This window comes from Musa acuminata, chromosome BXJ1-5 (genome assembly GCF_036884655.1).
Source record: "Musa acuminata AAA Group cultivar baxijiao chromosome BXJ1-5, Cavendish_Baxijiao_AAA, whole genome shotgun sequence".
In the NCBI taxonomy this organism is placed as follows: domain Eukaryota; kingdom Viridiplantae; phylum Streptophyta; class Magnoliopsida; order Zingiberales; family Musaceae; genus Musa; species Musa acuminata.
In genome coordinates, this window is record NC_088331.1 from 16855623 (window position 1) to 16999801 (window position 144179).

Sequence of the window (144179 nt, forward strand, 5' to 3'; positions counted from 1 at the left end):
TAAACACTAAGGTACTTCATCACATCCTAACTAGCATCATTCTTCCTAAACAATATCATCATGATGAAGTAAGCCAATTAGAATTAGGAACTATGTATATGATCATGAAAGGAAATGACATCTGTCTTGGTTATCTTATCCAACAAAACATGTTAGAACTATCTAAGAAAGAGATGATGCTCCCATATAGTGGTATAATAACTAGAATAATGAAAGCCTATGATATTCTAATACCACCGGAAGAAGAAGTAATAAAAGTAGATAGATTCAGCATAATTAATAAAAATCTACTTCACCGATTAAGATGTTTTTATAGAAACGGTAACAGGGTTAGAATGCCAAGAAGAACTAATCCCCCTCAACCTGAACCAGAACCGGAAACACCAGTCTTTAGGGGTACCCAATCTCCTCCGATCTGTCCCTTTGAGGAAACACATCCGTTTGAGCAAACTCACACATCATCTGTCGAAGATATTGGGATTCGGATGGACCGATTCGAACAAAGACAAGAACGGCTTGAACTTCGACAAAATCAAATCCTAACTGAGCTGCAGCAAATTCATCGACAATTTGACTCTTTATTTAGGCACTTTAACCTTCCACCTTATGAATGAGCTTGTATGAACACAATCATCCGTTGTTGTTATAAACTCCTCATGGACTTTGTCTTTGATATGGCATGTCGTAAACTCCTTATGTTACTCATCATGAAGGACTTTGTCTTTGATATGGTTACCTGATATGTTGTAAACTCCATATGTTACTCTTTACCTTGATCTGTAAGCATATGCAAAGTTACAAACATCTCTTGTTGTTTATCTCGGATTTTACATTGAAACTAAATGTTTTGAAAACCTTATGCCTTGATAAATATAAAGTGACATACCAATGTAGTTTATAAGTTAGCAATATGACATTGATATGAAACATCAACTAGCTGATATCTTTACAAAACCTCTAAGTAAAGAACAATTTGATTTCATTAGGAATGTTGATGTGTCCAAATACTTAAACTAGTTAAAATTATTTTTCGGACGTTATTGATTACTATTACATGCCTTGGTATCACTTGATCAAATAACATGTTGGAAATTATGTGACAAATATTTTTGAAAATCAGTAGCTTACTCATATCCGAATGCATGTAAGAGTTCATCTTATTTTCGGTTTGAATGCTAAAAATAGGATTTTCCTATACACTCTTATGACAACTTTTTGAAAAATGAGTTTCCTCCTTCAAGCAACGAACTATAACATAACAAGGAGAAGAGATATTCAAAGTATTATATGTGTCATGCCTTCCTTTATGTGCTTGATAACCTGTTGAAATCACATCTACCATGCTTTCTAATAATGCTACCATGCTTTTTGTTGATGACAAAGGGGGAGAAAAATATGAATTGATATGGTTGCTATTACTGATGTTATGATTAGGCCATACCTGCTATCACTGATAATGATATGGTTGTTATTACTGATGTTGATATGGTTGCTATCACTGATGCTATGATTAGGCCATACTTGCATCACCAAGAAATATATGATTGCCATATGCCCTGTATCAAGATATCAAACAAAAATTTGCATCGTACGAACTGATATCTTACCATGTGATGCAATGCTACACTTGCTAAAATATTCGAAATGTGTACATCATGTAATGATATCAAAATCTTGCTTCACAGCTTTACATGTCGATATCTTACAATATGATGAATTGCTACAATAACCATCATTCAAATTTGTTAAATTTGAAAATGTATGTCAAGCCTTGACATCATCTTCAAAGAGATACATTATGATAGGAATCATGATGGGAATATGTCTCTTGAATTTATAAAGTTTTTAAATTCAAGAAGTATGGCATATAGACAGGGGGAGTTAAGGTTTACTCCATTATCAATTGATTGTCATCATAAAAAAGGGGGAGATTGTTGAATCTCGGATTTTGATGATGAAGTCAATTGACATTTGTTGTCTAATGTATGTGTTGAGATAAGTGTGCAGGAGTAACTACGATGAAAGTAAGACATGCAGCAGGAGTTGCGCCGGAGTCATGACAATGATCACGTTGGGAGTTCGAGAGCTCGACGGAAGTTCGGACAGTCATCGGAGGTTCTGCGAGAACAAATCCGAGAAGTCCAGAAGCTTGCCAAAGGAGCTCGTCAGAACTTGCCAAGTGGATCGTCGCAGTCCAGGAGTTTGCCGGAAGTCCGCAGGAGCATCACCGAGGGTTCATCGGATGATCGACGAAAGTTCGTCGGAAACTCGCCGGAAGAAGCGAGTGACGCAACGAAGCAAGCTACAGAATATGTCTTAGGAAATAATCGTAGTTAGCACTTTGATTAAGTTAGAAATGGGAGGTGATCCCATTAGCTTAATCCTGGGGCAATTGGGCCCCTGAAAAACTCAAATTGGGTCGAATGGTTCAACCCATTCGGACCCAGGTTGCTGTGAGAGGTGCAACCGCCCAGGCAGGCAGAGGTAGCACCGCCCAAGCTATGTCTCCCAGCGAGATTGGGCGGTGCAACCGCCCCAGCCAAGAGGTGCAACCGCCCAGGGCTCAGTCTCCGAGCGAGACTGGGCGGTGCAACCACCTGAGCTCGGTCTTCGAGCTCTGGCAGAGAGGTGCAACCGCCCCTGACAGAGGTGGCACCGCCTAGAGGCTCAGTCTTCGAGCTCTGCCAGGCGGTGCAACCTCTCCAGTTATGAGGTGCAACCACCTGATCCCGGAATTCCGGGATTTAATCGTTTTGAGCTCCAAATTTGAACTGGGTTGGGGCTTATAAATACCCCACCCATTCAGCACTGAAAAGATATAGACCTACACCGAATTCTTGATCTTTTCTGTGATTCTAAGAGCTCAAATTTGTGTAAAGTCCAAAAGTTCTCCTCTTTCTGTTCTTCAAGTCTTGAGTTGTAAAGAGAGGAGAGAAAGGTTCTGTAAGGGTTGTCTCCTGAGCCCGTCAAAATGAGTGAAACTGTAAAAGGGCAGTTGGCCTTCGCCTATTGAAGGAAGGCCTCTAGTTGACGTCGGTGACCTCGTCAGTGGAGGAAGCCAAAAGTGGAGTAGGTCAAGACTGACTGAACCACTCTAAATCTCTGGTTTGCTTTTATTTTGAGCACTTTATCATTACTGCAAACCTCCTACATAGCTACTGCTCTCTGCGCTTTTACAAACAAGTTTCTAAGTTCTGATCTTTCCGAATCTGCATTCAGACGTAAATCGGTGTTTTCGTACGATCTTTACATTGTAGTTTACATTTACGTTTTGATTCTATTTATAACTGCAAACTGTCTTCTGCGCTTTTACGAACGAGTGTCTGAGTTCAGATCTTTCCAAATCTGAGCTTAGACGCAAACTGCGCTTAGACGCAATCTGCGCTTAGACGCAAACTGCGCTTAGACGCAATCTGAGCTTAGACGCAAACTGCGTTTAGATGCAAACTGCGCTTAGATGCAATCTGCATTTAGACGCAAACTGCATTTAGACGCAAACTGCATAAACTGCGCTTAGACGTAAACTATGTTTGGACGTAAACTGCACTTAATCATAAGTAATCTTAGAATCAGCTTTTGCATCAAAATAGTTTTTATCGAACGAACACAGCTTTTGTTTTTAATCGCTGAAAGATTTCCGCTGCACTAATTCACCCCACCCCCCCCCCTCTTAGTGCTCTCGATCCTAACAAGGGCAACTTCTGATGATTGAACCAATTGGAGAGGAGCTGAAAGCTAAGAATGTAGACTCTGATCATGAAGGTATAAATTCTAATGAAGATGTAGAACCTATCATACATACAATATATACATGGCCGACTACTCTAACCCGCAAACTATGGAAGTTGGCGGAACTCTAGAGCATTAGCCTATTATAGTTTTGATTGATACTGGTAGCACTAACAATTTTATAGACAGTGAGACTATTGACCGATTGGCCCACCACATTGAAGACTATGATAGATTCAAAGTAAAGATTATTGATGGACTGATTTTCACTTGTGATAGCAAAGGTTCAAAGATAAAATTGATTATATAAGGCCAGAAGTTTCTTGCAAAGATTACTACACTGAAATACCGACCTGTTGCTTACACTATAAAAAAGTGGATACCATACTTGATCAACGGGTTGTGATGCGTTGCAAATAGTCTGTGACTAAAGTGCTGAAAGAGAAGCTCCCCGAGATTGATGCTGCTCAGCCTTGAGGACAAGGCTGATTTGAAGATGGAGGAACTGTTAATACCTTTTTTCTGAGCTTTTGAATAATGTTTATTGAGTCTGTTTAGTTCAGTTGTTTATTGAGTTCAGTTAGAGTCAGGTAGAGGTTTATTTAATATTTATTTATTATTAAGAGTCCAAGTCTTGGACTTTAGGTGGAACTCTATAAATAGTGATGTAACCCTTTCTTTTAAGAATCAATCAATGAAATGTTATTCCACTCTATGGACAAATCCTAGGAGGCTAATCCCCTCGAAGTGATCAAGGAGGGCTGATCCCCTCAAAGTGATCAAGGAGGGCCGATCTCCTCGAAGTGATCAAGGAGGCCGATCCCCTCGAAGCGATCATTATCATTCCATTTTCTCCCCTTTCTTCCATGATAAGACCTTAGGGTCTTATCATATTTCAAGTAAGATACTATTGTTAACTTGACCACAAAGGTAGAGTACTTTACTGTAAGTGAGGTAGCAAAGGAGAGAGTCTAGATGAAGAAGTTCATCATAGATCTAGGAGTCATGCCATGCAGCGAGGAGTTGATTTCTTTGTATTGCAATAACAATAGGGTGATTGCTCAAGCAAAGGAACCAAAGTCTCATCAAAAGTCTAAGCACATTCTAAGGAGATTCCACCTAATCAGAGAGATTGTGGCCCAAGGAGATGTAGTAGTGGAAAGAGTTTCATCTATTGACAAAATCGTTATCTCATATTGTCTTTGAGCATCACATAAGTCTGATGGGGATCAAACATGTGAGTGATTGGCTTTAGGTCAAATGAGAGATTACTAGTCATATGTGTCCTGCAAGCCAATCACACGAGTGATAACACGAGTGATGACACATGTGACATGATACACATTTTTTTTTCTTATTATATATTTGGCATGTTTCTCACTTTATATTACATGTTATATATATTATGATATCTACATATCTGTGCAATGAGAATCGGATCATGATGAGATTACAATAATGAGATTGATTTTCCTTTAAACACAGACCTTAAATAATCTCGGTCATAGGTTACTCGATAGGAACATCAAGATAACTGGATAGATTGATATACTATATACCTGTCCATATGATGGAGGCGATTGGTCTCATAGTTGCTCATGTGGGGACACTAAGGATATAGTGCAGGTGCTCATTGGAGAATGAGTTCACTGATCGATCCGCTCACGAAATTCTAGATGGTAGATATACCTCATTGTTAGACAATGATTCCGTTATCCTAGTGGTATATTTGGTCATTAGACTTGAGACACTAAGGATGTCCTGTATGACTATTTCATTCTTTAATACCAGACTTATAGGCCTAAAAGTTTCAAATCTAACATAGTTGGTCATCGAGAGTGGCAACCAATCTTATAAGGGCTATTGACTGTCGATAGAGGATCATCCTCTTCCAATGTCATAAGAGGAATATCCCATATATTATTGTTAGGAGTCGGTTCCTCACTACTCGGCACGACTCCTAGATCTGTGATGAACTTCTTCATCCAAACTCCCTCGTTTGTTGTCTTTGTCACAACAATATACTCTAACTTTATGGTCAAGTCAACAGTAGTATCTTATTTGAAAGTCTTCTACCATACTACTCCATTTAGGGTGAACATATTCTTTGAATTAGACTTGTTGTCATTGACATCGGATTGAAAACTTGAGTCCATATAGCCCTCAACCCTGAGGCTACTACCTCCATATACCAACAAAAGATCCTTAGTCCTTCTCAAGTACTTAAAGATACACTTTACTGCTTTCCAATGCTCCAAGCCTGGATTCGCTTGATACCTACTCATGACACTCAAAGCATGCACTATATCAAGCCTAGTACATAGCATAGAATATATTATTGACCCTATCGCTAAGGCATAGGGTATTCTATCTATGTCTACCCTTTCTTCAGGAGTCTTTGGGAGCATACTCCTAGTAATCGATATCTCATGTGTCATCAGTATGAGAACTCTCTTAGAATTTTTTATACCAAACCTTTTGACAATGGTGTCTATATACTTGGATTAGGACAAACTAAGCATCCTCTTAGATCTATCTCTATAGATCCAAATCCCCAAGATATAGGATGCTTTCCAAAATCCTTCATGAAGAAATGTCCAAATAGCTAAGCCTTTACTATGGAAAGCATTCCTATATCATTTTCAATTATTAGAATGTCATCCACATATAGCACCAAGAAGGTGATAGCACTCCTATTTACCTTCATATATACACAAGGCTCATCTTCGTTCTTAACGAAGTCATAAGATCTCGCCTCATCAAATCTTATATTCTAACTTCAAAAAGTCTACTTTAGTCCATAAATAGACTTAAACAACCTATACACCTTATATGGACTTTCTTTGGATATGAATCTCTTAGGTTATATCACATACACCTCCTCCTCGAGGTTACCACTAAGGAATATGATTTTCACGTCTATCTACTATATCTCATAATTATAGTATGCTGCAATAGCCAATAGAATTCAAATAGTTTTTAACATGGCTACAGGTGAGAATGTTTCGTCATAGTCAACACATTGCCTTTGACAATACCCCTTAGCCACTAGTCTCATTTTATAGGTCTCTACATTTCCATCAACTCCGATCTTCTTCTTGAAGATCCACTTACAACCAATGGGTACGATACCTTCGGGTGCATCAACTAGGTTCCAAACCTTATTAGAGTACATAGAATCCATCTTAGAATTCATGGCTTCTTGCCACTTCCCGGAGTCTATACTCATAATAGTCTCCTCGTGGGTCTAAGGATCAATATCCTTAACATCCTCTCACTTGATATGTCCCATATATCTTGTAGGATGATAGGATACTCTACTGGACCTATGTAAAGTCGAAACTTGTGTGCTAGGTACCTGAATAAACTCGGGCTATAGAATGATGCTTAAGCTACGTTTTCCAACCTCGCTTAGCTCTATCACACTCTCACTATCTCAACCAAAAATATGTTCCTTCTCAAGGAACACTACTCTCTTTGCTACAAATATCTTTTTGTCCTCGAGGTGAAAGAAATAATACCCACAAGTTTCCTTGGGGTATCCCATGAACTTGTACCACTCCATCCTAGGTTCGAATTTGTTGGAGTTGTGTCTCTTAACGTAAGCTAGGTAGCCCTAAATCTTAACAACATCAAGATCAGGCTTCTTCCCTTTCCAAATCTTATATAGTGTAGACACTACTGACTTAACTAGAACTCTGTTTAGAAGGTAAGCTATAGTCTCTAGGATATATCCCCAGCATGAGATAGGTAGGTCAGCGAAACTCATTATAGACTGCATCATATCTAACAGTGTACGATTTATCCTTTCGAATACACCATTGAGCTGAGGTGTATAAAGAGGTGTCCATTTGGATAGAATCACATGGTCCTTGAGGAATTTTGTACTTAAGTACTCACCTCCTCGATTTAATCAAAGAGTCTTGATACTCTTTATTTTCGTACTCCCTAAATTTCTCGAAGGCTTCGGACTTGTACTTCATTAAGTACACATATCCGTACTTAGAAAAATCATCAACAAAAGTAATGAAGTAGGAGTAACCACTTATGGCCTGAGTTGACATAAGACCACATATATCACTATGTATGAGTTTCAGCTACTCAATAGCTCTCTCTCTAGTCCCACTAAATAGAGAGTTGGTTTGTTTTCTATAAAGGCAAGGCTGATAAGTTGTAAATAACTTATTGTCGAATGGATCTAGATATCCATCTTTTAGCAACTTTTGAATTCTTCCATCATGGATATGACCTAGCCTATAATGCCAAAGGTATACACTGTTCACCTCATCTTATTTCATCTTAGACACACTTACATTCATGATTTATGAAGTAGTGTCTAGCATAAATAAATCATTATACAATATTCCTCTCATGATGATCTTATAGAGTCTAGCTCCTGAATTATTGGATCCTATGGATGAGATCCAATAAGAGCCAATAAAATATTATTGGATAGAGATCCACTAATCTAAGAGGCTTGGGTAGTTGGATGGAGATCTAGTACCCAATAGGATAGGATTCATTAGGGTTAAGTTAACATGGGACCTCTATAAATAGGAGGGAACTAAAGGCTCAAAGGCTAGAGGTTTTTGGTTGTCACATCCTATTCTCCTCTCCCCTTCTCCTCCTTATATAGTAGGCCTAGAGATTTGAGGAGCATTATCGTAGCTCTGTTGTGTGGATCACCGCTAGAGAGGAGGGCGCTTGACTTCCTTATCCTCCCCTATGAATATACAAGGATTCAAGGATATATGATCTCCCTAGGTAAAACATGATCTCTTTTATATCTGCAGTTTTTAGTTTTGTGGATTTTACGCATCAATCTTCGCACAACAATGAACAAATCATTGGAAAATTTAGGGATTTTTGTTTTCTATTCTTCCATTGTGCATGTGATGTCACCTCCAAAAATCCCTATAATCCACACACAGGTTATGCTCTAGGACAATTCCTAGACCAGTGAGTTTCTCTATCTACTCAATCATCCTTAGGATATGGTTCTGAACTAGTGTCCCTTCAATTATCCTAGCGTGGAAGAGGCTATTGGATATCTTATATTGTTGAGTCATTCCCTGTTCCTCAAACAGTTTACGGACATGTACGAGAATGGATATGACATCCATCTTTTTATATTGTCTCTGTAACTCGGGAGTCATAAAGCCCAACATGTAACACTGAGCAAGAGTGAAGCCATCTATGTAATTCACATGACGAGCAATCTCATCTTCGCTTGCCCCTTCCTTGGGTGTAGGTATCACTATATCAAAGATGCACATGATTTTTTCTATCATGAGAACGATTCTCAGCTTACGGAGCCAATTTATGTAGTTTGGACCAATAAGGTAGTTGATATCAAGGATGCCACGTAAGGAATTTTAAAGCAATATTTTCTGAAAATTAACATGTAGCAAAAATATATAACATGTAGACTTCACAAAAAATAAACAACTAAGATATAATCTTCTATTTTATTCTACTCCCACTATTTTCTCGTGAAGCACACAACTCCTTCCAATATGTGAATCGGATATCTCTGGTGAATCTCTAGTAGGGATCGAGGTCCAATCGGTATCTTAACGTAACCTCGAGGGACTCAATCAATTACGTTAAGCCCAAAAGGTATACAACTCTTGCCGATCATAACTCCTTGTGACTTTCATTCTATTCGACCTCCGAACCTTTATGGTCTCGAGGTACTCGAACAACCATGATGTCTAGTTAAGTCATCACATCGTTAATCTGATTTGATGGTATACCCTTGAGGGACTCGACCAAGCATATCATATTTTCAGGTCATCGGTGATATCTCTATGTCGTAAGCAAGATCTCGAATCATAATATAGGTGAGCCTCGAGGGACTCGGCCAACTCAACTTATGTTGGGAATCAATTTCTTCTTATTATGATGGAAGGCCATGTGGGTCAATCTAATTGCCTCACGTTTACCGACTTAATATTATCGATAGAGGAAAGTTTGTTTTGGTCTCCTAATATAACGTGTCACATACATACATATTTAATATATATCTACATCGTATGTATATATGTGTGTGTGTGGGGGGGGGGGGGGGTAAGTGTATAAGTAATCACACATCATATAAGCAATCACACAAGATGATCATGGACCACAACCTAATGTGATCAGGCCCGAGCTAGTGGGCTCAATCACTCACATCAAGATCTATATGTGTAGCAGCATATCTCCATTCCTTGTGATCATCCATCTCGTCCTCGTCGGTTCCGTCGGTATCTTCCCGCATCTCCATGCATCGCGATCATTCATCTTGGTCTCATGGATCCTGCTATCGCTTCCACGCTCCCGCTATGCCTTTTTGTGTAATTATAACTTAATCATAGGCACGTAGGCCCAACAATAAATGAGAAATAAATTGGTGGCTCGCATGCTCCAATAATATTAATAATTACATCATATGTACACATGATCATCCGTGCACATCACCATAGAGGACTACTAGATAACTATAATTAATTAAACTATTTTAATTTATTATATGTAATATTTTGGGAACCTACCATAGGGTGCCCCACATGGCAGGTAGTTCCTTCTTGAGTAAGGAAATCTTACCATATAGGGACTCCTTTGAAGCTAGGAATCCTAGGCCGCTAGATTGCTTTATGTGGCTAGGAAACCCTAGCCACCAAGGAGTCCCTTGCAACTAGGAAATTTTGGCTATAGGGCTACCATGGGTGATTAGGAAATCTAGTCGCTTGTGTGCCCCATGCGACCAGCAGTCCTGGCTACCAAGGCAACCCTTGCGGCTAGGAAACCTTGGCCGCCATGGGTGCCCCTTGCAGCTAGGAAACCTGGCTATAGGGGCTACCACGCCCATGGCTGAGAACCTCTTTATGGCTCTCAACCTTATAGTTCTTGGCTAGGCCGAGAGCAGTAAGGTGCTGCTCTTGCCCAAGGCTGCAAGCAACCTTCAGCCATGGTGAAGGGCAACAATAGTTGCTACCCTTTTTCACCCCTTTTGTGTCAACTTCTTTGACATCAAAAGCCCTCTCTAAAACACCACTTAACAACAAGAAAAGGTACAACACAGATGTGAAAACTATGACAAAAAGTCATAGCAATCGTGTAAAATAATTTTCATGTGATTGAACACAACATATGCAGTTTAAAAACTAATCTTTTGCACAAACAACTTGGCTTTGATACCACTGTTACGAAAACTAGGGTGACATCATATGCATAGTGGAAGAACAAAAAATAAAAATCCTAGAATTCTTGCAGAAAAATAAGGTTTCATTATTGTGCAAAGATTGGTGTGCAAAAACCTGCAAAATTGAAAACTACGCGTATAAGAAAGATGTGTTGCCTAGGGAGATCATATATCCCTGAAAACCTGTAGAACTATGAGAGAGGATGAAGAAAGTCAATTATCCTTCTCTCTAATGGTGATCCACATGGTAGGGGCTACGAAGACATTCCTCAAATCCCTGCCCAAATCCCTTCCTCGTGTGCACCATGCAATCAAGAAGGGGCTTGCCCTTCTTTCTATCCACATACCCCAAATAGAGGCTATAATATGAGGAGGAGAGGGAGAGAGGAGAATAGGAGGTGGCAGCAAAAAAGAACCTAGTGTTAGGAACAGAGTCGGCACTGAGAGAGGGGGGTGGGGGTAAATTAGTGCAGCGGTCAAATCACGTTGGTTACAAAAATTTCTTCGTTTTGTACGATAAAATCGATTTCGAAAATGCTTATCTTTGAAAACAATAAGAGGAGCATAGCAAGTAATAATAAGACAGTTTATAGTTTAAAGTAAATTGCTCAAAGTAAAGCAAACCAAATTTTTATAGTGGTTCGGTTGTCATGACCAACATCCACTCCGTCGATTCTTCTTCCGTCGAGGCCACCGGCATCCACTATCAGTCTTCCTTCAATAGGCAAAGACCAACCACCTTTTACAACTTGATTCTTCTTTTACCGGGTTTAGGAGATAACCCTTACACCCCCACTTACTCCTCGCTCAAACTATTCTAACACTTAGAACTTTTGAGAGGAGTTCACACAAGATTACAGCAGTGTTTTTTTCTATTTTTACTCTCAAGTCTTGTGTAGTTTAACCAGGGATGAGAGGGGTATTTATAAGCCTCAAGTTGATTCAAACTTGGAGCCTAAAAACATCTTATCTTGGGTTTTCTGGGTTCGGACGGTACCACTACCTGTGCTGGGCGATACCACCGCTAGTGTCAATCTAACACTGACACTACACTGGGTGGTACCACTGCCCAATCTGGCTATACCACCACCTGGGAGGCTATGCTGGGCGGTACCACCGCCTACAGCCTCTAGGAGGCTGTGTCTGAGCAGTACCACCGCTTGACACAGTCTTGGAGACTATGCCACGATGGTGTCACCTCTTGGGACATTGTTTGGGTCTTTTCATTAGGCCCAACACAGTTCTTACATGGGCCCAACAGACCCCTAATTAGGTTGGCCCAAATACAATCCCAACTATGTGCTAACTACGAAATCTAAGTCATTCTTAAGCTAAACAAGTCCTTAGGTCTTAGTTTCTTCCGGCGATCTTCCGGTGAACTTCCGACGATCTCCCGGCAATGCTCCAACGGACTTTCGGCAAGCTTCTGGACTTCACGACGATCTTCTTAGTAAGTTCCAATGAGCTTCTTCCGGTAAGCTCCTGGACTTCTCAACTAGTTCCTACAGAACTTCCGACGAACATCTGGTCTTCCGACGAACTCCCGAACTCCTAACGAAATCGCGTCCTTGACTCCGGGACTTTATTTTGCTTCATGCCTTGCTATCATAGTTAATCCTGCATATGTAAAATATACTTCGATCTAGACAATTATTACTAAGCTTGAATCATGTTGTCTGGCATGTCATTGGGCCATCGATGCTTCGTCCGATTCTTCTGTGTATCATCCTTTCTTGCGGCCTATTGCCCAATCGGCCAGTTGACTCCATAACTCTGATATCCTTGGTGGAATATCCGCTCTTTTTGGCTCGATGCCCGAAGCCTTCTATCGATACGTCGATCGATCCTCCGGCTCGACGTCCAATCTTCTGACATGTTCCACTGGCCCAACAGGATTCTTCCTGTTTTAATTGTCTCATTCTGATCGAAGTATCCTACGTCACTAAAAATGTGGATCAAATCATAAACACTTATCAATTGGTTTTATCATCAAAATAGGAGATTCAACACCTAGCCCATGGCCCTTTGATTCTCTCATATTTATAGAGGCCCCTTGTCAATTTACTCTAATGAATCCTACCATATTGGGTATTGGATCTCCATCCAATTACCTAAGTATTTTATATTAGTGGGTCTCTACCCAATAATATATTATTGGTTCTTATTGGATCCATCCATAAGATCTAATAATTCAGGGGCTTATTGGATATCCAATAAGATAGGGGCTCCAACGGATATCTCATATCCGAACCTCTACTCGTCGCAACACCTACCATATGTGTGTGATCTTCTAGGGCAATATTGAGCTAGCTATGAGTCATACTTATCGAAACTCCTTCTAGCTCAATGAATTGTTATCTTCATAATAATTCACTCAACTCATCGACTACGAACGTATTAGGCCACTACGCCGTAGTCCCCAAACGATATAGAGAAATCCAATCCATTGGACCTATCTATCTACAATTACCATATATCTATAGTTTTTCATCCATCTAATACCCCAAAGATTATATACCGGGTATGATACTATTAGGCCCATATAATTTCTACTCGAGTCTCGCTCTAATCGGATTCTCCCGGAGAACTCTTTCTCTTTGAATCTAAATGACCCTAACCAAGGATTTATCTGAGCAATAACATATGAGATATTCTTCTCATGATACTAAGAGTGGATGATCCTCTATCGATACTCAATAGCCCTCATAAGATTGGTTGCCACTCTTCATGACTAGCTGTGCTTGATTTGGAACTTTCAAGCCTATAAGTCCGGTATCAAAGAGTAGAGTACTTATATATGACATCTTTGGTGTCTCAAGTTTAATGACCAAATACACCACTGGGATGATGAAATCACCATCTAAGAATAAGGTATCATCAACCATCTAACATTTCGTGAGCGAATTAATCAATGAACTCATTCTCCAATGAGCACATGCACTATATCCCTAGTGTCCTCACATGAGCGGTTATGAGACCAGCTACCTCCATCATATGAATAAGTATATAGTACACTAGTTTATCTGATTTTCTCGATGTCCCTCTCGAGTAACCTATGACCAGGATTATTTAGGGTCTGTGTTTAAAGGCAAATCGATCTCATTATCATGATCTCATCACGATTTGATTCCCATTACATAGATCCATGGACATCACAATATATTCATGCAACAAACAATATAAAGTGATCAAATATCAAATAATATAATAAGCAAAAAGAGTGCATGTCATGTCACATGTGTCATCATTCAAGTGATTGGCTTACAAGGTACTTATGACTAACAGGATCTCTACCCAATAATCTCTCATTGGCTCTTATTGGATCTTATCCACAAGATTCAATAATTCAAGGGCTTGTTGGAAATCCAATAAGATAGGGGGCTCTAATGGATATCTCATTTCCGAACATATACTCATCGTAACACCTACTATATGTGTATGACCCTCTAGGCCCATATTGAGTTGGTTGTGAGCCATACTTATCAGAACTTCTTCTGGCTTAATGAATTATTATCTCTATAATAATTTACTCAACTCATCGACTACGGACGTACTAGGCCACTACCCTATAGTGCCTAGACAATATAGAGGAATTCAATCAATTAGACTTGTATATCCTTAGTTACTATGTATCTATAGTCCCTCATCTATCTAATATCCTGAGCAAGAATACATGAGATATTCCTCTTATGACACCGAGGGAGGATAATCCTCTATCAGCACTTAATAGCCCTTGTAAGATTGGCTATCACTCCCGATGACCGGTTGTGCTACATTTGGAACTTTTAGGCCAATAAGTCCGGTATAAAAAATTGGAGTACTCATATAGGACATCTTTGGTGTCTCAAGTCTAAGGACCAAATATACCAATGGGACGATATAATCGCTATTTGACAATAAGGTATCATCAACCATTCAACATTCCATGAGCGGATCAATCAATGAATTCATTCTCTAATGAGCATTTGGATTGTATCTCTAATGTCATCACATAAGCAACTATGAGACTAATCGCCTTCATCATATGAATGAGTATATAGCACACTAGTCTATCTAGTTATCTCGATATCCCTCTTGAATAACATATAACTAGGATTATTTATGGTTTATGTTTAAAAGTGAATCGATATCATTATTGTGATCTTATCACGATTTGATTCTCATTGCACAGATCCATGAATATCACAATATATGTAAAGGGTAATATAAAGTGAGAAAAATATTAATTAATAATAATAAGCAAAAAGAGTGCATAGCATACGTATCATACGTGATTGACTTATAGGACACCTATGACTAGTAAGGATTTATCTAGGGTTACTACTATCTTTGTATGACTTTAGATATCTTTCAGGCGACTATGACTTGGATGTTTTGAAGGGGCCTGCACACTCCTCCTTATTTAATAGATGAAAGGATAGTGTCCTAAGAGACTCTTTTTCTCTAGGGAATCTTCTCTTATCATTGTCCCTTAGTTCTCCCACTTAATTGGTTGTGCAAAAAAAAATTTTGAATCTAAAAGTTTTTATGTTTACGAGAAAATAGAAGTTCTCATAAAACTTATTTTTAGACCAACTAATAAGAGGGATAACTAAAGGGTACCGACCTAGAGAAGAGAGAGTCCTAATTTAGTTAGGGCTCCATCCCTACAAGCACTAGGAAGAGGGAGTCCTAACCTAACTAGGACTCCATCCCTCCATCTATAAAAGAAAGGGGCGTGTGACCCCTTCACCTCATCGAATTCAAAATAAGAGCCTTCTGAAATCCCAGTTAGCCCTAGAAAATATCCAGAGAGGAAGAAATCAACAAACTTCTTCTTCTTGCTGGTGGCAATCAACAACAATGGCTCTCCTTCGAGAAGCAATCAACAATAATCCTTCACAATAGCCCAACTTTTCCTTCTTCGACCGTGAGTCTAACACTTTGTTCCCCAACATGGTAACAGTTTCCGGTCGATGGCAACCTCTAAAAGAGAGGTTGATGGCTGAGATGAGGGGAGGAGACAAAAAGAGAGATCGACATCAAGTTCTTAACTCGAACAATCCGCATTTATTTATCAACTATAGTCGGAGCCTTTGTTTCTGGAGAAGTCTTTGCTTAGTTTCTTGTTTTAGGTATTTCTATTTCAATTCAATTCAAATCGGATCGTTTTTCTCTTTTGACTCAGTTTCTTTTATAAAAAATGATGTAATTTTTCTATGAAAATATAAATCAGCTTGGAGGGAGGTTTGACATTGTTGAATCCTTCTTCCGATCGGGGGTACAATTGAAACATTCATGAGTTAAGTCATCCTGCCTACGCCGTTAAAGAATAACCATGATCACAGTATCGCAACTTGTATAATTCTAGCAATAGCTTCTCTTATATTTTTGCGTGCATGGCCGTGACGATTTGACATCAGAAGGTGAAGCTTTGACTGTGATAAGAAATTGTTGGTCAAGAGATTGGACTTTAAATTTGAATAACAATATTTAGATAAGAAAATTCTATTTATATATATATTATACATATTATAAGATTTATTTTTATTTTAAATGCATATTAAATAAATAAATAAATAAATATATATATATATAATATAATTTTATTTTTATTATATAATATTAGACATGAGATAATAAAAGCAGAAAAAAACAGAATGATGGTTAAAAAATAGCTAAAAAGAACATGGCCAAATAAGAAAGAGAGTGATGCCTGGAGAACAAATAAATAATAAAGCAACCAAAAAGAAAAAAGAGAACATTAACGAGAAAAAAAAAAAACAATAACTATGAATCAATGGCCAAAAGTCCATGAAAGAATTATGACGTAGGCAAAGGAAAATTATCCTACCTTGGACCACAGTAGGCACACGTTTTAGACAAGTGTTGAGTCAAGAGCTCAGAGATTTAGACAATTAAAATCATATATGAATTTTCTCTTTGTTATATAATTAATTTCTAAAGTTCGATGTTTAAAAGATAGAGATCTTAAATTAGCTGACAAAAATTACATCCGCAGCACTTGACGTGAGATTATGAAAGAAGAAAAATAATAAGTACAATAGAAATGAGGTAAAAAAGAAAGAATAGAGATAATAAACAAATAAATGATGAAAAGCGAGAGAAGGGTGATAACAGAAGATATTTATGAGAAACAACAAAAATGAGTTGGACAACAAACGTGAGAAAGAGGATAATTAGAAAGAAGGATGGGATAATAAATTTAAAGGAGATTATTATTTATAACCCTTACTTTACTATTTATAATTTTTATTATATAAATTTTTAATATTTTTAAATTATCATTTTATAAATATACCTATTCTTCTCCTCCTTTTCTTTCTCCCCCTTCTCCGCTTCCTTTTTTTTTTTTTTTTTTTTTTTTTTTTTTTTTTTTTTTTTTTTTTTTTTTTTTTTTTTTTTCGGAGTATGACGTCCATCGATGGTGGTGACGAATAATACCGATGATGACAACGACGGTTGATGATAATGACAACTAATAAGAGATTAGGATTATAATTAATAAAATAAATAATATTAATAATATTAGAATTATAATTAATAAAATAATATTTAAAAAGAGATTATTAATAGTAAAAGAAGCTATAAATAGTGAGCTAACTATCTGATTCCTTTTAGAAAAGACTAAAATGTCTTCGTAAAATAAAAATAAATGTATTTATATTTAATAATATTATGACCAATATGGATAAAAAATAATTTTATTAATGAACTTTATAGTAGGTAACAGTTTAATTATCAATTTTTCTGATAAAAGCAAAAATCCATGAAAAAAATTATGACCTTCGAACTTTTCCTGCGGAGCACCACAAAAGCCACCGCTGCGATAAACATAACTGAATCGGTATCGTCCAAACTGTACACGTCCAAACAACGGTCTCGATCGACAGCTGCGTCATGTTCGTACTGAAGTTGCGTCGAGGAAGGGTGAGGTTAGTCTCATCTTAGCCTTACACGCGTCCCTGTACAGAAATCTCAACCGCAGCCCACCAGATTCGGTCTTTCCTCCCCTCCCAGTCCCCAAAGCGTGGTCAAAGATAAGGGATACCATGTGTGGGACGCCACGCCGACGCGGCTCGGTGACTGCCACTGAACAGCCAATAGAAAAGACGTGCTCACAAAGAACTGCATGTTTTTACGTGTCTTATTTCTATTGGTTGTTAAAGTATTTCGTGCTTTAGACAACTAACTAGATGTGTTCGAGCCGGTTGGCCCGGGTACGAGGCAAAGTTCCGAGACTTCAGTTCCCCAACCTTTCGTTCGGAACCGCGGCGAAGCGGTGGAACGAGCCCCATTCATGCGAGGCGGTGAGAGCGTTGCTCTCTCCGTCAAAAGATCGAGCCGTGTCCATCATCGACTTCCAATTCTCAGCTCCTGACCATCTCCTCCGATCGCGGAGAGCTCGAATCACGGAAAACAGCCACCCAGAATTGGGTTGGTTCGAAGTAGGTTCTGAGCTGTGTCCGTGGTGAATAATCGGATTTTGGGTTTGTTATCTTGTTTTTTCTCTGTAGGTGGAGGAGATCGTGGCTTATGGATTCGGTAATTGGGTGTGTGGTTTATGTTCGAGGTCTAGATCCATAATGTGGGCCGAGATCTGATTGTTTATTGTCTCTTGCTGGTGTTAGGGTTTTCTTTGTTGATTTGATTTGGTCAAGGGATCAGTTCTGTTAGAGTAGTGGAGCAGCGTTCTTGTTGTGGCAGATTCGAGCGGAATATGGCTCAGAGCAGTTGGGAAGCTGATAAGATGTGCGTACATTGCAATAACGATGTACATTCTTAGTTTTTGTGGAGTCGTCGTGTTCTGGTCTAACTGCGGCTTTTGTTTGGATTTCTTCTCGTTCTTTTGTAGGCTCGATGTCTATATATACGATTATTTGCTGAAGAGGAATCTGCAAACCACCGCTAAAGCTTTCATGGCTGAAGGAAAGGTTTCTGCTGATCCAGTAGGTAATAAATTTAATATTTATTAGTGCCATTTTTTCATTCTCTGTCTGATACATCTTATTTCTTATATTTGCTGATTTCATTCTGGATAAACATTTTAACCTCTTTTGTCATTTTAACTGGAGTTAGTTTTGCATTACTGTGATAACAATTCAATGACGTCTAATCAAGAACAGGAAGCCTAAAATGGGTTAGAAAGAATTTAGATGTCCCCTTGTCAAATTCTTTATTCATATGCTTCTTTACACAACGGGGGAAATAACGAGACTTACAATCACTTGACACTGATAGCTTGGAAATAGTAGTTGAAGTGCACCATTAATTTGCTTCGTCAGAGCTACAAAACTCAAGTAAATGGGGTATGGATTGTAAATGACAGAGACAATCTCCTTTTTTTTTTCTCTTTTATTGCCACTTCTTATTATTTTTCTTATATTTATCTTTCTTTTGAAGAGAACCTATGTGACTATGATGTTTAAATTAGTCAATATGCTTGTCAATGTATTTATCTCTGTGTTTATTATATTTGCAAAACTCTCTTTCTCTGTGTCCAATTACTAAAATAATTTCATCTAATGTCATCTGCTCTTTGCATGTTTATAGATGACTTGGCTTCTTTTTCTGTCTAAAATCATTTTGGAAGTGAGTTTTCTTTAATTTTGATGAAATAAGATCAACTCATGGAAACTAGCTACCAATGATTTAATCTTGTGAGAAATAAATTTGTTTTTGACTTTATTAGAATAGTGTCAACTTATAAAAAATTGTTATTATTTTGAGAACTGTGTTGCCCTTGACACCAAGGTTGCTCCTTTGCAACCTAGGTTATCATTGTTTAAAACCAAGGTTCGCCATACCGAGGTGTATCGCTCAATACGGGCAGTACGTACTGGTCTGACAAGGGATTGGAATGGGTGGTACATTGGTACACCCCACTGTACCGTGTGTCGATACACTCGGAATGGCTTGGTATGACTCAGTACGTACCGTACTCCTTACCCACAGCTTATCGGGACATTGGTATGGATCGGTAATGCAAACCACGTTTAAAACATCAAAGCATAGGAATGAGCTCTTTGTTCGTAAGGGTAAGGCTATGTGCATAAATCTTCCCTGGGTTTGCATTCGTGGAGCCTTTTGCGCTAGTCCACCCTTAACTAGAACTTATTATGTGCTTTGAGACATGTTAAAGCAAAGTTTTCATTATAGTTGTATAAAAGTTTGGCTTCATTTGACAGCGATTGATGCTCCTAGAGGATTTCTGTTTGAATGGTGGTCTGTCTTTTGGGATATCTTCATTGCAAGAACAAATGAAAAGCATTCTGAAGTTGCAGCAGCATATATAGAGGTGAAATTTTACAGAATCTTTTTTCTCATATTTATCTTTTATATCTCCCTCCTTTATAAGCAATCATTCCTACTAGAACTTTTCTTGTCTTATAGGTTCAACAAATAAAAGCAAGGGAACATCAACAACAGTTACAGATGCAACAGCTACAACTGATACAACAGCGACAAGCTCAGTTGCAGCGAAATAATCGTAATTTGTCTCCTGCAAGTGCTGTAAATCCTGATGGTATTTTGGGGCCTTCGACTGCTAGTGTCTTGGCTGCTAAGATGTATGAAGAACGTTTGAAGAATCCACACTCAATGGATTCTGAAACATCCTCACAGCTTCTTGATCCGAGTGGGATGGCCCTTCTTAAGTCAACAACCAGTAACCCAGGGTAAAATTTGTGTTTTTTTTGTTAAGCACTGACACTGCACCTGCTTAATGTTGTTTTAAGTTGTTTTGTTCATTTGCTTTTCCACTTTTGCAGGCAGTTAGTCCATGGTAACTCAGGGAGTATTTCTGCAACATTGCAGCAAATGCAAGCTCGAAATCAACAAACAACTGTAACTAAGTGGACTCATTTGATATTTCTTGTTTATTTAGATATCTTGCTTATTATAGTCTTGAGAGTCTCTTTTATTTTATTGTGTTACCGCTGTGATAGGACATTAAGACAGAAGGTAATTTGGGTGTGCCTCAAAGATCTTTGCCCATGGACCCATCCTCAGTATATGGGCAGGGCATTGTACCATCACGGTCTGGATTAGGTGTTGCTGGTAAGTAAACACCAGGACTTCTTATAGCTAATGCTTCTGTTTAATTTCAAAATTAGATTAGGGCAAAGTTGAAAAGTTCTTGCATTAACAAAAACTCATTGTTGCAATAATAAATTTTACCCAAGGAAAGAGAAAATAAAGTCCTTCAGTCTATGGCTTTGAGTAAAAAGGAGAATAAGAAGAGAATAAGGGATCAGAACTTCAATAGGAAGAAAACAGAAGGAAAGACAGGCATAAGCTGAGAAAAAAAAAAAAGAAGAGAGAGATAGGCAGCAAAGCAAATAAGGGCCTGTAGCCCAGTAAAAAATATTTTTCTTCTATTTTATAGTAATAAAAGGTAATCTCAATCTAGCAAGAGTTGCGATGAAATTCTTTTATTTCAGTATTGAGTCATTTAATTAGAACACCTGAAAAAGAAAAAAATTGTCTAAGCATACATATAATTACTATCCATTATGTAGCTAGCCAAACATGCTTCTCTTGAAGAGTATGATTTTGGCTAGATTAACTTAATTAATATTTATGACTTAACCAACATAGACATCTGCCTACACTAGAATAGGTGCAGGCAAATCTGGACATTTTAAAACTACAAATTAGAATAACAGAAAATTAGAAATAACCTAACCCTGGACTATATAGGACTTAGCTTCTACCTGAATTACATTAAAACTTGATTAGATTAACTAAAAGTTAAACCTTTATGAAGCACCTATGAGGATTGGCTATGAAAAACACTTTGAATTATTTTCCATACTCAAATCATATTTATGTATATATATGCTGTGATACTTGGATACTTCTCGACTCCTTGTTGAATACTTTGATGATCTACATATAGGATATTTAGGGATCCTTGATATATAGTTCTTTGGGGCACATAAAATTTTGAAGTTATTGTTTTTTTCTCTATATTTTTGAAGTGTAATGATTCTAAAAGTTAATTTTTTTTATGATGAAAAGGTTTTCATGTATCTTTTACCGTCATTAAGATATGTAAAGAGCTGTAGCACTAAGTTGTTATTTTATGTAAGTTGTTAAATCAAGAGCATTTGAATACATTTTTATTATTTCTATTAAGATGTTTCTATGTATCTCTCAACATCTTCTTGATTACATAAAATCTATTGTCCTACTTGATTCATATCATCTAATCATAACATCTATAAGTCTATGTGAATATGTTCATACTATCTTAAATGATTCTTCTTTTGTCATTTTACATCTAGTTGTTCATGGATGAACACATTTTCTTATTCTATTTTTAGTAATTCTACACCCCTATCTCAAAATTCATATCTTAGATGCATTAATTTTTTTGTACATAGTTTTTGAAACCATCCAATATTTTAAGGAAGAGGAGGTAATGGAGAAAGGAAGAAGAGGAGACAAAGGAGAAAGAGGAAGAGGAAGAGGAAGGAAGAAGAGGAGGCAGTAGAGAAAGAATAGGAGTGAAGAGGAAGAGAAAGGAAAAAGAGGAAGTGATAAAGGAAGAGGAAGAATACTTAAGATCACAAAAGGACAACAAGGTCAGCAAACGAAAGCAAGAATTAGGGAGGTAGGAAGCAGCCTATGGTAGTGAGAACGGAGGTTTCATGAAGGTGGATGACAAGAGGGTTTGTAGGGAAGATGGCTCGTGATTGCGAGCCCTAATTTCAACCTTTTAATTTTTTGTAATTATATCGGATCAGACCGCCCCTATGTATAGGTTCACGCTTGGACCGGTACGTAATGCCCAATACATACAACTCTTGCCAAAATGGAGTTCTATGAGGATATCTTTTATTGATTGTATCTATGACATATCATGTCTAGTATTTTTGTAAATTCTTACATACCAATCCAAGCGAAATGGAGTTCCATGAGAATAACTTTTATTGGTTATATATGTTCTATATCATATATAGTTTTTGCAAGAATTTCAAGACAAGTGTATTAGTGTTCTATCATATCAATAACCAATATTTGTATCTATGCTTCAGAGAGGATTAGATATACTTTGGCTATGGTTATTTGTTTCTATGCTTCAGAGAGGATTGGATATACTTTGGCTATGCTAGAAGTTGTTGACAAGGACTGATTTGTGCCACATCTTTGTCTTGTAGCAACTCCTTTGTTTTAATATTTGAAAATCGAGAGATTGTTATCCTTAGTTTTTGATTCTATGTTGGACATAATTTTCATATATTTTGATCTTATCTTATAATCACATTCTTTACTTTAAAATGCAAAAATATACATATCAAGGCAAGGATTGACTTTTGTGTTGACCAATCGTGCCGATCGACCGATGGCACAGCACGTATTGCTCCGTATCGACTTACTGTGTTGGTGCACTGGAGCATGCTGATAATCCTAATTAAATCCTAGAAAAGCTCAAAAATACCTGAAAATTAAAAAAAACATAAATTAAGGTTTTTAATTGGAACTAAATGCAAATTTAGTATAATTTCATTAAACAATATCCAAACAAGTAAGGGATAGTAGATTTATCTTTTCTGGATATTGAGGAGTAGCTTTGCCACATGTTCTGAACTGTTCTTCCATTGATATTGAATTATCAACAAAGATATGATTTAAATTGTTATATTACGTGTCAAAAATTTAAGATTCAAATGAATCAAGTAATAAATGAATTGATCAATCGATATATTTGGCTCTACCACCAAATCGAACAGCGAGACTCCACAGTCCGTGGATCGAGGTCATCGATCCTATATAGTTGTATTTTGATATAGTATATTTGTTGGACCTAATCCTGATATTGCTCTCCTAACATGTATACTAATAAACCAAATATCATTGGTGTATTAATGTGGTGATGGTGATTGTCTGATCATCCTGAACCACATATGTTGGAGGTGGCTCCTGAGACAAGTATGATTATGACATGTATTTGTGTGGAGGAAGAGAAAGGAAGAGGAGGCGATGGAGGAGGAGGAAGGAAGAAGAGGAAGCAGTGGAGTGGAGGAAGAGGAGGAAGAAGAGGAAGAGGAGAAGAAGAGAAGAAGAGAAGAAGAGGAGCAGGAAGCGTACCCAAACTTGACAGCAGAAATGGGCAGCGGTAGGCAGCTTACAAATGTATGGTAAGGGCTTGTGAACGCGAGCCCTAGACACGGGTTATATGGTTTTTTTACAGGTCAGACTGGACCACCTGAAATAGGGGTGGTTCGGGCTTGAACCAGTAAAAGTACCAGCCAGTATGAGCTGAATCGGGCATAACAGTAAACACAGTTTTTTCCCAGTTCTTTTTTTTTTTAACTTTTATGAGATTCAGTGACTGAATGAGTAACTGAACACTATTTGTTCCTCCACAAACTTAAGCATAGGCAGTCCTGAATATCAAATTCAATGAAGATGATGTTGATAACACTGATGATGATGATGTTTTGTACTATTGTACATATTCTTGCTTATTCTAGAGACATGTTTATAGAGGTTCAGGCTAGTTCTCTGAGGATGAGGGTAATGACAATGGTATTATAAATATCTTTTTATTTATTTACTAGCTATAATCCTATGGACTTGTGTAGCATTATGTGAAAAAGAAAGAATATATATATATATATATATATATATATATATATATATATTCTTTCTTTTTCACATAATGCTACACAAGTCCATAGGATTATACTGATTCTTTCCCTCTTTGTGTATTAAAATAGGTTCCTCATCAAAATACCAACTTGATATCTAAATGAAAATATCAACCAGCACAGCATAAACAATAGAGCAAAAATCAATCACATAGTGAGACCAAATCTTTTTAACGTGGAAAACCCAATGTGGGAAAAATCACGGGACAATAGTCCACCTCAAACTTCCACTATCAATAATAATGATAACAGGTTTACGGTAGGTCTTCTCTAGAATAACTAGTGGATCAGAATAACATCAAGATCATAGATCTTAGCTAAAGAATAGCATATCTTTATCATATAGGATGGATCTCCTCAAAAGAGAATTCTAGGTCTCACAAAGTGGATATCGCAGGAAAGTACCTTAGAGAGGGTAAACTGCAGATCAACACCGTTAGGATTGTAGAGTTTGCTGCAAGGATTCTCCACATAAAATTTGGGCCGAAACTGATAACGTTTAGCTACCGATCGTCAAGTAGAAAACTCAGAAACCTAATCTTTCTCTCTCTATTTCTCTCTCCTCTTTCCTCTGCATGCCGCACGCTGCACGCTTTCACTGTACGCGCACACACTTCCATCACACCAATTTTGCCCTTTCTCTCTTGAATTCTTTGATTTGGGCTTATGGCCCAAATTTGTCCAAGCCCACATATGGGCTGGATCCAACAATTCTCTCCCTCCAGCTCATATGGTGGGTTGTACCAAGCCTGCTCTTCGCCTACATGCTTCAAGCTTCTCCTTAGGCAAAGACTTTGTCAACATATCTGATCCATTCTCATTAGTATGCACTTTTTCCAACTGTAATTCTTTCATCTCAAGCACATCACGAATCCAGTGATATCTCACATCAATATGCTTGGATCTAGAATGGTATGTTGAATTCTTGGAGAGGTGAATGATGCTCTGACTATCACAGTAAACAGTATATACTTCCTGGATATTTTGCATTAAGGTTCATGATTGTAGCAAAGTGAAGTTTTTACTTTTTTCTGTAGTGTCCTCTCCGAAAAAAAAGGTCGATATGCTTCCAATTGGAATTTTGCTTTTTACCCTTCCAAACATATTGATTATTGTTTCTAAAAATATTGAACAAACTGATGGTCACTGTCACTGATGCCCAAACCTATGTGTCTTGGGTGTTATCCTGGTTTTGGCAGTAGCATCTATTTTCATCCCAGATATGATCGGCAAAAAGTGGTTCCAAAAATCACGAATCTTTTATTCTAATAAAGCCCATGATTGCTTGTCTTTACAGGACTGAACCAAGGTGTTAGTGGTCTTCCACTCAAGGGTTGGCCTTTAACTGTGAGTGATATATCACAGGAAATTGCTCTTATTTGGTTGTCTGTTTCCATTGACTAATTTCAATGACATACTGCACAGGGTCTTGACCAACTTCGGCCTAATTTAGGTCCACAAGTGCAGAAGCCTTTTATATCTACACCAGCTCAATTTCAGCTGATGTCACCACAGCAGCAACAACAATTCTTATCACAGGCACATGCTCAAGGCAATCTTGGTGGCTCTTCCACCATTGAAGATATGGATCCTCGAAGATTTAGAGCATTGCCCAAGGGTAGTTTAAATGGCAAAGAGGGCCAGCCCACTGGAACTGATGGATCTATAGGTTCACCAATTCAGTCAGATTCGCCGAAGATCAGACACGATCAAGCTGAATACCTAATGAAGGTTAGATTTTCTGAATTGTAAAAGTATTAAGATTATTTTAAGTTTTTCATTGCACTCTATGTAATAGTACTTGTAACAATTTATTAGTCTCATTGTCAAACTCGCTTTCCTACCTAGGATTGTAAGAGGTCCATACGTTGAGATTGTAGTATTGGATCATAGAATACTGTATTTCAGCAGGAAGAAGAAATTTAGAGGAAAGAGCAAATAGGCAACAGACTTGTCCACTAGGTAGGAAAATCATGGAAAATAAGCTTGTGGGCTTGCCCAAAGCTCACTAGCAATATGATTGATGTCACAATTACATTCATTTCATTTTAGAGACTCCCACCTACTAATCCACTAGTCATCAGAGTCCAATCTTTATGTATGCAGAAGAGAAAGGGAAAAGAATGATAGAAAGTTTATCTTTTGGGCTTGGGCTGGGGTTGGGGGATGGAGATTGGGTTGGAAGTCAAGAAGATGTTATCCACATATCTGTGGATACAAATGTTAACACATGGTAAAGCACCTCAGGAATTTTACATATGCCTCACATTATACAGATTTGTTGGTGAAGTCTCATATATATGAAAAAAATTCAAGTATGCATTTGTCAAATTAAATTTGGCAGGTTGGTGAATGAGATAGCAATATTACATTTTCATCTTATGTTTCTTTTCCTACCGTTGTTGGACAGATAGCATGAAATGGTTTGTTGAGATTTTAGGCAATTAAGGATACATCACAATTCTAGAGCTTCGAAGGTAGATAATAGAACTTTTTGATATCAAGTTATGGAAATTAAAGTATAAACCAAGAACTATCATTAATTTCTTTGTGAAGTTTAATGCAATAAATTCTATTACATCAAGGATTAGCCTTCATAGAGGCTTATAATATTCATATACTGATGAGATACTTTTAATAGTTTTCTTATAAATCCCAATTACCAAAAGTCTACACACAGAGAAAGACACTTCCAAAGTGATTCTTAATGGCTTTCTTTTCTTTTTCAACCCTTCTAATTTGGCCTGCACCTAAAATAGGACTCAAAATAAAAACAATAATACTATAAAAGATTTCCTAAAGTAGCAACTTAAAAGAAGAAAGAAATTTCATCCTGTTGAAAATACATGACAAACATTTGACGCAATCAACCTAAACCTATCTATGATCAAACTAAAGTCTAAAACCACCATGAATGTTTCTTTTCTATTAATTATCAACTTCCAAGATATTTTCATACCATCAAATTCTATTTTCTCTTAGCATTCATTTTTAGCCTTACATTGGAGTCTAAACACATGCATTGATGTCCATATGTCCATTATAGTCACCTAAAACATTAAATTGGTGATCTTTATGGTGTCAAACTTGAATATTTTCTTGGTGGTCCATAATGTGAAACTAACTCATGCAGTCATGTACATTTTCTAGTATATCTGTTATTTACAGAGAAAATTTAGTGAAACATTTCAATTTAAAATCTGATCACATAAGTAAGATGGTGGATTGATTTAAGTCACGACAAGAATTTTCACCATGTTATTGTCTCTTGAAACCGCACTTATACTCTTTCAAGAAAATCAATTATATAATAGTGACCATCCTACATAATGTGTCCTTTTAGAATTCTCTTATGGTCATGGAGACAGACACCTAGAAGCAAATCTTCCTTTCTGAAAATTGCACCACTATGGATGATTGTTGTATTTGAGAGCCTTAAGTGATAAGTGCATGGGGCATTAGATTTTGCTTCAGTTTTTATGACATAAAGGACATATGTTCTGATTTGCTTCTTGTTGTGCATTATATTTATTACTAGTATTCAACTATTCATGATTTCTTCAGAACTTTTAGGTATCAACGGTTGGTTTCTCACAGCTTATGTGAATAATTCTGACTGAGATTTTTGCTCCCATGCTTCTCTGGTTATTTATGAATTTAGATGAAAGTTGCACAGATGCAGCAGTCCTCGACTCAGCAGCCACAGGAACAGCTACAGCAGCAACAACAGTTAGAGCAGGTAATACTGACGAGTCTTCTGCCTCTCTTTCACACTTCTTCTCATTTACTTTCCCCTATTATAGTTCATCTCTTCTCATGGGCCCTCTTGCTGCAAATCCATCATTTTGTGCCTTCTTCAATGTCAGTCATCGACTGACCTCCATGCATCTGCTTGTCTTCGTTCCTTCTTTTAGAATAAAATAAGGGGGGTACACTTCTGACAGTTCTTAAATGCAATATCCAGAACAATAGGAAAAGAAAGCAACCTTCTTCATCTGGAGCTGCCAACAGTACTGGCACTGGAAATACTATGGGTCCTTCTCCCAACTCTCCTTCATCGATCCCTTTTACTCATACAGCTGGTGATGGGGTGGGGATTGCTGGTAATTTGAACCATATTAGCAGTATGCCAAAAAGTTTAATGATGTACGGTGCAGATGGGCCAGGACTTGCTTCATCTTCAAATCAGATGGTATCAATTTTGTTTACTTTCTGTTTTCTTTTCAATCTTTGAAGTTTCTTGGAGGAATTTCAGGAATTCGTTCCAGTTTAACAAAGAATTTTGTTAGGATGATCTGGAACATTTTGGGGATGTTGCTTCTTTGGAAGATAATGTTGAATCGTTCTTATCACAAGATGATGGAGATCCAAGAGACATATTTGCTGCACTAAAAGGAAGTCCTGCTGACCAAAATCCAGGGTCTTTTAAAGGTAAATATGGCACTGATGTTTGCTTGATAATTTTTATAAGATGATCCTGAATATTCCAAAGTTCTTTATCCAGGTTTTACATTTAAGGAGGTTAACTGTATTCGTACTAGTAACAGCAAGGTTGTCTGCTGCCACTTTTCTTCTGATGGAAAATTCTTGGCCAGTGCTGGACATGAGAAGAAGGTATTGCCATGCATTAAGATAACATTGTTGCTCTGACAACGGTTACTGCACAAATTGGGATTGCTAATCAACAGACTTGAAAATAATCATTAGCTTATAATAAATGTTGGACTGGACAAAAATGATTTTCCCTTAAGCGGCAATTGAAAATCTGAAACATTAGTTAGCTTTTGGCACTGCTGCCTGTTGCTCATGAACTGTAGATAGGAGTCAAAATACGATGAGTGTATTTTGAGGTACATGTTCCTTGTCCATATTCTGGACCATGAGTAGCCACTGAAAAAGAAAAACAGCAGCAGGAATGTATACCATGACTCTTACACTAGCTGCATATAATTTAATCATTGGTATATAAAAATAATATAATCATTCAATAGTTAATAGAACAGGCTTTATCAGTTGGATGCTGAATATTGTTAATTTCTATTTGTGCTTTTAAGCAAGGTTTTTAATTTCGAATAATATCACCCGGCCGGCAAACCGGTACATGGACCGTCCGCTATCGGGCGGTATCATCGATTGGGGCTGTTTTCACCCATTATCGTTTTAAATCGGGTGGTGACTGAGGGAGAAGAAAGAAGAGGGAAGAAAGAAAAGGGAGAAGAAGAGGAGAACCTAGAGATCGGCGCCGCTCTCCCTTGTCTGTCGGCGACTTCTCATCTACGCGAGGAGAAGAATCCTCGGCATCGCGGAGAGAAGAGAGGCGTCGTCGCCTCGGCGAAAATGGTTTATATATATATATATATACCTAGCGGTATATCGAATATACCGCTCGGTACGTATGATATACCGCTCGGTATATAGTATAGTACCATACCGTACCAACCGAGCGAATCTCGAAACTTCGGTACAATATGAAATTTCAACCCTTGCTTTTAAGTATTATGCCATTTGATTTTATGATTATCAACTCATACTAAAGTTTCTTCAGTGCATCTCATGTTAATCTGTAATATCATGCTAGTGAAACTGGACCTTCTAACAGCTTATATGTCATGGTGTAGGCTGTTCTCTGGAATATGGAAACCCGGCAAACAGAGAGTACTCAAGAAGAGCATAGTCTTATCATTACTGATGTTCGTTTTAGGCCAAATTCAACTCAGCTAGCGACATCATCTTTTGACAGACTTGTGAAACTCTGGGATTCTGCGCAAGTAAGGATTGGTTCTTTCTTAACTTTGCCTTGTTTTTTTTCCATTTTACTGTGTGGTTGTGCCTTGTGTGTTTATTATGGGTTAGGTCAGGTCAGGTTTGAGAGGCAGTAGAAAAGGGGACATAGATCTGACCTAGGTTTTCTCGACTTTTAATTAACCCATATAGCTAGTGGGTAGGGTTTGGTCAGGTGAAAGGGTTTATATTGGTGGATTGGTGGGTCAAAGCATGTTTGACATTGCCTTTTAGCAAAAATTTACTCTGTTTTGGATCAGATTGATCCATAGTATCAAGGGAACATATACTCGGCCTGATTTGACCAACCTACCTGCAGGTCAAGATCTTTCTTTTTTTCTTAGAATAAATGGAGGTTTAATTTATAAAATGTAGGTTAGATATAGGTCTAATTGATGAATGTCACATGATAATGTAATCATATATATGATACTATCAATCAAGGTATATAATACCGTACCGTACCGGTGTTTTGAGGTTGGCTGGGTACGATACGGTACCGGTGTACCGAGCGGTACACCAGTGCATACCGAGTGGTACACCCTGGTGTACCGAACAATTTTATATATTTTTTTTATTACTGTAGCAGTGTAGCACTGTTACAATATAATACTGTAGTACTGTAGCGGTACCGGGCAGTCCACATACCGGTATACCATCGGACCGGTACGTACCGCCCATACCGGGCGGTACCATTCGGTACTGCATACCATGCTATCAATACTTATAAAGAGGAAATACAATTCACATATATGATCACATTTTGATCCTTGTGCATATCACGTATAAAATATCAATTGTGGTTGCATAGCCTTATTTGAGGTAGTCAGATGACATCATAGATATGTGGCTGTATAACAATTTAGTTGTATCCCTACTGTTTTTGTTGCTTGATTCAGTTACAAAGTTTTCATTGCAAATATGGATAACGATGTCAAACTTATCTTAAATGTGTAGAATCAACCTCCAATTGTCAAATTTCAGGCAACTACATGTGGAGTTGTTAAAATATATTATTTCTATCTCTTATGTTATAAAGATTAATTTTTAAAATAAAATTTTATCTTAAATATAACTAATTAGTAGTAATTTAACTTTGCCTTCTATTTTCAATCCTCTTGTGACACATTTATACATGATAATGGTATGATACAATTTGGTTATATTGATATGTCAAATCTTTAAAAACTAATGTGATACTGCACATATAGGATGATAACAATAGTTAATATCAAATATTATATGGTGAAGCTTAATATTGAAAGGGTGAGCCTCGACACCATGATTCTCTTTTGCAATATGAATGACAAAGATTCATATTTGAGATATAGCCTCTACTGAAGGGGGAGGACTACTTGCATTAGCACCTTTAGACTTTGCATCTAAGCCTTGTGATTTAGGTCATTTAATAATATGTCTTGATATATGTTTATAATATTAGATAGTCTATGATACACATGGGGAATGGACTTGATGACGCCGAACCTTCCTTTCAGTGGATTTATGTCTTCACAGAGGAGTTGTGCCTTTTGTAATGTAAGGATTTCATGAGCGATAATGCTTGGATTAATCTCGCGATAGGCGCTGATTGAAGGGGCTCCAGCTTGCTGTTGCCCTCTCCCCCTTTCTCTCCTTGTCGATCGTAAGGACGTCCTCTTGTTGCATGTTGCAAGTTGCTGCCAACTACTCTTGTTGCAGGTTGGTGCTATGAGGGTCCATTGGCTTTTAATCTTTTCCCTGTTTTAAGGAGGCTGCAGTAGGCTTGGAGGAAGAAGGGATGAACTGAGATGCTGCTTGAGGAAGATGAAGATGTCAAACTCTCCTCGTCTTTGCTCTTTCTCTCGGCTTAGAGGCTATGGTTGTCTGGTTTCTGAAGAGTTGAAGGTTGCACACCCCCTTGTTTTATAGGTTCAGGCATGCGGGAGAGTCCTAAGGAGTTTAGGATTCTCATAGGGTCGGTGCTTCTTGTTTCTGCCTTCATTTGGCCGCCAGCTCCTCTCTTAATCCAAGTCTGAATTGGATATTGTTGCTGGTTTGAACTGGTCATCTGGTTTCTGAAGAGTTGAAGGTTGCAGGCACACCCACCTGTTTTGTAGGTTGGCGCATGGGGGAGAGTCCGAAGGAGTTTAGGACTCTCATAAGGTTGGCGCCCCTTGTTTCTGCCTTCAATTGGCTGCCAGCTCCTCTCCTAATCTGAGTCAGAATTGGATCTTGTTGCTGGTTTGAACCGGTTGAATCTGCAATTGGCTTGGTTGCATCTAACTTGAAGTTTGAGATTGAGCTCAAGTTGAGTTTAGTAAGATTGAGATTGAATCAGAGTTTGAGTCAAAGTCCAGTTGAGCTGAATTAGAGTTTGACTTGATCTCAGGTTGAGTGGAACTTGAGTGAGACTTAGGCTGACTTGAATTTGATCCTTGAGCTCGGATTCTAGCTTCAGTTGGTTCGGTTGGATTAAGATCAATTTGGAGTTCAACTCGAACTTCGGTTGAACTGAATTGGAGTTTGACTCAAACTCAGATTGATCATCCCTTCTCATGGCTCCCCCATTTAGGTGATTCAGCTTTTGTTGAATTGGGAACAGAGGTTTTGCCTCTCTCCATCTGCGGGTGCAGGCAATCAGAGATTTTGCTTTGGCTCGTCATTGTTATTACCATCATCGTGCCCGACCATGACCTCTTTTGCACCGTCTTGATAGGGTTCTCCTCGTCGTCGATCACATCATCAACTTGAGGGTCTTGCTTTTGGACTTTTTGAGGCTACAAGCTTGTTGTTACCCCTCTTTGTTTCTCCTTCTTTGTCATATAGGAAGACTGAGATTTCCTGCATGCAGTAGTTAAAGCCACAAGCTTCCAGCAAGCTTCACCATTCGTTTTGCTTAGTTAGCAGATTTTAATCTATTGTCAAACTAATCGGATCTCGTGTGATGAGAAATTTGTTTCTATCCTTTTGGAATTGATATTGTTGGGCTCAACAAAAATAAATAACATATCGATGCCATAGGTAGGGGCTCCCAATGATGACTTGACATATGTCAAGCAACACCACTTTGCATGTCACCTCATTGATTTATTGATTGGTGATTGCGAAGCGGATCTTGCATTGGCAGTTCTTCTAGCAACCGTTATTGAGGATAACACCAACCTCTTGCTTCACCTGAATTTTTAATGTGAACAGTTCTTCTCGAACTTTTGGATCGGGGGATGGACTCGAGTTTATAACCTTCATCTTTGTCATCAACAATAGACTTGGATCCGTACGATCAACCGGTGCAAGTTTAGTGGAATCATTGCCAACGGTCACAACCACTATCCTTCAACTTTGGTTATTCTTTTTTCACCTTTTTGGGAAGAGATCCGGGTGAACCTTTTAGCACTTCTCCCTGTTTGACTAGCAATTTTACAGTGATCGTAGAAAATACCACTTTTCTTTGAGGAAGAGGAATTCTTACTGTTTCCATAATTTTCCTTGGCCTTCGAGTAGGCCTCTTTGTCCTTCTCTGTAGTCTTAACGCTATGGAATGTATTCTTACTCTCGATCACCATAATTGTCCCGCTAGCACTCAAGATGTCATACACCTTGAAGAGGCTCAATTTAGTGCTATCTGATCATGAAAACCAACAGTAATCGTCGAGTAGTCATCAAGAGAAATACCAAGCACCATCGCTTGTCAGAATTCCATGTAGTCCAAAACGATTGGTCTTATCATTACTGTAAGCCATACCATCGACAACACTAGTCTTCTACATATCTCGTCAAGTCGAATTCTTAACGTAGGAGCCTTTTAAATTGTTCCCATGTCACCTATTCTTTGCCATAAGATCGGAGGTATGCCTTCCACCATGCTAGAGCATAACCGATAAATTTGAATCGTGCAAACGTGACTTTGTCCTTATCGCTATACCCATAGAGAGTAAAATAGATGTCAAGTTAATCAAGCCACATCCAATACCTCAATGTTGATAGAGTTGTCGTAGGAGGGGATGTTGATTTGGGCCTTAACTCAGAAGGGTCTAAGCCTTTCTGTTGCCACCGGTTTTGCAACATTAACATCATCATCACTTACTTATTGTAGTGTGTTTTCAATTAACCAGTTTGGATGTTCGATGAAGATGACCCTTTCTCCTTCACTGCGACACTTATTTCCGTCGTCTTTCGCTATTGGGTTGACTTGAGATCGGATCCAACCCAACACATCTTCCATCTTTTGTGAGAGCATAGCAACTTGGGCAGCAAGGTCCGCATATGCTATTGAATTGCTTGTTGTCATTGCATCGTTGTCTCATTTCATCGATGAGCAGGGTAAAAACTCTAACTTCTTTAATTCTTCATCAAAGTCTTTATATCCTTTTATGGTAACCATCCATAGGTGAGGATCGTTACTCTAGTACTAGTGATTTAAAAAGCGATAGATGCCAAGGTTCCAAAATGCTCGAGGCATTAGGCTTTCGCTTAAGCGAAGCGAGGGGCTCTGAAATATTAAAATATAAAAATATAATATAATTGATAAATAGAGATTAACAATGCTAAAATCTAAATTATTATATGATAACAGTAGTTAACAATCTATTGTTAATAGCAGGGTCTGCCGTACCGAGCCATACCGCCCGGTACGGGCGGTACGTACCGGTCCGACAGGTTTTCGGTACATGGACCGACTGTTACTGTTCCGAGGTACTGTAGCACTGCTACATTGCTACAGTACTCGATACACCCAGGTGTACCGCTCGGTACACCTGGGTGTACCGCTCGGTATACCGTACCGTACCAGTACCGAGCCCAGATCGAAATACCGGTACGGTACGGTATTACGAACCTTGGTTAATAGTATTTAATCTACTGTTAATAGTGATTAGTGGGGAGAAAAGAGTCATCGACGATGTAAAGTGGGGAAGGAGAGGGCGACGGTGACGGAGGAACTTTTGGATGATGGCAGCGGCAGTGGAGGAAGCTACGAATGACAACAGCGACGACGGAGGAAGTTGTAGACGGCAACAATACCAGCAGTGATGGAGGAAGCTTCGGACGATAGTAGCGGTGGAGGAAGCTACGGCCAGCAACAGTAGCGATGGAGAATGCTTCAGACGACGGTGGTAGCAGCGGCAGCGGAAGCTGTGGATGATGATGGCATGGGCAGAGGAAGCTTCAGATGTCTCCGTCGGCGGTGGAGGAAGCTGCGGTCCTCTCCCTCGACGGTGGAAGGAGCTCACACGGAAGTAGTGGCAGTAGAGAGAATTACGTACAAAAGCTATAGAGGTAGCGACAGAGGAAGTGTCGATTATGTGTGTCGGTGGTGGAGGCAACAACAAAGACGCGGCGGAGGCAGAGGCGACACTGGGGTTGCTCGAGGTTGCGTGGGGAGGCAGGGGGTGGGTTTTGCAAGTAAAGTAACTTGATGTAGCTTGGTTCAATTGAACCAACTAGCTACTGTTCAACCGAACTGTAGGCGCTAGGGTTGCATGGTTTCAATCGGGCGCTCGCCTGAGGCACTCAGTGCCTGGGTTTAGGCGAGCGCTCAGGTGGTGCTTCACTGAAGTGCGTCACCTAGCGAATCTGTGAGGCGCTCGGGCCTTGCCTTGCCTCACCTGAGTGCCTAGGCAAGTGCTCGACCGCCTATTTAAACCCCTGTCTAATACTACTTGATTCATATGGGGAAAGGACTCAACAACACTGAATGTTCCTCAAAGTGGATTGATGTCTTCGCGGGCGAGTTACGTGTTTTGTAATGTAAGGTCTTCGTGTGCGATAATGCTCGAAGTTCTCGCACGACAAGTGCTGATCGAAGGTGCTATAGCTTGCTACCACCTTCTCCCTTTCTCTTCTCCTTTCTTTTAGGCCACAAGTACCTACTCCTATGGTTGGGATCAGCAGCTATTGCAGTTGGTGTTGCTGTTGACGAGGAAGACGAAGTCGTAGCTGGCTGTTCTCGACTTTCAGAAGTAACAGTTGTGACTCTTCTAGTTGCAAGTTATTGCTGACTACTCGTGTTACAGGTTGCTGCTAGGGCCTGCTGGCTTTGAACCTTTTCTCTGCTGCAAGGAGACTACAACAGGCTTGGTGGAAGAAGGGTTGAACTGAGTTGTTGCTTGAGGAAGATGAAGCTACCAAACTCTCCTCTTCTCTCTTCTCTTTTTCTCTTGGTTCAGAGGCTAGGGTCAGCTGGTTTCTTAAGAGTTAAAGGTTGCACACCCCCTTGATTTATAGGTTGGGGCACAGGGGAGAGTCCTAAGGAGTTTATGACTCTCCTAGGGTCGATGCCCCATTTTTATGCCTTCAATTGGCCGCTAGCTCCTCTCCTGTTCTGGTCTTGTTGCTGGTTTGAGCTGGTGGGATTTGCAATTGGTCTAGCCGCATCAAACTTTGAAGCTTGAGACTGAGCTCGAGTTGAGTTCAGCAGGATTGAGGTTGGATCGGAATTCGAGTCCAAGTTTTGGTTGAGCTGAAGTGGAGGTTGACTTGAACTCCGGTTGAGCTAAACTTGATTAAAACTTGAGCTGATTTGAAACTGGCCCTTGAGCTTGGTTTCGAGCTTTTGATTGGTTTGGTTGGATTGTTTGGAATTGATTGGGAGTTCTACTCGAACATCGGTTGAGCCGAATTGGAGTTCGACTCAAACTTGGCTTGATCATCCTTGATTAGTATATGTTTTCTTAATAATGTTAGTAATTAGTATTCCTAGCTTACTCATACTAAAAGGAATTATTTTTAATCAAGGATTGTAATTTTGTACTCGTCGGTATTAGTAGTCCAGGCGTGTATGAACTATCCCCTTTTGGGCAGTCTAATTAGGGCTTTACACATGGACTCGACTTCCAACTATTGCCTGCTCGGTCATTGTTGCTAGTAGAACCGACTTTGGTTTCAGAAATATCAGTTTCGGAACAATGATTCCGAATCTATCGAAACATGAAGCTAGAACCGGATCAATTCCAGGCGATTTTGGTTCCCATTCAGAACTGTAGGAACTGACTTTTTTATTTTTTTATTTTTTATAACTTTTTAATTTCTATCAAATTTTACATAATCTTATACACAGAATGATATAAATTAAATAACCTCTTACCTCAATTGCTGTCAGATATTCTTATTGTTTCTTGGGTTGATAAATCAAGTAAATCTTCATTTCTTTGCTTTTGTTCAATCATCAAAGACATGCTTAGGCCTCAATTGATTCAAGAGGCTATACTCAAATGGGTCTCATCAAATATACCTCCCCTGGACTAGAAGCTTGTTCTACAGTTACTATTGACATCGAAGTTGCTTAATTTTGTTTTATAATAATTGATAAAATTAAAATGATTGTTGAATGGCATGCCTACCATTGAAGAATTGGAAAATCTATAACAAATTGAAAAGAAGTATATGGATAAATATTAAGATAGGAGTTCGAGCCTGTCGATCCCCTAGGTTTCTTTTATCTTTACAATCATAATTATTCACCAACTTGATCCATATATTCAGAAAATTGGAGTTAATCTGTCTACTATAAATGGTAATAAATCAATGATCATTTTTCTAACTTTCCTCAAATTTTCACTAATATGAATATCTAAATATAAACAATCATAATAAGTACTCAAATAATCATACAAACATAGTTTCAAAATAAATATATAGAATAATCTATTTACATAATAAAGTAAATAAGTAGAATATTTTCAAAATAACTAAATCACTTAGTTTTTATTACCCTAATAGTCAACTTCAGCTTTATCATTTTCATAATCTTCTAATGCACCAATAACATTAATATATTTAATTAAAAGTAAATAAGATATAGGATAATTAATACAAGCTAAAGTATATGTAGCATCATTAAAAACTTTTAAAGCATCTAAATTTTTTTAATAAACATTCAATGATGGTGGCATAAATTGATTTACCTTATATTATTTGGAACAAAAGTACATAATAATTCTTTATATTCAAAACTTTTGGATTTTTTATCATTTAATTTGTAAAATTTTATTCATTATTTGTGGATGAGTCCATAAAAATGAAATTGCTCGCTTAGTGGAACTAAAAAATATCAAGAAATTTTAACCATTCTTGTACGCAAATTTTGAAACATGGCATCTACATCTAATATGGAAAAATATACCATTAAAAGCTGGTTGGTAAACTTGTGTAACTCTGTATATAGGTAGTATTTGAAGATACATTATCAAAAAATAAAAAAAATAAAAATCAAATCATGGTTCGCCTTATCGATCCATACCGTTATATCGACCAACTATCGGTATAGTCCGTACCGAGCTATACCGAACATGTTAACACACAGTACATGAGGGCTTATCGATGTATTGCCCATACCAGTCCCTTATCAAACCAATATGTACCGCCCATCGAGTGATATGCCATGGTACGACGAACCTCAAATCAAATTATACTCTTTTAAAATGATTTCTATCATTTTATAAATATTATCAACAATATATTTCATAAAAACTCTTATGATAATTATTCTTTTTTGTATGGTCCAATCACTATCAATCCAATGACATAATTATTTGTTGGAGTAATCAATCCAATCACTATCAATCCAATGACATAAAAACTCTAATATTTGTTGGAGTAATCATTTGCCAATGATTACTCCAACAAATATTAGTACAAATAGAAATGCATCCATCAATCAAAAGATCGAAAAATATTTCGTAAAACTTTGGGCTTTCTCAAGTTCAGTTTGAGTATGATATATTTTGCCAATATGCTTTCTAAATGTCCTATATCCACCTTATTCTTCAAACAAAGTTGTAAATTTGACTTGATTGATTTTGTTACTGTATTTTCTTCTTTCTCTAAATTAAAATGTTGACTTTCTTGAGTTGGCACAAATGGTTGGACAATCAAAATTCTCCTCCATATGCATACTTGTTGAAGTTGGAGGCATTGATTTCCATATTGCAATTAGAGTACACCATAAAGATTGCTATTGCAATTGGAGATTACTATGGCAATAGATTGCAGTAGAGAGATTGACATTTCAATTAGAGAGCACTAGAGATATTGCTATTGCAATTAGAGAGCACTAGAGTATAGAGAGATTGCTATTGATTTGGTGTGGAGAATAATAAAAAGGAGGGCTTACATGTATTATTACAGATTATTTTCCAAAATACCCTTCCAACTAGTTGTTATTTAGTTGTTGGAAGGAACAAAATGATCTTTTAAAATTTTAAAATTTATATTTTTTATTTTCAAATTCTCCAAAATTTCCTTTCAATTAGTGGTTTATTAAGTTGTTGGAAGAAGCAAAAAATGGTGTTCTAATCATCATTGCAATGGTCAAGTTGATTGTTGACTCTTACAACGGTCATGTGATTGTTTCTTTTTTTTTTCACACCGTTCAGAATCGAATCGGAACTATTGGTTCCGGTTCGATTCAAACTGAAACTATCAGTTCAAGTTCGGTTACGAATCGTGGAATTGTTGACTGGTTCTGGTTCCATTCTTCACTACAACCGAATCGGGATCAAGTCTAGTTGCTAGGCCTAGCCTCCTAGTACTCATCCTCTTTGTTTCTTCTGCCCCACTTTTGTCTTTTCCTCCTCTTTTTAGTACCATGATATATGCCAACATACCATTTGTTAGTATGCTAGTATCAGTGATTTAAAAAGGCGCTCGAGCACTCGCCTAGGCGCTCGGGCGAGGCGAGGCCCGAGCGCCTCGCTTCACTTCCAAGGGGCGCGCTTCAAAGAGGTGCCGTCTGGGCGCTCGCCCGAGCCCAAGCGCTGGGCGCTTCGGGCGAGCGCCTGGGTTAAACCAGGTGATCGAACCAAGATTTTAGGTCTGGTTCGGTCTCCGGTGGTTAGTTGGTTCAATCGAACCAACTAAAATTGATATTAGCTATCGCTGCCCAACCCTAACCCTGCTCGTTGCCGCTGCCACTCCCGCTCCCGTTGCTCGCCGTTGTCGTTGCTTGCAACCGCTATCGCTGCTCACAACCGCTGCTGCTGTCGCCGCTCGCCGCTCTTGCTCCCGCTGCCCACTGCTCGTTGTTACCGCTATCGCTACTAGCCGCTGCCGCTGTCGTCGCTCGCCGCTCCTGCTCCCGCTGCTGCTGCCTCCTTACACTCCCACTACCGTTGCCTCCTTACACTCTCGCTCCCGCTGCCGCTGCTTCCTTACTCTCCCGTTGCTGCTGCCTCCTTACACTCTCGCTCCCACTGCCATTGCCTCCTTCCACTCTCACTGCCGCTGCCTCCTTACACTCTCGCTGCCGCTGTCGCTTCCTCTTTTCTCAGTCAGCACCCTCTTACACTCTTCCTTCTTCTCCTTCTGTATACTGTTAATATTGTTAGGTTTATTTAAAATTATTAATTTTCAATACTATTAATAGATTAATAATATATTATTCTTAATTTAATATTATATTTTTATTTAAAATTTTAAATAATTATATTTATTAATTATATTATATATTTTTATATTTTAGCGCCTCGCTTCGCTCGAGCAAGCGCCTGGTGCCTCGGGAGTTTTAGGACCTTAACGCCTTTTGGCACCTAGCGCTTTTTAAATCACTGGCTAGTATGGACCGAAACCATATCTATCTAGCCACAAATTGATATGGGTGTGGTACCCAAAATTGAATTCCTTGCTTCTAAAAGTATAGAGTTTCAAGAATATTCTGATGATATTAAGAACTAATAAGTGTACTAAAATCATTATATTAATCATTGTATGATGTTTTATACAAATAATTAAAAAATGTATCTAGTCATATATTCATTTCTCCATCTCATTTATCATCACTAGTTCATTTAAAGAAATTAAATTAAGTGATAAGATACTTTGCATTTGAAAACATATCCAAGAAACATTATATTGAGCCATGCCCATTACATATATGATAAGCAATATGACCTATCCATATTTCAGAGCTTTTGTTCTCATTTCTTTCTCCTGTATCCCTCAGGACCTACCTTGATGGAGGTGGTAGGATTAATTTTCTGAGCTACTCTATTTATGACATTACTCTCTCTCTCTCTCTCTCTCTCTCTAGATGGCCAAGTGTGCACAAGCAGTAGTATGCACCATTGGTAGCATATTTGTTTTCTCCTACTGTGAGGTCAGCTGGCCACTGCCTGTTGCTCCTTATTAGCCTTCAGTTAATTAGCCAATTTTGGATGCCTCTAGCCAAAACTTGTTTCTAGTTGTTCCTTTCTGTAATTTATAGCTTATCTCCAATCACCAAAGGAGATGCTAGAAGCTAGTCCAACAATAAAAATGAAGGGACCAAATGAATCTAGCTTTATAATAGGCCCCATTTTAGATAATAAATAACTGATATGCAATTTAATCATTTTTGCCCTTGATTTGAACGTCATAATCTTCTATAAAGATTACAGTGGGCAACAATAGAGCAATACTGGGAGATGAGATGATGCTCTTACTTATAGGTTTCATGCATGGCAGTGCCTCCATCTATTTAAGATGTTAGGTCTTTTAAGAAATGATAAGGTAAATTTTCTGAGCAAGGATATAGATGGCTTATTTTGTTCTCACTGAGAATCTACTAAGCCTTGAGTAAGTTGTTCCAAACCAATTGGTGATTCTCACTTCAAGTTGAACATCGTGTCTTAGTTTGAACTCTTCAAGGAAAATGGTATTTTGTTTTACTGTTTATCTTCATCCTTCTTTATCAGGGGTTAGAGAAATAGTTGACAAAGACTAACCTTGTGGTGTGTGCTGGCCCCTATTTGGTGTCATTTACCTTGGTATTTTAGCATGTAGACAATGTTTCTTTGGCCCGATAATGTAAGAGCCTTTTAAAGACTTAAGTTATGCATTCTGATGTGGCATGGGCCAAATTAGGATGGATCTGTCTAGTTTGCCACTTAAAAAGTGGATTTTCTGCTTTAGGTTTCCATTTGATGTCAGTTTGTCTTCAAATTGTTTCAATGCCTGATTCTGATGACCTCACCTGTCTGATGCTCTCTTCCATGGCATACTTGAGGTACTTCTTCCTCTGATCTTGAGACTCATTTGATTTTCCTTTGCATTTTCACTTCTTTTGTTGTTTTAGTGCTGTTGGCAAGGTGGGCATGCAGATTATTGGCATGACAGGGCATGTAATTCTTGTCATGTCTCAGTGTGTAGGCTTGTCTTGCTCCTGTTTTACCTCTTTTTCATTTGATCCTCATATAACTTCTTGGAGTTTCTCGTTGTTTTAATGTCTGCATAATGGTAGAAATTCATAGCATCATGCATGTAATTTTGCCTATTGAAGATAAAAATAAGCTAAAATTGAAGGCAATGTTTCTTGTTATTCAACAATCTCATAGCAAGGTGCTCTCGGTGTTACGTTGGGTACCATATAGCCAAGTTATTTATTTATTTATTTTTTTCCTTGTAGCCAAGTTATTCCCTGCACACTTTTTCTGGGCACAACTCACAAGTGACATCCCTGGATTTTCATCCAATGAAGACTGATCTAATGTGCTCCTGTGATGGCAATGGTGAAATTCGATTGTGGAATGTCAGCCAATTTTCATGTTCACGTGTTTCAAAGGTTAAGAATCATGGTTCCTTTGCTATATTAAACTTTCTTTTAAGGTTTTATATTTTTATTAAATAGTATTCTGCACTCCAGGGTGGTACTGTACAAGTTAGGTTTCAGCCCAATATCGGACAGCTTGTTGCAGCAGCTGCAGAAAATGTAGTGTCAATTTTTGATGTTGAGACAGATAGAAAGAAACACACATGGCAGGTGCTCTACCAGTACCCAATGGCATTTTGCCTTTTCTTTCTTTTTTTGAACGCCAGATGCAAGAATACCGATCTAAGTTTTCATAGTATTTGTCATCACTAATATTTACAGGTTCATACAAAAGAGGTGCAATCTGTTTGTTGGGACAGTACTGGAGAACTCCTGGCATCTGTTAGTCAGGATTGTGTGAAGGTGTGGTCATTGACAACAGGCGAGTGCATTCATGAGCTAAGCTCCAACAGGAACAAGTTCCATTCTTGTGTGTTTCATCCAAGCTATGCCAACCTCTTGGTTATCGGGGGATATCAGGTACTTCTGGTCAAACTTATGTTGACAAATATGGTTGTCCTCGGCACTCTTAGACACGAGTTATCTTTATGTGCTCGATCTTGTGGTAATCATCTTTGTTAATCTTGGCACTTTGCTTCTGGAGATTTTTGGACAGTCTCTCCCATTTTTCTAATACACGATCCTGTTCTTTCTGTTAGTTAGGAAATTGCTTTGTATTTGTTACTTCCCATACACTTGTTCCCATACAAGATGATCACCACACGATCTTGTGGTAATAATCTTTGTTAATCTTGGCACTTTCCTTCTGGAGATTCTTTGGACAATCTTCCCCATTGTTAATACACGAACCTACTCTTTCTGTTAGGAAATTGCTTTGTATTTGTCACTTACCCATACTCTTGTTCTCCACACCTAGCAGTGTGATCAAATTATCTTTATGTAATAGGATTTGGCAATCATTTTCCATATTTTACTTGTGCTTTCTCTTTCTTTATGTTTCACTGATATGTGAACTGCTGCAGTCTTTGGAACTGTGGAACATGGTAGAGAATCAAACCAAGACAATCCAGGCACATGAGGGTTTGATTGCAGCTTTGGCACAGTCACCAGCCACAGGATTGGTGGCATCAGCAAGCCACGACAAGTCCGTTAAGCTGTGGAAGTAGATTAAAGGGTTTTGGCTATTGATACCATTGATGGAAAAGAAACAGAAAAGGAACAAATAACATGCATTGTATTTTATTCAGTTGGCTGGTTTACTTTCAACACAATAAAATTAGCTTTAGGTATCTATGATGTTGGGTTATGGAGAAATATGTAATCAAATGCATTAAGTGTTCTACCTATTGGGCCTTGGGTAATAGAAGGGCAAAAAAAAAAAAAAAACAGATGTTTTATATTTGATCTTTGCCACTTATATTTTTCTGCTATTCATAGGGCTATATTTGTATGAAACAACAGCCTGTGGAACACATGAATTTTCTTTATTGTGAGGTGATGGAAAACTATTGATGTAACGATATGCAAATGAAATTGACCTTAAATGTGAAATCTCTTGGATGTGGTTGGCAGATGTATGCGCCTTTCACTTTGTGATGCCTACAGATAAGAATGATCTGTGGACTAGATGCATTTGCACCATTTGGTCTTACCACGAGAGAGAGAGAGAGAGAGAGAGAGAGGACAGGCACTACTTATTAATTGGCAATTAGTACTCTTATTGAAAAGATACCGAGATTAGCCTAACTAGAGCATTTGTTAATTGCTATGGCACCACTATAAACATGAATTCTGAAAGGTAAGAACACTTCCACCTTAATGCACATTAATGGACCACCAGATTCAACCATGAGATACATGTCGAGTCAGCAACGAGTGTTGCTCATCACCTCAAGGGTCTGAGTATTAATTAGATTTTGGACTAATTAGATATCATCAAGGCCTCACACAATGAGTCAATCTTGATTATGTTTTAAAACTAATCAGTGATTAGATCTGGACTTACAAGAAATTAAGTATAGTCGATCAGTTCTACACTACTAGTAATTAAGTCAGAATATATATATATATATATATATATATTGAGTTTCATCCATAACTTCATTAATATAAGCCTTCGGGTTGTGATAATATTTGATCTACTCCTAATTAATTCAATTCAAATTTGGATACTTAAATAATATCTTATATGCTATACAACCATGTAATCAAAACTGAAATGACTCGATTAGTCCAAAAAAATACAGGGTTGCTCGAGTGAGCAAAATGTGTCAGTTTACTTTGGTGGTGGTCAAACTCTGGTTTGACTCATCTAAAAATAACCGAATTGCAATGAGAAATTGCGGACGAGTAAAACATACTACAACATTGAAACGAGTGAAAGAGATGGAAAATAAATACCGTGTGTGAGATAGAGGTCAAGATAAGACCAAAAATCACTCCAAATATCAGCTGCATATGTACAAAATTAAGCAATTATTATCATATCTTGAAAGTAAACAATCCATACAGCTTGACAATTACGAAATGCCTATTATTATCAGATCTACATCCATGACGTTTAACTGATGAAATCAAATCAGGATCTATAGTTATGTTTATCGGATCAGAGAATCATACTGATGCAGAATGGACATGATGCCCATGTCACCATTTGGATTGAATCGTCTAGGAAGAGACGACTACTTATGCAGCATGAATTTAAGCAGACGGCGATCCAAGACAGCTAAATTATCTGGTGACCACATCACCATCAGCAATCACAAATACCAAGATGAATTGTGTGAACCTGATGAAGGCAGAAATCAACAATGCAACCATTTTATTCAGATACTGAGAGATCCAGCAAAACCAATTTCTCGCGGTTTCATCAGTGTATTTGTCGAAGGAAAAGAAGTGGCCCTAATTTGAAACACGACACCTGTTCTGATGAATCAAAAGATTGTTCTCATTCCTAAACTACAAACCTTCATTTACAGATTAGTCTTCAGTTTCGTTCCTGCAGCAACACGCCTTGTGATGGATCGCATAGTCACAAATTCTTCAGCAGCTGAAGGATGGATTCCCACCTGCCATAACAACAGTAGATCTTTAGATTCTATAGAAGCAATAAGTAAATCGTATAGCAACACGTGCATATAACTACATCTTTCTGATGCAGTCTCAACTTCATCCATCAAAATCTCACTAGAGGCTAAGATGGATACAGTTATTGTGACCAGTTAATATCTTTCTTCATAAGTCTGGAGGTTACCACTTGTGCAGAGACCATAACCTCATATGACATCTAACGTGGAGGTCAAACACTTCCAGTTCTGGTTACTTGATGACTAGATTGATTTGATTGACTGCATAGCTTTATGACTACTGACAATAAACTCACAGAATGGCTCTTTCATCTGATGGCAGGCATAAATCTTTTATCAAGAAATGTTTAGTGGAATAAAAGAAAAATGTCTCACTGTGCTATCAAATTGTGCTTTCGTGGCTCCGCATTTGAGTGCAACTGCGATACCCTGTATATAACCACAAATGAGTACTGTTAGTAAATAGAAAGCTTAGTGTCGTTAGTTAAGGTGTAACTTAAGGTAAATCTTTACATGTAATATTAAAAAAATTATACAATTCAGAATAATGGTTTCATATGAAATATGCAGATTCTTTGTAAAAAAAATTTAATGACTCGGGTAGTGATTAGTGAGTGCGATGCACCTGCATAATCTCAGGTGCATCAGGTCCGCACATGGATGCACCCAGTACTTCATCAGTTTCTGCATCAACAACAAGCTTCATAGTTGTCTTTTCTTGCCTTCTGAACCACAAAGAATGAAAGAGATCGGCATTGGCAGTGCCATATAAGACCTAGATGTACTTGCTAACAAATTGTGTCAAAAAACTCTCAGACCATGCAAGAGAAAGGAATGTGAGTCGTATCTATACATGTTACTAGCACACAGTATTCCCTCACATACCACACAAGTGTACTGAATCAGATAACTAACTACCCCTATATATCACAGCTTAAGAAAAAGCAAGCATAAAAATTGAAAAATGCATTTAAATGCATGGTCAGATTTTTTACTTATCACTATAATATAAAATATAATTATCATCTTTTTGTGCTGACAAGAAACTTTACTGACCCAGAGATAGTGTTTTTCATGGGATTAAATGAAGATGTGTAAACAAGAATGTCACTCTTTGTTTGCTCCAGAGCCTGCTGCTCGTTGAGACCTACTACTGAAAGTGGCGGTATGCTGAAGAGTATACCATATGTCAAAACTTATCATGGGAAGCTTGTAAAAGTTAAGATACACAACCTTTTGAGTAAAAATAAATTTAAGCAATTCTATCTTAGAAACAAACACCATGTGACATCAGATATATGTAGCAGTGGCAAAAGATGAGTATAAAAACATAGACAAAAATGTATTTTTAGCAGTGGCAAAAGAGAACTGAGTGCATAAAGAGCTAAAATGGCATTGAAGCAATAGAGACTTGAAATAAAGCCTAACTAATTAGCAGCATCATATGAAAATTCATAGCTGACATCATTATGCCAAGGCTTTGTGGACATAGTTTGGTTGGAGCAACATGTAAAATCAACACCAATGCTGTCACTGGTTCAATGTTAAAACATCTAGGTTAAATTATTGATTTGGCAAACTAACTTTAACCCTCTATTTTTTTCCCTTTGAATGTTTGGTTGTTAAAGGGTGAGTTATTTGGATTAGCAAAGAGAATGGAAGCAAGTGATCTTTAACCCATATCCTGGATTCTCCATGTTAAAAATCTTTAAACGGGTCCAATTAACCCTCTTCAACTCTATGAGCATCTAGCAGGTTAAATCAATACATCAACAAAGCCATAAGTCCCAACTATTTGGGATCGGCAACATGATTTTTTTTGTCGCCATTGAATCCGTAAAAAGTCATATGTTTACTTAAGTTTTAAGTACTTTCTCTTATCTCTTATCGTACCACTAACATTAGTCATTTCAATTCTTCCAACTACTACATCCTGAGATCTTCAAAGCACATGTCCATACCATCTTAAACAATTCTCTTTTCTTATCCTTTGTCAAAACGATACCTAATTGTTCAGGAATAAAAATATTTCTTTTTCTATCTTTCTTAGTAACTTCACACATTCATCTCAGTATTCTCATCTCAGCGACATATGCTTTTTGTATATGTTATTTCTTAACGGTCTAACACTTAGATTTGTAAAGCATTGTTGTTCTCATAATTGTTTTATAAAGTTTTCTTTTAAGTCTCAAAGATATCTGATAATCACACAAGACTCCTAATACCCCTTGTCATTTTAACCATCATATTTTAACTCTATAATAATATCTTCATCGATCTCTCCATCTTGTTAAATAATGGGATCCAAGATACCTAAAGCTTTTACTTAAAGGAATTTCTTGTCTATCCAACTTAACTATATTCTCCTATCTATTCCTAGTATTACTAAGATTGCATTTCATACATTTAGTTCTAGTCTTACTTAATATAAAACCTTTAGTTTCTAAGAATAATCTTCATAACTCAAGTTTATAATTAATTCCACTTAATCTCTCATCAACTAAGACAATAATACAATATCATTAACAAATAACATACACCAGAGAGGTCTATCATATAAATGATTAGTAATTTCACCCATTATCATCGTGAAAAGGTAGAGACTTAATACAGATCTTGATATAATCCAATGCTAATAAGAAACTCATTAGACACATTCCTTATAGTTCTAACACTGATAGCTACATTATTATATATATCATTAACAACAGCAATACAATTAGTAGAAACACCTTGCTTTTCTAAAAACCACCGTAATAAATCCCTAGGAACTTTGTCATAGGTTTTCTCTATATCAATAAAAATCATATACAAATATTTCTTTCTCTCTTTATACTTTTCCATTAATTGTCTTAATAAATAAATAACTTCTATAGTTGATCTTCCAAACATAAAACCAAATTGCTTTCCTGAGATATATATTTCAACCCTTGTCCTACTTTTAATAATTGTTCCCCAAAGTTTCATGGCTCATGATTTTAATTCCTCTATAATTTGAACAATCTTGTATGTCACTCTTATTCAAGTAAATTTGCACTAAAAAACTCTTTAGTGCCTATGTTATTATTCATCAGACATTTCCATTAAGCAAGTTGAACCAATAACACTAACTAAACACTTTGGAGATAATTTAAAGTCGCAATGATTTAATTGTTTTCTGCCTATGTTAAGACTAAAAAAGGCACAATTATGATTGTTTCTGTTCCATTTTGTCAAACCTTTCTCATTTTTTATTTGGTATGAATAAATTGTTGGGCAGAGATTGGTGCTCAGGAAGAAAGTTTTAAATGGGGTAACCACATCTCCCTCTTCACAGGGAAAAATCTTCCATTCCAACTACAGGTTTGAAGTTCCAAATCAGCCAAACAGTAAAGAAGTAAGTGTTTCGTTTCCAAATGCAGCCAACCAAACAACATTAATGACTGTATATGCTGCACATTAATTTCTTGCAGTTGTGTGTAAATATTTCTATAGAATATATATGTCCAACCAAACAAATCCTGAAATAGAATTGGGAAGTACATAAACAGATTCTAAAATTATTTGATCATGGAGGGTGAGTTGATTTTGACCAAAGGAGTGTTTGATTGGCTCATTTGCTAATTTTTGCTTTTGAGATAACATTGTTCCCTGAGACAAAGCATGTCATTCTCTCTTTTACACACTTTCCACGTCCAAAAGAATTTCATAAGATTCATCTTGTTTGCATTAATGTGTTGTAGCCACTAAAGAATACATTTTCACCTGTGAACTACCATCTTATATTCTCCAACAAACCACTTTATTTCCGAAAATAAACAATGCCTAGAAATGAAACACCAAGTTTGAAGGGTTAATGTGAAGGCCAGGTTGTGAAGTCTACTAAATTCTCAGTGAAGTCCTTTACATTTTGATTTTGCCCAACAATATGATAAGAAAAGGCTTGACACTGGAAACAGGACATTGTTCACATTTGAGAACAGACAATTTGGACATGCAAAACTAAAACACTGTCGCTCTCATAAAGGATTAAGCAATTCTAGTTGCATTTGAAGTTTAATCTCGCAAACAAAGATATCTACTACATTTACGTAAAACAAAGTGTTTCCAAGAAGCATAATAAAATATTAATATATTGTTATTAATTATTTAAATAAAACAGGTTCTTCCAAATGTCCAAAACCTGACCAAGAAGGATTCTACAAATATCTATCAAATACTTATCCAATATGGATACAGCAAGAATTGTTCAGTATCCATTTCCATAGCCTTCCCTATATCCTCCACCCTTTTTATAATCATCTTAAATGTCCCAAATCGAAGCATTAGAAACCATTAGATGGCATTCAAAATACATGTTGATTTTCAGAAGCTTTGATGTAAATCAGTCTTTAAATTTTCATAGAATTTAAACAATCAGGTGCTTCACATGTGATGAATAATATCAGGTGCAATTGTAATACATTAACTTTAAGTTATAATGGAGTAAAATTACCAAAACACAGCACAGGGTACATTAATATAATCAGGTTTAGTTGGCTGTCCACCAAAAACAGTTTTCTGCAACACAAACAATATATCAGCAATTGTTTTGAATCTGCATCAACAAAAATTTTATCTAAAAGATCGACAATGTTATGAGCACACACAATCCACTTACAGAAAAGCAAGTTCCCTCCATTAACGCCACAGGGGTCAGATTTATTCGGTTTGTAACATCACCGACAGCCCATATGTTGGGAACTGTAGTGCGAGAATATTCGTCAACCTAGAAATGATAACAGACAATGATAACAATTAGCAAAATTGTGACCCTATTTAGGATTCATAAGTCCGACTAACATACTTCTAGTTATTGTTACCGTTGCAGGATTGGAACTACAAGAACAATTTAAGCAAACAAAAGAAATATAAAGGATTTTAATAACTTAACTTATGAATCCAAATCCAACACTTCCACACTTAGAGAACAAAATTGTCAAACATATATTGTCTTTTAAGTCATTCATGAGAAATCAATATAAGTGGCAAAAAAAAAAGTTGAAAAAACAGGTAGCAAAAATGAGTTGACAAGCAATTAACCTTAACAGCTCCTGTTTTATCAACCTCAACACCAACAGCCTGCAAATTCAACCTCTTTGTGTTTGGAAGCCGACCTGCATTTCCAGATATGACGTTAGTAGAATATGGCCACATTGATTGCAGTTTGGTCATGCTATGCCAAAGGAAACAACAGAAAAATGACTAAAAGATTCCTGAAATCCTAGTTATTAAGAGAAGCTGATTCAGGTGAAATGTTCATACTTTTTAGAACTTAGAATCAGGGTCTGCCATACCGAGCCGTACCGCCCGGTATGGGTGGTACATACCGGTCCGACAGGTTTTCGGTACGCGGACCGATTGTTACCGTTCCGAGGTACTGTAGCACTGTAGCAGAACCCAGGTGTGCTACAGTACTCGGTACACTCAGGTGTACCGCTCGGTATACCATACCATACCGGTACCGAGCCCAGATCGAAATACCGGTACGGTACGATATTGCGAACCTTGCTTAGAACACATGAGTGGAACGTGAGAGAAAGGGCCAACACCTTTGCACAGGAAATAAAGAACTCATAACACTAAAAAAATGTTGTTTCCTGCTAATACTAATAGAATTGATAATTATATAATTTAAAGACATCCCCATAACACATTACAATTTCATGTGACTCTAGAAGCTGAACGATCCACTGGTGCCTTTCAATAAAATCACTGCTATTTAGTCGAGTTACAGTATGCTGACATTTCATGTAAAAAACTAAAAATTACTCTTAAACAGGCACATATTATTTTTCCAGCATTTAGTGATATGTAAAAACAATTTCTGCACTAACACCCCCAGAAATTTGTACTGTATAGATAAGGCATTAATCAGCCCATAACTAAACTCCTTATGTAAATTATTTCCTTTTGAAGCTTCAGTTAATATCCCAGATATTATGTGGCTAACAGATCACATTTAGATGTCATATTATCTGCAAAAACATGTAATGTCACATTAAGGACAACTTATGCATTTCCACAATTTGAGACACTAAATTTATCACACAATATGCATAATACATGAAGACTACATCTTCAAAACACTGCAACAAGTATAGAAGTATGACAAACTTTATTCTGCTTGCATAGCTGTATCCTTGCATAATCCTGCAGCAACTACACTGAAATTTAACCTTATATACACATGGATTTACAAAATGCTTAGGCATTAAGCCGTCTTTATGTGAACAAAATCACTCTTCAGATTAGAACAAAGTTGATCCTTGTTGATGCAGACAAAACAAGAGTTGCAAATCACCATATAATCTATACTGCAGAAATGCTGGTAAACTTCCAAAGAGGAACAAAAGAATGGATCAAAATATATTCATGCTAAGGAAAGTTGCTCATAATTGAACCAGGCAATAAATGTCAGGAAAACCCTATCACTGATAATAGGTTCATACTACTATGGGCTTTTAATTTAATACAGACTAAAGGATGCTTTTTCAGAGAAAAGGCAAAAGGATGGTAAGTGTTCTCATCATACAAATAAAATGCAGTTGTCCAAAGAGTTCAGTGGGAGATGAAGTTTCTAAATCACTCTCTCATATCTATTTCAGGTGATTCAGAATCATATCATTAATTCAATTCCCACAAAATGTTAAGATTGGCTTTTGTGTTCTTATCCTCCAATATATACATTGTGATTATGAATGTTGGACAGTGGCTTACCTGTTGCAAATAAGACAACATCTGTTGTAATTTGATCTCCATGGTCAGTCAGAACTCTTATGCCATCTCCACTTTGCCGCAACTGATATAGATAGTAGGAGAAAGTTTAGCAACTTCTGGGAGACATAATGATGCAAAAGCGGTACGAGAAAACTGGTAAAGTAATCCTTCAATTAATTGAACCTCTGACAAATTTGTTCCTGGGTGCAACCGTATGCCCCTTCCTTCGAGGTTTTTTGCAACAACCGCTCTCATTTCATCATCAAAGCCCCTGCAATAAGGAGAATTGAGAAGTTAAATGCTACAAGATCACAAGAGCAAATGATACATCAATTTAGATACAGCAAACAACAGAACAATTAATAAGAAGTTCTATCAAGTACAAAGGCATTTCAGGAATTTGATGGTTGTCATACCAACAGAATACAGGTCTACAATCTGTTTAACCAATTAAGAACAACCAATTATATCAATGCTATTAGAAAAGGTTTGCATTTTTATCACCTCAAACATTACAACATGTATACTATGTGATTTATAAAGCAACAAAAAAAAAGGTTGAATAGGAATGTTGTTTAGATGTTAAAAGGGTACAAAGTACATTTAGGATTCCTAACAAACAATACATGAATTTATGTTCTAGATGGGCCCAAATATACATTCCGGAGTTATTTACCTCAAAAATCTGAATGAAAAAAAATGTAGTAGCAGTTTTTGTCTTATGTTTAGTTTAATGGCTGTATGGTAGTGATGAAGGGCAGCCTACAATCAAATAACATTCAATACTGTATTTGTGGACATCGGGTGTATACCTCCAGTTGGATAATATCCAATGCTTTCAAGATAATTAAATTCTGCTTGCTCCTTTCTTTTTGAATATTAAAAATGAATGTGTTCATTTTTCTGGTGTCTTCTTCCACACGACTGTATTACAATTCTAATGTAATTCCATAAAAGTTTACATATGCTTGAGGTCGATCAGTTTGATATGGTTGATACTGGAAACTACACTTAGAGGTGATTCACCTCAGGTGATATCTTTTACAGTCAACATTGTCCAAAACCTGTGAAGAACTTGTTCATGTCTCTATCAAAAGTTCTCTGTTTCAAACTATATCTAAAATTTTCCATTAGTGCTATAAAAATTCAAATGAACTGCCTAGTTAGTGGTCAGAACATTGTCAAAAGCATATCAAATCTACTTAAATAAAAAAAAAAATCAGGTAAGCAACCAAAAAAAAGGCACATAAGTGAATTCTAAATGCCACCTTAATGGAAGTTCCTTCCGGTAAAATAGATCCACTTCTGCACCCATTCCTCGCCATATTGAAGCAAATTCAACGGCAATATATCTGCAGCACATATGGATCAAATTGGCAGCCCTAGGAAAATATTTCTATGTATTAAATGTATCACAGGGGCATATCCACACACCCTCCACCAAGTATCACGGCACGTTTTGGTAACTCATCTAAGCTTAATGCCTCATCAGAAGTAATAGCCAATTCCTGATATGGAAACATGAAATTAGGATGTATTGGCAAAGAATAAAACTCTAGAAGGATTAGAGTATACTTTACATGTTCAAAGGATGTCAAAAATTTAAAACCAAGTACAGTAATTTGAAATAACAGAAACAAATTAATGGCAAAAAGATCGGTGAAAACTGAGCAGTTCAAAGTCACATGTAACATCCATTAAGTCCTACATATAATTAAATTCAAATGCAAACGATCCAATTAAATTCAAATAGCAGAAGGCATACAAGACGGATTTCATCTCCACTTTATAAAACTCATGTTCAAAATCAGATAACTTCTTCGAATAGAAAATAAATCATATAACTATGGTGAAAATATATGATCAAAAAATAATTACCAGACTTGCACAAGTATGACGAGAGATCCAATGGATTGTGATAAACCAATATTTATCAAAATTGAAAGAGTAAGAAGAAAGATCCATGAATCAAGATTCTAAATTACATTAATAGCAAGAATTTGCCAAAACATTTTTTTATATTTCTTTCTGAATAGAAAAAACATTCAGAGTTCTTAGTTCTTACTACAAGTTAAAATAAAGTCATCAAAAATATGAAAGAAGAATGATGAATAGTTGAAAGAAACCTTGAAAAAATAAGTACTCATAAAATGAGATCTAAAGAAAGGCATTGCACAGGCAAAAAATATTATGTTTATTGAAAACAATTTAAGCATATAGAGTAAAGCTAACCATGACCGGCAGATAACATGTTGCTATAGTTGATTCAAGTAAATTCAATTCATTCCACAAAATCCCAAACTATTAAGACCATTTTCCTCAAATGCATTTTTGTTTAGCATTGATCATCTTGTAACAAAATTACCAAGAGTAAAAAAATCATGAAGAGCATTTAATGGGCTTACATGCTCGATAACCTAAAAAATTTATTCTCGTCCTCTCTGCATTAGTACAGTTTATGATAACACATATAGTGATATATCAATGCAAGACACAAGCATTAAAACTTGTATATCCACAAACCGGAAAAGCTCAATTACAGCATTAGAGAACTGAGAACCAACAATGTTAAAATATTTGTACAACCCTAAAAATAATTAACATTATGAAAATCTTAAGAACACTAATCTTGAAAATTGAAATACATGGTCGCTCATTACCCATATTCAGTGAAAAGATGTTTAAATCAAGGTATATACATATATACATATATATATATATATATATATATATATATATATATATATATATATATATATATATATATTATTTTTTATTTTTTTTAAGGCGACGTCACCGAATTATATATTTATATATATATATATATATATATATATATATATATATATATATATACTGAGCGGTATATCGAACGGTCATGGACAAAACTGTAAACAGGGTGTTTAATGTAATGCTCATGTATGTCCGTGCCTTTTTGTTTGTTCATGCTTTACACAACATGTAGAGGGAGGGTCGAAGGCTTAACAGTCCCAATTTAGTTGGGTTTGGTGGTCATTTTAGGCTTGTAAATAAAAGTTGTGTCATATGGACACTTGTGGGAGATTTCGATCTGTATTTTGGATCCTTTGTTGTGCAACTATTCAGAGCTTGTGAAGTCTGTTTGTAATTTGCATTGGTTATGAAGTGTTTCCTGAAATGATTACTTGTGGATCCTGAGTGAGGCGCTTTCTCTAACCCGTTTTCTCTTTTGTAGGTCCTAAGGGACCCTAGGAGGTTTTGGGGAGGCTGACCTTTGCGGACGGACACTCAAGGGTACTGTACGATTTAGGCAAAACTACCTAAGTCCGTGACAGTTAGTATCAAAGCGAGACAAGCACTCATAAAAACACTTGGCATGCAAACGTGGGGGACCTAGCGGGGCTGTGTTGAGGGCAGCCAGCACACGCGATCGTTTACGGGAAAAACGGGCATGAAGATGTAGGGAAAATGAGTCGCTCAAAGGAGCGGGTATCTGAGATTGACATTCAGAGGAATGGCTAACCCTTCGTGCAAGAGGCACTACGAGGACAAGCAAGCTGAGAAGAATGTGTAACGCACAAAGGTTGAGATGGCTGAGTTTGAGCTATAGCTCAACGTTGGCAACCATACTTGATGGTGCTCAAGGCAAGCGAGACACTTGGTAAAGGATGAAATTATGTAAAGTGGAATGAGAATAAGTGGGGGAGAATGTCATAGACAAAACTGTAAACATGGTGTTTAATGTAATGCTCATGTATGTCCGTATCTTTTAGTTTGTTCATGCTTTGCATAGCATGTAGAGGGACGGTCGAAGGCTTAACAGCCCCAATTTAGTTGGGTTTGGTGGTCATTTTAGGCTTGTAAATAAAGGTTGTGTCATGTGGATACTTGTGGGAGATTTTGGTTTATAGTGGACCATTTTGGATCATTTGTTGTGCAATCGTTCAAAACTTGTGAAGTCTGTTTGTAATTTACATTGGTTATGAAGTGTTTTCTGAAATGATTGCTTGTGGATCCCAAGTGAGGCGCTTTCTCTAACCCGTTTTCTCTTTTGTAGATCCTATGGGACCCTAGGAGATTTTGGGGAGACTGACATTTGCAGACGGACATGCAAGGGTGCCACACGACTTAGGCAAAACCAGCTAAGTCCATGACAGAATGATATACCGCTCGGTATACAGTATCGTACCGTACCGAGCGAATGTCGAAACGCCGATACGGTACGATATTTCAAACCTTGGTTTAAATCATACAAGGATAAGCAATCAATTAAAACAACCACCAACCACTTGTACAACCAATAAAACTCAGATTATTTAGACTATCAAACTGCACAAAATAAAGTACTGTTTAAAGTAATTCTTAAATTACAATTTTGTTTAAAACAAAGAAATATTGACACAAACCTTCCCTGGAATATTCACAAGCTGAGCTCGACTACCAGTTGCAATCAAGATATGTTTTGCAGAGTACTGCTTTGCTGTACCATCTGGTTGTGTCACTTCTACTAAATGTGCATCTATTAGCTTGCCCTCTCCTTCGAACATTGTCACACCAGCATTCGATAGTAATCTCTTGTATATTCCATTTAACCGAATGATTTCCTGTGTCTGTATGGCAATCAAAATTGAATCAAGTAAGCTCTAATCTAAGAAGAATACAATAGCATTTAATGACATTTCAACAAATAATTTGGCCTCTAAGCACAGAGATAGTTAAGTAATCAAATAATATAAGTACCGATGCAAGATATTTCAAGAATGCAAGTCATAACATTAAAAAAATGTGTGAATAGCCTCTGAGAAAGCACAAACTTCTGGAACAAAAAGGGGACATTTCATCAAGCAAAGAAAATGAACACTAGAAATGAACATGTTGCTCTTGCTGCTACAAGTGAGCAAACTAGTGAATGAGAAGGCCATAAATGCAAACAATATCACCAATAATGACAACTATAAGTTAATGAAACAATAAAACACCTAGTTAGGTTATCGATAGTCCATAAGAAACCATGATAAGACTAGAAGCATAGTTTCAAAGAGCTTTAATCTAGAACAAACTTTCTAAGTCTCATCTCACAAAGTTCCATGGGCAAACACTACAGAAATGGCACGAACTTGAGTTTGATATCAGAAACAGTGTAGTCAAAGGCACTAGGCACAATAAGGGCCAAGGTTCCAAAATGTGCAACGCTTTAGGCGCTCACCTGAGCGAAACGAGATGCTCCCAAATATTAAAATTAAAAATATATATCATGATTGATAAATATAATTACTAAAATAAAATAACAAGTCAAAATTGTATTTATTTGAAGTATCAAATTACATTATCGGTTAGGTGGTTGTTGGTTGTTATGGGTTGGGAGTGGAAGAGGGAGGAGGAGGAGGTATGGGAGAGGGTTATTGTTTGTTGGGTAGCTATGGGTTACTGTCGGTTGGGAGAAGAGGGAGGAGGCAGGAGGAGAAAGGAGAGCGGGCCGTGGTCCAAGAGCAGGGAGGGGAGCTATCAAGGAGGACGAGGAGCATGCTGTCAAGGAAGGGGGGAGTTGTGACTGGGGGTAAGAGGAAGGGGAACGGGATGAGGAACAAGAAGCTGTGATCAGAAAGGGGGGATGTGGTCTAGGAGGGGGAGGATGTTGTCGGGGAAGGGGGAAGCTGCAAAGGGGAAGGGAGGGGGTTTGTGGTCCTGTAAGCTGCGATAAAGAGGGGGAAGAGTGAGGGGAAGACGTTGGTGGATGCTGACGCGGAGGGCTGCGACAAAGGGGGGGAGAGGGAGGGAAAGATGTTGGCGGCTGCAACGGAGGAGGGAAAGGGGTGATATCAAGGTCCAAAGGTGTGCAATGACGAAGGAGGAAGAGGAGAGAGGGATATCAAGGAAGAGCTTGCCGGAGGAAGACGTTGTCGCCATCGCCGTTCACTGATGAAGAGGAAGATGCTGTTAATTGATCTCGACCGAGGCCTAATTTGAACTAGATGCATTGATTGAGCTCAACCCAGGCCTAATTTGAATTAGGTGGATTCCTAGCCCACCTAGCACCTAGGCCTAGGTGTGTGCCCAGTTTCTAGGCGCTCACCTAGACTAGTTTCCAGGCGCTCGGGCCTTGCCCCGCCTCGCTTGGGAACCTAAGCGAGAGCCCAGTGACTTCACTGATCAGTCAACAATCTAAGAAAGACAACCACAGAAATTCCACTTGTAAGAAGTTAGGCTTGTACATATAATTTCATGACCATATAAGCCTAGTTGTTGATTTTACGGCCTCTTTAACTTTTAAAAGGGAAAATCTTTTGTTGTAGTAAAAGATGGAATCTAAGTAGTGATTACTGTTCCAAGCCTTTTAAATGCTTCTCGAAATTCTATATGAAGTAAAATTTATTTCAGAATTTGTGCAACTAGATAGGACCAACAAGGCCACAATCATACTCAGAGTTGAATGATACTCGAGAGCTGAATGCGAAGGACCACCAAAGCGACATCCATAACTGCGTGTGTTGTGTTTTGGAGAAGCTTTTGACGTCAAAATCATTGATGCAATAGCGAGAAAGGGCAGCAACTGTTGCTGCTCTTGCTGCCTTCGCAGATGGCAGCGCTGCCATCTGTGTGCAGGCTTCCGGTTGGCGGCCGGCGGCTGACGGGTTGCCGCAGCGGCGGCCGCCTGCGCGCGGGCATTGTGCCCGCAGTTAGGGCTGCCTGCAGCGGCACCCGCCAGCAGGGCCGTAGGCATGGCGGCCGCATGCGCACGGGCACAGGCGGCGCCTGTGGTCGCTGGACCCTCGGGCGAGCCACCCGCAGGGGCGAGGCTCGCCAACGGCAGCTGCTTGCGGGGGCTGCGCTCGTGAGCAGAGCCACCCACAGGGGTGCCCACCTGCAGGGGCAGTGCTGCCCGCGGGAACACCGCCCGCAGGCGAGCCGCCCACGGGCAAGGGCGGCGCCCCCGCCCCCTGCAGTGGCCGCCGCCGGCAGCTGGAAATTGCAAACCAGTCACAGCTAAACCAACTGGCCACAGGAGTAACTCATTTTAGGGTGAACCTAGTGTGCAAGGTTCCCGCCACCATAGGGCCAAAGGAGGGCCAATGTATGCCACCATACCCCTAACCAGAAAGGTCGTTCCTATGACTCAAAAGTCTAGGAACACGCTTACCATTGTACAAAGGCTCTCTCTCCATTTAATTAAATTGTAACTCATGATGGTTGATACTCGATAATACCATTAAAGAGAACCTGAAATAGCGTTTATGGATCCTCTATTTAACTTTTCCTACATGTCATATAAAATCGAAATAGAGCCAATAAATGCACAGCAGGCTCATATTAGATCTGCCTGACACTTAATATTGTAAGCCAAGATTTGAAATCAGGAGATGATTATGCACATTTGTGCACAATGAATTCAATAAAATATATTATCAACTCAAATCTATTCAAAAATTTTTCACAATTACTTACACTTCATGTTTTAACCAAATGTTGCAAACAACATACATAGTTGTTGAAGAGGATTCATCCCTTTAGCTGACAGTTGCAAACAAGATTTAAAAAAAAAAAAGAAATTTTTTGACAGAAACTTATTCTGGCTTAGCTATATGAAGGTTGGACCAAATATGAAGTATTATTATATCACCAACAGCAGATAAATTATACAAAGAGATACATAGAATAGTAGATATCAGTAAAATATGAAAAATAGGGGAAATGAAAGAAGCAGCATAAAAGTAAAGAACAAAGAGGTCTGTTGTCTTCTCAAAACAAACCAAACACAACAAGTTTTCCTATTACAGAAAAGATAAAATTCTATGAAATTATCAGAACTCTAAGAGGGTTAAATAACTACTTTAAAAGAACAACATATCTAACTAGAACTCTTCCAAAACAAAAGCATCCGAGTATTTGAACCCTTTTAGGGCTTGGTTGAATGGGAAATAATGGCAAGCCAAAAAGATATTGAAGAAATTGGTGAGCCAGGTTATAGTTCCCATATCTGCCTAGCATATTGACTCAAGACATCATCAGCCAGCCCTATATACTTCTGACCAAGCATTAAAATATCAAACCGTACCGGAGTTTCGACATTCGCTCAGTACGGTACGATACTATATATATATATATATACATATACATATATATATATATATATACATATACATATATACATATATATATACATATATATATAATAAAATAATAATTCAGCGACGTCGCCTCTCTCTTCTCGACGTCGCCAAGGTGACATCGCTTATATAACTGTATATATATATATATATAAGTAAAAAAATATTATATATATTTATATATAAATATTTTTATAAAAGGTGACATTGTGTCGCCTCGGTGACATCGCCCCAAGTGGGAGAAGGGAAAGGCAACGTCGTCGACGTTGCCGAAAAAGGCGCCGTCGCCCCGCATGGGAGAAGGGAAAGGCGACTTCATATTATATATATATATAATATATTATATATACATACATTATAAAAGGCGACGTCGCCTTTTATAATGTATGTATATATAATATATATATATATATATACACCACCCGATAACGGGCGGTCCGTGTACCAGTCTGCTGACGGATCGGTACATACCAGGCGGTATTATTCGAAATTGAAGACCTTGCTTCTGACACAGTCCATAGTCCATAAAAAATTGATAGATGAACCACACACTCTGTCAACAAAGTACTACCAAAGATAGGACCAACTAACGTCTAAAATTTTTGGACTTTATTATATATATATTGTTGCACTTAAAGAGAAGGAAATAGAGCATGAAAGCAGAATAGCAAGATAATTAGTTTTTACTCTGACCTTATTGTGCAAAAGTTTTTTCCAATTGAAGCCAATTTCATCACTGAGCTCCCACCCAAAATTTCTAGAATCCTGTAAATAAAAGGACACGTCAAAATATTAGCATCTGAAATCATATATTGGGATCCAACAATGTGATGAATAATATATTTCCACAACTACAATGACAAGTCATAATATCCCAATTATTTGGGACCTGTTCCATAGATTTTTTTTGCTACCATTAAGCTCTTTAAGAAATAATATATCACCACAAGAAAGCAAAAGAACAGAAAATAAAGTGTAACCATGTCATAAAATGTAAGAACCTCAGCTACAACACAATGAGAACCAACAATTTCAGTTACAGTATCTATATAATTCATGTATGTAATCAACTAGTTTTGGTGTATTTGTCTTCACACTTAATAACTTGCATATAAAATATACAATTATTTTTCTAGTTCTTCCATAAAGCAAGGTTCTGAATACCGTACCGTACCGGTATACTGATCAGTTATCAGTACGGTATGTACCAAGCTGTACTAAACATACCGACACACGATACATTACGGTGTACCAATGTACCGCCCGTATCGGTCCTCTATCGGAGCGGTAAGGTACGATATTGCAAACCATGCTTAAGAGTCACTATATTCTAAAGAATATAACATGAATTAGGGGTCATATAAACAAAACTAACTCCAATGAAGAAATAACAAAAAAGGGTGAAAGGTAAGCTTTTGGTGATAGTGCTTAGTAACATAAAGGTGTTGACTCCAGGGTGAAGGACCATAGTCGGAATTCAAAGCAAGAAGTAAAAAACCTATCAAAGTGACCAACCAGTATTTTTCAAGCTGACCAGAAAACAGGAGCAATTCCACCTCATCTGGTCTGGAACAAGGGTTATTACATGGTAATCCTACTGAACTGGACTTATCAACCAGTTTTAATAGTTAAAATTAGCGGTGACAAATGATACACCTATCACCAGCACTTATCATTTTTTATATTTTTACAGCTATCTTCCCTAATCTTTCCTTTTAATCGTTCCTTCAACATCTCACTCGTCTTCTTTTTCTCTTTATTTCTCTCTCTTCCTCCTCCACCTTACTGCCTTGCCCCGCTCCGACGATCAAGGCACTAGGCACTTGCTCAAACGAAGCTAGGCTCTTAATATTATATTATAGAAAAAAACGCTAAAGACAATCATTAAAATTTGATATGAGTTTTGTATCATTTCATAATCAAAAGTTCACTATTAAGACATCAAATTACATATATTTAACCTCAAATTACAAAACAATGTGTTGTCGGCATGGATAAGTAAAAGCATTGAGCATATATGAGAATGTGCATTCAAGCAATAAAGAGAATTCAACTTTCATTTCAACTCACATGGTGCGAAGGAAAAGTGCAACAATAGCACTGTCACCAATGAGTTCATGAGATGATAAACCAAATATACTAAAACGTAAAAATTTCAAACCTCGACTTCCACCTAGTTGGAGAAGTCTTGATAAAGAAAGTGAACATGAATATGTTACCAACAGAAGCAAAGAATAGAGAAACAGAGTGTACGAAAGCAACAGAAAAGATGGAGAGGGTGGTAGAGAGACAGTGATGGAGGAGATGGAGAGAGTAATATATGGAGAAGTTGAGCAAACTGCAGCCTCAAGTCGCTAAGATCTGATGCTGGCTCTAGAGTAGCCAGAGATAGAGGTTAGCCTCAAAGAAGTGTAGCTAGGTCATAATCATGGAAATAAGAAATGAAGCTAATAATGAAATAGGGCAACGATGCAGTAGAATGCAGAGGAGAATAGACCATATCACAATTGTCGAAGAAGTAGAAAGCATAGTTTGACATACCACCCGAAACCAGTGATTTCAATAGGCACTCGGGCGAGGCGAGGCGAGGCCCAAGCGCCTCACTTCATGTCCAGGCACCTCGCTTCAAAGAGGCGCCGCCTGGGCGCTCGCCCGAGCCCAGGCGTCGGGCGCTTCAGGCGAGCGCCTAGGTTAAACTAGGCGACCGAACCAGATTTTTAGGTCTGGTTGGTCTCTGGTGCTTTAGTTGGTTCAATCGAACCAACTAAATCACCGATATCAGGCTCCCTCTCATGATTTCCCCGACTTCCCCAACCCTAACACTCGCGATTTTGCCGTCGAGATTTCTTCTCTGCTGTCGCTGCTGCCATTGTTGCTACTCGTCGCTACTGTCGTTACTCGCCGACTACTCGCCGCTGCCACAGTCGCTGCTCATCGCTGCTATCGTCGCTCACCGCTACTGTCGCCGCTCATCGCTGCTATCGTCGCTCACCGCTACTGTCGCCGCTGCCGTTGTGGCTCACCGCTCCCACTCCCACTCCCGTAGTCACTCACCGCTCCCGCTCTAGCTACGGCTGTCGCCTGCTACCATTGTCGTTGCCTCAGCAGCCTCGGTCTTCTCACTATACTATTAACAGTATATTAACAGTATACTACTAACTGTATACTAATAATAGTATTTTTATTTATTATATTAATAATATATTATTTTTAATTTTAATACTATTAATTTTTATTTATTTAATAATATATTTTTTATTTAAAAAATAAAAAAATATACAATTATGATTTATTTATTTATTTATTATGATTTTGTACCCGATTTTATTAATTTAATAATATTTTTTTATTTAAATAATTATATTTATTAATTATATTATATATTTTTATATTTTAGCGCCTCGGGCATTTTTGGACCTTGGCGCCTAGTGCTTTTTAAATCACTGCCTGAAACAGTATGTGCAATACGTACTGGTTCGACAACTGACTGGAATATAGACCGTCCTATATCGAGCAATATATAAGTAGCTTTTGATTTTTTTTGGAGGGCCGGGAGGGGGGGATGAGGGGCGTATACAACCCTTCGTACGGAGCAAAACGATCGAAATTTGACCGTTATCAATATGTAGTGGTCAATAACAATCAATTTGACCATTGGACCCATTCGAATCCTTATTTAACCCCACTCCTCCCCCTAAGAGGCATGGATACATCACAAACATGACTTGACAAATGTCTTATTTATTTTTTTATTTTTTTTGGGACATAATGTATCTATGTTGAACATCTCCCGCACCCACATGTACACCTACGCCTATGCCCTTCCTTGTGTGACGCTCGTGTGCGGCACTAGGTCACGTGGAATTCATGTAAGGACCGGGGAATCTAGAGGAATTTGGGGAATATAGGGAATTGGGATTTCTCGCCATACCTTGAGGCTAGGTGTGTAAACGCCAACAACAAGTGCAAGCATATTTAGAACACCAGATTGTAGCAGAAACAAATTCACCGAACACATGCAACAACAGAAGTAGTAGAATGCCAAATTGCAGCTACAACGACGTCGTTGCAAGCCTACTTCCATCATCTTCTATCGTGCGATATGCATCCTCGGCAACCCGTCGCCTATTAACGCATGCACTCAGCGTCCCTCCTGCCCTTAGGAACTCATCGCCTATTACCAACAACCTCTCATGGGTTTCTCTCGACGTCCCTCTCGTCAATCCGTCGCCAACAATAAGGATCGTAGGCTTCCTTTGGCATTCCTCTCGTCAACCCATAGCCAACTGTGCATAGAAAAAGTGAGCGATCGGGATTTCAATCCTTCTATTTGAATTAGTATTTTTTAATTAATTCATGACCTTTTATATTTGTATTTTGATGTCTGCCTAAATTATCTGTTAGAGATATAATGTCTTACTATTATAATGTCTGCTTACTTTAATAAGTCTAAATTATGAATAAGATATAATAAGTCTACTATAATGTCTAAATTATAATGTCGGCCTCTTATTCATAATCACTCTTTGCATAACAAGAGTAATAGGTTAGGTCTTACAATTATGATTTTTTATTATTGCCTCTTATTCATAATACGTTAGATCTTATTTATTATGTTATTTTAGCTATGATATATGTTACATTGTGAATATATAATGATTATTGCAATATAATTTTTATTTTACTTTTGCTTTTACAAAAACACATATAAAACACATATAAGGCCTATATTAACATGAAAATTCAACAAGAAATATAATTAGATTAAGATTATTTTAATTATTTAAATTTGGGTGATGGTATTTATTTTTTCACATTATTGAGTCTATAAAATTTAAATATAAATGCTATAAAACACACACACACACACACACACACACATTATTTAAATTTGGGTGATGGTATTTATTTTTTCACATTATTGAGTCTATAAAATTTAAATATAAATGCTATAAAACACACACACACACACACACACACACACACACGTGTCCTTATCGTGTTTATGTCCATGTCTATGCTTCTTAGCCTCCCATCCTTTCACCTTATTTCACACTCACATCTTCTAACCGCAAAACTGTTCATCAATGTCCAAAAAAGATAAATCCCTTCCTTATTTATATTTTTATTGAAATAAAACTAGATTTGCATTTAGTTTTAATTAAAATACCTTAATATAGGTTTTTTTCCTAATTTTCAAGTATTTTCAGATATTTCCTGGGCATTTTTCGGAATAGTCGACACATTTCTGGCCTCCGGTGTACCAACACACAATACATCAGTATAGACCGAACTAGCCAAAGATCAGCATGGCCAGTCGACACAAAATTGCAATCCTTAGTAGAAAGTCATTGACAAGGGGCTTAAAGGAGGGTTTCAATTGCAAACAAGATCCTTTGGGTTGCTTCTAGTTCCCACCTAGGTGCAGGGGCAAAGGGCATATGATTACCTAGTTGATTGGACCAAACCACTTCATTTGAGTTTAGATCAATCTTGAGTCAAGTTTGGTCTAATTATATCCATTAATGCATCTGGTCTAAGCCTGGGTTAGCTTGAGATGTAGCACTATTGGGGCTGGACCAAGCAAACGACTCGTTTGAGTTTGTTTGAAGCACCTCATGCCTAAAATGTGTGCCTAGGTATGAACTTGGTGGCTTCATTGCTACCTATGCCTCTACCAGTTAATTATATAGCCACTATCCCATTACGCTGGCACTGTTCTACCATGATGTCACCATTTCTTTTTCTATGTCCCTCCGTTTGAGCTTATATTAGTCGTGAGCAAGATTGGTCCTGTCATATCAACTAATGCATATGGTGCAAGTTTGGGTTAGATCGAGAAGTAATGCTACCGTGGCGGGGCCAAGCAAGCAAGTCACACAAGTCTGTTGGAGTGGCTCAAAGCTTGCCTCACCTGACTTATTTGCCTAGGCGAGTGCCTGAGGACTGATGACTTCACTACTACCTATGCACCTACCACTTCATTACATCACCACTATCATGCTAAGTTGACACTGTCGTACAACCAAGTCACCATTTTCCTGTCTACGTCTCTCCTCTTGAGTTCAGATCAATCTCAAGTCAAGCCTGGTCCAATCATATCAACTAAAGCATGTAGTGCAAGCCTAGATTAGCCCGAGATGGCTTAGTTGGGCTAAGCGAATGACTCACCCTCTGTTCAAGGCACTCGGGGCTCACTTTGCCTAGGTGAGCACTCGAGCACTTAGTGACTTCACCTCTACCAACACCACCACTTCATTACATCACCATTATCGTGCTACGTTGCTGCTATACTACCACCAAGTCACCATTTCCTCTGCTGCATCCTTCCTCCTCTACTTCTCTTCCTCTACCTGCTCTTTCTCACCTTCCTCTCTCAACCTACTCCCACCCCCCTCGGCCCTCCTCTCCATCTTTCTCTTTGGTCGATGTTTACTGCTTTGTTGGCATACTATGTGTCAGTTGCCAATATGTACCAGACCCATGCCAGTCCGTCCAAGACCGATATAGGTTTCTAGACTGAGCCTTGAAACCTTGATTCAAAGAACATATGAAAACCTCTTTTGTGACAATTAAATAAGGAAAGACTTTATAGTGGAAGAGGTACAAATCATCCTCCAAAAGAAACTAGAGAATAAAACAAGAAATTAAAAAAAGAAACTCTCAATATCCACTTAAAGAACCTATTTAAAAGTCAATAATGAGATTAATAAAGAAACTAGTTCTTGATAAAACAATCCAAACAAATACACCAAGCTACATATATAGTTCCAAATAAGTTCCACCACCTTTCTGTTAAACCCGCAATAAAAAACATATCTATATCTAGAAGGCAAGCTCATTGTTCCAAAGAAAACCAAAAATCCATTCTAGAAGCTGCTAGAAACAGGACATGCCAAATAAGGATGATCATGAACACAACTACAATAAGACACTACAATGTTCAAAAGACACTGCTTTCCCAAGCCTCCACACTTACAACAAGAAATTGTTGCTGTTGATATTATAAAAGACCGAAGACACGGGAAATGCTTTACTGAAACTAAGCCTTCTAATTTTAATTTAAAAAAAAAGCAAACTAGGAAAGGAAACAAAATAGAATAAGAATAAAGAGTTGCCACAAAATACACCAGATTTATCCACAGTCCAAGCTACACTGTTCATCTTCCACCCAAAAATAACAAAGGCATCAATACAATTAATGACACAATTCTCATCATAGCCCTATGTCAAGGGAAGACATTTTACAGGAAAATGTTGAAATATCCTGTCATCAAGGCAGTATTTCTAGACAGGAAAAACAGCAATCCAGAAGCACTTACGCCTTACAAAAAACCTTTCAACTAACTAGTCTTATTTATTATATCTCACCCCACATGAATAATCTCGCTTATCATATCTAAATATTCAGCGACAATATAAGAAGCCAAAACAAAAACAAAAAACTACACAGTATACTCACCAGAAAAGCCTAAAATAAAGCAATTCAGCATACTACACATCATAAAAAATTTAAGAAATCAACACTGATACCAATAACATTTTCCATTAAACATGAGTGACTAGTGAACTAGTTTCAATAAAATACATGTAGAACTCATTCTCTAGAAGATGGCACATGGATTAAAAATCAGCATATAAAGAACAAATATTGCACTCTTAAAATCAAGTCATAAGGCAGTATAATGGTTCTTCCACAAAATTATCATGCTTCCATAAATTTAGGCCAATGATAATATAAGGAACTGAATGCTCTCAATTGATCATGAGCCACAAATTTGGTGTTTGGCATAAGGTTGCAGAATTGAGTTGTTTTGGATTCAAAAAAAAAATGTCAATTCAGGAAATATTTGTCAAAAATGCAGAATAATAAATAATAGAAGTATGTAAACATATGATATACATGAATACTGAGAATGTCAATTAAATTGTAATGACTTTGTAAGACTTACTAGAAATTTACAGACAAAAAATAGTTGGGAGTATGTGTACATTTTCCATACAAAACAAAAGAAGGGTGGATCTAGTGTATGAGACTCCTGCTATTGTTGGGTACAAGGTCCAATGTACACAGCCTTATTCTACAAGTACAGAGCTTATTTTTAAGACTTAGACCCTAATCAGCCAGATAGCAAAAGAGCAACCATTATAGCCAGGCTCGTCCCATTTCCATAGAAAGGCAAAGTACAAAAGCATAAGGTGTCCCTGAACCAGCATGATGTTTAGATTGCTCAGTGGAAAGAGAGAGAATCTCATTGCAGTTTACATCACACAGACCACATGACTTTGCTGAATTAGATAACAACTAGGAAACTAAATCAGTTGCAATATGTGGCCAAGATCATACCTCAAATTCACCTCTAAATTGTGCAGCATAAACCAATATCTTTTTAGGAACACATCCACGTATAACACACCTGAACATCATAAGGAGGATTATAATTAGAAGATACAATTTGTTGACTTCAAAATCTTCCTCTCAAAATGGAAGAATTAGCAGCAGTTCCATCAAGCATAAGCAACGGATAGAACCAACTAACAGACCAGAATGAATTCACTGAACTAGTTGCCAGCAATTATACAGGAAAAAACTAAGATCAGTTCTAAATTCTAAATGCATCAATTGTAACTTAAATGTCTTTCTATATCAACCTCATAAAAGAGGCATTTAGGAAGTACTTGCCATAATAATGGGCAGATTATGGCAAGTTGCAGCTTTAGACAACAAAAATAATTTATACATGTGATAGATGTTTTTAACTATATAGTCACTTTCATACATTGCTATTACAACCATATGGTCACTATTTTCCCACTGTAGCATCAACATCTCATAATAAAATGACATATAGAATCATAGATTAGTATCAACTTTCAAGAAGAAACCCAAATAAATACTTGGGAGTAAAAATTCCTCTCTTATGATATGCGTATAAGTTTGTCTAAAGATCCCATATCTCTTATTAAGGACAAACAAGTAATCGGGATACCTGAAGGGAAAGCACAAGAATGTTCAACATGGTTTCATATACAGAACCCAATAAAATATATGCCACCACACTATAGAAAAAGTTCTCAGACACACAAAACACTTAAATGAAGGCTAGCTTAATCTTAACTCATGTTTCATTTGAAGACACCAACTTTTTGATAAGTGTGTCATGGACGGCCGCAACAAGCTCACGATGTAGCACCTTTATTGCTCAAGCAGACCATCTTTTGTTTGTTGTTACCCTTTTCCATGTATGACTATGACTTTACATAGCGAGGCATACGAAAGGCATGCGGAAGCCGAAAGCCTCATTTTGCAAGTAATTTGCTTGTTATTTGTTGTACATGCAATCCGTATGTCATTCCATCGACCGTCAGCATCTCAAGCTAAAACTAATCAAAATAGCCCTTTTCACGTCATTGGCTGTGGCGGAAAATGTCAATCATCTCAGCACCCTGGAATTCTAGGTGGCACTAGAACGAATGGGGCATTGATATAGTAGTTGGAGAGTTTTGACATCTTGTGAGGCCATAAATAGCATTTTCATGCAAGCATAAAACTCCATCAAGCTCTCCAACAGCTCGAGAGCCTACTATCGTTCGAGACGGCAATTGTCTTTTAAGGAAAATTACGTTTTCATTGTGTTCAATTGTTTGTTCCCTGTGCCTTCTAGGACAACAACGACATTTTGCTCATCACTCACCTCTTCAACTATCTTGGTTTTGTTTTGCATGCCCTTAACAGATCACATGAGGTTGAGACTTGGCTAACCTTACAGACAAGTATCACATGGGTTCCCCATGTTATTGTTTCATTAGTACACTCCAATGAAGGACTCTTTGTTTGAATGTGATTTTTTCATGAAAAACCATCTCATGAGCAGTCATCATCCGCACGTAAAAGCTAGTAGTTTTTAAGGAAAGAACCTCAGTTTGTACATCCTTGTCTCTGCAAGCAAAGTGATCATTTTCATGACTTAAACTCTAGACACTTAAGTTGTAAGGTAAACAATATTGCCATGAGGTCATGCCTTCTAATGATCACTTACCCAATGAGGAAAAATTACAAAATCAACCCAACTCATCAAATCCCAACTACATCCAACTCTTTTTCAAGTTGTTGCATCGGCTACCATCGGTTATGCATATTTAAATATTTGTTGATTATAAATACTTAAGTTAATCTGGTTTGACATATTCAATCTCAATAGATAATTATGATTTCTTCTTCATAGTAGCCTGATCAAAATATCATTTTGACCTATTAGATGACCAAAATATCATTTTCCTAATTAGGAGTTTAGGACTATATTTAAAGTTATTGAATAGGTAATTTTAACTCTTTCTTAGTTTGTTGATTTTGACCTATTAAATGACCAAATATCATTTTCTTAATTAGGACTATATTTAAAGTTATTGAATAATTTTAACTGTCTCTTGGACTTATGGTAAGAAATTTTTTGTATCCATTAGAATAATTTAAAATACTTTATGTAATTCAACAGAAAATTAATATTATTTTAATACAATTTTTCGTGAAAACCAGTGATTTCATGAGTTGATTATATATGATAAAAGTTCATGTACTTAGTATGTTGTTATTAATTCAATTAAATAATACAATAACATGTATTATGAGTTGCTTTTAAATTATGAGTGTGTTTAATATTGCTTCATGCATGTTTATGATAAATTGTGAATTGATGTTTTAAAGAAATATATAAATGAGTTGTGACTAATGTAGAAATATATGACCGATTATTCAGTGCTTATATTTCATATTCATTAAAAAAAAACTAATTTCAAGTTAAATTCTTGGTATTTTTCTTATAATATGTTTATAATCTATAAAGATTCTAAGGTTTCAAAATCTTAGGGCAAATGAAAAGACGTTATTTAAGACTTTAAGTGCACCAAAGTGAAAGTAAATTTTGTAATACGAGTTATACCAATTACTAGCTTTAGCAAAAGAAATTAGTAATAATATTTTTTAAATAAAATAATGTACATCTTATTTGTGCAAAAATTGTGATATAATCTTGGGAGAAATGTATGAAAATTGAACTCTTGGTTAATAATTTCATAACCCGACATGTGAGGTCATTTAACTTCATTAAGATATTATACATAGGGTAAAGTTGAAACTATTGGATTTAACAACGTAGAAATTATATTTTCCAGGAAAACAGCAAAAAAATGCATGCTATATAATTTGATAAGACCGATAAAAAACAAAGGATAGATATGGATACGCGACCACACTTAGATAATAAATACATTAACATCTATATTATTATATTAATATATGATAAACACATAATAAATGTTATCATTCATTAGTTACGCATTCTTTGTTCTAATTATGTGCAATGCATTTTTACATAAAATAATTAATTTACAAATTTTATTATATGCATAATCTTTATTGTTCCATTGGGGTATATTTGTATTTTAAGATACTTACAATCCCTGTCTCTCCATAGATAAAATCAATAGAATACATGATGCTGATCCAATTTTGTGATATCTACTAGCTATCCACATTTAGATAAAACATTGGCAATATTGTCAATTTTGTGATATCTACTAGTGAACCACATTTAGATATAACCAGGGTCTGCCGTACCAAGCCGTACCGCCTGGTACGGGCGGTACGTACCGGTCTGACAGGTTTTCGGTACGCGAACCGATTGTTACCGTTCCGAGGTACTGTATTACTGTAGCAGTGCAGTACTGTAGCAGTTTACTCGGTACACCCAGGTGTACCGCTCAGTACACCTGGATGTACCGCTCGGTATACCGTACAGTACCGGTACCGAACCCAGGTCGAAATACCGGTACGGTACAGTATTGCGAACCTTGGATATAACATTTACAATATTGTAAGTGACGATTTTGAATTAGAGGCTGATGCAAATAAATGGATCTACAAAGGAAGATGATTTGAGAGAGGTGAAATTTGCTCGCTTTTATCCTCTATTAATATAAATGCATTACACATTTTAAACATTAGTCTGATAGTAGTGTACTATACCCGTTTACCAAATGTTGAGGGTTCATGTATTTTTACACCTTAAACATTGGTCTGGTGGTAGTGTACAAACTCAGTTACCAAAAGTTGAAAGTTCAAGACCTCATCCAACATATTTTTTAAGGTGTTGGCTAGCTTAGCTGATAAAAGACTTCTTGAATCCCACCTTGGTCATTTGTCATTTACAAATAAATATATATAAATAGATTACTTTTAATATCCTGTTTATATTAACATAAATATGATGTCTTTCATATTATTATTTTGCTTTTTAGTATGCTGTGTATGACAGGATCATATAACTTAGATGTATAACTTCACCACAATAAGAAAAAAGTTAATAATAAATAGTCTATGTCCTAAATCAGTGACATTCATCGAGGCAATCAGACCAAGTGAAGTGAACCTCAAGAGAAAAACATGTGGGGCAAGGAGCCTTTGCCTCGGCACCACCTAGGCGAGCACCTAAAGTTGGGTGTAGAGCAGCCAAAGCACTCATCTGGGCTAGACTAGGCACAAAAAGCATAACCCAAGTTAACCCATAGCGATACCCAAGCTTGAACCAAGCTCGATCCACTATGCATGGAGCCAAACTATTGATAAATTGATTGATCCAATCTGAGCCAGAGTTGAGCTCGAACAACGCCTTGGTTAGACTCAACCACCTTAGGTACTATATATCAAGGTCTGCCATACCGAAGTGTACCGCCCAGCACTGCTACAGTACTACAGTGCTACAGTATGAAAAAGTATAAAATTGTTCGGTACACCAGGGTGTACCGCTCGGTATGCCCTGATATACCGCCCAGTACACTGGTACCATACCGTACCGAGCCCGGGTCAAAACGTCGGTACGGTACGGTACGATGAACCTTGCTATATATCTCCTTTCCTTCACCCCTCGGTCCCGCGTGCACTCAAACACCCCTGATGCTTCTTCTCCCATTGTCGCTTCTCCATCACTCATCTAGTCTGATCGAGTGACTTGATTGAGGAATCGAACGGCCCAACCGAGCTACTCGACCATGTGTCCAAGTCAAGCAACCCAATCAATGCCTAGCTCTCCACCTCTTCCACCTAATGGCTCACTCCTCCTCCCTTTTTGATACCTCTACAACCCTCTTTGTCTCTCTGCCTGATATATACTTTGCCTCCCTTTTTTATCTCCTCCACCATCACCATATCTATCTCCTCAACTCTCTACTGTCGGACATCCACTAACAGATCTCCATCACCGAAGACACTTGTCAATATACCTCTACCTGTTTTTTCTTCCAATAGCTACCTCTTCCTTTACTTAAATTATTTGAACACCCCTACTCTTTCTTTGTCCTCAAATTAAGATGAGTGTTTTTTAGGATTAGATAATCCATAGTACCTAATTTTTTTTATCTTATTGTAAAAAAGGTACATTACTGTTGACCCGATGAAGATCATCAATGATGAAAAATCCACATGTCTTAATTAGTATACAAGATTTGATGGCCTAAATAGAACATGCCAAGAAGAGGCCGAATGTTGTCGATCAAACAATTCCTATATGGGAGAGAATATTGGATTATTGTATTATTTAGTTTTTATTCTAATGATCATCTTTATCCTTATATTTTTTATTTTTTATAATTTTTATATTGTTAAGCTCCTAGCTTCACTCGAGTAACAACCTAGCTGCATCTTTTAGCATCTAACAACACTAGTCTAAATTATTTGAGATGAAGAGAGTGACTTTAGATCTACAATGCATAGCATGCTATTTGACATTTCCTTTCCCAATTTAATTGATTGCAGTGACAAAATCCAATTAAAAAGCAGGCACACCATCTAAAATCCCTCCATTGACAAGCTTCTTTAATATGAATCATAAATTTGGTTATTTCCAAGCAGGTCAACGATCCTTCTCACTTCAGAAAACCCCAACTGTTGCATGTTATTTTGTTTGTGTTTTGCATAAAATATGCTCTTTTAGCTTTTCCATTCAATCTTAATTGGTCATAAAGTAAACCTGACACATAGCTTCGCTCGTAAACTAAAGAGTATGAACATGTTAGGAGCAATTCTTCCACATCTGCAATTACTCTAGTAGGAACTCCCTTTCCTTTGAAATTGGTTGCAGAAGAGAGAGATGAGCATCTTTCATAATCAGCCATATAACTTCCAAAATCAATCTTAAAGAAGAAGAGCAAGTTTGTCCTTCATGTTTGACCATATATCTAAAAGTACTAGTTATCCACCTACTTATGACTCAGTTTACATATGAAAATTAGTAATCAAATAACCCCACAAGCAATAATTTTTTTACTCCTAACTAACTCGTTCATATCCATAGCACTGATCAATTTCTATCATTTTGTCCTCATGCATCCTCCCAACACATATCCATCTTAGCTAGAAACTCAATCAAACACACCAAGCTGACTATCTAATAATTATTGGGTACAAAAGACCATGTCTTCCTCTTAAACAAATAAGTTAAACTAGTCCTACAAAAAATACCTCCATCATTCATCATATGCAACCTAAATTATATATATTATTGAATAAATTTTATGATTCATTTCAATAAACTCACTTTATTAACAGTATTTCTCATAATGACATGTAATATGCTTTCAGGACACAGACAGTGAATATTCAGTTTATAAATGGATCCAACCTATGGATTCCTAAGTGGTTCCAGCACACATTCCATACCAGCCAGATCACTTACTCCATATAAACTCTGTTCAAGGTTCAATATGAAAAACTGCATGATTGTTATGAAAATTCTGGGAGTCACTAAATCTGAAGTCAATAAAAAGAATATGTTTATAGATTGATCCAATCAGGTTGGATAATTGAGCCATGTTCAATCGAGTCTCAGTGGTTCTAGCAGACCATTGGCTCCATAGAAGCTCTGTTCAGGGTTCAATATGAAACTCGGCATGATTGTTATGAAAATTCTAGGAGTCACAAAATATATAAGGTCAATAGAAAGAAACTAATTATAGATTGCTTCAATCAGGTTGGATAATTGAGCCATGTTCAACTGCACTAGGACCATTTAATTTGCATTCTTGTGATACATGCATAGGTTTCTGAGCGTTTAGGAGAGTAACCAGTTCAAAAAATTACGTTAAGAATGTATGAAATAACAGCAAACAGGAGTACATACATCCCTCGGACAGAGGTAATAAACAACAGATAGAAAATGGTTAGGACTTGTGAGCTAAAACCAAACAAACTAAAGCAGGCGTGAAAAGAAAACTTACGTTCCACCAACTCCTCCAATGACTTCCGAACTGACGGGATGAAATGGAAGCTCGCAGATGGCAACCTGCACCATAATTAACAAGCCAGGAGGTAAAAAAAACCGAAATAATTAAATCACTAATCATCAATCTGAGAGAAGACTGAACTACAATTACTCATGAATGAAATGATATTAATCAACAGATTAATATCCCAAACATTAATCTCCCCAAGATAACGGCAGGAATGAGATGCCAAGTAGCAATTCAACATGGAGCTCTAAACAAATACAAGCAAAACAGAAGCAAAGCAAATAATAACTTTAGGCTCTAATTGGTCCACAACCACCCACACACTGGTTACAGTTATCAGAAGAAGCAATATTTGATCATGCTAGCAATCCTCATTCACATGATCATAAAGATAACAGACCAGCAAAAGTATCAAATAACTCTTGAATAGCCCATCGAGCGACACGCAGAAAAGAGCAATTTGTATACAAAGGTAAGGATTCTGCGGGAAAGAAAAGGATAACTGAAACTGAAACGGAAGATCCGCATCCCCTGACCTTGGCTCCAAAGGCAGCGGAAGTTCGAGAAGCGCGGACACCACCGCTCCCAGCGCCGATAACAAAGAGGTCGAAATCATACTGTTTCTCGTCCGTTGCGGTCTGGCCAAGCTCTCCATCTATCAGCATCTTCCTCGCCATTTGATGATTCCCCGCTGATTTCAACCCCAGTCACAAAGTAGACTGCTAAAAAATTGTTCCAAACCGTGACCAGATGGATCAAGACGACAATCGCTGATAAAGTGATCGGCGAAATCGGTAGCCCGTCGGTCAATTAAATCGAAATTGGACTCATCAAATGGCGACTGCTCGATTTAGGAACGAAACCATCGCTACCCTTTTTTATCTCCCGGATCTGCCTATCGAACGATAGATTAGGGTTCCAGGTAGAGTAATCACACTCTTTATTTTTCTCTTCGCATCCGTCATCTGGCGTCAGTTTTTCGGAATTCTCGTCTTGATCTCCACGCGAATAGCCACCTGATTGGAAGTTCCACATGTCACATAGGGACCCACCAACGGTTCCATCATTCTCACCTATCAAAAGACAGGTAGCCGAGCGAGTAGTAGCAAAATAGCAAAGCGTTGTTCTTTCAGAAAAGAACACTGTACAGATCACCTGCCACTGACGAGGGGACCAAATCGACGGCGGCGAGGAAAACGTGCACCGACAGCGAATCTTGACCGTGGATTTCTGGTTCTTTGACGGTTGGGATTCAACTATCTGTGATGTGGCCGAATGAAGGGTGGCGACGAAAACGTGCTTTGGCACAGCGTGGTGTCATCTTCTACTCGCGGCCGTAGATTTTGCGTTTCAACGGTTACGATGTTACGATCTGGGAGGGGACCGCTCGCAGCACGCGGATGCAAAAGTTTATTAATTATTAGGCTTTGGATGAATGAGCTGGACCACGTGGAGATTGCGTGCTATTACGTCACCGGTGATGGCATTCTCGAAGTTGACGTGGTTAGTATAAGGTTTGACGCCTAAATAGACGGAAGAGATGAAGTCAGGTGCTTAAACAAAAGCGACAGATGTCTTTATGTGCTGTTGTCTATGACTATGTTTATGTTTTAGATCTCGATGTTTATAACGGTGAAGGTGAAGGCTATCATTATAATTCGCTATCAATAGTATTTCACTTCATATATTTTAAAAAATTATATTAATATCTTTATAGTTACAAACGTAAAATATTTAGTTATATTTATTCTAGCATCATCGATCTTAGATTATTGGATACATCACCCAAAAGGATAACAAAGTTTTCACGAGGATCTTTTAGACGATAAGATTATAAAAAAAAATTTATTTTCTATTTTTGTATATAGTAAATAAAAATAAATTAACTATTTTTATTTTTATAATTATAAAAAAAATAATATAATTTTTAAAAAAATGTAAAATTCAAGACGTTAAGGATCGTTAACTTGAAGTGCTCGGACAGATTTGAATCCTAATTAATATGCTAATAACATGACAGGACGAGACACATGCATGACATGACTTATTTATCTGGTCTTCTAAATATTAAAAATGTTTCTTTGTGAAAGATGATCGAGTACTCACTACTAAAACTGGTTTGGACATCGGCCCGACCTACTCTCAAGTCACTCGCTCACTGATCGAAATGATGCGCTAATCAATCCAATCCGCAGGTTGAATAATTTTTTTAAAATAAAAAATATATAACGAATAATATTATAATAAAATAAAATTTATAATAATAATATAATATAATATAACATTTATAATAAAATAAAGAAAAATTAAATATCTCTGACCTCATAGCTCAGAGATATCTCTACCTCACACGTTTTGGATGTACAAGAGATAAAATTGTGCAGTCTACTCGAAACAGACGGACAATACTTGATGGCCATGTGCTCATCGGGATAAAGATAAATGACGGTGGACTTTGTCACACCGTGCTCTGGTTGATTGTCTAAGTACGACAAGAATAAATCATGGCTAACAATTACACATCATCATGCTATGCTCACGGTGAGTAAAACGAAGTCCCCCCACTTGCCAATTTTATTTCTTCGATTACATGTCAAATCATGGCTTCTTCAGTGATACGTAAGGATGGGATATGTCAACTCCAACAGCCTATTAGTGTTTGCAGACTGATGCTTCGCTAGGAGTGCATACATTTATATATTCATCGAAATTTACATTGCTTACTGTCGATTAAGAACTCAAGGAAGACGCCAAAAATCCCATCTCGGCCGTCATAGTAGAGTGAACGAAGCGACTTCACAGCTCTGTCTGTAGCAGCGATGGCCATGCGCCAAAGGAAGAGCAGATAGTGAAGACGAGTTGCGCTACCTGTTTGAGACAGGGTTGGGGCCGCTGTGGACTTCGTGCTTGCTCTCTTCGCACTTGGAGGCGGCAGTGGAGGTCTGAGATGCGGAAGGAAACAGCAGGCGCCGCGCAGAGACATAGGCTACTGAGATCATCGAGCTCTCTGATAGTTGAGCCAATGGGAGCAGAAACAGGCACAAGAGCAGCCAACACTTGAACAGGTTTGATCTCCACTGGCCTTGCTCGTTTGCCATGCGGGGATCGATCAGTCTCAGGATCTGGAGTGCACCACCAAAGAGCCCACACATCCCTGAACCGAGGAGATGAACACTACTTGTATAGAACAGAGGGAAAAAGGCCAGAGCTTTGAACATTGAATGCATGGTACGTCCAAAGAAATCTCTGCATCTTCCGATCAATGTTTAATGGATGGGTTCTTAAAGAATCATTAAATGAGAGCATGTGCCAACATGGTTGTGTCAGTAGCCTTCTGTCAAAAGAGCCTCAACTCTGAGACCTGTCCTCGCAAAGTACCAAGGGTCGGATCAAAATCTCCACTACCATGGATGGCGCTTGCTGGTGTTTGAATCTTGTACGAGTTTAATCTCCATGAGGCTATTGATATTCTAACGCTCCTTATTAATTCTAATATTAATTTATATAAATCTGAATATATTATTATTAATTTTAGTTTAAATATTCTTATCAATTATTTAAGTCAAAAAAAAAGTTGATAGATTAATTATTTAAGTCAAAAAAAGTTGATAGATTAATTAATCCATCAAACCTGAATAAATATGATAAGATGAATAGAATAAAAAAGTGCTATAAGTGAATGGAATCATCATTATGTATGCTGCAGTTGAGGTTTAATGCATTGACGACAACATCAAATAGTCGGGGAGATTGTAACATTCAGATTAGTCTGGTATCAAAAATTTTGATTTATATATGTTTGATGAATATATTATTATTAATTTTAATTTAAAATTTTGATTAATGATTTTTGGAAAGACATAAAATATAAAATACAAAAAAGTAAACATCAAACTTAATCAGTTGCTGATGATGCGGGAGGCTTAGCAAGTTTTTCCAAAGACATAAAATATAAAATAGAAAAAAGTAAAATTTGATAGCTTTTTGTTTTTGGATGATTTCAGGATTGTTTTATACTCAAAAGAAACCCTGAGTGAAAAAAAAATGATGGGGGAATTATGTAATTTCAGTGACTGTCTTCAAGCTGTACATATGCCCCACTTAAGTAAAGCATCCAATTGTTCTAAGGTGGAATTGTACGCCAAATGAAATATATATATATATGAGGTATTTTTAGCATTTGGATTTTTTTAAATTAGAAAGAGAAAAAAAGAGAAATTGATATCTTCCCGTTTACAACCAGACCTGAATGAGTTTTGATAATGGGAGTGCCAGATATAAAATGGAAATGCATTAGGGAAGAATAACCTATCTTTACAATGTTGCTAAAAAACTATTGACCTCTTGCTTCCTCAAGGAAATAGTTGATGGCTAATGTTCTGCTGACTTGACAAATATGTCCTACAAACTCTGTGATTGGTTGAGGAGAACAAGAAAAAGATCTGGCTTTTGTCTTTCGCATCCTGCGTCTTCGTGAATGGAATACTTGCTACATGTCACATCATACGGCGATTAGGAACTTTGGTCTATTGTTTCATAATTTAAGGGCTAATAAGTCTACTAGAGAACAATGACTGCAGAAATGGCTGTTTCCAGCTGTTGTATGGAGCAAAATATTTATCAGTAAACATTTGTGTATATGTCTGTGCAAGTACTTGAACCTGGATATTGAGAGATAGCATTTCCGAGTCTCTGCAATGTTCATTGCGTTCTTCCCATCTATTCAAAGAAAGAAATGGATGATGTATCCAAGAGTTCCATCACGTTAAACAAGCATGTGTAATATACGTCTGTGCTGATCATCCAAAATCCATGTGGAACGGAAACACACTCTACTCACTACAAGAAACATCTTCTTAGTCACAAAAATTAGTCTATAAATATTTAGATTTATTATTAAAAATGATTTAGCGACTAACTTATCACTAAATATATTTTTAGTGGCGAATCATCATTTATCACTAAAACATTATCACTAAATCCTTAAATTTTGAATATTAATGTTGAGGTTGTTATTAATGTTGTCACAAAAGTTTCTAAAAAAACTTTCTGATTGTGATAAATAGTATTTTAAAAAGTTGAGAAATATTTTTTTATTGTTGTCACTAGAACACAACATGTACTTTATCACTAATTTATATTTATGTTTTTACATTTATTATATATATATATTATATCAAATTAGAGGGATTATTATCTGCACTATAGGATAACAAATGATCTACATAATCAAATCCTACATTTAAGATCAAATTAAGTCAACTCAGCCTCACAAAAGAAACTGCCAAGATCAAACATCATGTTTGCTTAAGTTTTGAACCTTACAATTGGCAACCCTATTGGTAATAACTGAAAATAATAAAATATAATTTTACTATTTATAGGCCATCAATTACCAATCATATTTATTACTACAATCCTTCATTTCATTTATAGTTAATTATTTATGTCCTACCTATGTCAATGCCATTCTTTGTTGCTCCATTGTTCGACATCATTTACTGATTGTCGCTTGAGAAATAAAGTAGGAGAAGAAGTAGCAATCATCTAATATCATTTAGCGCTTGTGTCACTCATGAGGAAAAGCAAAAAGAAAAAAAGAAAAAAGAAGATAATAAAGATATTTATGTCCCATAAAGGAATATTAAAAGTTCATAAAATAAGATTAAAAATAAGCAAAAATTATTGCTAATATAAATCTCTATAGTTATTAGGATGTGCCATGTTAGTAAATGATACAAGAAAGCTCATTGTCATTATAGAAATCTCTAAAGAGTTAATAGAAATCATCCTCTCCCTCAAGGCGTGAGACTAATCTCCCTCTCTCTCTGTTTGATGGTGGGTAGCAACTACAATCGACATAGATGATAAACGACATTAACGAGTGAGCAAACCACAACATCAGACTAAATCTCTCTCCTCTCTCTCTCTCTCTCTCTCACGGAAGCTGAATTCTTCCTTCACCATTGCCTATAGGATTTCCTCTTCAAAACCTTAAATCCAATTCTGTATATCTTTTGATTTAGCCACTAAAGGGAGGATTTGATCATAGTCTTGAAGCAACATAATCCCGACGAGGCTACTTACAGTGGTTTGGGGAGGATTTGAATCCACTTAAGCTTCTTTTATAGTCTTATTGTTCATGGAAAGATGGTTTCCACTAATATTAAACCACAACTGATGCTTAAGCTACAATAATGAAGACTTGGAATGCTCGAACCTCCAAAAGCAGCAAGTCATCGTCAGATGATTCAGATCATCCATGTTGCTAGTCAAACACATCACTTAAGGAATAGCAATCCAATTTGAGCAACAATAACAAGATTGATTAAGGGGATGGATGTGAGTGAGATTGATACCACGTTAAAAATCTTACAACAACGAATCCGAGTTATCCAGGTTAAGGTTAATATATATCAAGTTAGAGACTGATTCAACTTAAAAACCTAAACTTTTAAATTGTAGGTCAAACTTAATATATGTAATCTGACTCTTTTAATTATTACCAATATATAGTACTATCCTCTTATGTTATCTTTATTCATCTCACACATATCAATATTTTTAATAATTAAATCAATATAATTGGAGATAAGAGTAATTAAAAAAAGACATCAAAGAAGGAAAAAAAAAAGATTGTGATGGTATATTACGTAATAAGGGAAATTTCGAACCACGACATAATTTGGTATATTAGACATTATTTACCTTGAAAAAATTTAGAAAATATATATGAGTTATTGAAACATCAATTTTTTAGAAATAAATATATATGAAAATACAAGTGCAAGAAGATAAGAGTGTAGTTAAAGAAGTGAAGAAATGTGAAGTATTATAACATTAAAAGAAGTAAAAAAAACAAAGATAATAAATCCCAAGCTCAAAGTGTTTTTCAATATAGATTTAGCAAAAAAATCTCATTCAACACTCTAGAACTAAATATATTGACATTAGGTATCATTTTATTAGAGATCATATTAATAATCATGATATATCTTTAGAATTTATTGATACTAAACATCAATTAGCAGATATTTTTACAAAATCATTGAATGAGGAACAATTTGATTTTATTAGAAGAAAATTACGAATATCCGAATGCATAAATTATTTTATATTTTTTTGGATTTTTTGACTTTTGGAAATTGAGTTTTCTCTTTATCGAGATAATTTCCTATCACCTTTTGAGGTTTTGTCTGGATTTTTGCTATATTTGATCTTTTATACGATAATCATCTCCTATAAATCTTTCTTCCTTATATTTACAAGTAAAGGGATTTGATTCATGAATTTTTAGTATGCACATTTTGATCTTTTACGTTGAATCATTTCTCTTTGCAAAAGTAGAAGCTTGATTCAATGAAACTTATTTTTTTTATTAATTTGATTTGGTTCAAATCCTTTCATGGATTTGTTTTTTTATTTTGCTTGTGATGATTGAATTCCTCCCTTATTCTTCTTCCTCTTCTTCTTATTTTTTACGATAAAAGGAAGAAAGAAACTTATAAATCTAAAGAAGAATCAAAAAGTGCTTGCAAGTCTAAAGCAAAAATGCTAGCTTGCCCATTTCAAAAAGCAAAAGTAGTTATCATGCAAAGTTTTTATTTAACTTCTCATTTCATAAATTTGCTAGCTTGGATAAATTAGTGTAAAATTTATTTGAATAATTTAAAATAATTGCATAAATTGTTGAATGATTCTCCTTTTTTTTTATAACAAAAGGGGATAAATAATAAATATTTTTGGAATCATGCCAAAATGATGTTGAATGTGGTATCATGCATACAAATGGTTAAAAAATGCTTTAGTATATGTTATGTTAAATTTGGTATCATGAAGTGATAAATGGTGCTTTAGTATCATATATGTGTTAGGATCAAGAGCACTAAGAGGGGGGGGGGTGAATTAGTGCAGCGAAAAACTTTCGACGTTTAAAACTATGTTCGTACGATGAAATCGTTTCCGACGTAAAACCATTTTCGAAAACTTAAGTTGAAAGTGAGTTTGTAAATGAGTGCAGCAAAAGTAATGAGGAAGTAAAGCACATATGGAGGTTTGCAGTAAGGTAAGCAGCAAGAATAAATGCAAACCAGAGAAGACGAGAGTTTATAGTGGTTCGGTCAATCGTGACTTACATCCACTCCTCTGATTCCTCTTCTGTTGAGGCCACCAGCATCCACTAACGATCTTTCTTTACTAGGCAAAGATCAACCTCCTTCTTACACCCCTCTTCTCCTTTTACCGGGTTTAGGAGACAACCCTGACAAGCACTCACTCTCCTCTCTTAAACAGAATTCTAACAATTAAGCTAGAGGAGGGAAATTCTAGAGATTGCAGTAGTGTTTTCTCTCTTTTAATCTCTCTGTGCTTGTGTGTTTTACCCAGGGATGGGAGGGGTATTTATAGGCTCCAAACCAGTTTGAATTCTGAGCTCAAAACTGTCATCTCTCGAAATTTCGGGGTCTGGCGATTACACCGTCTGGCAGAGCTCGGAGACTGAGCCTCTGGGCAGTGCCACCACGTGACAGGGGCAGTTGCACCGCTTGGAAGAGCTCGGAGACTGAGCCTCTAGGCGGTGCCACCGCTTGGCAGAGCTCGGAGACCGAGCTCAAGCGGTTCCACTGCCTATCAAGGGCGGTTGCACCGCCCAGTCTCGCTCGGAGACTGAGCCCAAGCGATGCCACCGCTTGACTGGGGCGGTTGTACCGCTTGGCAGAGCTTGGAGACCGAGCTCAGGTGGTTCCACCGCTTGTCAGGGGTGGTTGCACCGCCCAGTCTTGCTCAGAGACTAAGCCTTGGGCGGTGCCACCGCTGGCCAAGAAATCTGAGTCCGAATGGGCTGATCCATTTGGCCCAATTTGGGTCTGTCAAGGGCCCAATTGCCCCAAGATTAAGTTAATGGGATCACTTCCCATTTCTAACTTAATCATCGTGCTAACTTCGATTTTTCTTAAGACATTAACTGTAACTTGCTCTGGTGCATCAATTGCTTCTTCCGGCGAACTTCCGTCGATCATCCGATGAACCCTCGGTGATGCTCCTACAGACTTCCGGCAAACTCCTGGACTTGCGACGATCCACTTGGCAAGTTTCGATGAGCTTCTTTTAGCAAGCTCCTGGACTTCTCGGATTTATTCCCACAGAACCTCTGATAACCGTCTGGACTTCCATCGAACTCTCGAACTCCCAACGTGATCATAGTCTTGACTCTAGCGCAACTCCTGCTGCATGTCTTACTTCGATCGTAGTTAATCCTGCACATGTAAAACAAAACTTCGATCGAGACAATTAATAAGCAATTAACCAAGTTGTCCGGCATGTCATTAGTCCCTCGACGCTTCGTTCGATTCTTCGGCGCATCGTCCTCTCCTGCGGCCTATCGCCCAATCGACTAGTTGACTCTACAACTCCAATATCCTTGGCACAATACCTGCTCTTCTTGGCTCGATGCCCGAGTCTACGACCCGAAGCCTTCTGTCGATACGTCGACCAATGGGCCGCCCCGACGTCCAATCTTCTGACATGTTCCTCCGGCACAACATGATTTTTCCTGTTTTAATTGTCTCATCCTGATCGAAGCATCCTACGTCACTCAAAATGTAGATTAAATCATAAACATATATCAAATGGTTTCATCATCAAAATATGAGATTCAACAATCTTTCCCTTTTTGATGATGACAACCACTTGACGGAGTTAACCTTAACTCTTGGAGTTTAGACAAACTACTCCTATCAATAAGCCATATTGATAGAACCTCTTGGATTCAAAAATCCAAACAATATGTCATCATAAACTTATGCATAACATGTCATGTCATCAACATACTTCTCCCCCTTTGTCATCAACAAAAAGGAGAAGTACAACTATTCTTATGTTTGTAATATAAGTTTAACTCATTGCATGAAAAACATAATATCAAGTTTTATCATCATACAATTTTGAAGCTAGAAAATTTAGCAAGTGTTACATCATGCTTAGAACATTCAAGCTATCAAGTTTTAGATATACATGTTTTACAGCATACAAGATAGCATTTTTGGTAATTACAAGCTATAAATTTAGAGATGTTCAAGAAAGCAACTCTTGCTTCTTGAAATATGCATGTTTTATAATATACAAGCTAGCAAATTCAAAGATATGCAAGTTGGCATATTTGCTTTTCTTGAGATAGGCACGATAGCACATTTTTGCATTTTCTTGAGATTTCAAGCTAGCAATTCTCGGTGATGTTCAAGATAGCAATTTATTCTCTTTTCATAAGTGTAATTTTTGCTTTCTTCTTGAATTGTGCAATTTGCTTCTTTTGAGATAGCAACTTTTTGCTTCTCTTTAGATCACAAGCTAGCAATTCTAGCAAATTTTGTTGAATCTCGTATTTTGATGATGAAACTACTTGATATATGTTTATGATTTAATCTGCGTTTTGAGTGACGCAGGATGCTTCGATCAGGATGAGACAATTAAAGCAGGAAAATCATGTTGTGCCGAAGGAACATGTCAGAAGATTGGACGTCGGGCCGGTGGATCGGTCGACGTATCGACAGAAGGCTTCGGGCCGTGGACTCGGGCATCGGGCCAAGAAGAGCGGGTATTGTGCCAAGGATATCGGAGTTGCGGAGTCAACTGGCCGATTGGGCAATAGGCTGCACGAGAGGACGATGCGCCGAAGAATCGGACGAAGCGTCGAGGGACCAATGACATGTCGGACAACTTGGTTAATTGCTTAGGATTAATTGTCTCGATCGAAGTTTTGATTTGGTGTGCAGGATTAACTACGATGAGAGTAAGATAAGCAGCAGGTGTTGCGCCGGAGTCAAGATCATGATCACGTTGGGAGTTCGAGAGTTCGACGGAAGTTCGGACGGTCGTCGGAGGTTCAGCGAGAACAGATCCGAGAAGTCCAGAAGCTTGCCAAGCGAAGCTCGTCGGAACTCGCCAAGTGGATCGTCGCAAAGTCCAGGAGTATGCCGGATGTCCGCAGAAGGATCACCGAGGGTTTATCAGATGATCGACGGAAGTTCGCCGGAAACTCGCCGGAAGAAGCGATTGACGCATCGGAGCATAGCTGCAGAAGTTGTCTTAGAGTTAATCGTAGTTAGCACGATGATTAAGCTTGAAAATGGGAGGTGATCCCATTAGCTTAATCTTGGGGCAATTGGGCCCCTGAAAAGATTCAAATTGGGCCGAATGGAGCGAACCATTCGGACCCTGATTGCACCAGGCGGTGCAACCGCCTAGGACAGGAGGTGCAACCGCCTGGGCTGCGGGACTGGGCGGTGCAACCGCCCCAGCCAAGAGGTGCAACCGCCCAGGGCTCAGTCTCCAAGCGAGACTGGGCGGTGCAACCTCCTCTGTCAAGAGGTAGCACCGCCAGAGCTCAAGTCTCGAGCTCTGCCAGGTGATGCAACCACCGAGCTCAGTCTTCGAGCTCTGGTAGAGAGGTGCATCAGCCTGAGCTCAGTCTCGAGCTCTGCCAGGTGATGCAACCACCGAGCTCAGTCTTCGAGCTCTGGCAGAGAGGTGCATCAGCCTGAGCTCAGTTTCGAGCTCTGCCAGGTGATGCAACCACCGAGCTCAGACTTCGAGCTCTGCCAGGCGGTGCAACCACCGAGCTCAGTCTTCGAGCTCTGCCAGGCGGTGCAACCATCAAGCTCAGTCTTCGAGCTCTGGCAAAGAGGTGCAATCGCCTGAGCTCAGTCGTCGAGCTCTGCCAGGCGGTGCCACCTCTCCAGTCAAGAGGTGCAACCGCCTGATCCTAGAATTCTGGGATTTGATCGATTTGATCGTTTTGAGCTCCAAATTTGAACTGGGTTGGGGCCTATAAATACCCCACCCATTCAGCACCAAAAAAAAAATAGATTCACACCGAATTCTTGATCTTTTCAGTGATTCTAAGAGCTCAAATTTGTGTAAAGTCCTAAAGTTCTCCTCCTTCTGTTCTTCAAGTCTTGAGTTGTAAAGAGAGGAGAGATAGGATCTGTAAAGGTTGTCTCCTGAGCCTGTCAAAAGGAGAGAAACTGTAAAAGGGCAGTTAGCCTTCGCCCATTGAAGGAAGGCAGCTAGTTGACGTCGGTGACCTCGTCGGAGGAGGAAGCCAAAAGTGGAGTAGGTCAAGACTGACCGAACCACTCTAAATCTCTGGTTTGCTTTTACCTTGAGCACTTTATCATTACTGCAAACCTCCTACATTGCTACTGCCCTCTGCGCCTTTACGAACGAGTTTCTAAGCTCTGATCTTTCAGAATCTGCATTCAAACGTAAATCGTGTTTTCGTACGATCTTCACACTGCAGTTTACGCTTACATTCGGATTCCATTTATAACTGCAAATTGCTTTCTACGTAAAATTCTTTTCAAGGTTCAAAACTGCTTTTAGACGCAAAACTACATTTAGACGTAAAATTACGTTTAGACGTAAAACTGCGTTTAGACGCAAAACTGCGTTTAGACGTAAAACTGCGTTTAGACGTAAAACTGCGTTTAGACGCAAAACTACGTTTAGACGTAAAACTGCGTTTAGACGTAAAACTGCATTTTGACGTAAAACTGCGTTTTGACGTAAAACTGAGTTTAGATGCAAACTGCGCTTAGACGCAAACTGCGCTTAGACGCAAACTGTGCTTAGACGCAAACTGCGCTTAGACGCAAACTGTGTTTAGACGCAAACTGCGCTTAGACGCAAAACTGCGCTTAGACGCAAACTGCACTGTGATTCTGCTTTTATATCGAAATCATTTTTTATCGGACGAACGCAGCTTTAGCTTTTAAATTGCTGTAAGATTTCCGCTGCACTAATTCACCCCCCCCCTCTTAGTGCTCTCGATCCTAACAATTGGTATCAGAGCGGGGTATTTCTCATTTCGGATTTACACCCGAGAGAAATGACTTTTCAAGAGGGCTGTTCGGTCTTTCGTCCACCGTTCTTTAACGGATTGGACTACACTTATTGGAAAACTCGAATGAGAGTTTTCTTAATTTCTCTAAATCTGGATTTATGGAATATCATTGAAAACGGTTTTCAACTTCCCTCCAAACCGATGAACGAATGGTCGGATTTGGAGAAGAAGAATTTTTCTTTAAACGCAAAGGCTATGAATGCCTTATTTTGCGCATTGGACAAAAATGAGTTCAATCGGATTTCTACGTGTGAAACGGCTTTCGATATTTGGCGCACTCTTGAAATCACGCACGAGGGAACTAGTAGAGTCAAAGACTCGAAAGTTAATATTTTACTGCTTGATTTCGAGCTTTTTCATATGAAACCAAGCGAAACCGTTGTTGACATGTACACCCGTTTTACGGATGTCGTCAATGGTTTAAAATCACTTGGTAAAAGCTTTTCGGATTTTGAACTCATTAACAAAGTTTTGCGCTCACTTTCTAAAACTTGGGATTCAAAAGTAACTGCTATTCAAGAATCGAAAAACTTGAACCATTTTCCACTTGAAGAACTAATTGGTTCATTGATCACATATGAAATGACGTGCAATGCACGTGAAGAACTTGAGAACCACCTTCCAAAGAACAGGAAGGATTTGGAACTCTGGACAAATGAATGCCACTTGAGCGATGACTCAAGTGATGAGGACAATGATGAACAAACCAACCTTCCAAAGAACAGGAAGGATTTGGGACATAGAACATTTGAAGACCACTCGAGCATAAGCTCAAGTGATGGTGAACTTAAACTACAAATGAAACGAAAATTAAAAAGCAAAAAGAATGGAACTACTTGCTTTAAACGCAAGAAGAAGAACAAAAATTGGGATGAATCGAGCTCATCTGAAGACGAGAAAGTCAACAAAAGCGAGGCGGCAAACTACGCCTTACTAGCCTACGACATTGAGGTAATTAAAATGCCTTTGGTTTATTTTGAAATTACTTGATGCTTTCATGATATATTTTCTTTTTTAGTTTAGAATTAATTTTCTTGAAAATTACATGTTTAAAAATAAAAATACAAAAATTATGATCATGCTGATAATTTCGAAAATAATATTGCATATTTTATGATAAACAAACAAAATGATTTTGATCATGGTTAAGAAGTAATAATGTGTATCATGTTTGATTAACATTGTTGAATGAAATCACGTTTGATTTAAAGTAATGCATAAAGATGTAATATGAAATGGTTATTAACAATTTTATGCATGTGATTTTAAGTTATCCATGATCATGAGCTTGTTTGATCTTCTTGACTTAATTTCAAGATCTATAGCAAAAATCATGTTTGAATATATGAAAGTGTTAATTTCATTTTCGGATTCAGTTAACAATTGGTATCCTAACAATCGGATTTTCTCATACACTTATGAAAAATATTTTTCTAAAATGGATTTGATAAAATGATTCATGCTTATAAACTCCATCTTGAAATATGAATGATAGTGTTTTTGCTTGCAAAGATTTGTTTCACATTCATATCTCCTATGATTCGTGTGCAGAAAAAGAATTTATAAATCATAACACAATGTGATTTCTTATGCAAAAATAAAGTGCTTTTGTGATTCTTTGCTAAAGAGAATAATTATTAAAATCATGATCTTGATAACATGAAGCTCTTTATAAATCAAGATCGTTCATTATGCTCCCTACATTTATCAAAAAGGAGTTCTTCAAATGAAATGCAATTCAATGAAGTGTCATATCGATATCTTGAAACTTGGAATATTTTAAAATGTGATCTTGATAAGAATGTTTCAAGTTGCTCATTGCACTATATCTTTTCGAATGAATCATGAGCCTTGATATCATATATTTCATAATACAAGATTTCTTTGCCTTATGTCTTGAACTTTAATGCTTATCTTAATTTGGCATATAAAGACTAAGACATGCTTAGATGAAAAAGAATCTCTTAAAAAATGCTTTTCCCATCTGATCGAGATTAATGATTTCATGATATTTTGTGAATCTCGAAATTAATTTTAATGACTTGATTATAAATTTCAAGTTAATGATTTGATTTGAATAAGTTTTATCTAAATCATAATCTTGATCTTGCAAAATTGAAGTCACAAATTGTTGAATCTCGGATTTTGATGATGAAGTCAATTGTCATTTGTTATCTAATCTATGTGTTGAGATAAGTGTGCAGGATTAACTACGATGAGAGTAAGACAAGCAGCAGGAGTTGCGCCGGAGTCTAGATCATGATCACGTTGGGAGTTCGAGAGTTCGACGGAAGTTCGGACGGTCGTCGGAGGTTCAGAGAGAACAGATCCGAGAAGTCCAGAAGCTTGCCAAGCGAAGCTCGTCGGAACTCGCCAAGTGGATCGTCGCAAAGTCCAGGAGTATGCCGGATGTCCGCAGAAGGATCACCGAGGGTTATCGGTTGATCGACGGAAGTTGGCCGGAAACTCGCCGGAAGAAGCGATTGACGCATCGGTGCAAAGCTGCAGAAGTTGTCTTAGAGTTAATCGTAGTTAGCATGATGATTAAGCATGAAAATGGGAGGTGATCCCATTAGCTTAATCTTGGGGCAATTGGTCCCCTGAAAATATTCAAAGTGGGTCGAATGGAGTGAACCATTCGGACCCTGATTGCACCAGGAGGTGCAACCGCCCCAGCCAGGAGGTGCAACCGCCAGGGCTGCAAGGCTGGGAGGTGCAACCGCCCCAGCCAAGAGGTTGCACCGCCAGAGCTCAAGTTCCGAGCTCTGCCAGGCGATGCAACCACAGAGCTCAGTCTTCGAGCTCTAGCAGAGTGGTGCATCAGCCTGAGCTCAGTCTCGAGCTTTGCCAGGTGATGCATTCACCAAGCTCAGTCTTCGAGCTCTGGCAGAATGGTGCATCAGCTTGAGCTCAGCTTGGAGCTCTGCCAGGTGATGCAACCACCGAGCTCTGTTTCGAGCTCTGCCAGGTGATGCAATCACCAAGCTCAGTCTTCGAGCTCTGCCAGGTGATGTAACCATCGAGCTCAGTCTTCGAGCTCTGGCAGAGAGAAGCAATCGGCAGAGCTCAGTCTTCGAGCTCTGCCAGGCGGTGCCACCTCTCCAGTCGAGAGGTGCAACCGCCTGATCCCAGAATTCTGGGATTTGATCGATTTGATCGTTTTGAGCTCGAATTTTGAATTGGGTTGGGGCCTATAAATACCCCACCCATTCAGCACTGAAAAGATACAGACCTATACCAAAATCGTGATCTTTTCTGTGATTCTAAAGAGCTCAAAAGTGTTGTAAAGCCTTTAAGTCTCCTCCTTCTGTTCTTCAAGTTTTTGATTGTAAAGTGAGGAGAGAAAGGTCTGTAAAGGTTGTCTCCTAAGCCTGCCAAAAGGAGAGAAACTGTAAGAGGGAAGTTTGGCCTTCGCCCATTGAAGGAAGGCACCTAGTTGACGTCGGCAACCTCATCGGTGGAGGAAGCCAAAAGTGGAGTAGGTCAAGGCTGACCGAACCACTCTAAATCTCTGGTTTGCGTTTAATTTCGAGCACTTTATCATTACTGCAAACCTCCCTCATCACTACTGCTCTCTGCGCTTTCACGAACAAGTTCTAAGAGCTGTTCTTCCAAATCTGCATTCAGACGTAACTTCGTATTTTCATACATTACAGTTTACGTTTACGTTTGATTCTGCAGAACTGTTTTCCGCGCTTTTACGAACGAGCTTCCTTGCAGTTTACGCTTACATTTTAATCCTATTAATAACTGCAATCTGTCCTCTACGATTTTACGAACGAGTTTCAACATTTAGACGTAAAACTGCATTCAGACGTAAATCGGCTTTCCTCGCTCAATCATCAGATTTCAGTTCACGTTTACGTCTTGATTTCAACTGCATACTACCTTCTGCGAGTATACAAACGAGTTTCAAAGTTTAGACGTAAATCTGCGTCTAGACGTAAAACTGCGTTTAGACGTAAATCTGCGTTTAGACGTAAAACTGCGTTTAGACGTAAAACTGCGTTTAGACGTAAATCTGCGTTTAGACGTAAAACTGCGTTTAGACGTAAAACTGCGTTTAGACGTAAAACTGCGTTTAGACGTAAATCTGCGTTTAGACGTAAATCTGCATTTAGACGTAAATCTGAGTTTAGACGCAAAACTGCGCTTAGACGCAAAACTGCGCTTAGACGCAAAACTGCGCTTAAACGCAATCTGCACTTAGACGCAAACTGCACTTAGATACAAACTGAGAATTTGCTTTTGCATCATAATAGTTTTTTGAACGAACGCAGCTTTTGGTTTTTAAATTATTATAAGATTTCCGCTGCACTAATTCACCCCCCCCCTCTTAGTGCTCTTGATCCTAACAATTGGTATCAGAGCAAGGTTAACTCTCTAAAGGATTAAAACCCAAGAGAGATGGCATACGCCGGAAACCAAGAGGGGCATTCGATTACACGTCCACCCATGTTCAGTGGAACGGACTACACTTACTGGAAGACCCGAATGAGGATCTTTCTTATTTCTATGGATTTTGAACTATGGAACCTTGTTGAAAATGGATTTTCAAAATCTTCTCTTCCAATGATCGATTGGAACGATTTGGAAAAGAAGGCTTTCGCTCTTAATGCAAAGGCTATGAATGCCTTATTTTGCGCACTTGATAAAAACGAGTTTAATCGTGTTTCAACTTGTGAAACTGCTTTTGATATTTGGCACACACTTGAAGTGACCCACGAGGGCACAAGTAGAGTGAAAGAGTCAAAAATCAATCTGTTGCTGCATTCTTTTGAACTTTTTCGAATGAAACCGAGTGAAACCATTGGCGACATGTTTACCCGTTTCACGGATGTCGTCAACGGTCTAAAAGGACTCGGAAAGAGCTTTTCGGATTTTGAGCTTGTTAATAAGATACTAAGATCCCTTCCTAAGAGTTGGGATCCTAAAGTCACCGCCATTCAAGAGGCAAAAGATCTGCGAAATTTCCCTCTTGAAGAACTAATCGGGTCATTAATGACCTACGAAATGACTTGCAAAGCTCATGAAGAGCAAGAAGACATCCTTCCAAAGAACAGGAAGGATATGACACTTAAAACTTCTGAATGCCACTTGAGAGAAAACTCAAGTGATGAGGACTGTGATGATGACTTGGCACTTTTGACAAGAAAGTTTAAAAAATTCTTCAAAAGAAACAAGTTTAAAAATGATGTGAAAAATAAACTTGAACCTAAGAAGGACCAAGTGATCTGCTATGAATGTAAAAAGCCGGGACATTACAAAAGTGATTGTCCCCAAGTCAAGAAAAGAACAACAAAGAAGAAGGCGCTCCAAGCAACATGGGATGATTCGAGCGCATCCGAGGAAGAAGAATCCAACACCGAGCAAGTTGCTCATTACGCCTTTATGGCCATCGAAGAGGAGGTAACGGATTTATTAGATGCTGATTTATCTTTCGATGAATTATTAAATGCCTTCCATGATTTATTTGATGAATGCAAAGTTATAAATAGAAAATACAAGTTGCTAAAAAGGGTACATGATAATCTTACTTGTGAGTTTGATAAGTTAAAAGTCGAACATCATGATAGTTTAAACTCATGTATCAAATGTCATGATTTAGAAACTATACAAAAAGAAAACTTGCTGCTTAAGGACACCTTGAAGAAATTCGAGGTTGGTAGCAAGTCATTAAACATGATCCTTACAAACAAGGGTCATGCTCCCAAAAGAAGTGGGATTGGATTTGTGAGGAGTCCTCACCTAAATCCAACTACCCTTGTAAAAGGCCCCATCTTACACGTTCAACACCAAACCAAGTGCAACTTTTGTTGCAAATCTGGACACAAGACACATTGTTGTCCATTCAAGAAAATAAGTCCAAACAAATTGATTTGGGTTCCTAAAGGAACCATGATAAACTCTATGCAACATGATAGAAAATGTAGATCTATTTATGAGGCACCCAAAAGCAAATGGGTACCTAAACGTCATCCTTTCTTGTAGAAAACTAAACAATCGCAAGCTAGGAGCAAGAAATGGTACCTTGATAGTGGATGCTCAAGGCATATGACCGGAGATCCATCTCAATTCTCTAAGCTCTCTAGCATAGACGAAGGATATGTCACCTTCGGAGACAACAACAAGGGTAAAATCATTGGCAAAGGAACCATAGGTAACAAATCCAATCTCTCTATTGAAGATGTTTTACTAGTTGATGGTTTAAAACATAACCTCTTGACCATTAGTCAATTATGTGATAAAGGATATATTATAAGATTTGAATCTAATGCCTGCATCATTGAAAAACCACACAAAAATGTATCTATGATTGCATTAAAACAAAACAACGTATACACTATTGACATCAATGACTTATGTGATGAAATGTGCTTTGCCGTTATGAATGAGGATGCTTGGCTATGGCATAGAAGATTAGGTCATGCTAGCATGAAACTAATCAATCAAGTATCATCTAGAGAACTTGTAAGAGGAATTCCTCATATCAAGTTCATCAAAGATAATATATGTGATGCTTGCCAATTAGGTAAGCAAATTAGGGGTAGCTTCAAAGCTAAGAATCAAATAAGCACCTCTAGGCCCTTACAATTGATCCATATGGACTTGTTCGGACCAATCTCTACATCGAGTCTAGGAGGTAGCAAATACGCCTTTGTCATTATTGATGACTACAGTAGATATACATGGACCTACTTCTTAAAACAAAAAAATGAATGCTTTAGACATTTTACCAAGTTTTGTAAACTTGTTCAAAATGAGAAGGAATCTATGATTTCGTCAATTAGAAGTGATCACGGTGGAGAATTTCAAAACCAAGACTTCCAAGAATTCTGTGAACTCAACGGATACAACCATAACTTCTCTACTCCAAGAAATCCTCAACAAAATGGGGTAGTAGAAAGAAAAAATCGAAATTTGCAAGAAATGGCAAGAACCATGTTGAATGAACATAGCCTACCCAAATATTTTTGGGCCGAAGCTGTAAACACTGCATGTTATATTTTAAATAGAGTCCTAGTAAGACCCTTACTCACCAAAACTCCTTATGAGTTATGGAATAACAAAAAACCCAATGTCTCATATTTTAAAGTCTTTGGGTGTAAGTGTTTTATCTTGAATGAAAAGGATAACTTAGGAAAATTCGATGCTAAATCTGATGAAGGAATCTTTCTTGGTTATTCTTCGGTTTCTAAAGCTTTTCGCATCTTCAATAAAAGAACCTTAATTATTGAAGAATCCATCCATGTTGTTTTCAATGAGATTTCAGAAATTAAGAAAAATGATCTTGATGATGATATTAATTTTGATTCCTTGAATTTAAACGAAACCCCGTCTCCAACTAGCAACTTGGTTGCATCCACTTCCAAAACATCCTTACCCAAGGATTGGAAGTATATAGATGCTCATCCTAAGGAGCTAATCCTAGGAGACACATCAAAGGGGGTTCAAACACGATCTTCTTTTAAAAACTTTTGTGCCAACGCCGCTTTTCTCTCCCAAATTGAACCCAAATGTGTTGATGAAGCCATGAAAGATGATTCATGGATTATCGCAATGCAAGATGAATTAAATCAATTTGAGAGAAATGAGGTGTGGACGCTTGTTCCTAGACCAAATGACCATTTAGTAATTGGTACTAAATGGGTCTTTAGAAACAAGCAAGATGAAAATGGTATCGTGGTTAGAAACAAGGCTAGATTAGTGGCCAAAGGTTTCAACCAAGAAGAAGGTATCGATTACGAAGAAACCTTCGCACCTGTGGCTCGATTGGAAGCCATAAGGATGCTCCTTGCCTACGCTAGTTGCAATAATTTTAAGTTATTTCAAATGGATGTTAAAAGCGCTTTTCTAAATGGTTACATTTCCGAAGAAGTTTATGTTGAACAACCTCCTGGATTTGAAAATAATGGCTACCCTAATCATGTGTTTAGATTAACTAAAGCTCTCTATGGTTTAAAACAAGCCCCAAGGGCTTGGTATGAGAGACTTAGCTCTTTTCTCATTAAAAATAATTTCATAAAAGGCAAGGTTGATACTACATTGTTTATCAAGAATTTTGAAAATGATTTTCTCATTGTTCAGATTTATGTTGATGACATTATCTTTGGTTCTACAAATGAATCTCTTTGTGAATCCTTTGCGAAAACTATGAGTCATGAATTCGAAATGAGTCTAATGGGAGAGTTAACATTCTTCTTAGGCCTACAAATCAAACAACTAAGCAATGGCATCTTTATTAGTCAAACCAAATATGCTGAGAGTTTGCTAAAGAAGTTCAAAATGAATGATTCAAAAGCCATTGACACCCCTATGAGCACCTCCACTAAGTTAGAAATTGATGAGAATGGAGAAAGCTTCGATCAAAAAACCTATAGGGGTATGATAGGAAGTTTACTTTACCTCACTGCCACCAGACCAGACATCATGTTCAGTGTAGGACTTTGTGCTAGATTTCAATCAGACCCTAAGATATCTCATCTCAAAGCAGTCAAAAGAATACTCAGATATCTTAATGGAACTACCAATCTAGGATTATGGTACCCAAAATCAGAAAATTTTGAATTAACAGCCTATGCTGATGCGGACTTCGCTGGCTGTAAACTAGACAGAAAAAGCACATCAGGATCATGTCAATTTTTAGGACATGCCCTTGTATCCTGGTCATCTAAGAAACAAAACTCGGTTGCCCTATCAACAACCGAAGCTGAATACATTGCAGCAAGTGCATGCTGTGCGCAAGTTGTATGGATGAAAAACACTTTAGAAGATTACAAAGTGAATCTTAAAGATATTCCCATTAAATGTGATAACACGAGTGCAATATGCTTAACTAAAAATCCTATACAACACTCAAGAACAAAACACATTGATATTAGACATCACTTTATACGAGATCATGTCACTAATCATGATGTAACCATAGAGTTTATTGATACCAAACATCAACTAGCTGATATCTTCACAAAACCCATATGTGAAGAACAATTTGATTACATAAGAAGAGAATTAGGAATGTTGATGTGTCCGAATACTTAAATTTATTTTTCAAATGATATTACTATTACATGCCTTGACAACGCTTGATCAAATAACATGTTGCAAATTATGTGACAAATATTTTTAACCAAATGCATGTAAGAAGTTCATTTTTCGGGTTGTATGCTAAAAATGGGATGTTCCCGTACACTCTTATGAAAACTCTTTGGAAAATGACTTTCCTCCGTCAAGCAAAAAAGAGATATATGCGTCATGACTTCCTTTATATGCTTGATAATGCTATCATGCTTTTTGTTGATGACAAAGGGGGAGAAACATATGAATTGATAAACACTATGTCATAGCTGAACTGCCATAATCATATCTATGTCATAGCTGAATTGATAAACACTATGTCATAGCTGAACTGCCATAATCATATCTATGTCATAGTTGCAAATACTTGAGTGATGCTATAAACAATGTTATGCCATCCTTGCATCACCAAGAGATATGTGAACATGTGCTATAGTTTGCATCATATCTTGATTTGATATTCAATAGAAAATGCAAACTTGCTAGAAAATCTCAAATGTGAGCATCATGTAAAAAGTCCTTCGTTGCTTTATATGATTACATGATGAATGGTTACAAACACAATCATACAAACTTGATGATGTATGTCATGCCTTGACATAATTCTTGAAGAGATACATCATGATAGGCATCATGATGGGAGCATTGATAAGTTTAACTGATCTAACTTATCAATACGTCACTTGAATTCTTAGGTCTTGAATTCAAGGTTGACTTATCTCAACTATGGCATATAGATAGGGGGAGTTAAGGACAACTCCTTTATCAATTGATTGTCATCATCAAAAAGGGGGAGATTGTTGAATCTCGGATTTTGATGATGAAGTCAATTGTCATTTGTTATCTAATCTATGTGTTGAGATAAGTGTGCAGGATTAACTATGATGAGAGTAAGACAAGCAGCAGGAGTTGCGCCGGAGTCTAGATCATGATCACGTTGGGAGTTCGAGAGTTCGACGGAAGTTCGGACGGTCGTCGGAGGTTCAGAGAGAACAGATCCGAGAAGTCCAGAAGCTTGCCAAGCGAAGCTCGTCAGAACTCGCCAAGTGGATCGTCGCAAAGTCCAGGAGTATGCCGGATGTCCGCAGAAGGATCACCGAGGGTTATCGGTTGATCGACGGAAGTTGGCCGGAAACTCGCCGGAAGAAGCGATTGACGCATCGGTGCAAAGCTGCAGAAGTTGTCTTAGAGTTAATCGTAGTTAGCATGATGATTAAGCATGAAAATGGGAGGTGATCCCATTAGCTTAATCTTGGGGCAATTGGTCCCCTGAAAAGATTCAAAGTGGGTCGAATGGAGTGAACCATTCGGACCCTGATTGCACCAGGAGGTGCAACCGCCCCAGCCAGGAGGTGCAACCGCCTGGGCTGTGGGGTTGGGAGGTGCAACCGCCCCAGCCAGGAGGTGCAACCGCCTGGGCTGTGGGGCTGGGAGGTGCAACCGCCCCAGCCAGGAGGTGCAACCGCCAGGGCTGCAAGGCTGGGATGTGCAACCGCCCCAGCCAAGAGGTTGCACCGCCAGAGCTCAAGTTCCGAGCTCTGCCAGGCGATGCAACCACAGAGCTCAGTCTTCGAGCTCTGGCAGAGTGGTGCATCAGCCTGAGCTCAGTCTCGAGCTTTGCCAGGTGATGCATTCACCAAGCTCAGTCTTCGAGCTCTGGCAGAATGGTGCATCAGCTTGAGCTCAGCTTGGAGCTCTGCCAGGTGATGCAACCACCGAGCTCTGTTTCGAGCTCTGCCAGGTGATGCAATCACCAAGCTCAGTCTTCGAGCTCTGCCAGGTGATGCAACCATCGAGCTCAGTCTTCGAGCTCTGGCAGAGAGAAGCAATCGGCAGAGCTCAGTCTTCGAGCTCTGCCAGGCGGTGCCACCTCTCCAGTCGAGAGGTGCAACCGCCTGATCCCAGAATTCTGGGATTTGATCGATTTGATCGTTTTGAGCTCAAATTTTGAATTGGGTTGGGGCCTATAAATACCCCACCCATTCAGCACTGAAAAGATACAGACCTATACCAAAATCGTGATCTTTTCTGTGATTCTAAAGAGCTCAAAAGTGTTGTAAAGCCTTTAAGTCTCCTCCTTCTGTTCTTCAAGTTTTTGATTGTAAAGTGAGGAGAGAAAGGTCTGTAAAGGTTGTCTCCTAAGCCTGCCAAAAGGAGAGAAACTGTAAGAGGGAAGTTTGGCCTTCGCCCATTGAAGGAAGGCACCTAGTTGACGTCGGCAACCTCATCGGTGGAGGAAGCCAAAAGTGGAGTAGGTCAAGGCTGACCGAACCACTCTAAATCTCTGGTTTGCGTTTAATTTCGAGCACTTTATCATTACTGCAAACCTCCCTCATCACTACTGCTCTCTGCGCTTTTACGAACAAGTTCTAAGAGCTGTTCTTCCAAATCTGCATTCAGACGTAACTTCGTATTTTCATACATTACAGTTTACGTTTACGTTTGATTCTGCAGAACTGTTTTCCGCGCTTTTACGAACGAGCTTCCTTGCAGTTTACGCTTACATTTTAATCCTATTAATAACTGCAATCTGTCCTCTACGATTTTACGAACGAGTTTCAACATTTAGACGTAAAACTGCATTCAGACGTAAATCGGCTTTCCTCGCTCAATCATCAGATTTCAGTTCACGTTTACGTCTTGATTTCAACTGCATACTGCCTTCTGCGAGTATACAAACGAGTTTCAAAGTTTAGACGTAAATCTGCGTCTAGACGTAAAACTGCGTTTAGACGTAAATCTGCGTTTAGACGTAAAACTGCGTTTAGACGTAAAACTGCGTTTAGACGTAAATCTACGTTTAGACGTAAAACTGCGTTTAGACGTAAAACTGCGTTTAGACGTAAAACTGCGTTTAGACGTAAATCTGCGTTTAGACGTAAATCTGCATTTAGACGTAAATCTGAGTTTAGACGCAAAACTGCGCTTAGACGCAAAACTGCGCTTAGACGCAAAACTGCGCTTAAACGCAATCTGCACTTAGACGCAAACTGCACTTAGATACAAACTGAGAATTTGCTTTTGCATCATAATAGTTTTTTGAACGAACGCAGCTTTTGGTTTTTAAATTATTATAAGATTTCCGCTGCACTAATTCACCCCCCCCCTCTTAGTGCTCTTGATCCTAACACAAATAATATCTTGTGGTATTCATGAATTGATACTCATAATATGAAAGCATTGATATTCATGACTTGAATTGGATTGAAACATTGTATGCTTAATTTAATCATTCTCCTATGTTTCAAAAATGCCTTATGTGATGATTGAAAACTAATCTGCTTTATGATGAATTACGAATCATGACTTGATCTATGATATAAATGCCTTGAAATGATTGAAATATTTAACACTTTTATGCTCTATCCCCCTACTTTTTTCTTGTTTTCAATGATAAAATGGGGAGAAGTTTTGATCATGTATGGTAGGATATAATTTGACAAAATTGATACCATCATGATATGAAACATTAATGTAATTATGAATGGTGATATGATATCATGCATGTAATACTTCAACTTATGGTAATGATGCATGCAATGATAAAATATTCATGATGAAAAATTGTCTTGACATTCATAACTTGATTATTCATCATTTGTCATGATTTTGAAATCGTTGTAAAAGGAAAAGAGAACTACAAAACTGTATTCTCTCTTTCTTTTTTACAATGACAAAGGGGGAGATAGCTAGCTTGTACAAGTCAAGAAGATGCAAAAAATTGATTGCTAGCTTGCCTATTTTAAGAAGCAAAGATTGCTAACTTGCTTATTTCAAGAAGAAAAATTGTCTTCTTGAACATCACTATCTTGAATATCTCAAGAAGCAAAACTTGCAATTTGCACAATGCAATAGGAAGCAAGAATCATGAGCTTACACAAGAAATTTATCTTGCATTTGCTTTCGAAATTTTTGCTAGCTTATATATTGTGAAACTTGTATATCGTAAAAATTGCTAGCTTGTTGGTCTAAAGAGAAGCAAAAAGTTGCTATCTCAAAAGAAGCAAATATGCTATCTTGCCTATCTCAAGAGGCAAAAATGCTAACTTGTGCATCTAGCAAAGTGAGCAAAATTTTCAAGAAGCAAGAGTTGCCTTCTTGAACATCTCTAATTTGCTAGCTTGCATGATATAGAACTTGCTATCTTGAACATTACCAAAAGTGCTATCTTATATGTTATAAAACTTGAATATCTAAAACTTGATAGCATGAATGTTCTAAGCATGATATAACACTTGCTAAATCTTCTAGCTCCAAGATTGCATGATGATAAAACTTGATATTATGATTTTCATGCAATGAGTTGAACCAATATCACACACAAATAATTGATTGTGATACTTCTCCTTTTTGTTGATGACAAAGGGGGAGAAGTATGTTGATGAAAGTATGTTGATGACATGACATGTGATGCATAAGTTTATGCATATGTTCATGTTGACGCGTTGCAAGTATTCATGATGAATGTTGCAATGACTTGAATTCGGTTTGAATTCAAGGTTCTATCAATATGGCATATTGATAGGAGGAGTTTGTTTAAACTCCGGGAGTTAAGTTTAACTCCGTCATCAAGTGGTTGTCATCATCAAAAAGGGGGAGATTGTTGAATCTCGTATTTTGATGATGAAACTACTTGATATATGTTTATGATTTAATCTGCGTTTTGAGTGACGCAGGATGCTTCGATCAGGATGAGACAATTAAAGCAGGAAAATCATGTTGTGCCGAAGGAACATGTCAGAAGATTGGACGTCGGGCCGGTGGATCGGTCGACGTATCGACAGAAGGCTTCGGGCCGTGGACTCGGGCATCGGGCCAAGAAGAGCGGGTATTGTGCCAAGGATATCGGAGTTGCGGAGTCAACTGGCCGATTGGGCAATAGGCTGCACGAGAGGACGATGCGCCGAAGAATCGGACGAAGCGTCGAGGGACCAATGACATGTCGGACAACTTGGTTAATTGCTTAGGATTAATTGTCTCGATCGAAGTTTTGATTTGGTGTGCAGGATTAACTACGATGAGAGTAAGACAAGCAGCAGGTGTTGCGCCGGAGTCAAGATCATGATCACGTTGGGAGTTCGAGAGTTCGACGGAAGTTCGGACGGTCGTCGGAGGTTCAGCGAGAACAGATCCGAGAAGTCCAGAAGCTTGCCAAGCGAAGCTCGTCGGAACTCGCCAAGTGGATCGTCGCAAAGTCCAGGAGTATGCCGGATGTCCGTAGAAGGATCACCGAGGGTTTATCGGATGATCGACGGAAGTTCGCCGGAAACTCGCCGGAAGAAGCGATTGACGCATCGGAGCATAGCTGCAGAAGTTGTCTTAGAGTTAATCGTAGTTAGCACGATGATTAAGCTTGAAAATGGGAGGTGATCCCATTAGCTTAATCTTGGGGCAATTGGGCCCCTGAAAAGATTCAAATTGGGCCGAATGGAGCGAACCATTCGGACCCTGATTGCACCAGGCGGTGCAACCGCCTAGGACAGGAGGTGCAACCGCCTGGGCTGCGGGACTGGGCGGTGCAACCGCCCCAGCCAGGCGGTGCAACCGCCCAGGCCATGTCTTCCAGCGGGACTGGGCGGTGCAACCGCCCCAGCCAAGAGGTGCAACTGCCCAGGGCTCAGTCTCCAAGCGAGACTGGGCGGTGCAACCTCCTCTGTCAAGAGGTAGCACCGCCAGAGCTCAAGTCTCGAGCTCTGCCAGGTGATGCAACCACCGAGCTCAGTCTTCGAGCTCTGGCAGAGAGGTGCATCAGCCTGAGCTCAGTCTCGAGCTCTGCCAGGTGATGCAACCACTGAGCTCAGTCTTCGAGCTCTGGCAGAGAGGTGCATCAGCCTGAGCTCAGTTTCGAGCTCTGCCAGGTGATGCAACCACCGAGCTCAGACTTCGAGCTCTGCCAGGCGGTGCAACCACCGAGCTCAGTCTTCGAGCTCTGCCAGGCGGTGCAACCATCAAGCTCAGTCTTCGAGCTCTGGCAGAGAGGTGCAATCGCCTGAGCTCAGTCGTCGAGCTCTGCCAGGCGGTGCCACCTCTCTAGTCAAGAGGTGCAACCGCCTGATCCCAGAATTCTGGGATTTGATCGATTTGATCGTTTTGAGCTCCAAATTTGAACTGGGTTGGGGCCTATAAATACCCCACCCATTCAGCACCAAAAAAAAAATAGATTCACACCGAATTCTTGATCTTTTCAGTGATTCTAAGAGCTCAAATTTGTGTAAAGTCCTAAAGTTCTCCTCCTTCTGTTCTTCAAGTCTTGAGTTGTAAAGAGAGGAGAGATAGGATCTGTAAAGGTTGTCTCCTGAGCCTGTCAAAAGGAGAGAAACTGTAAAAGGGCAGTTAGCCTTCGCCCATTGAAGGAAGGCAGCTAGTTGACGTCGGTGACCTCGTCGGAGGAGGAAGCCAAAAGTGGAGTAGGTCAAGACTGACCGAACCACTCTAAATCTCTGGTTTGCTTTTACCTTGAGCACTTTATCATTACTGCAAACCTCCTACATTGCTACTGCCCTCTGCGCCTTTACGAACGAGTTTCTAAGCTCTGATCTTTCAAAATCTGCATTCAAACGTAAATCGTGTTTTCGTACGATCTTCACACTGCAGTTTACGCTTACATTCGGATTCCATTTATAACTGCAAATTGCTTTCTACGTAAAACTCTTTTCAAGGTTCAAAACTGCTTTTAGACGCAAAACTACATTTAGACGTAAAATTACGTTTAGACGTAAAACTGCGTTTAGACGTAAAACTGCGTTTAGACGTAAAACTGCGTTTAGACGCAAAACTGCGTTTAGACGCAAAACTGCGTTTAGACGTAAAACTGCGTTTAGACGTAAAACTGCGTTTTGACGTAAAACTGCGTTTGGACGTAAAACTGAGTTTAGATGCAAACTGCGCTTAGACGCAAACTGTGCTTAGACGCAAACTGCGCTTAGACGCAAACTGTGTTTAGACGCAAACTGCGCTTAAACGCAAAACTGCACTTAGACGCAAACTGCACTGTGATTCTGCTTTTATATCGAAATCATTTTTTATCGGACGAACGCAGCTTTAGCTTTTAAATTGCTGTAAGATTTCCGCTGCACTAATTCACCCCCCCCTCTTAGTGCTCTCGATCCTAACAAATTTTACATCATGTAAGGTAGCAAATTTTTGTGATGTTCAAGATGTCAAGTTCTTTTCCTTGCAATATGTAAGCTAGCAAATATTTGCTTCCTTTGCAAAGTGCATGTTTCTAAATTTTGCAAGATGAGCTAGTGATATTTCTCCCCCGTTGTCAATGTTAAAAAGAAGGGAAGACCCTTTGCGTCAATTTCTAAATCATGACAAAGGTAAGTATTAATCTTATCATCATATTTTCAAATTAAAACATGCACATTTTCAAAACCATACATTTCATTTTTCATGCATAATATAAATAAATCAATCATCATTATGAGCATATCATACATGATATTCAAGCATTAAAATTTTTAAGCATTTATCAACATGTTAATCATGATATCAAACATTCATCATTTAAAGCATTCATGATACACATCATATGCAATACATCATGTACATTATTATCATAAGTATTGCATGCATCATTACAAATTTATGAATATTTCATGCATTCATATCATCACATAAAGAATATCAAGAAGAATTAGTTGGGTGATGAGATAAACATTTCATGAATACAAGGAATTGCATAAAGATCATATCATGGAAGATTTAAACATGTGAATACCAAAAGACATGATTTCTTTTTGAAAAACCTCCTCATAAATAATCGAAAGAAAATCTTAGGAGATCGATTAAAAAAAAAACTTGATTCATAATAAAATTTCATGTATCGAATATCGAGAAATCAAGATGATGAAAAAAAAACATATCACAAGTTATATTCAAGAGAAAAATCATCATTCATTTTGTCAAATCAACATATCTTAGGTATGCATGATATCAAAACATGGTTTCAAATCTTCAACATATAACATACATAAATTCAAAAATCGAAGGGAGAAGGGAAGAATTCAAAGGTACAAAGATTTCAAACATCTCATAAACAAACGAAGGATCAAGCCATGAATCGAAAATTCAATGAATCATTTCGACAAATCTTCTTTTAAATAATTGAGATGATCATCAAGGGAAATCTCATGTTATTTCAAGAAATCAAGATCATGATTTTGATAAAACTCATCTCAAATTCAATTCACCAAAATCATTTTTATGGTTCACAAAATTCATAACATAAGTAGATTCATGATTTCATTGATAATATATTTTCCCTTTTTGAAGTATTTCATTTTAAGTGATTGATTTCATGTTAGCATGCTTTTTATTTATGTTAAATAAAAACATGTATCAACGTTTAGGATCGAAAAATGAATTTCGTCATAAAACCATCAAGATCAATAAATCACAAAGATCAAGAGAATCCAAAAATGAAATTTAATACTTTCATGCATTCAGACATGGTTTTGCCATATGTTTTTCAAATACAGTCATGAAAATAACACATGCTTATCATCATGTATAACTTAAAATCTCATGCATAAAATTGTTAATCATGGTATTAAAATGTTTAATATTACATCATTATGTATTTCTTCAAACATGATTTTATTTAATCAAAATCGAGAAATAACAATGGAAATCAACATGATACACATTATTACTTCTTAACCACATATAACATAATTTCATATTTTCAATTAAAATTATTTTGTTTGTTTATCATAAAATATGTATTTTTCATGATTATTTTCAAAACTACTAGCATGATCATAATTTTTTGCATTTTCATTTTTTTTAAACATGTAATTTTCAAGAAAATTAATTCTATACTAAAAAAGAAAATGCATTATGAAAAGCATCATATAATTTCGAAATAAATTAAGGGGGTTTTGATTACCTCATCGTTGAATGCATTTACGGCATAGTTTGCCACCTCGCCTTTGTTGATTTTCTCCTTGTCTTCAGAGGAGCTCGATTCATCCCACTTTTTGTTTTTCTTGTGTTCAAAGCAAGTAGGTTCATTCTTTTTAAGTTTATTTTGTTCTTGAATTCTCGTTTCATTAATTTTTTAAATTTCTTAGTGAGTAGTTCTTGTTCACCATCACTTGAGCTTATGCTCGAGTGGTCTTCAAATGTTCTATGTCCCAAATCCTTCCTGTTCTTTGGAAGGTGATTTTTTTCATCATGTTCATCATGTGCATTGTGCACCATTTTATATGGCATCAATGAACCGATAAGTTCTTTAAGTGGAAAAATATTTAAATCTTTAGTTTCTTGTATTGTCGTTACTTTTGATTCCCAAGCTTTAGAAAGTGATCGTAAAACTTTACTAATAAGTTCAAAATTTGAGAAACATTTGCCAAGAGCTTTTAAACCATTGACAACATTCGTAAAACGGGTGTACATGTCAACAATGGTTTCGCTCAGCTTCATTCGAAAAAGCTCGAAATCATGCATTAAAAAGTTGATTTTTAAATCTTTAACTCTAGAAGTGCCTTCGTGTGTAATTTCAAGAGTGTGCCAAATATCAAAAGTTATTTCATACGTAGAAATCCAATTGAACTTATTTTTGTCCAAAGCGTAAAATAAGGCATTCATAGCCTTTGCGTTTAAAGAAAAATACTTCTTCTCCAAATCCGACCATTTGTTCATCGGTTTAGAGGGAAGTTGAAAACCGTTTTCAATAATATTCCATAAATCCAAATTCATAGAAATCAAGAAAACTCTCATTCGAGTTTTCCAATAAGTGTAGTCCAACCATTAAACAATGGTGGACGAACAATCGATACGCCCTCTTGAAAGCCATGAAGAGCCATTTCTCTCGGGTGTAAATCCGAAATGAGAAATACCGGGCTCTAATACCAATTGTTAGGATCAAGAGCACTAAGAGGGGAGGGGGGTGTGGTGTGAATTAGTGCAGCGGAAAACTTTCGACATTTAAAACTGCGTTCATACGATGAAATCGTTTCCGACGTAAAACCGTTTTCGGAAACTTAACTTGAAAGCGAGTTCGTAAATGAGTGCAGCAAAAGTAATGAGGAAGTAAAGCACATATGCAGGTTTGCAGTAAGGTAAACAGCAAGAATAAATGCAAACCAGAGAAGACGAGAGTTTATAGTGGTTTGGTCAATCGTGACCTACATCCACTCCTCTGATTCCTCTTCCGTCGAGGCCACCGACATTCACTAACGATCTTCCTTTATTAGGCGAAGATCAACCTCCTTCTTAACCCCTCTTCTCCTTTTACCGAGTTTAGGAGACAACCCTTACAAGCACTCACTCTCATCTCTTAAACATAATTCTAACAATTAAGCTACAGGAGGGAAATTCTAGAGATTGCAGCAGTGTTTTCTCTCTTTTAATCTCTCTATGCTTGTGTGTTTTACGTAGGGATGGGAGGGGTATTTATAGGCTCCAAACTAGTTTGAATTTTGAGTTCAAAACTGTCATCTCTCGAAATTCCGTGATCTGGCGGTTGCACCGCTTGACTGGGGCGGTTGCATCGCTTGACAGAGCTCGAAGACTGAGCCTCTGGGTGGTGCCACCGCCTGACAGGGGCGGTTGCACCGCTTAGCAGAGCTCGGAGACTGAGCCTCTGGGTGGTGCCACCGCTTGATAGGAGCGGTTGCACCGCTTGGCAGAGCTCGGAGATCGAGCTTAGGCGGTTCCACTGCCTATTAGGGGCAGTTGCACTGCCCAGTCTCGCTCGGAGACTGAGCCCAGGCGGTGCCACTACCTGACTGGGGCGGTTGCATCGCTTGGCAGAGCTCAGAGACCGAGCTCAAGCGGTTCCACCGCCTATCAGGGGCGGTTGCACTGCCTAGTCTCGCTCGGAGACTAAGCCCTGGGCGGTGCCACCACCGACCCAAGCGGTGCTACCGTTGGCCAAGAAATCTGGGTCCGAATGGGTTGATCCATTCAGCCCAATTTGGGTCTGTTAAGGGCCCAATTGCCTCAAGATTATGTTAATGGGATCACCTCACATTTCTAACTTAATCATCGTGCTAACTACGATTTTTCTTAAGACATTTACTGCAACTTGCTCCGGTGCGTCAATCGCTTCTTCCGGCAAGCTTCCGGCGAACTTTCGTCGATCATCCGATGAACCCTCGGTGATGCTCCTACGGACTTCCGGCAAACTCCTGGACTTGCAACAATCCACTTGGCAAGTTCCGACGAGCTTCTTTTAGCAAGCTCCTGGACTTCTCAGATTTATTCTCGTAGAACCTCCGACGACCGTCCGGACTTCCGTCAAACTCTCGAACTCCCAACGTAATCATAGTCTTGACTCCGGCGTAACTCCTGCTGCATGTCTTACTTCCATCATAGTTAATCCTGCATATATAAAACAAAACTTCAATCGAGACAATTAATCCTAAGCAATTAACCAAGTTGTCCGGCATGTCATTGGTCCCTCAATGCTTCGTCCGATTCTTTGGCACATCGTCCTCTCCTATGGCCTATTGCCCAATCGGCCAGTTGACTCCGCAACTCCGATATCCTTGGCACAATACCTGCTCTTCTTGGCCCGATGCCCGAGTCCACGGCCCGAAGCCTTCTGTAGATACGTCGACCAATCCACCGGCCCGACGTCCAATCTTCTGACATGTTCCTCCAGCACAACATGATTTTTTCTGCTTTAATTGTCTCATCCTGATCGAAGCATCCTGCGCCACTCAAAACGCAGATTAAATCATAAACTTATATCAAGTGGTTTCATCATCAAAATACGAGATTCAACAATATGTTATACCCAAAAAAATTAAAAATATGAATGCTTTAGTACCATGAATATCATGCTAAAATAATATTAATTTTGCTATCATTCATGCATGAAGTGATGAATGCTTCAATATCATATAGGTCATACTTAAAGTGATGTTGATTATTATCATGCGTGAAGTGATGAAATGGTGCATTCTATGCTTTGATGAGTTGAAACTATGATGATGCACAATGTATGAAATTTTGATTTTGATTACTATGATCAAAATTGTTTCACTTGAATTCAAAGGTTGCGATTCCTTTTGAATTCAAGTTTGTCTTATCTCAATATGGCATATAGATAGAGGGAGTTAAGGTGAAGATTATTGAATCTTAGATTTTGATAATGAAATCAATTAGTGAATTAATGATCTAATCCATGTGTTGAGATAAGTGATGTGGGACTAACTATGATCGTGAGAAAGGTAAAATGATTAAAGAAGAATCGAAGTTGGGTCAGAGTTAATGATCATGCATCGGGCCGAATGAATTGGGGGATACACTGAAGGATCGTTGATGCAACGAAAGCTCGCCGGAAGTTCGCTAGGAGTTTGTTAAAAACTCACTAGAAGTTTGCCGAAAGCTCGCCAGAAGATCGCTGGGAGTTCGTTGGAAGTTCACCGAGAGTTCGGATGAACACTTTGTTAGGATCGAGAGCACTAAGAGGGGGGGGGTGAATTAGTGCAGCGGAAATCTTACAGCGATTAAAAACCAAAAGCTGCGTTCGTTCAAAAACTATTATGATGCAAAAGCAAATTCTCAGTTTGTATCTAAGTGCAGTTTGCGTCTAAGCGCAGATTGCGTCTAAGCGCAGTTTTGCGTCTAAGCGCAGTTTTGCGTCTAAACTCAGATTTACATCTAAACGCAGTTTTACGTCTAAACGCAGATTTACGTCTAAACGCAGATTTACGTCTAAACGCAGATTTACGTCTAAATGCAGTTTTACGTCTAAACGCAGATTTACGTCTAAACTCAGATTTACGTCTTAAACTCAGATTTACGTCTAAACGCAGATTTACGTCTAAACGCAGTTTTACGTCTAGACGCAGATTTACGTCTAAACTTTGAAACTTGTTTGTATACTCGCAGAAGGCAGTATGCAGTTGAAATCAAGACGTAAACGTGAACTGAGATCTGATGATTGAGCGAGGAAAGCCGATTTACGTCTGAATGCAGTTTTACGTCTAAATGTTGAAACTCGTTCGTAAAATTGTAGAGGATAGTTTGCAGTTATCAATAGGATCAAAATGTAAGTGTAAACTGCAAAGAAGCTCGTTCGTAAAAGCACGGAAGACAGTTCTGCAGAATCAAACGTAAACATAAACTGTAATGTATGAAAATACGAATTTACGTCTGAATGCAGATTCGGAAGAACAGCACTTAGAACTTGTTCGTGAAAGCGCAGAGAGCAGTAGTAATGAAGGAGGTTTGCAGTAATGATAAAGTGCTCGAAAATAAACGCAAACCAGAGATTTAGAGTGGTTCGGTCAGCCTTGACCTACTCCACTTTTGGCTTCCTCCACCGACGAGGTTGCCGACGTCAACTAGGTGCCTTCCTTCAATGGGCGAAGGCTAACTGCCCTTTTACAGTTTCTCTCCTTTTGACAGGCTTAGGAGACAACCTTTACAGACCTTTCTCTCCTCACTTTACAACTGAAAACTTGAAGAACAGAAGGAGGAGACTTAAAGGCTTTACAACACTTTTGAGCTCTTAGAATCACAGAAAAGATCAAGATTTCGGTGTAGGTCTGTATCTTTTCAGTGCTGAATGGGTGGGGTATTTATAGGCCCCAACCCAATTCAAAATTCGAGCTCAAAACGATCAAATCGATCAAATCCCAGAATTCTGGGATCAGGCGGTTGCACCTCTTGACTGGAGAGGTGGCACCGCCTGGCAGAGCTCGAAGACTGAGCTCAGGCGATTGCTCCTCTCTGCCAGAGCTCGAAGACTGAGCTCGATGGTTGCATCACCTGGCAGAGCTCGAAGACTGAGCTCGGTGGTTGCATCACCTGGCAGAGCTCGAAACTGAGCTCGGTGGTTGCATCACCTGGCAGAGCTCGAAACTGAGCTCAGGCTGATGCACCTCTCTGCCAGAGCTCGAAGACTGAGCTTGGTGGTTGCATCACCTGGCAGAGCTCGAGACTGAGCTCAGGCTGATGCACCTCTCTGCCAGAGCTCGAAGACTGAGCTCGGTGGTTGCATCGCCTGGCAGAGCTCGAAACTTGAGCTCTGGCGGTGCTACCTCTTGATAGAGGAGGTTGCACCGCCCAGTCTAGCTCGAAGACTGAGCTCTGGGCGGTTGCACCTCTTGGCTGGGGCGGTTGCACCTCCCAGCCTCGCAGCCCTGGCGGTTGCACCTCCTGGCTGGGGCGGTTGCACCTCCCAACCTCACAGCCCAGGCGGTTGCACCTCCTGGCCGGGGCGGTTGCACCTCCTGGTGCAATCAGGGTCCGAATGGTTCACTCCATTCGGCCCAATTTGAATCTTTTCAGGGGCCCAATTGCCCCAAGATTAAGCTAATGGGATCACCTCCCATTTTCATGCTTAATCATCATGCTAACTACGATTAATTCTAAGACAACTTCTGCAGCTTTGCTCCGATGCGTCAATCGCTTCTTCCGGCGAGTTTCCGGCCAACTTCCGTCGATCATCCGATAAACCCTCGGTGATCCTTCTGCGGACATCCGGCATACTCCTGGACTTTGCGACGATCCACTTGGCGAGTTTCGACGAGCTTCGCTTGGCAAGCTTCTGGACTTCTCGGATCTGTTCTCGCTGAACCTCCGACGACCGTCCGAACTTCCGTCGAACTCTTGAACTCCCAACGTGATCATGATCTTGACTCCGGCGCAACACCTGCTGCTTGTCTTACTCTCATCGTAGTTAATCCTGCACACTTATCTCAACACATAGATTAGATAACAAATGACAATTGACTTCATCATCAAAATCCGAGATTCAACAATCTCCCCCTTTTTGATGATGACAATCAATTGATAAAGGAGTTGTCCTTAACTCCCCCTATCTATATGCCATAGTTGAGATAAGTCAACCTTGAATTCAAGACCAAAGAATTCAAGTGACGTATTGATAAGTTAGATCAGTTAAACTTATCAATGCTCTCATCATGATGCCCATCATGATGTATCTCTTCAAGAATGATGTCAAGGCATGACATACATCATCAAGTTTGTATGATAGTGTTTGTAACTATTCATCATGTAATAATATAAAGCTACGAAGGACTTTTTACATGATGCACACATTTGAGATTTTCTAGCAAGTTTGTATTTTCTATAGAATATCAAATCAAGATATGATGCAAACTATAGCACATGTTCACATATCTCTTGGTGATGCAAGGATGGCATAACATTGTTTATAGCATCACTCAAGTATTTGCAACTATAACATAGACATGATTATGGCATGACAGCTATGACATAGTGTTTATCAATTCATATGTTTCTCCCCCTTTGTCATCAACAAAAAGCATGATAGCATTATCAAGTACATAAAGGAAGTCATGACACATATATCTCTTTATTGTTTTTGCTTGACGGAGGAAAGTCATTTTTCAAAGAGTTTTCATAAGAGTGTACAGGAACATCCCATTTTTAGCATACAAACTGAAAAATGAACTTCTTACATGCATTTGGTTAAAAATATTTGTCACATAATTTGCAACATGTTATTTGATCAAGCGTTGTCAAGGCATGTAATAGTAATAACATCCGAAAAATAATTTTAACTAGTTTAAGTATTTGGAAAAATCAACATTCCTAATTCTTTTCTTATGTAATCAAATTGTTCTTCACATAGGGGTTTTGTGAAGATATCAGCCAGTTGATGTTTGGTATCAATAAACTCTATGGTTACATCATGATTAGAGACATGATCTCGTATAAAGTGATGTCTAATATCAATGTGTTTTGTTCTTGAGTGTTGTATAGGATTTTTAGTTAAGCATATTGCACTCGTGTTATCACATTTAATGGGAATATCTTTAAGATTCACTTTGTAATCTTCTAAAGTGTTTTTCATCCATACAACTTGTGCACAGCATGCACTTGCTGCAATGTATTCAGCTTCGGTTGTTGATAGGGCAACCGAGTTTTGTTTCTTAGATGACCAGGATACAAGGGCATGTCCTAAAAATTGACATGATCCTGATGTGCTTTTTCTGTCTAGTCTACAGCCAGCGAAGTCCGCATCAGCATAAGCTGTTAATTCAAAATTTTCTGATTTTGGGTACCATAATCCTAGATTGGTAGTTCCATTAAGATATCTGAGTATTCTTTTGACTGCTTTGAGATGAGATATCTTAGGGTCTGATTGAAATCTAGCACAAAGTCCTACACTGAACATGATGTCTGGTCTGGTGGCAGTGAGGTAAAGTAAACTTCCTATCATACCCCTATAGGTTTTTTGATCAAAGCTTTCTCCATTCTCATCAATTTCTAACTTAGTGGAGGTGCTCATAGGAGTGTCAATGGCTTTTGAATTATTCATTTTGAACTTCTTTAGCAAACTCACAGCATATTTGGTTTGACTAATAAAGATGCCATTGCTTAGTTGTTTGATTTGTAGGCCTAAGAAGAATGTTAACTCTCCCATTAGACTCATTTCGAATTCATGACTCATAGTTTTCGCAAAGGATTCACAAAGAGATTCATTTGTAGAACCAAAGATAATATCATCAACATAAATCTGAACAATGAGAAAATTATTTTCAAAATTCTTGATAAATAATGTAGTATCAACCTTGCCTTTTATGAAATTATTTTCAATGAGAAAAGAGCTAAGTCTCTCATACCAAGCCCTTGGGGCTTGTTTTAAACCATAGAGAGCTTTAGTTAATCTAAACACATGATTAGGGTAGCCATTATTTTCAAATCCAGGAGGTTGTTCAACATAAACTTCTTCGGAAATGAAACCATTTAGAAAAGCGCTTTTAACATCCATTTGAAATAACTTAAAATTATTGCAACTAGCGTAGGCAAGGAGCATCCTTATGGCTTCCAATCGAGCCACAGGTGCGAAGGTTTCTTCGTAATCGATACCTTCTTCTTGGTTGAAACCTTTGGCCACTAATCTAGCCTCGTTTCTAACCACGATACCATTTTCATCTTGCTTGTTTCTAAAGACCCATTTAGTACCAATTACTAAATGGTCATTTGGCCTAGGAACAAGCGTCCACACCTCATTTCTCTCAAATTGATTTAATTCATCTTGCATTGCGATAATCCATGAATCATCTTTCATGGCTTCATCAACACATTTGGGTTCAATTTGGGAGAGAAAAGCGGCGTTGGCACAAAAGTTTTTAAAAGAAGATCGTGTTTGAACCCCCTTTGATGTGTCTCCTAGGATTAGTTCCTTAGGATGAGCATCTATATACTTCCAATCCTTGGGTAAGGATGTTTTGGAAGTGGATGCATCCAAGTTGCTAGTTGGAGACGGGGTTTCGTTCAAATTCAAGGAATCAAAATTAACATCATCATCAAGATCATTTTTCTTAATTTCTGAAATCTCATTGAAAACAACATGGATGGATTCTTCAATAATTAATGTTCTTTTATTGAAGATGCGAAAAGCTTTAGAAACCGAAGAATAACCAAGAAAGATTCCTTCATCAGATTTAGCATCGAATTTTCCTAAGTTATCTTTTTCATTCAAGATAAAACACTTACACCCAAAGACTTTAAAATATGAGACATTGGGTTTTTTGTTATTCCATAACTCATAAGGAGTTTTGGTGAGTAAGGGTCTTACTAGGACTCTATTTAAAATATAGCATGCAGTGTTTACAGCTTCGGCCCAAAAATATTTGGGTAGGCTATGTTCATTCAACATGGTTCTTGCCATTTCTTGTAAATTTCGATTTTTTCTTTCTACTACCCCATTTTGTTGAGGATTTCTTGGAGTAGAGAAGTTATGGTTGTATCCGTTGAGTTCACAGAATTCTTGGAAGTCATGGTTTTGAAATTCTCCACCATGATCACTTCTAATTGACGAAATCATAGATTCCTTCTCATTTTGAACAAGTTTACAAAACTTGGTAAAATATCTAAAGCATTCATTTTTTTGTTTTAAGAAGTAGGTCCATGTATATCTGCTGTAGTCATCAATAATGACAAAGGCGTATTTGCTACCTCCTAGACTCGATGTAGAGATTGGTCCGAACAGGTCCATATGGATCAATTGTAAGGGCCTAGAGGTGCTTATTTGATTCTTAGCTTTGAAGCTACCCCTAATTTGCTTACCTAATTGGCAAGCATCACATACATTATCTTTGATGAACTTGATATGAGGAATTCCTCTTACAAGTTCTCTAGATGATACTTGAGTGATTAGTTTCATGCTAGCATGACCTAATCTTCTATGCCATAGCCAAGCATCCTCATTCATAACGGCAAAGCACATTTCATCACATAAGTCATTGATGTCAATAGTGTATACGTTGTTTTGTTTTAATGCAATCATAGATATATTTTTGTGTGGTTTTTCAATGATGCAGGCATTAGATTCAAATCTTATAATATATCCTTTATCACATAATTGACTAATGCTCAAGAGGTTATGTTTTAAACCATCAACTAGTAAAACATCTTCAATAGAGAGGTTGGATTTGTTACCTATGGTTCCTTTGCCAATGATTTTACCCTTGTTGTTGTCTCCGAAGGTGACATATCCTTCGTCTATGCTAGTGAGCTTAGAGAATTGAGATGGATCTCCGGTCATATGCCTTGAGCATCCACTATCAAGGTACCATTTCTTGCTCCTAGCTTGCGATTGTTTAGTTTTCTACAAGAAAGGATGATGTTTAGGTACCCATTTGCTTTTGGGTGCCTCATAAATAGATCTACATTTTCTATCATGTTGCATAGAGTTTATCATGGTTCCTTTAGGAACCCAAATTAATTTGTTTGGACTTATTTTTTTGAATGGACAACAATGTGTCTTGTGTCCAGATTTGCAACAAAAGTTGCACTTGGTTTGGTGTTGAACATGTAAGATGGAGCCTTTTATGAAGGTGGTTGGATTTTGATGAGGATTTCTCACAAATCCAATCCCGCTCCTTTTTGGAGTGTGACCCTTGTTTGCAAGGATCATGTTTAATGACTTGCTACCAACCTTGAATTTCTTCAAGGTGTCCTTGAGTAGCAGATTTTCTTTTTGCATAGTTTCTAAATCATGACATTTAATACATGAATTTAAACTATCATGATGTTCGACTTTTAACTTATCAAACTCACAAGTAAGACTATCATGCATCTTTTTCAGCAATTTATATTTTCTACTTATTCTCTTGCATTCGTCAAATAAGTCATTGAAGGCATTTAATAATTCATCGAAAGATAAATCAGCATCTTTTGAATTTGTTACCTCGTCTTCGATGGCCATTAAGGCGTAATGAGCAACTTGCTCGGTGTTGGACTCCTCTTCCTCAGATGCGCTCGAATCATCCCATGTTGCTTGGAGCGCCTTCTTCTTTGTTGTTCTTTTCTTGACTTGGGGACAATCACTCTTGTAGTGTCTCGGCTTTTTACATTCGTAGCAGATCACTTGGTCCTTCTTGGGTTCAAGTTTATTTTTCACATCGTTTTTAAACTTGTTTCTTTTGAAGAATTTCTTAAACTTTCTTGTCAAAAGTGCCAAGTCATCATCACAATCCTCATCACTTGAGTTTTCTCTCAAGTGGCATTCAGAAGTTTTAAGTGCCATATCCTTCCTGTTCTTTGGAAGGATGTCTTCTTGCTCTTCATGAGCTTTGCAAGTCATTTCGTAGGTCATTAATGACCCGATTAGTTCTTCAAGAGGGAAGTTGCGCAGATCCTTTGCCTCTTGAATGGCAGTGACTTTAGGATCCCAACTTTTAGGAAGGGATCTTAGTATTTTATTTACGAGTTCAAAATCCGAAAAACTTTTTCCGAGTCCTTTTAGACCGTTGACGACATCCGTGAAACGGGTAAACATGTCGCCAATGGTTTCACTCGGTTTCATTCGGAAAAGTTCAAAAGAATGCAGCAACAGATTGATTTTTGACTCTTTCACTCTACTTGTGCCCTCGTGGGTCACTTCAAGTGTGTGCCAAATATCAAAAGCAGTTTCGCAAGTTGAAACACGATTAAACTCGTTTTTATCAAGTGCGCAAAATAAGGCATTCATAGCCTTTGCATTAAGAGCGAAAGCCTTCATTTCCAACTCATTCCAATCGATCATTGGAAGAGAAGACTTTGAAAATCCGTTTTCAACAAGGTTCCACAGTTCAAAATCCATAGAAATAAAAAAGATCCTCATTCGGGTCTTCCAGTAAGTGTAGTCCGTTCCACTGAACATGGGTGGACGTGTAATCGAATGCCCCTCTTGGTTTCCGGCGTATGCCATCTCTCTTGGGTTTTAATCATTTAGAGAGTTAACCTTGCTCTGATACCAATTGTTAGGATCGAGAGCACTAAGAGGGGGGGGGTGAATTAGTGCAGCGGAAATCTTACAGCGATTAAAAACCAAAAGCTGCGTTCGTTCAAAAACTATTATGATGCAAAAGCAAATTCTCAGTTTGTATCTAAGTGCAGTTTGCGTCTAAGCGCAGATTGCGTCTAAGCGCAGTTTTGCGTCTAAGCGCAGTTTTGCGTCTAAACTCAGATTTACGTCTAAACGCAGTTTTACGTCTAAACGCAGATTTACGTCTAAACGCAGATTTACGTCTAAACGCAGATTTACGTCTAAATGCAGTTTTACGTCTAAACGCAGATTTACGTCTAAACTCAGATTTACGTCTTAAACTCAGATTTACGTCTAAACGCAGATTTACGTCTAAACGCAGTTTTACGTCTAGACGCAGATTTACGTCTAAACTTTGAAACTTGTTTGTATACTCGCAGAAGGCAGTATGCAGTTGAAATCAAGACGTAAACGTGAACTGAGATCTGATGATTGAGCGAGGAAAGCCGATTTACGTCTGAATGCAGTTTTACGTCTAAATGTTGAAACTCGTTCGTAAAATTGTAGAGGACAGTTTGCAGTTATCAATAGGATCAAAATGTAAGTGTAAACTGCAAAGAAGCTCGTTCGTAAAAGCACGGAAGACAGTTCTGCAGAATCAAACGTAAACGTAAACTGTAATGTATGAAAATATGAATTTACGTCTGAATGCAGATTCGGAAGAACAGCACTTAGAACTTGTTCGTGAAAGCGCAGAGAGCAGTAGTAATGAAGGAGGTTTGCAGTAATGATAAAGTGCTCGAAAATAAACGCAAACCAGAGATTTAGAGTGGTTCGGTCAGCCTTGACCTACTCCACTTTTGGCTTCCTCCACCGACGATGTTGCCGACGTCAACTAGGTGCCTTCCTTCAATGGGCGAAGGCTAACTGCCCTTTTACAGTTTCTCTCCTTTTGACAGGCTTAGGAGACAACCTTTACAGACCTTTCTCTCCTCACTTTACAACTGAAAACTTGAAGAACAGAAGGAGGAGACTTAAAGGCTTTACAACACTTTTGAGCTCTTAGAATCACAGAAAAGATCAAGATTTCGGTGTAGGTCTGTATCTTTTCAGTGCTGAATGGGTGGGGTATTTATAGGCCCCAACCCAATTCAAAATTCGAGCTCAAAACGATCAAATCGATCAAATCCCAGAATTCTGGGATCAGGCGGTTGCACCTCTTGACTGGAGAGGTGGCACCGCCTGGCAGAGCTCGAAGACTGAGCTCAGGCGATTGCTCCTCTCTGCCAGAGCTCGAAGACTGAGCTCGATGGTTGCATCACCTGGCAGAGCTCGAAGACTGAGCTCGGTGGTTGCATCACCTGGCAGAGCTCGAAACTGAGCTCGGTGGTTGCATCACCTGGCAGAGCTCGAAACTGAGCTCAGGCTGATGCACCTCTCTGCCAGAGCTCGAAGACTGAGCTTGGTGGTTGCATCACCTGGCAGAGCTCGAGACTGAGCTCAGGCTGATGCACCTCTCTGCCAGAGCTCGAAGACTGAGCTCGGTGGTTGCATCGCCTGGCAGAGCTCGAAACTTGAGCTCTGGCGGTGCTACCTCTTGATAGAGGAGGTTGCACCGCCCAGTCTAGCTCGAAGACTGAGCTCTGGGCGGTTGCACCTCTTGGCTGGGGCGGTTGCACCTCCCAGCCTCGCAGCCCTGGCGGTTGCACCTCCTGGCTGGGGCGGTTGCACCTCCCAACCTCACAGCCCAGGCGGTTGCACCTCCTGGCCGGGGCGGTTGCACCTCCTGGTGCAATCAGGGTCCGAATGGTTCACTCCATTCGGCCCAATTTGAATCTTTTCAGGGGCCCAATTGCCCCAAGATTAAGCTAATGGGATCACCTCCCATTTTCATGCTTAATCATCATGCTAACTACGATTAATTCTAAGACAACTTCTGCAGCTTTGCTCCGATGCGTCAATCGCTTCTTCCGGCGAGTTTCCGGCCAACTTCCGTCGATCATCCGATAAACCCTCGGTGATCCTTCTGCGGACATCCGGCATACTCCTGGACTTTGCGACGATCCACTTGGCGAGTTCCGACGAGCTTCGCTTGGCAAGCTTCTGGACTTCTCGGATCTGTTCTCGCTGAACCTTCGACGACCGTCCAAACTTCCTTCGAACTCTCGAACTCCCAACGTGATCATGATCTTGACTCCGGCGCAACACCTGCTGCTTGTCTTACTCTCATCGTAGTTAATCCTGCACACTTATCTCAACACATAGATTAGATAACAAATGACAATTGACTTCATCATCAAAATCCGAGATTCAACACACTTGACATGTCGGACAACTAGAATGACTTGCAATATATTTGTCTAGCCTTTAATAGGGTTGAATTAGGCCGGTTGGATGGCCCAGTAAGCCACTTGGAGCCACGTCAGGCGGTGGCACTACTTAGATTGGGTGGTGGAACTGCTTGTGGCTTAGCCTCCTAGGTGGTCTGGGCATTGGTACCGTTGGCAATTAATACTGCTAGGCGGTGGTACCGCTAGAACCTAGTCTCCGAGCTCTGTCAGGAGATCATACTATGAGGAACAAAGTCAGCACTAAGAGGAGGGGTGAATTGGTGTAGCGGAAAGATTACGTCGGTTCAAAAACTTCATTTTGATTAAATCTGTTTCCGACGAAAAATCATTTCATAAAGGTAATAACTTTGAAAGCATATGGAAGAGAGTAGGCATAGTAAAATAAGTAAGCAGGTTTGCAGTAAAGATAAATTACACAAATAGAAATATAAACCAGAGAATACGCCAATTTTATAGTGGTTTGGTTGTCATGACCTACATCCACTCCGCTGATTCTTCTTCCATCGAGACCACCGGCATCCATTATCGATATTCCTTTAATAGGCGAAGATCAACCTCCTTCTTACACCCCTCTTCTTCTTTTCATAGGTTTAGGAGTCAACCTTTACATACACACACTCCTCCTAAACAGAATTCTAAACTTAAACTATAAGAGGGGATTTCTCTAGTGATTGCAACAGCGTTTTCTCACTTTTAAATACTCTGTGCTCGTGTGTGTTAACCAGGGATGAGAGGGGTATTTATAGGCTTCAAGTTGATTCAAATTTAGAGCCTAAAAACATCTTATCCTGGGTTTTCTAGGTCCAGGCGATACCACCGCCAATGTCAGTCTAACACTAACACTACATTGGGCGGTACCACTGTCCAGACTAGCGGTACCACTACCTGGCACCCTGTCAGGGGCGGTACCACCACCCAGACTGGCGGTATTACCGCCTAACATAGTCTCGAAGACTGTGCCATGACGGTGCCATCTCTTGGGTCATTGTTTGGACCTTTCATTGGGCCCAATACAGTCCTTACATGGGCCCAACTGACTCATAATTGGGTTAGCCCAATTTTAAACATAATTATGTGCTAACTATGAAATCTAAGACATACTTAAGCTAAACAAGTCTGTAAGTCTTAGTTTCTTCCGACGAGCTTCCAGTGATCTTCCGGCAAACTTCCGACGATCTCTTGGCAATGTTCTAGCAGACTCCCGGCAAGCTCCTGGACTTCACGATGATCTTCTTGGCGAGTTCCAATGAGCTTCTCTGGCAAGCTCTGAGACTTTTCGGCAGGTTCCGACAGAACTTCCGACGAATGTCTGGACTTCCGACGAACTCTCGAACTCCCAACGAAATCACATCATTGACTCCGGGACTTCATTTTGCTTTATGCCTTGCTATCATAGTTAATTCTGCACATGTAAAAACACACTTCGATCTAGACAATTAATACTAAGCATGAATCATATTGTCCGGCATGTCATTGATCCCTTGACGCTTTGTCCGATTCTTCGGTGCATCGTTCTCTCTTGCGGCCTATTGCCCAATCAGCAAGTTGACTCCGCAACTCCGATATCGTTGGCATAATATCCGCTCTTCTTGGCCTGATGCCCGAATCCATGGCCCGAAGCTTTCTGTTGATACGTCGACCGATCCTCCGACTCGACGTCGAATCTTCTAACATGTTTTCCTCCGACCCAACATGATTCTTCCTGCTTTAATTGTCTTATTCTGATCGAAGCATCCCGCGTCACTCAAAACACAGATCAAATCATAAACACTTATCAATTGGTTTTATCATCAAAATCCGAGATTCAACAATCTCTCCCTTTTTGATGATGACAACCAATTGATGATGGAGTTAACCTTAACTCCCGGAGTTTAAACAAACTCCCCCTATTAATATGCCATATTGATAGAACTCTTGGATTCAAAAATCCAAGCAACATGTTATCATAAAACTTATGCATAACATCATCATACTTCTCCCCCTTTGTCATCAACAAAAAGGAGAAGTCCAACTATCAAATGTTTGAGATATAAGTTCAAATCGTTGCATAATAAACAAAAAGTTTTATCATCATGCAAGCTAGCAAAAATTTTGAATTTTACAAGTTTGTAAATTTTGCTAGATGTGTAAGTTTAGCATTTTTGCTTCTTGAGATAGGCAAGATGGCACTTTGTTTCTTTTAAGATAGCAACTATTTGCTTCTCTTTAGATTATAAGCTAGCAATTCTAGCAAGTTTTACATCATACAAGCTAGCAATTTGTACGATATGCAAGTTAACAAATTTGCTTTTCTTTGGGATGTGCAAGATAGCATATTTTTACATCTTCTTGAAATATACAAGCTAGCAAACTTAGTGATGTTCAAGATAGTAAGTTCTTTCTTTTCTTTGAGAAGTGCACACTAGCAATTCTTTCTCCCCCTTTGTCATTGTCAAAAAGAAGGGAAGAACAATACAATAGTTCAATTCATTTCCTTTTACTTCAATCTTCAAATCATGACAAAAGATAAATAACAAAGATGAAAAATCAGATTATGAATGTCAAAACAATTTTTCATCATGAATATTTCATCATTGCATACATCATTATCATAAGTTGAAGTATAGCATAATACCAAATCATCATGTATATTTTTAAAATATAAAATCATCATTATATGCATAATTCCAAATTATTATTTCAATCATAAAAAATGAAAGATATCAAATCATGAATGCCCCTGATTTATTTCATCAAATCTCTTCTTTTTATAAATAGCAAAAAGAAACATAAGAGATCAAATGATAAGATCTTGATTCATATATCGAGAAATCTCATGCATCAAATATCGAGAAATCAAGATGATGATTCATATATAAAAAAAATATCACAAGTTATAATCAAGAGAAAAATCATCATTTATCTTCAAATCATTCAACTTGTTAAATTAACAAAGTCATTTTTGAGAGATTCATAAAAATGATACACATAGATTCATCAAAATCCGGAGATGTTTCATTTTAAGTTATTGATTTCATACAAGTATGCCTTTATCTTTTTATGCCAAATAAAAACATGCATCAATCATTTAGGATCAAAAAATAAATTTTGTCATAAAAACCATGAAAATCAATAAACCATAAATTATCATGTATAACTTTAAAATCCCATGCATAAAATCATCGTATCAAAACATTTAATATTTTTATTACATCATCATGTCATATAAGATACTCAATCATTTATAATACAAGAAGTCATTCGAGAATAAAAGTGAGGGATCTTGATTTATATAAAGAAATTATCAAGTTTTGATTTTGAGAATTCAAGATCAATGATATAGATAACGATTTTCCCATAACAAATAAAGTCATGGGAGAACACATAAAGGATTTCGATTCATGCATTCAAACCATTATTATTTCAACTCATCATGCATAGTTTCAAAAGATAAATTCATTAAGCACTATCATTATGCATCATTACATTATTTCATCAAGCATGATTTCATAAAGTGGTTTCAGTGAAAAGTAATACGGAAATCATTAAGATACACATTATCATTAAAACATCTAGCATGATTTAAGTCTAACATTTTGTTCTTTTATCATAACACAAGCAATTTCCATGATTATTTTCAAAATTACTAAATAAGCATGATTCCTAATTTTTTGTATTTTTATTTATTAAACATGCAATTTTCAAGAAAAATAATAAATTTTTTAAAACTAAATTTAAATTAACTCATGAAAAATATCATGTAATTTCGAAATAAATTAAAGGAGTTTCGTTTGAGTTATTTACCTTGTTGATAAAAGCCGTTAAGGCGTAGTTTGCCACCTCATCTTCATCGGTTTGCTCCTCATCTTCAGATGCACTTGTTTCGTCTTATTTTGTGTTCTTCTTAAGTTTGTTTTTATTTTTTAATTGTTGTTTCATGAACTTTTTAAATTTTATGAGGAGTTCAAGTTTACCATCACTTGAGCTTATGCTCAAGTGGTCTTCAATTGTTCTAAGTCCCAAATCCCTCCTCTTCTCTGGAAGATTGTTCTTGAGTTTTTCACGTGTATTGCGCGTTAATTCATAGGTCATTAAAGACCCTATTAGTTCTTTAATCAGAAAGGTATTTAAATTTTTTGATTCTTGAATTGTTGTTACTTTTGAATCCCAATTCTTATTAAGAGAACGTAAAATTTTGTTTATAAGTTCAAAATCTAAAAAACTTCTCCCAAGTGCTTTTAAACCATTAACGACATCCATAAAACAGGTGTACATGTTAACAATAGTTTCGCTTGGTTTCATATAAAACAATTCGAAATCATGCATTAAAAGATTAATCATTGAAACTTTTAATCTACTAGTGCCTTCGTATGTGGTTTCAAGAATGTGCCAAATATCGAAAGCTATTTCGCACAAAGAAACCCGAAAGAATTCATTTTTGTCTAAGGCACAAAATAGAGCATTCATAGCTCTAGCATTTAGAGAAAACGTCTTCTTCTCCAAATCATTCCAATTGTTCATTAGAAGAGAAGACCTTTGAAATCTATTTTCGACCATATTCCATAAATTTAAATCAATAGAAAGAAAGAAAACTCTCATTTGAGTTTTCCAATAAGTGTAGTCCGTCCCATTGAAAAAGGGAGGACGAATGAGAGCAAGTCCCTCTTGAAAGCCGAAAAGAGCAATTTCTCTTGAGTGTTAAACCAAATGAGAAATAACGAGGCTCTGATACCAACTGTAAGGAATAGAGTTGACACTAAGAGAGGAGGGGGGGGTGCGGTGGTGAATTTGTGCAACGGAAAGATTACGTCGGTTCAAAGACTTCGGTTCAATTAAATCCGTTTTCGATGAAAAATCATTTCATAAAGGTAATAACTTTGAAAGTGTATGGAAGAGAGTAGGTGTAGTAAAACAAGTAAGGAGGTTTGCAGTAAAGATAAATTGCACAAATAGAAATGCAAACCAGAGAACACACCAATTTTATAGTGGTTCGGTTATCGTGACCTACATCTATTCCGCTGATTCCTCTTCCGTCGAGGCCACTAGCATCCACTATCGATCTTCCTTTAATAGGCGAAGATCAACCTCCTTCTTATACCCCTCTTCTCCTTTTCACAGGTTTAGGAGTCAATCTTTACAAGCACACACTCCTCCTAAACATAATTCTAAACTTAGACTATAGGAGGGGATTTCTCTAGTAATTACAATAGCATTTTCTCACTTTTAAATACTCTGTGCTTATATATGTTAACCAGGGATGAGAGGAGTATTTATAGGCTTCAAGTTGATTCAAACTTGGAGCCTAAAAACATCTCATCTCGAGTTTTCTAAGTCTGGGTGGTACCACCGCCTATGCTGGACAGTGCCACCGCTAGTGTCAGTCTGACACTAACACTAGACTAGGTGGTACCACCGCTTGGCACTGGGCCACTGGGTGGTACCACTGCCCAGACTGGTGGTACCATCGCTTGGCACCTTGTCAGGGGTGGTACCACCGCCCAAACTGGCGGTACTATCGCCTGACATAGTTTCAAACACTGTGCCACGACGGTACCATCTCTTGGGTCATTTTTTGGGTTTTTTATTGGGCCCAACATAGTCCTTACATGGGCCAAACTGACCCATAATTAGGTTGGCTCAATTCCAAACCCAATTACATCCTAACTATGAAATCTAAGACATACTTAAGCTAAATAAGTCCGTAAGTCTTGGTTTCTTTCGGCGATCTTTCGGTGAACTTCCGATGATCTCTCGGTAATATTCTAACAGACTCCTGGTAAGCTCCTAGACTTCACGACGATCTTCTTAGCGAGTTCCGACGAACTCTCAAACTCCCATTGAAATCATGTCTTTAACTCCGAGACTTCATTTTGCTTTATGCCTTGCTATCGTAGTTAATCCTGCACATGTAAAAACATACTTCGATCTAGACAATTAATACTAAGCATGAATCATGTTGTCCGGTATGTCATTGGTCCCTTAACGCTTCGTCCGATTCTTTGGCGCATTGTTCTCTCTTGCGGCCTATTACCCAATCGGCCAGTTGACTCTACAACTTCGATATCCTTGGCGCAATATCCGCTCTTCTTGGCCCGATGCTTGAATCCATGGCCCGAGGCCTTCTGTCGATACGTCGACCGATCCTCCGGCTCGACTTCAATCTTCTGACATGTTTTCCTCCAGCCTAACATGATTCTTCCTGCTTTAATTGTCTCATCCTGATTGAAGCATCCTACGTCAATCAAAATGGAGATCAAATCATAAGTACTTATCGATTGGTTTCATCATCAAAATCCAAGATTCAACACATACCACCCAGACTAGGCGATGGCACCGCCAAGTGTTAGTCTACAGGCTGTGGTACCGCCAGTACCCCAGAAACCTGGGATGAGACACTTTTTGCCTCCGTTTCTGAAGCCATTATAGTCTATAAATACCCCACTCTTTCCTGCATGAAAGAGCATAAAAGTGTGAATAAAAGTCTTATAATTTTGGATTGTGAAAGTGTTGAAGTAGTGCTAAGTGTCATCTTCTTTCTTTAGCTTTGGGATCAATCTAAGAGAGGTGTGAGACTTGTAAGGGTTGTCTCCTAAATCCATAAAACAAATAAAGTATTGTAAGAGGTTGGTTGGTCTTTGCCAATTGAAAGAAGACCGTTAGTGGATGCTAGTAGCCTCAACAAGGAGGAATCAAGAGTGGACGTAGGTCACGACAACCGAACCACTATAAATCCGATATGATCTCTACTTTGTCATTCCTACTCTGCCTTTCCTTCATATTGCTTATTGACTTGGCTACTTACTTCCCTTCACACTTTTTTTATGTTAAACACATTTCTGATACGAGTTTAAATTGAAACATAGTTTTTGATTCTAGCGGTACCACCGCTTAGCATTGGGCCACTGGGCGGTATCACTGCCCAGACTGGTGGTACCACCGCCTGGCACCCTATCAGAGGCGGTACCACCGCCCAAACTGGCGATACTACCGCTTGACATAATCTCGAAGATTGTGCCATGACGGTGCCATCTCTTGGGTCATTATTTGGGCCTTTCATTGGACCCAACACAGTTCTTACATGGGCCCAACTGACCCATAATTGGGTTGGCCCAATTCTAAACCCAATTACGTGCTGACTATGAAATCTAAGACATACTTAAGCTAAACAAGTTCGTAAGTCTTGGTTTCTTCCGATGAGCTTCCGGCGATCTTCCAACGAACTTTCGACGATCTCTCGGCAATGTTCCAACAGACTCCCAGCAAGCTCCTGGACTTCATAACGATCTTTTTGGCGAGTTCCGATAAGCTTCTCTAGCAAGCTCCGAGATTTCTCAGCTAGTTCCGACAGAATTTTTGATGAACGTCCGAACTTCCGACGAACTCTCGAACTCCCAATGAAATCGCATCCTTGACTTCGGGACTTCATTTTGCTTTAAGTATTGCTATTGTAGTTAATCCTACATATGTAAAAACATACTTTGATCTAGATAATTAATATTAAGCATGAATCATGTTGTCCGACATGTCATTGGTCTCTCCACGCTTCGTCCGATTCTTTGGCGCATCATTCTCTCTTGCGGCCTATTACCCAATCGGCAAGTTGATTCCGTAACTCCGATATCCTTGGCGCAATATCCGCTCTTCTTAGCCCGATGCCTGAATCCATGGCCCGAAGCCTTCTGTCGATACGTCGATCGATCCTCCGACTCGACGTCCAATCTTTTGACATGTTTTCCTCCAGCCCAACATGATTCTTCTTACTTTAATTATCTCATCCTGATCGAAGCATCCCGCATCAATCAAAATGCAGATCAAATCATAAACACTTATCAATTAGTTTCATCATCAAAATCCGAGATTCAACACGTACCACCCAAACTAGGTGATGGTACTGCCAAGTGTCAGCCTCCAAGCTGTGGTACCGGTAGTACCCCAGAAACCTAGGATGAGACACTTTTTGGCTCTATTTCTAAAGCCATTAGGGCTTATAAATACCCCACTCTTTCCTGCATGAAAGAGCATAAAAGTGTGAATGAAAGTCTTATAATTTTGGGTTGTGAAAGTGTTGAAACAGTGCTAAGTATTCTCTTCTTTCTTTAGCTTTGTGATCAATCTAAGAGAGGTGTGAGGCTTGTAAGGGTTGTCTCCTAAATCTAGAAAACAAATAAAGTATTGTAAGAGGTTGGTTGGTCTTTGCCCATTGAAAGAAGACCGTTAGTGGATGCTGATGGCCTCAACAAGGAGGAATCTAGAGTGGACGTAGGTCACGACAACCAAATCACTATAAATCCGATATGATATCTACTTTGTCATTCCTATTATGCTTTTCCTTCATATTGCTTATTCACACATTTCTGATACTAGTTTAAATTGAAACAAAGTTTTCGATTCGGCGTAATTTTTACAAAAGCAATAAATAACCCCCCCTCCTCTTAGTGCCAACTTGATCCTAACAGTGGTGACCTACGTCCACTCCCAATTCCTCCTCCGTTGAGGCCACTAGCTTCCACTATCAATCTTCTTTCAATGGGCGAAGATCAACTACCCTCTTACTGCTAGTCATAGGTGCCTTGCAAGCCAATCACGTGAGTGATGACACATGTGACTTGACATGCAGTCTTTTTGCTTATTATTATTTGGTATTTTATAACTTTATATTGTCTATTGCATGAATATATTATGATATCCATGGATCTATGCAATAAGAATTAGATCATGATGAGATCATGATAATAAGACAGATTCACCTTTAAATAAAGATCCTAAATAATCTTAGTCATAGGTTACTCGAGGGGGACATCGAGATAACCAGATAGACTAGTATGTTGTATACCCATTCATATGATGGATGCAGCTAGTCTCACAGCTGTTTGTGTGGGGACACTAGAGATATAGTGTAGGTGCTCATTGGAGAATGAGTTCACTGATTGATCCCCTCATGGAATGTTGGATGGTTGATGATGTCTTATTGTCAAACAACGATCTCTCATCCTAGTGGTGTATCTAGTCCTTAGACTTGAGACACCAAGGATATCCTGTATAAGTATTTCACTCTTTGATATTGGACTTATAGGTTTGGAGGTTTTAGATCTAGCACAACCGATCATTAGGGGTGGTAGCCAACTTTACGAGGGCTATTGAGTGTTGATAGAGGAACATTCGCTCTCGGTGTCATGAGAGGAATATCTCATGTATTCTTGCTCAGATAAATCCCTAGCTAGGGTTATTCTGATTGAGAGAGAAAGTGTTCTATGAGAGAATCCGATTAGAGCTAGACTCAAGTAGAAACTGTATTGGTTGTTAGGATCAAAAGCGATACTAAGAGGGGGGGGGGGTGAATTAGTGCAGCGAAAAACTTCCAAGATTTTAGAAAAATGTTCGTGTCATTTAAAACCGATTTCGACGAAAATAGTTTTGATTCAATCTGTTTCGGAGAGAAGTTGAATTTGAAAGCTTTTGTAAAAGTGCAAGAGAAGATTAAAGAGGTTGGTAGTAAAGTAAATTGCATAAATGAAAAGCAAACCGGAATTTAGAGTGGTTCAATCAAGGTGACCTACATCCACTTTCGGATTTCTCCTCCAGCGAGGTCACCGGTGTCCACTAAAGGCCTTCCTTCAATAGGTGAAGACCGAACACCTCTTTACAGTACTTTATCCTTTTCTCGGGTTTAGAAGACAACCCTTACAAGTCTCACTCCTCTTTCTTGGATGATTATAAGGCTAAGAGATGAAAGAGGAGAACTCTAACTTTTACAACACTTTTATGACTCAAGAATTCAAGATTAAGCCAATACTTTCGTGCCCTTCATACAGAAAAGGGTGAGGTTTTTATAGGCCATAATGGCTTCAAAATTAGAGCGAAAAATGTCACATCCCCGGAATTCGAGGTACTAGCGGTACCACCGCTGTTACTGGGTGGTACTACCATCGCTGATTTGACTCTGGGCGGTACCATCGCCGAACAAGGGTGGTACCACGTTGGTAGAATTACTGCCAGTGGTACCACCACCCAGAAAACATGGGGCACTGCTTTCCAAGTGGTGGCACCGCCGGCCATGTTTTTAGGGGCTGAATTGGTAGCTCACTTCGGCCCAATTCAACCCTGTAAAGGGCTCATTTGGCCCCTAATTAAGTTAGTAGGATTATCTCTCAATTCTAACTTAATTTACGCTCTAACTACATTAATTAAGACATAATTTATAGTGCTTCTTATTCCGGTGCGTCAATTGCTCTTCCGGCGAGCTTTTAGCGTACTTCCGGGGAACATCCGATGAACTCTCGACAATGTTCCAACAGACTCCCAACAAGCTCTTTTTGGTGAGTTCTGACGAGTTTCTTTGGCAAGGTACTGGACTTCTCGGTTGGTTTTGGCAGAACTTACGATGAACGTCCGAACTTCCGACGAACTCTCGAACTCCCAATGAGATCTTGATCTTGACTTCGACACAACACCTGCTTTATGTCTTATTGCTATCGTAGTTAATCCTGTACACTTTTCTCAACATATAGATTTGATCAAACAAATTATAATTAACTTCATCATTAAAATCTAAGATTTAACAATCTCCCCTTTTTTTATGATTACAATCAATTGATGACGGAGTTAACCTTAACTGACCCTATCTATATGCCATACTTGAGAAAAGACATTTTTGAATTCAAGACCTTTGAATTCAAGAAACAAACTGATAAGATAAGTTCATTAAACTTATCAACATGCATATCATGATTCCTATCATGATCTAACATTCTTAAAATACAATGCCAAGTATTTCTCAAAATGATGTCAAGGCATGACATCCATTTTAAGTATGATATTTCAAATATGAAAGATGACAAAGATAGCAATTCATCATTCTATGGAAAGATATCAATTGTAAAATAGCAAGTTAAGCTCTAGATATCTTATCATAATGAAAGAAATTTATCAAGCAAACATTTCAAGTATACATGATAAAATACAATGCATACATTTGTCATCAATTTACCATATTTTGGTATTATTTCTCCCCCTTTGTCGTCAACTAAAAGGAGAACAATTCAACAATGCAAGTATGGTAAAAAAAATCAAGCAAGTTTCACACTCAAAAGTTCTCATCATTAAATGTTATCAACATTAAGGCGATAGATTCCAACAACTTCTCCCCCTTTGTCATCACAATTTTGCATGAAGAGGAGGAAAGAAGATAAGGAGGGAATCTATTAAGAACTAAATTTGTGAAATGATTTGAATCAAGTCAAAAAATGATAAATAAGTTTTCATTAAAATATACTTTCATTTTGACAAAGAGAGGGGATTCAGGAAAAGGATTGAGATATCCATATGAAATCAAATCCCCACGAAAATTATCACATACATGCTTTCATTATTACAAACGAGAAGGGATTCGTTAATACATGCTTTTATTATTACACAAGAAAATTCATCTTTCAAGGATTAAGATATCCATTAGAATTCCTTCAATTTTCATGAGAAGAATTCATGGGAGAGGAGTATCACATGAAGGAGAAATTCACGAATAAAACTTCATAGTGAGAAGTGCATTACATCAAATTTATTTCTCATTAAAAATTCATAAGAGTGAAATATGTGAGAGATGCATTTGTCAATTACTTACATGTATCAAACATTAAGATATGTATAAATACTTCATACATTTATAAAATGTTTTGTCATAGCCTTTCATCACTACTTGCATGAGGTAATATCATTAGTGCTTGTAGTACTCAAAAGTTAAGAATATGATATTACATCATGTATAATTAAAACTTCTCAATATTCAATAGAGATTATAATCATCAAAGTAAACATGATATTTCATCATTGTATGATAACATGCTCATCATTTAAAGAGATCACAACATCATAGAAACTTTCAGCATCAAAGCACAAAATTCCAACATCAAAGTAAACATTTTATTGAAGCACACAACCTTATCATTATGTAAAATTCGCATCATAAAATTATCAGCACAAAATTTAAGTGAGTGATCCAAAGAATCAAGAAAGTTTGAAAATGAAATTTAACAAATTCATGCATTCAGACAAATTAACATTCCTAATTCTCTTCTAATAAAATCAAATTATTCTTCACTTAAGGGCTTTGTAAAAATATCGACTAATTGATGTTTCGTCTTAATAAACTCTAAGATTACATCATGATTATGAACATGATCTCGTATAAAGTGATGCTTAATATCAATATGTTTAGTTCTAGAGTATTGAATATAATTTTTTGTTAAACATATTGCACTTGTGTTATCACATTTTATGGGAATATTTTTAAGATTAATCTTATATTCCTCTAAAGTGTTTTTCATCTACACAACTTATGCACAACATGCACTAGCTGTAATGTACTCGGCTTCGGTGGTAGATAGTACAACCGAATTTTGTTTCTTGGAAGACCAAGAAACAAGTGCGTGTCCTAAAAATTGACATGTTCTGGATGTGCTTTTCTATCTAATCTATATCCAGCAAAATCTGCATCAGCATAAGCAATTAGCTCAAAGTTCTTGGATTTTGGATACCATAATCTTAGATTTGTGATTCCTTTAAGATATCTAAGTATTCTCTTAATTGCTTTAAGATGAGATATCTTAGGATTAGATTGAAACCTAGGACAAAGTCCTACACTAAACATGATATCCAGTCTAGTTGCGGTTGTTGAATCTTGGATTTTAATGATGAAACTAATTAATATGTGTTCATATTTTAATCTACGTTTTGAGTAACGCAGGATGCTTCGATTAGGATGAGACAATTAAAGCAACAAAAATCATGTTGGGCCGGATGAACATGTTAGAAGATTGGATGTCGGGCCGGTGAATCGGTCGACGTATCAACAGAAGGCTTCGGGCCGTGGATTCGGGCATCGGGCCAAGAAGAGCTAACATTGCATCGGGCAATAGGCCACATGAGAGGATGATGCGCCGAAGAATCAGACGAAGCGTCGAGGGACCAATGACATGCCAAGCAACTTGATTAATGCTTAGTATTAATTATCTAGGTCGAAGTTTGTTTTACATGTGCAGGATTAACTATTATAGCAAGGTATGAAGCAAAATGAAGTCCCGGAGTCAAGGACGCGATCACGTTTGGAATTCGAGAGTTCATCGAAAGTCCGGACGTTCATCGGAAGTTCTAGAGGAACCAGCCGAGAAGTCTCGGAGCTTACCAGAGAAGCTCGTCATAACTCTCTAAGAAGATCATCGTGAAGTCTAGGAGCTTGCCGGGAGTCCGGGAGAACATTGCCGAGAGATCGTCGGAAGTTTGCTGGAAGCTCGCCGGAAGAATAGACTTACGGACTTTGTTTAGCTTAGAATATGTCTTAGGAATTGTAGTTAGCACGTAATTGGGCTTGGATTAGGCCAACCCAATTACGGGCTAGCTAGGCCCATGTAAGAACTATGTTGAGCCTAATAAGAAGCCCAAATAGTGCCCTAAGGAGTCTCACCGTCGTGGCACAGTCTTCAAGACTGTGTCAAGCGGTGGTACCAACAATTTGGGTGGTTCTACCACCACTGGTAGGGTGCCAGGCAGTGGCACCGCCCAGCACTGGACCCCAGGCGGTGGTACCGCTCAGGGTAGTGTTAGCCAAACTGACATTGGGCTGTGGTACCACCTAGCATAGGCGATGGTACCGCCCGTGCCCGGGGAACCCGGGATGAGATGTTTTTAGGCTCCAAGTTTGAATCAACTTGAAGCCTATAAATACCCCTCTCATCCCTGGTTAAAGCACACAAGCATATAGAGCAAAAAGGGAAAGAAACGCTGTAGAAATCACTTTAGAAATTCCCTCCTCCACTCTAAGTTTAGAATTCTATAAGAGTGTAAGTGCTTGTAAGGGTTGTCTCCTAAACCCGTAAAAAGGAGAAGAGGGGTGTAAGAAGGAGTTAGTCTTTGCCTATTGAAGGAAGACCTCTAGTGGACGTTGGTAACCTTGTCGGAGGAGGAAGCCGAAAGTGAATGTAGGTCACGATTGACCGAACTACTCTAAAATATCGATTTGCATTTACTTTGAGCATCTTATCTTTACTGCAAACCTCTTTTAGTGCTTATTGCCTTTAATACTTTTACGAACTCGCTTTCAAGTTAAGTTTCTGAAAACGGTTTTACGTCGAAAATGGTTTTATCATACGAAGTCTTTTTAAACCGTCATTATCTTACCACTACACTAATTCACCCCCCCCCCCCTTAATGCCGACCCTGATCATAACAATTGGTATCAGAGCCTCATTATTTCTCAATTGAATTAACACATAAGAGAAATGGCTCTTTTCGGCAACCAAGAGGGTCATTCTCTCATTCGTCCTCCCTTCTGTCCTCCCTTCTTTAATGAGACAGACTACACTTATTGGAAAACTCGAATGAGAGTTTTCTTGCTTTAATTGAATCTTGATTTATGGCACATAGTCGAAAATGGATTTGAAATGTCTTCTCTTCCAATAAACCGTTGGAATGATTTGGAGAAGAAGACATTTTCTCTAAATACAAAGGCTATGAATACCTTGCACCTTAGATAAAAATAAATTCAATCGGGTTTCTTTGTGCAAAACGGCTTTTGACATATGGCATACTCTTGAAATCACACACGAAGGCACTTTTAGAGTTAAATATTCGAAAATCAACTTTTTAATCCATGATTTCGAGCTTTTTCGAATAAAGCCAAGTAAAACCATTGTTGACATGTACACCCATTTTACGGATGTCGTCAATGGTTTAAATGCTCTTGGTAAATGTTTTTCGAATTTTGAACTTGTAAACAAGATTTTGCGTTCTCTTAATAAGAGTTAAGATTCAAAAATAATGGCTATTCAAGAATTAAAAAACTTAAACCAATTTCCAATCGAAGAACTAATAGGGTCCTTGATGATCTATGAAATGACATACAATGCACGTAAAGAACTTGAGAACCACCTTCCAAAGAATAAGAAGGATTTTGAACTTAGAACATTTGAAGACCACTCGAGCAAAAGCTCAAGTGATGGTGAACATGAACTATTCACTAAGAAATTTAAAAGTTCATAAAACAAGAATTAAAGAACAAGAACAAAAAGAACGCGACTACTTACTTTGAACACAAGAAGAAGAACAAAAATTGGGATGAATCGAGCTCCTCCGAAGATGAGGAGAAAATCAAGAAAGGCGAGGTGGCAAACTACGCCTTAACGACTTTCGTCGATGAGGTAATCCAAACCCCATTAATTTACTTCAAAATAACATGATGCTTTTCATGATGTAATTTTTTAATTTATTTTGGAATTAATTTTCTTGAAAATTAAATGTTTAAAAATGAAAATGGAAAAATATGATCATGCTCGTAATTTTGAAAATGACAAATTGCATATTTTATGTTAATGTAATAAAATGTTAGATATAAATCTAATGATTGTACACCTAGTAAGATTAACCATATGTATGTGCTTAAGAAGCAAGAATGTGTATTTTTGATGATTTCCATATTGCTTTTCAATGACAATGCATGGCTTTTGTATGGAAGGCTTGATGATTTTTTTTATTAACCTTGTCTTTGTATTTGACATAAGAACAAAATTTGAGCATGCTAATATAAATTCAATTATGTTGAATCTCGTATTTTGATGATGAAACCACTTGATATGTGTTTATGTTTTAATTTACGTTTTGAGTGACACAAGATGCTTCGATTAGGATGAGATAATTAAAGCAGAAAAAATCATGTTGTGCCGGAGGAACATGTTAGAAGATTGGACGTTAGGCCGGTGGATCGGTCGACGTATCGACAGAAGGCTTCAGGCCGTGGACTCGGGCATCGGGCCAAGAAGAGCGGGTATTGCGCCAAGGATATCAAAGTTGCGGAGTCAACTGTCCGATTGGGCAATAGGCCGCAGGAGAGGACGATGTGCCGAAGAATCAGACGAAGCGTCGAGGGACCAATGACATGCCGGACAACTTGGTTAATTGCTTAGGATTAATTGTCTCGATCGAAGTTTTGTTTTACATGTGCATGATTAACTACAATGGAAGAAAGATATGCAGTAGGAGTTGCGCTGGAGTCAAGACCATGATCACGTTGGGAGTTTGAGAGTTCGACGGAAGTCCGGATGGTCGTCGGAGGTTCTGCGGGAACAAATTCGAGAAGTCCAAGAGCTTTCTAAATAAGCAAATCAGAACTTGCCAAGTGGATCGTCGCAAGTCTAGGAGTTTGCCGGAAGTCCACCGGAGCATCGCCGAAGGTTCGTCGGATGTTCGCCGGAAGTTCACCAGAAGCTTGTCGGAAGAAGCGATTGACGCATCGGAGCAAGTTGTAGTAAATGTCTTAAAAAATATCATAGTTAGCATATAGATTAAGTTAGGAATGGGAGGTGATCCCATTAACTTAATCTGGGGGCAATTGGGCCCTTGATAGACCCAAATTGGGCCAAATGGATCAACCCATTCGGACCAGAATTCCTTCTAGGCGGTGGCACCGCTAGGGTCGGCGGTGGCACTGCCCAAGAGATAGACTCCCAGGAAAGCTGGGCGGTGCAACCGCCCAGGTTAGGTGGTGGCACCGCCTGGGCTTAGTCTCCGAGCGAGACTGGGTGGTGCAACCACCCAAGTCAGGCGGTGGCACCGCCTGGGCTCAGTCTCCGAGTGAGACTAGGCGGTGCAACCGCCCCTGACAACAGGTGGCACCGCCCAGAGGCTCAGTCTCTGAGCTCTGCCAAGCAGTGCAACTGCCCCTGATTGGAGGTAGCACCGCCCAGAGGCTCTGTCTCCGAGCTCTGCTAGGCGGTGCAATCGCCCCAATCAGGCGGTGCAACCGCTAGACCTCGGAATTTCGGGAGATGACAGTTTTGAGCTCGGAATTCAAACTGGCTTGGGGCCTATAAATACCCCACCCTTTCAGCAATGAAAGGGCAACCAAAAAGCACCGAAAGCTTGATCTTACTCTATGATTTTTAGAGCTCAAAAGTGTTACAAAGGCTAGAAGTTCTCCTCCCTCTTTTCTTCCAAGTTTTGAGCTTTCAAGAGAGGAGAGAAATTCTGTAAGGGTTGTCTCCTAAGCCCGTCAAAAGGAGTGAAATTGTAAAAGGGTGGTTGGCCTTCGCCTATTGAAGGAAGGCCTCTATGTTAGGACTCTAGCTTGGAGAGTCCTAATTGAGAAGGACATTCATGTAAAACCTACCTAAGTCGACCCCTATTAAAGAGGTGAAGAGGCCGGCTGGGGTTAGGAGGTTGTTTCTTAGAGAAGAATAAGGAGTTGTAAAGGAATAGGAGTCTTGAGCAGAAGTTCTATTAGGAGTTGGTTAGAAATAGGAGTCTTGAGTAGGAGTCCTATTAGGAGTTAGGGTTTAGAAGCCCTATAAATAGTCATGTATTCCTCCTCTTTTCACAAGCAATAGATGAATCTTTTCTGCAGCCTTTGAGCAGCAACTTGGAGGGAGGAACCCCTATAGAGTTCCAAGGAGGCCGATCCCCTAAAGAGATCAACCCCAAGTTTAGAATCTGCAATGGTTCTAACACCTGGTATCATAGCAGTGTTCTTAGCGTCTTGCTGCCCTTCCACAACCATCCATCAACCCTCCACAACCGCTCAAAGCAATTCCCACAATTGCTTAAAAGATCGTCACTAAATTCTGTCGTCATCTCCACCACCACGGATCATCCTTTAATCTCCCCGTGAATTGCAACAGGTTCTGGTTTTCTACATTACTGCTGCTGCAATTTAGTTATCCTTATTTGAAAATCCCAAAAAAACTATTCCTATATTTCTACATAAACTTTTCGTCATAAAGTTTTCATCTCTACGACGAAAGATACATTGCAGAATTCCAACCGTATAGCACCGTCTGTTTGATCTTGCTACTATGTTTTTTCTATCCAAATCTCTACGAAATTTTTATGACATATTTGACACTTCCTAACAGCAGATTTTCCTTTGGTTTTGTTAAAAATTCTCAATATAAACCATTGGTATTTTACATCTAATCTGCTATACTTGAAAATCTGCACTGCAAAATTTCAGCCGCATAGCACTATTTTTTGATCTTGATACTACGTTGTTTCTATCCAAATCTCTATGAAATTTTTATGATAGCTTTGATACTTCCTAACAGTATATTTCCCTTTGGTTTCATAAAAAAATTCTCAATATAAACCACTGATCTTTTACATCCAATCTGCTATACCTAAAAATCTGTGCTGTAGAAAATTTCAGCCGCATATTGTTGCCTTAACCCATCTATTTGCAATCTTTTTTGAATGAAATTTCTTATACACTTCATAGTTCATCTTTGCTTCCATCTAAGATTAATCTATTAAGAAATTCATCTCTAAAAATGATTTTATGTTGCTGTAAATTTTCGTCGTAACCCGCTGAAATTTTTCGACGAGAATTCTGCAATCGCAACTTGCACCAATTTCCTTGCTGTTATACTGCCGAAATTTTCTTGATTAAATTAGATATCCTTGCTGTCATATAAATTGTGATTTTGCTATCAATTCTCTCCTCAATTCTCTCAAGTTTTTGGTGGAAATTACGTCGAGAAACCATTGTTTCTTCGACGATAATTCTACTCTTACAAGACAGCACATACTTGCTGCAACTTCCACTGATTTCTATCAAACCTTTGCTACAATCTATCACAAATCCAAAACATTCATCAATAGCCCTAAAACTCCACCAAACCACACCCTCAAATTGCACCAAAAATAACCACAAAACAATCCTAAACCATGGCCTACATCCACCAATCCACTAACCCTTTCGATCATCACCTCTCTCAACCAATACATGCCTTTAACCCGACAACAAAAGAGAGATCTTAACATCACAGATTTGGTGGCATATACTATGACATCTGAGAAAGTAATCAATGCTAAATTTGAAGCCTTAGAGGTGCGAATGGAGGATAAGATTCGGACGCTCTTTACCGAACTCAGATTGGGCCGACCACTAAGCCCGAAGAAATCACATCAAGGAGGGAGCTTTGTCTAATCGCACCAAGCCCAAAGATATGACTTCCAAGAGAGGGGAAGCTCTATGACCAACCCCAACTATCCATGCATGAGAGTGGACTTCCCTAGATGGGAAGAAGGAGACCCAATTGGTTGGATCTCGCGCGCCGAGCGATATTTTCGGTACCATAAAATCGCGGATGCATCTATGGTGAAAATTACAGCTATACATCTTCAAGGGGATGCTATACAGTGGTTTGAACATACTTATAGAGTCCTTTCATGGCAACAATTCAAAGAAGGACTGCTGATCCGCTTCAGACCAACTAATTATGAGAATATTGATGGACAACTAGCAAAGATCCGACAAACCTCTACCATTCAGGAGTACCAAACCAGGTTTGAAAAGTTATCTAATCAAACTCATGATTGGTCTAAAAAACAGCTATTGAGGACCTTCATTGAGGGCTTGAAGCCGGAGATCCGAGGAGAAGTTAAAGCGCGACAACCGTATATGCTTATGGCAGCCATCTCTTTCGCACGACATCAAAAGGAGCAATTGAACCATGAAGCTCGAAGGACTAGGGTAGCTCCTCAAATAGTAATATTGAAGCCCTTAGCCCCCCTACTATCGACCAAGTCCCTACACCAAAGAGGTTAATAAGAGAATAGCTTCGGGAGCGATATGCGAAGGGGTTATGTTGGCATTGTGACGAGCTGTGGAGCCGTGAGCATCGCTGTAGTAAAGGGGGACTTCTTATGATTGAACCAATAGAAGAAGAGGTCATTGAACATTCAGAAGAGAGCCTTAAATATGAAGAAGAAGATGCAAAAGAAGAGCCACAACCGACCGAAGTTACAGTACATCCACTAGCCGGCTACTTAAACCCGCAAACGATGAAAGTTGGAGGCCTTCTCAAACAACAACCGATCACTATTCTCATCGACATGGACAGTACTAATAACTTTCTAAACAGTAAGGTTGCTGTCCAGATGGCTTTACCTATTGAGAATTACAGCAGGTTTGACGTTAAGGTCGCCGATGGATGGATTTTGAAGTATGATCATAGGCGCTCGCAAGTGAAACTATTGCTGATCATGAGGTCTTACCAAGCGATAATTACATATTTCTTCCTTCTCCTTCTTGATGATCATGAGGCCATGCTCAAAATTAAATGGTTGACAATATTAGGTGCTATTTCTTGGAATTTTATGCAACTAATTATGAAATTTTACAGTAAGGAGAAACAGGTGATACTGAATGGGAAACGTGGGGGCGACGTAACGACGATTTACACACAACAAATGAAGAAGGTTTTGCATAAAGAATGCAGTGGCCTTTTAGTACAACTTGAGCAGCAAACTAAGGGAGAGCCAATAGAATTTGAAGATCCAAACTTACTTCCTTTGCTTGCTGAATTTTCAGATATATTTGACGAACCGCACAACCTATCTCTTACCCGTCGGCATGATCATTATATAACGATTCTTTCAGGCAAACCTCCAGCAAATACTCAGCCATATCAGTATCTACATCTCCAGAAGGATAAAATAGAAAGGATTGTAAAAGAGATGCTCGAAACAAGAGTTATTCGGCCAAGTTGCAACCTCTACTCTTCACCGGTGCCACTTGTACGTAAGAAGGACGGAACATGGCGAATATGCATTGATTATCGAGCTCTCAATGGCGTAACCATCAAGGACAAATACTTTATTCCAATAGCAGATGAATTGCTAGATAAAAGGGAGCACAAATCTTTACAAAGCTGGACCTTTGATCTGGGTATCATCAAATACGAGTGTGCGAAGAAGACATACCGAAAACCACCTTTTGAACACATAACAACCACTACGAATTTTTGCTTTCTTCAACAAAAGGTAGAATATCTTGGGCATATCATATCAGAGGAAGGTGTGGCAGTGGACCCCTTTAAAATTGGAGCAATGCAAAACTGGCCGACCCCGAGAAACATAAAATTGCTACATGGCTTTCTGGGTTTAACAGGCTACTACCGCAAGTTCATGAAAAACTATGGAAAGATTAGTGCACCACTTTCTTCCTTACTAGAAAAAGATGTCTTCCAATGGTTGGACAGAGCCTCCATTGCCTTCGACAAACTTAAGGCAGCCATGATGATGACACCGGTGCTAACACTACCAGATTTCAACCAACCCTTCGTTATTGAGGCCGACGCATCTGGAGTCAGAATTGGAGCCATTCTCATGCAAGATGGTCGATCACTCACATACACTAGCAAGACATTATCTCCCTCCCATCAAAATAAGTCAACATATGATAAGGAGATGCTCGCCATTGTGCGTGCAGCAACGAGGTGGAGACCCTACTTGATTGGTCGACGATTTCAAATTAAAACCGACCATAAAAGCCTCAAGTACTTTTTGGAGTGAAAGATATCATCCCCTGAGCAGCAAAAATGGGTAACAAAACTTCTTAGATTTGATTATGAAATAACTTACAAAAAGGGGAAAGAGAATGTTCTTGCAGATGCGCTTTCGCAGCTACCCGAGCAAGCTGAAGTTTCGGCTATTTCACTTTCGACCAGCGACTTCCTTGAGGATATTAAGATAGAATGGCAGGAAGATTCAGAGACTAGTAAGATTATAAAAAAATTGGAGGAAGCACCAAGCTCCGTGGCTCATTACAATTGGGACTCAAAAGAATTACACTATAAGGGATGCATTATGCTTGTGACAAATTCTACTTGCATCTTCACAAGCAGATTTTGGACAAAGTTATTCCATATGTAGGGTATTAAATTGAAAAAGAGTACGGCATATCACCCATAAACTGATGGCCAGACGAAAGTTGTAAATAGGTGCTTGGAGACATCCCAAAGCCACCCACCAAATAAGACTACCCCAGGAGAACTCCAGACCTAGCCAAGTGCCATTATTGATCGACAGATCGTGACTCCACGATGATGACCCACTAATGAAGTGCTAATATAGTGGGCGAACCTACCAATAGAAGATGCCACTTGGGAGAACTATGATGACTTGAAGATCAAATTCCCAAAATTCATGAATCATCAGCCTCGAGGACAAGGCTGATTTGAAGAGGGCGGGTCTGTTAGGACTCTAGCTTGGAGAGTCCTAATTGAGAGGGACATTCATGTAAAACCTACCTAAGTCGACGCCTATTAAAGAGGTGAAGAGGCCGGCTAGGGTTAGGAGGTTGTTTCTTAGAGAAGAATAAGGAGTTGTAAAAGAATAGGAGTCTTGAGTAGGAGTCCTATTAGGAGTTGGTTAGAAGTAGGAGTCTTGAGTAGGAGTCCTATTAGGAGTTAGGGTTTAGAAGCCCTATAAATAGTCATGTATTCCTCCTCTTTTCACAAGCAATAGATGAATCTTTTCTACAGTCTTTGAGCAGCAACTTGGAGGGAGGAACCCCTATAGAGTTCCAAGGAGGTCGATCCCCTAAAGAGATCAACCCCAAGTTTAGAATCTGCAAGGGTTCTAACACTCTAGTGGACGTTGGTGACCTCATCGGTGGAGGAAGCCAAAAGTGGATGTAGGTCAAGATTGACCGAACCACTCTAAATCTCGGTTTGCATTTACTTTGAGCATCTTATCTTTACTACAAACCTCCTCAGTAGCTTACTGCCTTCTGCTCATTTACGAACGTGTTTCATAGTTAAGTATTTCCCGAATCGACGTTAAGACGGAAATCATTTTTATCATACGAACATCATATTTTAGTTTGTGCTTATATTCTGATTTCCATCATAACTACAAACCGCCTTTATATCTTTGCTTTAACTGCATCTCCCTTGATCATAAGTTAAAGTGATTTACGAATCGACTTTCTTACCAAAATCGTTTTTATCATATGAATGCAGTTTTAATCGTCGAAAGTTTTCCGCTGCACTAATTCACCCCCCCCCCCCCGCCTCCCCCTCGTAGTGCTCTTGATCCTAACGATTGGTATTAGAGCCCGGTATTTCTCATTTCGGATTTACACCCAAGAGAAATGACTCTTTATGGCTTTCAAGAGGGCTTATCGGTTGTTCGTCCACCGTTGTTTAACGGATTGGAATACACTTATTGGAAAACTCGAATGAGAGTTTTCTTGATTTCTATGAATTTGGATTTATGGAATATTGTTGATAATAGTTTTCAACTTCCCTCTAAACCGATGAACGAATGGTCGGATATGGAGAAGAAGTATTTTTCTTTAAACGCAAAGGCTATGAATGCCTTATTTTGCTTTTTGGACAAAAATGAGTTCAATCGGATTTCTACGTGCGAAACGACTTTTGATATTTGGCGAAAACTTGAAATCACGTATAAGGGAACTAGTAGAGTCAAAGACTCGAAAGTTTACATTTTATTGCATGATTTTGAGCTTTTTCGAATGCAACCAAGCGAGACTATAGGCAACATGTACACCCGTTTCACGACACATATATGGTAGGCATTGCGATGAGTAGAGGTTCAGATATGCGATATCCATCATAGCTCCTATCTTATTGGATATCCAATAAGCCCCTGAATTATTGGATCCCATGAATGAAATCCAATAAGAGCCCATGAGAGATTATTAGATAGAGATCCACCAATCTAAAAGGCTTGGATAATTGGATGCAGATCGAATACCCACTAGGGGAGGATCCATTAGGTTTTGATAGTGGGCTTCTATAAATATGAGGGATTCAGAGCCTCATATGCTTGAGCCTTTG

At 38.4% G+C, this 144179-nt stretch overlaps 2 protein-coding genes across 2 annotated transcripts; one reads left to right on the forward strand and one right to left on the reverse strand.

The window, feature by feature from the left end:
- Positions 1 to 18147: 18147 nt before the first annotated feature.
- On the forward strand, positions 18148 to 44423 carry LOC135673872 (transcriptional corepressor LEUNIG_HOMOLOG-like). The gene is made up of 18 exons (XM_065183268.1): positions 18148 to 18457; positions 18544 to 18664; positions 18768 to 18865; positions 20101 to 20210; positions 20306 to 20589; positions 20683 to 20758; positions 20860 to 20971; positions 25868 to 25917; positions 25996 to 26301; positions 28232 to 28309; positions 28535 to 28762; positions 28860 to 29001; positions 29075 to 29184; positions 30189 to 30338; positions 42707 to 42862; positions 42944 to 43060; positions 43172 to 43369; positions 43873 to 44423. Exons 2-18 carry the CDS (start codon positions 18633 to 18635, stop codon positions 44014 to 44016), a joined length of 2391 nt encoding a protein of 796 aa, XP_065039340.1. The 5' UTR covers positions 18148 to 18457; positions 18544 to 18632; the 3' UTR covers positions 44017 to 44423.
- Positions 44424 to 45642: 1219 nt separating this feature from the next.
- LOC135673873 (glutathione reductase, cytosolic-like) lies at positions 45643 to 77005 on the reverse strand. Its single transcript, XM_065183269.1, has 16 exons — positions 76577 to 77005; positions 76029 to 76093; positions 69106 to 69175; positions 61452 to 61523; positions 57060 to 57263; positions 54109 to 54182; positions 53943 to 54026; positions 52858 to 52945; positions 52675 to 52756; positions 50998 to 51071; positions 50576 to 50683; positions 50411 to 50475; positions 46993 to 47106; positions 46562 to 46661; positions 46312 to 46365; positions 45643 to 45918 (listed from the first exon to the last, which is right to left on the reverse strand). The coding sequence occupies exons 1-16, from the start codon at positions 76715 to 76717 to the stop codon at positions 45823 to 45825; spliced, it is 1491 nt and encodes a 496-aa protein (XP_065039341.1). The 5' UTR covers positions 76718 to 77005; the 3' UTR covers positions 45643 to 45822.
- Positions 77006 to 144179: the final 67174 nt, after the last annotated feature.

Coding starts and splice junctions, on each gene's coding strand:
- LOC135673872 (XM_065183268.1), top strand. CDS start 18,633: ATGGCTCAGAGCAGTTGGGAAGCTGATAAGAT. Junction 29,002..29,074: donor AAATCCAGGGTCTTTTAAAG/GTAAATATGGCA, acceptor TTCTTTATCCAG/GTTTTACATTTAAGGAGGTT. Junction 43,061..43,171: donor GAAAGAAACACACATGGCAG/GTGCTCTACCAG, acceptor TAATATTTACAG/GTTCATACAAAAGAGGTGCA.
- LOC135673873 (XM_065183269.1), bottom strand. CDS start 76,717: ATGGCGAGGAAGATGCTGATAGATGGAGAGCTTGGCCAGACCGCAACG. Junction 54,183..57,059: donor TTGTGAATATTCCAGGGAAG/GTTTGTGTCAAT, acceptor TTTCCATATCAG/GAATTGGCTATTACTTCTGA. Junction 52,946..53,942: donor CGGAAGGAACTTCCATTAAG/GTGGCATTTAGA, acceptor TCCTTATTGCAG/GGGCTTTGATGATGAAATGA.